This window comes from Lissotriton helveticus, chromosome 12 (genome assembly GCF_964261635.1).
Source record: "Lissotriton helveticus chromosome 12, aLisHel1.1, whole genome shotgun sequence".
In the NCBI taxonomy this organism is placed as follows: Eukaryota; Metazoa; Chordata; class Amphibia; order Caudata; family Salamandridae; genus Lissotriton; species Lissotriton helveticus.
In genome coordinates, this window is record NC_136073.1 from 513,146,935 (window position 1) to 513,291,113 (window position 144,179).

Genomic DNA, 144,179 nt, shown 5'->3' on the forward strand with positions numbered 1-144,179 from the left:
GGTAAACCAGAGGGTGGCAGGGGTGAACCAGAGGGTGGCAGTGATGAACCAGATGGTGGCAGGGGTGAACCAGAGGGTGGCAGTGGTGAACCAGAGGGTGGCATGGGTGAACCAGAGGGTGGCAGTGGTAAACCAGAGAGTGGCAGTGGTGAACCAGAGGGTGGCAGTGCTGAACCAGAGGGTGACAGTGGTTAACCAGAGGGTGGCAGTGGTGAACCAGAGGTGCTGTGATGAACCAGAGGGTGGCAGTCGTGAACCAGAGGGTGGCAGTGGTGAACCAGAGGGTGGCAGGGCTGAACCAGAGGGTGGCAGTGGTGAACCAGAGGGTGGCAGTGCTGAACCAGAGGGTGACAGTGGTTAACCAGAGGGTGGCAGTGGTGAACCAAAGGTGCTGTGATGAACCAGAGGGTGGCAGTCGTGAACCAGAGGGTGGCAGTGGTGAACCAGAGGGTGACAGTGCTGAACCAGAGGGTGGCAGTGGTGAACCAGCGAGTGGCAGTGCTGAAACAGAGGGTGGCAGTGGTGAACCAGAGGGTGGCAGGGGTGAACCAGAGGGTGGCAGGGGTGAACCAGAGGGTGGAAGTGATGAACCAGAGGGTGGCAGTGGTGAACCAGAGGGTGCTGTGCCCATACACGACCGCATGGGTAACTTTGCCGTGCAAGCGGCCCGCGAACACGCAAAAAGCCCTGCAAACACGCAAAAAACCCTGCGAATGCACAAAAACCCCCGCGAACGCGCAAAAACCCAAAAATCCGCAAATTTGCACGAATTCGCGGATTGCAAATTCGATTTTGCACGAACTCGCGGAAAGCGTATTCGCAAATTTCGCCCATACTTACTTTTTACACCTCTCTGCAACGCAGGCCACTGGGTCATATCTGCCCAAACGCCGATATTCCGAACGATTGAAAATGACTTTTCTTGAGAAACATTTGGATTTGAATTATTATGTCCTATACTTTGGAATTTTTGAAAGACTGACTTTGAGGATGCTATAAATTACTCAAGTCTGCCCGAATTGTGTGGGTAAAATTGATACCTAGTCACTTTGAATAAGAATGTACTTACGTCTCGTCTAACATTTGGAAGAAATATCTAGTTATATGACAACAGGATACTGACATAACTTGAAGGAAATAAGAACGCCCTGAAGAAGTTCTGTTGTACAGAACGAAACGCGTCGGCTGGCTGTGGTACATAAACTTTAGGAAAATAAAAGCATTTGAATATACACCAAGATTCAGCGCTTCAATAAGGACTCTAAGTGATATGATTTGATTGGACCTATTGTGCAAGTGGTGCTGTGCCAAACTTTGGAATATTCTCCACTACTCTCTACTACTTACTCTCTACTACTTCACTACTCTCTAATACTCACTCTCTACTACTCATTCTCTACTACTCTACTACTCTCTACTACTCTCTCTCTACTACTCACTCCCTACTACTCACTATCTACTACTCTCTACTACTCACTCTCTACTACTCTCTACTCTCTACTACTCACTCTCTACTACTCTCTCTCTACTACTCACTCTTTACTACTCACTCTCGACTACTCTCTACTACTCACTCTCTACTTCTCACTCTCTACTACTCTCTACTACTCACTCTCTACTACTCTCTCTCTACTACTCTCAACTACTCACTCTCTACTACTCTTTCTACTACTCACAATCTACCACTCTCTACTACTCTCTCTCTACTACTCTCTACTACTCACTCTACTACTCACTCTCTACTACTCTCTACTACTCACTCTTTACTACTCTCTACTACTCACTCTCTACTGCTCTCTACTACTCACTCTACTACTTACTCTCTACTACTCTCTACTACTCACTCTTTACTACTCACTCTCTACTACTCTCTACTACTCACTCTACTATTCACTCTACTACTCTCTACTACTCACTCTCTGCTACTCTCTCTACTGCTCTCTACTACTCTCTACTACTCACTCTCTACTCTCTATTACTCACTCTCTACTCTCTACCTCTCTACCTCTCTCTACTTCTCTCTCTACTAGTCGCTACCTCTCTACCTCAACACCTCTACCTCTCTACCTCTCTCTACACGCACACATATACACATATATATATATGCATATATATATGCATATGCATTTATATATATGTATGTGTATATATATATATATATATATATATACACATACATATATAAACATATATAATCTGCATATCTATATTAATACAAATATAAATGCAAGCATACATATACATATATGCATAGGTATGCATGTTATTTACATGAAAGTTTTAAAAACACTAATAAAAGCAAAGCTAAAAAGCCACCTCATTACAAACAGAATGGCTTTAACTTAAACAAGGGCGAGATTGATTGCATTTTCAATGCTTGTTTACTTTGGTTCCATCAAGAAGGCATTCAGATGTGTCACACATTTGCCATAAATTCTGAATGTTAGCACTCTAGTTGCTCATTAGATCACTGTAGTAAAGCTACTGCTCACCAGGGAAGTCTGCTGCTGGTATTCAAAGTGCATGTTTCAGTCTGCATGTCAGAATTTTTTTAATGAAATAGAAGAGGATTTGAGAAGTCACTCAAAATGTGCCCTAATTTTTCTTTCTGAAGCACTAATCATACTTTCTATGTCAAAATGAATCCCCTCATTTTGTTCCTTTTTAAATTAAATGTTTTCAGACTTACCACTTCATTCCAATCAAGATGGATTCTGGTGTGCCATACTTTTGTCATAAATAAGACTGTTAGCGCTCTAGTTGTTCTTTAGAACACTCTGGGACATTCTGTCATTGGGCTATACTTGGGCTACATCTGGGTGATATTTGGGCTACATTTGGGCTCTTTTGTCTCTGGTGGTCATCTTGGGAGACTGCATGTCAGAATATTTTTTAATGAAATAGAAGAGGATTTGAGAAGTCACTCAAAATGTGCCCTAATTTTTCTTTCTGAAGCACTAATCATACTTTCTATGGCAAAATGAACCCCCTCTTTGTGTTCCTTTTTAAAATAAATGTTTTCAGACTTACCACTTCATTCCAATCAAGATGGCTTCTGGTGTGCCATACTTTTGTCATAAGTAAGACTGTTAGCGCTCTAGTTGTTCTTTAGAACACACCGGGACATTCTGTCATTGGGCTATACTTGGGCTACATCTGGGTGATATTTGGTCTACATTTGGGCTCTTTTGTCTCTGGTGGCCATCTTGGGAGACTGCATGTCAGAATTCTTTAATGAAATAGAAGAGGATTTGAGAAGTCACTCAAAATGTGCCCTAATTTTTCTTTCTGCAGCACTAATCATGCTTTCTATGGCAAAATATACCCCCTCATTTTGTTCCTTTTTAAATTAAATGTTTTAAGAGTTACCACTTTATTCCAATCATGATGGCTTCGGGTGTGCCATACCTTTGTAATAAGTAGGACTGTTAGCGCTCTAGTTGTTCTTTAGAACACTCTAGGAGGCTGCAGTAGAACACAAAGGAATCAATTGACAGTCTCTGTCCTTGTTGGATGTACATGTTTTACTGAGAATGTCAGACTTCATTCTCACATGACTGAGAAAGATAATGTGAATTTACAGAAAATATGCTTTCAGGTAAGCTTATAGATCTCCTTCCAAACCACTGTGGGAAAAGCATGAGATAATAGTTTTCTTTCAAACATGATTCATGATATCCCAGCAGAATGCTTTTTCACATGGTAAAATCACCTTAGAACACACCACATTCCTAAAATGAGTATGGTACCATCAACAAATGATTTATAATGTAACTAAAGTCCTAAAACCCTCTATTAACTACAATTCGTTTTAATGAGGTGCTATCATGTATATTGGTCCCATGATGGCTGCCAACACTTCTTGGATGAAGTGCTGACACCCAATCAGATCTCACGCGTACCCCGCGATTTTAAAAAAAATAATAATTTGTGGGACCCCCTGAGCAGGCCTAGGGGGTCAGGGTGCTTCTACCCTGCCCCCTTTTTGAGTTCTACATGATTGTTTTTCTGCTTTCCTGTGCCTCGGTCTACCAAGGTACAAGATGGCTGCCAACAATTTCTGTTTTGGAGTGTTGACAGACATTGGCAGACAATCAGAATACAGCTCGTACTCGGGAAGGTACAGAGTACAGAAAGCTTACAGTAAGCTTACAGTAAGTTTATATAGATATATATGTGTTTTTTTAATTAATTTGCATAAAAACCACTGGAGCAATTTTCACCAAATATAGAAAAGGCACTTCTGCGTACCAGTCCTTACAATTTTGCAAAGTTTGGTGTAATTCCATTCAGCGGTTCGGGCTGTAGCCTTGTCTATTCGTCCTATGGAAATTAACACGGGGAAAACACGTTTTGGGACCCCCCTTTTTTCTCGGCCCCCGCATGACGAATCCCCCGAAACTTCCAGGGAAGAAGCGGAGCGGAGCTGGTCTAAATTTTGGAAAATTACACGCAAATTCCTCAACCGCGCCAAAGTTATTCCCAATAGAATGTTGCGGATTTCCTATGGTAGCTAGGTCCTAACTTTATATACCTACTGGCTATCGCCAGTAGCTAATATATATATATAGTCAGAGAGCGCGTGAGTTAACCAGTTAACGTTAACACGCAAATCCTTTCAAAATAAGGCACTGGGATTTCTCCCACCTTGACATTGGTAGACGGCACTACCAAAATGACGAGCGAATTGATGAAGGAATGGGAGAAGTCAGTTCAGGCGATCTTCCAGTCCACAAAGCCCGGCGGGGCACCGGGAAGCGCGGGATCAGCCGCAGTACAATCTGACACAGCACAAGGCTGGAATAGCAAAATTAACCATTGTCAATACCTAAACCCCATATATTGCAGAAATGGACCGATAATACGAACAACTGCTCAAGAGGGATGATTGAAATCCTCATAGAAAGCGCATGGGAGGAACACACAGAGACGACCAAACTAATAGAAGATATCATGGCCGACCTGGGAAAGGAATCGGAACAGACAATAATCGAATCCACATTGAAAAACATGGATGAAAGATTGAAAAGGTATGAAAAAGAAATAACCCAAAGAAAACAACGAAAATGTGTGAGGGATGAGAGAGATTATGCGGCTGGTAGGATTCTAACATTCGCTAGAAAATATGACAAACCCCGCATTGATATCCAAAAACTACAGACATTGAGTACCTTTGATACACAACTAAGTGGATCTCAATCAGGATTAACAGACTTGACTTCTGACAATGACTCAGTGGAGAGTGGTGCCTCAATGACCACCACCCCCCAACAGGTTTTTTCCAAGGAACTGCTAACTCTGCAGAAAGAGAGAGAACACACAAGCAGAGGTCGTCTAAAAACAATGAAACAAGGAGACGGAGACTTAATCAAAAAAGGAACATCCGGAGAAAAACAAACAGAGAAGGTCGGCATGGGAACGAGAGGCCAAGCAAATAGGAAACAACAATGATGGAGAACCACACAGAACTCACGGTAATTAATCTTACTGATAAAATATTGACTGTGAATGAAACGAAAGTGTTACAATTAGGACTATCTTTTTGCCCAGACTCTAACTTTGATTATGCTGATGTGCGACCTGATCTCTATAAATTTGAGAGAAAACTAAAATGATGTAAGATACATGCGGGTAAAAACAAATCACAGCAAACCAAAGATGGTAGAGATTTAGACATAGGAAGCCCCACGATAGGGGATATCCCAATACTCACAACATTAACTACACTATGGAATCAAAACAGTCAGTCAAGTGGTTCAATCATAACGGATCCTTTCGACATAACTATTGGAAGGCAGGTGACTAATATCACAGACAGAGTCACGGATGCCCCGGCCGGTACCACCTCCCGGAGAAAAAGTAAATTTGTACCTATTACGCCAAGAGACAATGTAGATATATTCAGTGACTTAGTCAAAGGAGATTTGGACAAATTGATCATGCTATGCTCTTCGAGCAAGAATTTTAATAAAGAGCAATGGAAAGTAATCCAAAAGCTGAAACAGGACACAAACACAATATTAAAACCCTCAGACAAAGGGGGAAATATTGTGCTTATGCCCAGGGAGATGTATATGGACGAGGCAAAAAGACAATTATTGAATACAACATGTTATTGTAAGGTGGATAAGAAATATCTGGTCAACTTACAAGAGACTTATTACAAAAAATTGGAGCATTGGCAAGAGAGGGGATTGTTAACATGGGATGAGGAAAGATACCTGCACAAAGATAACCCAGTAACCCCCACATTCTATTTGCTACCAAAAGTGCACAAAAGCTTGACTAGACCGCCAGGGAGACCAATAGTCTTGTCCATAAACAGTCTCTTTGAACACACTAGCATCTACATTGACTATTTTCTTTTTCCTTATGTACAAGAACTAACATCCTACACAAGAGACACCACGAATTTCATACACAAAATTTCAAAGTTGGAAGTAGATGATTAATGCTGGTTGGTATGCCTTGATGTCGAATCCTTATACACTAGTATAAGACACAGGGACGGCATCAAGGCATGCCAATTTTTCCTGAAGCAACGCAGGATGGAATACTGGGAACATACATGTATGTTACTTGAAATGATTCAACTGTGTCTGAATGAAAATATTTTTTTGTTTGACAAAGTCTATTATAGACAGCAACAGGGTACTTCCATGGGCACCTGCTTCGCCCCCAGCTATGCCAACCTGTTGGTTGGCTGGTGGGAGAAGCAGGTGCTCTGGAACGACCTTACAGAGAAGTGGGCACTGAATGTGAGAAAGTGGACGCGATACATTGACAACGTCTTTTTTGTGTGGAGAGGGTTGGAAAAAGACTTGAATTTCTTCATTGACTGTTTAAACATAAATGAAGTTAATCTCAAATTTACAAGGCACTACAGCCAACACACAGTAGATTTTCTAGGCGTCAGAATTACCAAGGTACAAAACCACTTAACCACGATCCTATTCAGGAAATACACGGCAGGAAACTCTTTGCTTCACTCTTCGAGTGCACATCCCCCCAGTTTTAGATGAGGAATTCCATTCAGCGAGTTCCTGAGGGCAAAACGGAACTGCTCCAATGAGGTTCAGTTCCAACAAACAAAGGAAAATATGAAAGAGAGATTTTTAGCCCGAGGATACTCAAATAAATCTTTAAAAGAGGCTGAAGAAAGAGTGAGTAAAGTAACCAGAGAGGAGGCATTGACAACTACTAAAAACAGGATTTCTAAGACAAACACACCTGAGATCAGATTTATAACGAAATACTGTGGCCAGTCCCATCAAATAAGACACATTTTGAAAAATAGATGGGATATCTTAAGACAGGATCCTATCTTGAGAAATTCAATTGGAACTACCCCAGGCATTTCCTACAAACGGGAACAATCTTTGAAAGATTGTCTGGTACAGAGCCACTTAGCACCAAAAGATACAGACTGGCTTAAAGAAGGCAAGGGTTTCCGAAAATGTGGCAACTGTAAGACCTGTAGGGATAGTGTAAACTGCAATGAGATCTTTTTCCCTAAAACCAAGAGAAAATGGGAAATCAAACCCCGTATAACATGTTACACCGACTATGTGGTATACCTTATACGATGCCCATGTGACCTATGGTATATAGGGTCAACAACGGCACCAGTGAAAAAACGAATCTTAGAACACTGGCGCGCGATTACCAATAAGGACCTCTCATACAGTACCGCAAGGCACTTTAATCAGTTCCATCAGGGCCAAACATCAACAGCAAAGTATGTGGGAATTGCCACAGTTAAAAGCACCATCAGGGGTGGAGATAGGTTAGCTGCACTGCGCAAACTGGAGTCAAGACTGATCTTATTGGCAGGAACCCGCTTCCCGGGTGGTATGAACATGGATGAAGAACTACATTCCCATTTATAGGGAAATTAAATTATACCCCGTTGAGGACAAAATGACTGGAGGACACTAAACTGACTACCCATTAGATATTTTTTAAAACATATTTGTTTTTAATTTCCCACCCCGTATACCCTCACACTTTCACGACATACACCAGCTAATCAGTGTAGGGCTACTAACTACATACTTCTATTATAAGATCAAGAGTTATATCTCATATGTAAATAGTATTGTATAAAATGTAAACTTTGTAGTATACTAAAACCTTTCCTTCTCCCGTTTCCACAGGAGGAGTATGAAGTGATCTCAGAAGACTGGTTATGGACCTTTAATTTTGAAAAATATGAACTCTATATATAATACCGGCGTGTAATATGAGGGAGGCAGCATAGAAGGGTACTATACCAATACTTTGCATGATTTGCTTTTCCAAGAGGTTTTGGTTTATTGGAAACATGAACTCTTTGGTACTAAACCTTAATTTGATGTGACAATTAGCCCACTGTATTGAAAGAGAATGAAAACCAAAAATATGAGCTGGTTTATTTTTGCACTTTATCACATGAATTATTTTTTTAACAATCAATGACTGTAATTGATGGTATTATTTCCTTCACACTTTACTCTTCAGAGAAATGAGGTGGACTAATTTGCGCCTTGGGAAGATCTTTTTTGTTTGTGCCATGGAATAATAAAGCACAAATTGAGAAAAAAACGTGAATACACCTTTAAAAGGTGGTGTGTGAGGAACGCGGGTCATGTGACCAAGAACAACCAGGGTTGTTCGAAACGCGTTATCCTCGTCTGTTTGCTGTGCCGAAATAAACAATTGAAGAAAGGATTACAGGCTCGTCTGGATTCTTTTAATAATTGACTAGAATTCTGCTGTTTCATATATATATATATATATATATTCACTGAAAAAACCATAGGTTTGACACCAGTTATAGTTAGCTGGAAATTTTACTGATATAAAACCAATGAAATTCCACGTTATAGTTAGTTGGACTCACTATAACTTGCGCGTGTAATGCACTGCTGATGACGTCACATATTACATCACTCATGACATCACTGATGACACCATCCTTGTGACACAGTGACAGACCTCCTTTCACTGTAATCTAACCCTTGAAACACATATTCAAAAATAGAAACTAAAATTTTCAAAAAAATGGAGATACCCATACCAGTTACAACAACCAATTCAATAATTCCACCATCTATATACACATGCACTAATTCACCAACAGTTCTATATAGTCACTCATACATATATTCACTAATCATATGTAGTGATACACCTACACATCCTGTTACACACCGGCAGTCATCCAAAAGTTATTCACACACATACTCACACATGCAAATAAACTATTGAACATCCATTTATTTGCATAAACAGCTATACACACACTACCACTTTACTTCTAAGGAAACTTACACATACTTACTATCTTAAAAAATCACTTATAGAAACACATACTAATTTAAACAGGAACTCTTACAATCCCTCACTCTCACATATACTCACTTATATACATCAATATTCACATATACTAGATTAAAACATATGTAGTTACTGATAAAGACACTAATAAGACAGTCATTCACTCACTAACACAGACATATACACACTCATCCACCCATACAGTCCTGCACATATGCTGTCTTCAAAACACATACAAACAGAGACTCAGTCATTCTTGCATCTATGTACTAAGTAATACTCCCACCAAAGCATGCAAACACTCATACTGATACTAAGAAAAACATCTAATCACCTATATACATACACATGTACCTACTCATCAACCCATGCAGCCACTTATACACAAAGTGAAACACTAATACATATATTTAAATATTTAAGCATTACTCACTAATATATGTATTCACTAAGATATTCAATAATATATACATATATAACACATATTTATTTTTCAGAAAGACACACATTCACTGGATGGTGTCATCAGTGATGTCATGAGTGATGTAATATGTGACGTCATCAGCAGTGCATTACACGCGCAAGTTATAGTGAGTCCAACTAACTATAACGTGGAATTTCATTGGTTTTATATCAGTAAAATTTCCAGCTAACTATAACTGGTGTCAAACCTATGGTTTTTTCAGTGAATTTCATAGGTTTTGTAAATGCTACTTCCTAACTATAACGTGTGTAAAACCTATGGTTTTTTCAGTGAATTTCATTGGTTTTTAAAATGCTAATTCAGAAATATCTCGTGTATACAACCTATACTTTTGTCAATAAAGTTCTGGCAATATTTTTTTCAGAAACAAGCCGTTTTCTTCACTGTTCAAGTTACATACAGACTCCTTGTAAAGCGATACAGAATTAGAAAGTCTGTACCTTACCTTTTTTTCAACGCATTAAAATTTGCCTGTAAATAAAAATAGCCTTTCTAAACTTTCGTGCACGACCCGGTGTACGCAATCTCGGCAACAGTTCTCAATAAAATGGATAGCGCATTTCCAGGCTTTCGTGCGCGACCGACTGCGCGCACCCGCCTATATATTTCGTGAAAACTTTGCAATCTGAACTTATTGAATTTCTTCATAGACCCATCAAAGAACTTATACTACGTCAAAGAGACTAAACCTAGGCTTCTTTTTTAATATTATGAAAATTTTCATTAAATGAAGCCGAATGTCTTTTTAAACTTTCGTGTGTGACCGAATGTACACACCTTGGTATTTTAAAAATAAATATAAAAGGTTTTATACTTTAACAATTGTATGCTTGAATCGAGCTCAGAAGATATATTAAATCCGGATATGTTTGGATTTACTCCTTTTCAGGTTTTGAAACTTTGCTGAATTAGACCGCTACTTCCAAATGGCGTACGTGACCAGATACTATCACCGCGTACACGTCCTGAGACGCGCATGTGAAGTCATGTGACTTGAAAACAACACTTCCAATTGGTTCTTAGTAGTTTCTATTCTGCAATTTATACGGAGCACTCCACCCACTCCTCTCACTATCTTTTTTACTCTCAAAAGAGAACGACGTTCAACACCCTTCAGAAGACTTTGCTGAAATGGCTGCCGCCCCGCATTCATCTTCCGAATCTGAAGGAAATGAGCGACTACCTTTAAAAAGAAAAAAGGAATCTTTTATTTGGCAATTTTTCACTTATCCTGAAGAACAAAAGAAAGTGAATGCGCCAAAAGTTACCTGCACGATATGCAATTTGGTTCTCTCAAGAGGAAATCCAAGAAAAAAATATTCCTTTTCCATACATACCATGGTGAGGCATGTCAAACAAGTGCACCCTGTGGAATTTGCAAAGGCATCGACAAGAGCCCTGGCCACGCTATTACCATCAGAGGTGGCCAGCACATCTTCTGGTGGACGACCTGTATCACCATCGAGTGCTGTGATGGACTTGAGACCATATCTTGCAAAGGTGCACATGAAATGCAACGAGTGTGGAGAAATTCTTCTGTACGGAGAGCAGAGCCTCATTCTTACTAAACTAAAAATTGAGAGTCATAAATGCCCCGAGAAAAGATACATTTCTTCATTTCATTTTGATCCTGTGTCACACATGAAAATGTTGTTGCAAGTTTAAAAAATCAAAAACAACATAACACTTGTTTAAAAAAAAAAAAAAAAAAAATTATTTTCAGAACTAACTCATTCTACCAAAAAGAGCTCCAGGAGCATATTATAAAGGGGGTTTATCTCCGCTTTTTTGGCTTTCGTTCGTGCGCGACCGTGTGCGCGCACCCGCCTATATATTTCGTGAAAACTTTGCAATTGCAACTTCTTAAATTTCTTCATAGACCCATCAAAGAACTTATACTACGTCAAAGACAGTAAACCTAGGCTTCTTTTTTATTATTATGAAAATTTTCATAAAATGGAGCCGAATGTCTTTTTAAACTTTTGTGCGTGACCAAATGTACACACCTTGGTATTTTTAAAAAAATATATAAAAGGTTTTAGACTTTAACAATTGTATGCTTGAATCGAGCTCAGAAGATATATTAAATCCGGATGTGTTTGGATTTACTCCTTTTCACGTTTTGAAACTTCGCTGAATTAGACCGCTACTTCCAAATGACGTACGTGACCAGATACTGTCACCGCCTACACGTCCCGAGACGCGCATGTGAAGTCATGTGACTTGAAAACAACACTTCCAATTGGTTCGTAGTAGTTTCTATTCTGCAATTTACACGGAGAACTCCACCCACTTCTCTAACTATCTTTTCTACTCTCAAAAGAGAACAACGTTCAACATCTTTCGAAAGACTTTCTTTTCACGCGATAATGTGAAATACTGAGATTGTTACAGGATTTTCTATCAGATATGTGTTCCCATTTTTGTTGAAGCTCTAACACCGTGGAAAATTCCACCGATAGCAGTGATATTTTTAAGGCCGAGCACTGGCGATTTTTATCACTTAGAAGCCTTCCTATTATGAAGGTTTATCTCCTAAGTCTCTGATTCTCAAACTGTGTGCCGTAATGAAGTGCTAGGGGCGCCGCCCACACTCTAGTGTGACTAACCATCTATAAATTCCACAGACATCTCTACCCTGTTATCTGCAATTGTGAGCATCAAAAGGAGCTCCGCTACGCCCCTGTGAGAGGCCTCATTCCCACTGCTGCAACGGCTTGGCAGTCCTCCAGATGCACAGGAACAGCCCCTCCGATCCATTGAAGTTCTCTGTCGTGAGAGGCCTCACTCCCACTGCTGCAACGGCTTGGCAGTCATCCAGATGCACAGGAACAGCCCCTCCGATCCATTGAAGTTCTGTGTCGGTCTCAATACCACTTACGAAATGAAAATAAGCACTGAAGAATATTCAAGCATGTAGTACTCCTCCTGCTACAGCATACAAAATGCATTCTATTACCTATAAAAAAGTCAAACACCCACGCTACAATCATATAGAACACTTCCTCTAAAGAAGCCTGTGAATAACTTTAAAACATCAGGTTAACCTTTTTTTACTCTCTCATCATTATTAAAGATAAGTATTTACAATGCTATATTAAACAATGCCATGGTTCTTGCTTTTTAATTTTAAAAATCTTGCAATCTTTCACAAACCCAATACTCATGGCTTCTTTTTTGTGACAAAAATCTTGCAATATTACATACCTACATAGAATAACAGAAAAAACATAACACTACAAAGGCCGAACACTCTACTAAACGCGGATTTGTAACCTATGGGGCAGATTTATGTTAACTACTTCATACCCAGATATGCACCGGTTAATGTGCACCACAGTATGCTAGTGCTCCGTTACCCATGGTGTGCCACATTTGAAATGTGGCGCACCATGGTACAAAAACACCATACATGCGTAACACATCTGTGCTCAAAAAGTAATACATTGCTAGAGTTGCATCACAAGTGTGATGCAGCTCCAGCAAGGCTCACCAATGCACTATATTCACAATACTGCGTCAATACCTACGCCTGCTTCAAGCACATGCACAGTTTTGAAACAACATAGGTCTGAAAGTCACTGAGTGAAATATCATGCATTACAGTCAGCCACTTTCAAGACGCATTCCTTCAGAGGAACACTTCCTTATGGTGCAGGGCTTTAGAATGTGACATATCTCCTAGATCCATAACGTTGGAAATATGGTACATTATTTCCACTGTCATTGTATTAAATAAACTGACGAAATTGTGGCGCAAAGAGACGCAACGTCAACATAAAGCTGCTACAATGTGTTTTAAAGTGCCCTTTAAATTACAACCAACACTCTCTTTGAAGAGACCCCTCATGTTTTTTTAACACCTGTTAAGTCCTTCCATGCTCATGACAGAGCCGCTCCATCACGAGCATTGCCTCAGCTGTCCTCAGAATAGACCAGTTTTGTCATGGGCTTGCCGCTGTGCTTGCACAGCACTAATATTGTACTTCCATGACACGTTCTATTGACTAAGCAGAGCCATGACAGAACCACTGTATCATGAACAGATCTCAACCGTGGCTCATGAAGGAGTACCTCTATCATGAGCATAGAAGTACCACTCAGCCCCCCGGCACCCTAATGCTGAGGCAGAATTGCCACTGCAGCAAAGGACTTAAACTCCTGGAAAGAACAAAATGTAACATTTAATATCATTTCCCACCAATGTTTTCATATATCAGTGTTGCTGAACTCACTCAGTAAAATGTCGCTCATTTCATTAAATCACTTTTAAAGCATCCCTTATAACAATGCACCCAATCCTATGTGGAAGTGCTTATATTAAACATGACATTGCTTTAAGCAGGATAGACAAAGAAATGACACAGTGATGTAAAAGTTTCTTTATTTTTTATACTTACCTAAAAAATTGTAAAAAAGTAAAGTAAATTTCTTTTAAAAACGTAGTACCTGTGGAAGAAAAGTAAAAATAAGATTATAATGTACATTTCATAAAATAAAAAAAAGTAGGAGTCAATAAGAGAGAGGCAGAGAAAACTCTCGGATGTTATTAGTTGTACTTACCTTATAAATATAATATCTGTGGAAGACAGTAAAAAAATATGTTTTAATACATATTTCTAAATTCAATGTAACAAAATAACTCAAACAACATATTAAATGGTTTATTTTTGCTGTCCTCAGAATACATTGATTTTCACTATAAACAGTGATTTCAATATTAATCATCATATAACAGCGGGGGAAAAAAAACACAATCAAAATGATTGTGTTTAAAAAACCCATCCAAAATCTCCATACATATTATAAATACCTGAAAAAAACATATCTTAAATGTTTTTCTCAAATTCGCAATTTCTTGAGTAAGCACACTACATCTTCCACAGTTACAAACTAATTAAACTATACGACCTATTTTTAAATATATCTAAAAAAAACACCGTGCAAGTATCTCCTATAAAAATCTATCTTAAGTATACATTTTCTTCTCTCATACCTTTCCGCATGGCCAAATTGTCTAAGTTAACTCATTAGCTTTTAAATACCTCTCCCAAAAACTTGCGTCCATATATGTTCTAAAATAATTATCTAAAGTACTCATTTTCTTCTCTCATATTTTTCCACATGGCCAAATACTATGAGTTAAGTAGTTTTTTTCTGAAATTTCTTAATCTTAATCTTATCTATTCTTTTGTGAACCTTTACAGTAAAAATGTGTAACATGCTTTATACCACCAAACATTAACTAAATTTCTACCTGATGTTATCATTATACCAAACACAAATTTCATTTATAGATTTGTAGACCCTCACTCACATGATATTTGTAAACAAGAAAGTTTCATATCTTTACAGTATTAATCTTCCTACAGCAAGTCATTCTACTGAAATTTGGGTTCCAAAAATAGCAGATAGGAGTTACTTAAGGCAAAAGGCAAACGTTTCTTAAAAGTCAATTGGGTATCATTGCAAAGCGTCCAGCCACTTCCACACTTCAAATAAGCTGTATAATGTCCTGATGATGTGGATGGCCCTTCATGAAAAATAATGGCTACAGTTACAAATGTTCTTCTAGAAATAGATACTTGAGTAGCCACAACATTTTTAATTAAAGTTGACAATTTACTCCCATCAGCTCTGCATCTTTGAAACATTAATATTACATATTGTCCATATCTATGGATAAATAAAGTTGATAACATTTCAGACTTACATTGAGAACAGACCATGTTCTGATGCGCATCTTTAACTAGTTTATTAAAAGACACTTCTTTACAGTCTGGTAATGTTAAATATATAAATCTTTCACTGTGTATATCAGTACTACTTGAAAATGAGCAATTATCACAGTTATGTTCCCATTTATAAGAAAGGCCAAAAAGATTATCAATATCTACACCTTCATCTTCCAAAACTGTAAACATATACATAATAAATTCCTGACAATCTTGCTGAATATTCTGTGAAAATTGATTTACTCCTGCACATATGTCTAAAACATTCCTCAGTTCTGAAACACTTCCTACTTCACTTTCACCACTACTACATTTTTCAAATATAGAATTTAAGGAATAGCAAAATGTTTACTCCTGATTTTCTACAATCTGTTCCCTAACATTTTTTAGAAAAAAAACAACATTAACTACTACATTTGCATAACAGTTGACACCAGACCTGTTTTCAAACTTAAATCCAACAATCTCTTCAATACTAACCGTTTTCTTATGCCTACCAACAACAGCTACATCTTTTTTTCGTCGTTTCTCAACTACTTCAGCACATTTCTCCTCATTTTTCCTTTTCTGACCAACCATACGCCTCTCAATTAAAGGATATTGAGGTAAACTTGGAGCATATTCTCTTCTTAACCTATTATACTCCTTCACACAATTTAAATCTGCACTAATCTTTGTCTCATCATAATCAATTAAATAAAGTCCACATAAAGTTCTAACTCGCGATAAAGCAACATATGCCATACCCTCTTTGAATACAGTGCTTCCAATATTTACCAAAGCACAATCTACACTTAAACCTTGAGATTTGTGAATAGTCACTGCATATGCCAAACAAATTGGAAATTGCTTCCGACGGACATATAAGTCTTTCACAAGCAAAAAACGATTTGAACAGCGACTAATTTGCTGAACTTCCTCAATTCCATCAACTTTTATTCTTAAAAATTCAATCTCATCTCTATTTGTATAATTAACAAAACCAACAACATTACCCATTGCTCCATTTACCAATCCTCTTTCTACATGTAAATTTCTCCTTAAAATTATCCGACAATTTAAACATACATACAGATTTTTCTCTAAACCAGCAGTTTTAGATATACTTTTTTGAAGAGAATCCAATTTTAACTTCAACTTTTCAGACAAAACAATAGTACTACCTTCATGCTCTATTCTATCTTTAGCTTCCAGTTTCCTAATTTGTTGATTTTCTAAATTCAACATTTTCTCATTAAAAACTGAACATTCTTTCACAGTTGGCCTCAAGCATATCACTGATTTATCTGCCACCTCTTTACTATATATTTTCTCAGGTACATTATCTTCATTAGGAAACAGCTTGGAAAGTAATCGTGTTCGTAGAGTGTGTTTCGCATCTTCAGTTAGTTTTCCAATCCTGATATCTTGAAGAATATTTCCATATTTAGTATCCTTTGCCTGTCGCATATTTTGAATCAGTTCAGTATACTTGAAATGTGACCATATATTAACATTTCCAATACTGCCCAGGCACTTTCTAGTCTCCTCATGCGTAAGAGTTTCAAATACAGGTTGTCCTTTCACTGGAGTTAGTTGGAGTAGATCTCCAAAAACTATGACATGTTTACCTCCAAATAACACATCATGCTCTGTCTTAAGTATCTGTTGCATTCTTAAATGCACAAAAGCAAGCATTAAATTAGATACCATGCTTACTTCATCAATATTAAGAAGTTTCATTTTTTTAAGCACTCTAGAAACTTCAAAACAAGCTTCTCCAGATAGCTTGTGATATTGTAATTTATTTTCATGTTCAACTGGCAGCATCAGTAAACGATGTAAAGTAATACCTTTAATATTATGTGCTGCCAATCCAGTTGGAGCAGTAACAACACATGACAGTGTTGACTGAGTTCTTTGCTGTAAATATGTAGTAATTCCTTTAATTAGGAAACTTTTACCAGTTCCAGCTTCTCCACTTACATATAATCGAATAGGTTCAAATGACATACATGAGCAATCTTTTCTCTCATGACGAAAGCCATGCTCAATGTGCTCTGTCACTTCATCATATATCTGTCTTTGCTCAATATTAAATTGCTTCTTTAATTCTTCTAAGTTGATTTCTTCCTCTTGACCTTGCTGCATTGCTCTTTCCACCTCATCCATGGCAGTGGCTGCTTCATTTTGGATAATTGGTTGTCCCAGTGGATCTTGACTTAATGAAGCCGAACTTTGACTATCTTGTGAACTATCTCTAGCAAACTCCGCTGCAATTGTCACTTCTTGCTCTATTTCATCATTCAACATTTGCAGATAATTACTAAAAACAGTACATTCAATACTACTTTTAGATGCGTTGAATGTATCTTCATAACTATCAAAGTCCCCAAGTAGTTCCTCTTCTCTACGCCATGGTTTAAAGAGTTGCAAAAGAGCAAAATAGTAAAATTCTCTTTTGTCAGGTGTTTCGCAACTCAGTTTCCGATGATTAATCAAGTGTCCTTTTCTTTGCTTCACCAGACATCCTTCTTGTCCAATTACAGCATATACACCTTTATCAATGTTCTCTGTAACATTCCTTTTAAAAGTGTAGTTTTGAAGTATTTCATACAGACAAATGTTTTCTAAAAGAGTACTTCTATTTGGATAGTATGTATCCAACATATTTGTTTTCAGAATGTCTGTACTGTTTGGTTCTTTCTGGGCTAAATATTCAATTTCTTGCACAGGTTTTAGAACACGGTTTCGTGTTTCTGCAACACCCAAACTCACCCAGAGAATAGTCCTTGATTTAGCATAAAGACTTGCTGATGATAATCGGTCACAACATTCATATGCTCCAATTTCTCAATGAGACAACATCTTCAAACTGTACGTATACAATTTCTTGCTTAGGCTCTTTTCATGAGAAATGTCTTCCCACATCTCCTTCAGTTCCGTCTTTTCAGATTTTGTGATGTAAGACGTTACATATCGAGCCACAGCAATAGAGTTGTCTGCAACATATTGTATGTCCATGTTAGCATTCCACATGGACAAAATGACTGGGTTATAGTCATTTATATATTTGGATTCTTCACCTCTTCTTAAATTGTACGTATTTTTAGGTGACCTTCTTCTGATGTTATGTCGCAAAGATGACATCAAATTGTTGACTCTTCCTTTTGAAAGTACCGGTCGTGCAAATCCAAAACGACATTTGGTGTAGAATTTACTCTTTGATTTGAATTTTCGCCGACAATATTTTCCACAACGATGACTTTGAAAGCGTAACACTTTTCCTCTTAAGTCCTTATCAGTTGTACTATTAGGTATGTCACAAGTTGCATACTGTTCAATAAAAGAGAGTACAGTCTCATCCGAGTCTCTTCCACATTTAGGAGCATCCTTGATCCATAACAGCATATGAATATGAGGAGCACCTCTTGCTTGGTATTCTTTTCTCCAAAAGAAATCCAGTACTTCACCAAGAGGCGGATTTTTCTTGTTTGTAAGAAAAGACATCATAGCTTCAAATCTATGATTAAAATATCTGCAAACATTAACCGGATCTAACGAACAGAGGGCCATATTATCAAGGGGCTTTATCTCCGCTTTTTTGGCTTTAAAAGCCAAGAACGCGGAGATAAAATTATCTCCCTATTACCAAGCTGTCGCTAACACCAGTTAGCGACAGCTAATAGGAGATAGTGACCATCTTGGGCCCCGCTTTGCATGTCAGTGATATTTATCACTAATGACATGCAAAGTGGGCGTGCCAAGATGTTAGCGACTGAAAACAGTCGCTAACATCGCTATCTCCTATTACCAACTTTTGGAGATATTCGCGCTAAGCGCGAATATCTCCAAAAGCTAACACTTGCCCTGAGCAGTTCTTAGCCATGTTAACCAATGGGAGGTGGATAACATGGCTAAGAGCATTTGCTCGATAATGCATGAATATCGCTGACTTTTCAGCGATATTCATGCATTGCGGCCGTTTTTTATCACATTTGCGATAAACCTTGCTAATAGCAAGGTTTATCTGCGATAAAAATCGCCGATTTGCGGCGATAATTTTTGTCTCTAAACAAGTTAGAGACAAAAATTATCTCTATTGGTTGGTAATATGCCCCACAGTTCTCCGGGTGTCTTGTAGTTTATATTTTCTATGTTTGCATTCGCCTCCTGAAGAAATTCAAGTAAATCTTCCCAAGCATACTCTGCACAGCTTAGAGTTAAAAACCATGTTGGTGCTCCTAAGTTTCTAAGCATGCACTTCAAATCTCCATGACGACGGTACCAATACTCATTAGTACCACGCTGACAAGCCATTAAATTAATTAGGTGTGAATCCAAAACACTATCTTTCTGTTGCACTTTATCCATAAATTCCTTTGCTGAAATATTATGCAGATGAACTCCACTTTTTAAGATATGATTTACTGCATAAGAGAGACCAGATAAGTCACTCTCAAACAGAAGATGAAACAAATATGGAATGCATTGGCGAAACCTCGGATCTTCTGCATATAATCTTGTTGTCCGGTATTCAGATGCAGGAATCTGCATAGGTCGATCATCATATCGTGTACCTTCACCTGTAGGGAATAACTGTGGGAAACAACGACCTTCCAAACTTTCTTCCCACACACTAATAGGATTTCCTTTTGCCTTTTTCATCTGAAATAATTCAATAGCATTCCCTATTGCTTCTTTGGAATGCAGTGGATGAACACTGTAATGTTCATAAATTTCTTCACTTCTGGATAGGTCAACTTTTTCAATTTGTCCAATAGACAAATCACTCTCCTCTTCTTCACTTACATCTTCTTCTTCTACGTATACATCTTTATAGTACTTATTGTTTTGAACTAAATACAACGTTGCCTTTTTGACTTTTCTAACATCCACTAAATCTTGCCAGATTTTCTTACTCTTTGTAGGTACACCATTAACTAGAATAAATAGAGGTTCCTCTTCTACATTTTCAACACCAATTGTTTCCATATTTTTTTTTAAATCAAGTGGCAAATATACAACTCTACCCTTTAATCCTCTTTGTAAATCTGAAGGATTTAATTTACCAGTCTTAGGCTCCATACGAACAATAGCCTGAAAAGGATGTACACATTGGATCAGAATAGTCTCATAAGTATTTAAATCCATCAATTCTGATGGAATATTTATCAACTCTAGATTATTATGAACAGCTCTACCAGGCATTTTATTTTCATTTAATTTATTATAACAATATTTACAAATACGTTGCTCAAAACCCAAATCAAAATAGTTTTCCACCAACAAATAAGTTGCAAAATCTTTCCATTGACCATTACTTTCATCTTCACTTTTTAAATATAAATCAACTAACCTAGTTTGACTTTTGTAATGAATGCGTCGACAACAGACACAAGAAAAATGTGGTTTCTCACCTGCAATTACCTTAAACTTTATTATTTCCTGTTCAAAATTTTCAATATTAACATGTCCAACATTTTCTAACACATTTCCTTCTATAATTATATCAGTTTCTGCATTACCTTCCTCTGGACCAAAATAACTTACCTCAATTTCCGCACAAATCTTCTTAACATCTAATTCACATCCATACAAAAGAGCACTATTTAACTGTTTAAGTTTAAGTGCTGGACTTTTTGCATAATACAACTTTCTCACCAATTTTCTCATTTTAGTATGATGCACTGCTAACATCCTGAAGTGATGAAACACACTCTGGCATATTTTTTTAGAAAGACAAGCCAGAGAATGACCTTGCAGACCTATTCTTTCTCGCACTCTGCAATGATCTAATTCTTGCAACATAACAATTTTTTTTCTAAGACTTTCTTTAGTGTACTTACGTAAGAAATTGCGAAAGAAATCAATTGAATCCTGTCGTACACTACAAATGCTACTACAATTCCAACTGTAAACAGGAACATTAGCACGTCCCCCTGAAGCTTCTCCAGCCATCACCTCTTCTGCATTTCTAACCACAATTTTCTCTTTCTCAATTACACATCCCTCCTTCACCTCGTATCCTCGACCACTGGTGTCAACTGCATGCAACAAATCGTTACTTTGAAAGTAACTCTCTTCATTAAAAAATGGTTCAGACGTTGAAGTATGCATCAAAACCAACTGTAGAGGTCTTTTCGTGCTACAGAGTAATGTGGCGCACACCTGGGTAGCCGCTGATGGGTATAGATGGCAAAGTGAACATTGTAGGCAATGGGGCGAGTGGTAACACCTCCCAACCACTCAATTTCGACCAGAAAACTGGTCTGTGTCAATTCTAACTGCAGTGCCCCTGCACTATACACAAATTGTATGATATGATAATACTATGTAGTAACATGCAATAGTCAAGCTAAATCCAAACACATAGTGAATATTCAAAATTCAGTGATCAAGAGCACAAGTGGAGGCTGTAATGAGATCTATAGTCCGTTCTTATAGTGTTCATTTCCTGTTTAATGTTCCAAAATCATAAGCCAACACGTGTTTCATCGCAGGGAACAACTGCGAATCTTCAGGGCTGGAAAAGATGGCTTGTATGATAAGTGTTTTAAGTCGAAAACACTTGAGTTATAGAGGCGAAAAAGAGCCGGTCAGTGTGTAGACTCTGGTTCTTGTCGGGAAAAAGAGGTTGTGGATCGTCGTTAATCTACTGAGCTGTGGCCTGGTCTAGGCAAGCTCTGGATTCTCAAGTTTTCGGACTTCCGGTAGAGGGCCGATATTTAACGTTTTTAGGAATGATCTCGATTTTTCACAGATGGAGTGAAAACCGGGAGGAGACAGGTCTTCGTGACAGGGCGGGTGTGCCTCTGTTCACGGAGTATTTCGTCTTAGTGAAGAAAATCCCCCTCTTTAGTTTCCCGGCGCCGTATGCATCCACTTCCCAGAAAACACTTTACAAAAATTACTCCTATTTATGTGTCTCTTCCATTTACTTTTAGCTTTTAAAACTCGTATTGCCTTATTTAGCGTATTTATTCTATTAAGTACTAAAATAAATAATTTTCTTTTTGTCTCAAACGCGCGCTCAACAATACCCTCTATATATTGTTTCTTCTTAAGAAAAGCAGATCTTCTTTTAGAAACTTTCTCCTTTTGTAATAAATTCGAAACTACTCTGTTGTAAAACATACGCTTCCTGATTTGGCTAAATTGATTCATCCGAGTTTTACTGTACAGATTTTCCTGTCTCCTGATTCCAGAAACATTTTTATCTTTGGTTCCATGTCTCCTTCTCGATACTGGTATACTTTTTTCCTTGTCCACTTCAATACTAACATTTTTCCTTCCACATATTGCTCTCAAAAACGTTTTGGTTTGCTTACCAGGAGCACTCTTCTTTTTATCCGTCCTATGTTCTTTTGATACTTCTTCAATTCCTTTCTTCTTCAAATTGTAAGTCCGTTTATAGAGCTTTCTTTTTTCAGTTCTGGTCGGCATCTTAATTTAAGATTTTGATGAAATTCTCAATCTGTAAAACACAAACATAACAAATATTATAGTTGACTACTAGCATATAACGTACAAATTTAAACCACAGATTCATTTTCTAAGTAGAATAAAGAAAATAACAGAAAGTCTCTGAACAGAGTAGGAAATCCTGTAGTGAATGTTGGTTCTTAATTTTATCACACTCCATATCTGTTTTAACATTATAGACAGTTTTTAATTCTAATTTTTAAAGCATACAAACAGTACACTTTTTTCAAGAACTATGGGTCATCGTAGATGTTTTAATCTTTTTTACTACAATCTCTTTTACACTTCATGAGAACATGTCTTATCACTCTCCTAAAGCACATCAACGACGAATAGGACAAGAAAACTGTCTTCAAGAATGCTTTACTATCAAAACATTTTTTATTTATTGAAATCTTCATAATTTTGTAGAACTTCCACCATTATATCATCAGGGACTTCTTCAAGTCCAAAGTCCTCATCTCCTTCTACCATCTCTAAGTAAGCGGAGTCTAAAGACATGTCCATAAAATAATTTCTTTCATCTATTTCCTCTTGAAAGACTGCGTCTAAAATTTCCTCCATCACTTCGTTAATGATTTCAAAATGAATTTGTTTCTCTTCTGAGGAATTCTCCATAACTAGACTCAGTTTATTCTTCTGTATCCTTTTAAAAAAATATAGAGACTAAATTATATCTTTTTTCATAAATGTATAACTTAAAAGTACCTTTACTAATTTTTAAACTACATATATTTTTATAATTTCTAACTTATTAACTCTATATATTTTAAGATACCACGTTCCTCTTGTTTTGAAAAGAAATTGGCAATATAACCCTAAACATTAACACTGATCTTTTCTTTCCATTAAATAATTACTGTTGTTAAAAGACATTTTACTGTAAAATGTCTTTTTAGATTTTCTAGATATTACAAATATTGATAATCTGTAGAATTAATTTTTAGAGACCCATTTTTTCAGTTCACCAGTACAAAGAGCTATGTAAACTATATGCACTCTGAAGAGAAGGCTCACACTATACAAACCATAGCATTCACTTAACAGATTACTACTTCCCACAGAGACAGTTCCTTTTATGTTTCAACAGCATACTCACCATGTACAAGTCATAGCATATACAAAATGTCATACTAAGCATGAAGAACAACCTCATAATAAACCTCTGCATGAATATGTAAAACAATGCCTATACATAGTATAATCACAGATATGCAGGAAAGATACCCATCAAACCTAGAACCATATCATAATACCTCTTTGTAAATAAAGGAGAAAAACTGCCAAACATAATGCAACAAGATTTCAAAAATCATGAGCACTTCACAAGATTTAAGTAATGGAAACATGAAAGAATTATACTCCAATGATCCGTAAATCTGAACTCCATCAAAAAGAACACATGCACCGAGCCCATTAAAAGATAATTTCAACTGTCAGTGGAGAATATCTCAAAATACATATCTAGTATAAGCAGATACAACCCATGTGAATAATTCAAGATAAAATCATATTCCAAAATGAAATTTTACAAAAATTTAAAAAAATCTTCTTCATTATTTTCATGTGCACCCAAAAGAATTGCCTATGCAAAAATACCAACTCACCTGAAAAAAAGAATATAATTCCTCAAATTCTGTAATTCAGAAGGCAGGTTGTTGCTTTTCAGCACCAAACACTGTAAAAAAGAAAATAATAACATTTAATTAACTTATTACAGACTTATTTCTTACACAACATAGAGCCATTATAGCAAAGAACAAGCATAACAGATAAATTCCCCAAGATTCTCTATCATTACAATAAGATACAAAATGTCTCATTTATGAAACCATTGCGCCACAGATATATCACTTTTTTCCATGTTAAAACTCATGCACCAGCGACACAAGGCCTTCATAACTAAAAGCCCATGTGACGAAGAACAAGTGCATAGACAGAAAATACAGGGCCAACCATGGGCATATGCAAGCAGTACACCTGCACACGACCACCAAACCCCAGGAGCCACCATATTAATATATATCCTTAATATAATAATCCTCTAAGGATGCATACATATTTGCGTAGCAGACCATGGCAGGAATTTGGCGTGCTCTGCCTCTGTTCCACTTCCAAACACCTTGATCCACCCCCCCTCTTCAGTGGGCTGCACGCTCCGCCCCGCCCAAACCCCCTGTTACAGAGCCCCCTACCTACGCTCCCTGCCCAGGGCTGCCATGACCCTATACCCGCCCCTGGAAAATGTGTAAGACACAGCAACAGTAAAAATCAAAGAATAGGCAACATGCAGAAAAACTACACAGTAGATAAAGAAACGAGGGGCATATTATCAAAGGGGTTTATCTCCGCTTGTTTGGCTTTAAAAGCCAAGAAAGCGGAGATAAAATTATCTCCCTATTACCTAGCTGTCGCTAACATCAGTTAGCGACAGCTAGTAGGAGATAGCGACCATCTTGGGCCCCACTTTGCATGTCAGTGATATTTATCACTAATGACATGCAAAGTGGGCGTGCCAAGATGTTAGCGACTGGAAACAGTCGCTAACATCGCTATCTCCTATTACCAACTTTTGAAGATATTCGTGCTAGGCGCGAATATCTCCAAAAGCTAACACCTGCCCTGAGCAGTTCTTAGCCATGTTATCCAATGGGAGGTGGATAACATGGCTAAGAGCATTAGCTCGGTAATGCATAAATATCGCGGACTTTTCAGCGATATTCATGCATTGCGGCCGTTTTTTATCGCATTTGCGATAAACCTTGGTAATACCAAGGTTTATCTGCGATAAAAATTACCGCAGCGCAGCGGTACATTTTTGTCTCTAACCAAGCAATAGCGATAATTATCGCTATTGCTTGGTAATATGCCCCCATATGTTTAAGATAACCCTATTGAAAAACATGTAGTAATTTTTTTAATCTGCCATGCATCTAGCCCTCCACGACCGCTTTGAAAACTCCTGCTCTAAACCTTTACATTTCATTTTTAAAACAAACGCACGTTTTTTTTCAAAGCTGCATATTAAACGCCTAAACATATATTTAGTCGTCCACATGCAGGCACTTTCAATTACATGACTTATTTAAGTGGAATCCCTGTAATGTTGCATATCTTTCCAAAAATACACCAGTGCCTATTATTATAACGATTTTTTTTCATTCTTCATCAGTGATATTATTTTTTACATATAATGAAAATCACTATGACTTTTTAAACGACAAAGCTTACGCGGTAAAAATCACTCTGCATTTGCTTCCCTTTAAGAATGTAGTTTATCTACCCCACGCATGTGAACCTTGATATTTCCATCTGGCAGCAAATTCCGACCTTGAATCACAAGACATGAACAAAAGCCTTATTGTCACAAAAACAAGTTAGCGTAGCATCTGTTCACGAACATATCTTTCACTTAGCTAATATTCACAGACAACACCATTCCTTATAAAAGAGTGGCCTTCCTTTACAATGTACTAAGGTGACTCCCTTAATTTTAAACGCATCCTCCACTTCAAGACAGGCTATTTTTTTTATAACTACTAAGCAATGGTTTAGTGACCGGACTGCCAAAAATTATATCAAGTCATTCTGCTACTATTCACTCCATGCTCTGCGACCTATTTCTGTGGACTTCCTGTTGAACTGCCAGTGCTGCGACGTTTGTGTTCCCATCTCGTTTATTTCAAAATGGATGTCCCTCCTGTCTTCGCAAACAAGCCGGAACACTTAGAACTATTTCGCCAGAAGATGCTTGACTACTACAGCATCTTAGCACTCTCGACTCTGAATACTTCATATCGATTATCATTTCGATATTCCTATTTCACCTGTGTGCAGCCTGTATTTCATTGCCTGAGCTGTGATTTCATGTGGGCCCTGGACTTATGTCTCTGCAACTTGGTACCTCCTGAAGTGAATTACAATCATCTCATGAATCCGTTAATTGATCATGAACAGCTTTGTTGCAACGGAGGGATTATGGCCTTTGCAGCGATACAAGGAGTTCTGGGTCATTGGGATATATTCGCAGCGGCGCAAGATTTCCTGACAGACAGCTACATTGAAAACCCTCCGAGCTGTCCTCTGATGGTACTAGAGGCTCCGGTAATAACAGATCATGAATGCTGCTTTCCTCTTTTCAATTGGATGGCTGACATGTTTTCGGATCATAACAGTGACTTCTTGTTAGAAGCAGTTGCTGCCTACTTTGCCTATACAATCCTGGGTTGACTGTTATGCAAGCCATTGACGTCCACATTTCGTTTTGCCTCCCTATATTTTTCACGTTTTCTTGGATACTTTCTTAACATGAACAGACCTATTGGCTTTACTAACAGTGGACATTATGATTTCCTACTGGTTAAATTTTGATCTTTTATGTGGACTACATTATTCTTCACCTACTGGATTTTGAACTTTATTTTTTATTAAAGTCTAATCTCAACAATTCTATTGTATATCTTATCTTATGTTATTTCAAACGTACTCAAACCAAAACTCGCTAATATATGCTACATGTGCCCTAATTAATGTGTAAATATAGAATGAGTTTTTTATAACTATAAACGCAATTTCGCATTTGAACTGCTTAATTCCGCCTCAGACACCTCTGATCATTTAATTTTCCATAAACTGAAATATTTTGATTACATACATGCACCTCTCGCCATTTTGTCCGTTTTGGCGCGTTTTTTTTCCCTTACACAATAGCATAACAGAAACGTGATAGTGCTTTGCATGCAGAGAGCTGATTGATAAAGACATAATGTCTAACCACTAGCATTTTCATGTATCGTTCCTAAACTGAAAGGCCAGAGACCTTCTTCCATTTATTAAAATATAATATACTTCCTCATAAGAGTGTATAATTAATTTTGCAAAACCATATTCATTTTTCATCAACTATACTGTTTGTATTCTATGTACTACTGACTATACCGATTACTTTGTTTTTTGCAATGTCTCTACTCGTATTAGATTAGAAACTTGCCTTGAAAACAGTGCATTTCTGAATAAACATTTCAAATATACACGTTCTCTCTTTTAATCCATAATCTCAACTAAAATGATTGTATACTGAAACAGTATTCATGTGTTCCACGTAACTTCAGCTGTACTAACTTAATATTTTCTTTTGTCGACCTGATTTACTCATACTAGAACACACAGGCCTATAACAGCCCGTGAACCCTTTCTTAGTAGGTCGCGCACCATGCAGACAGTTGTACCTCTGTAAAAAAATAATTTATTACTCTTCTCAAGCACTACCGCAGTTCCGCTTCTCTCAGTGTTAATCACTGCTCCCACGCTTCTACAGACCAGACGCTATGTCGTATTTCACTCCTTATCACGCTTTAATCTCCACAATAACAAACACTTCTCCGCCAGCCACCAGAGAACAGAGTGCAGATGCAGAGGCACTAAGTAGTGAAATACAACATACCCTCTGCTCTATGGAAGCAACCGAGCGGTAATTCTGAAAGAAAACATTCACTAGCGCTTCAAAAAAGCATTTCAATTATATAAATAGTTTTTTGAAAACGTTCCAACTACTTTGATGCGACTATCTGTGTGTGCCTCCACAGCAAAGTTCCTCAGCCCGGACTGAAGGCAGACACAGACAGACACACACACAATAAGATAACACAGGGCAACGGAGACGGAAAACAGAAGGCAGATGAAGATGCAGTCAAACAGCAGGAGTGAGAGAGATATTTTTATACTCCGTTTGGTACCTCAATTTACGAACACATTTACTGCACAAATCTCTGTACAACCTCATGGTCAGAACTTTTCATTTTATTTTACTCGACCACCTCCCCCTCTCACCCCACCAGTACAAGCCGCTGCCACAAACTACAATGTAATTTTGTCGTCTGTCAGAAAGTTTAAGAATTCATTAAGGATTACCACTTTTTCAAGACGGTATCACATGTAATGTACCAACTTTTCATTTTATTTTACTCGACCGCCTGCCCTTCTCACCCTACGCCCACCAATGCAGGCCGCGGCCACAAACCGCACTATAATTTTGTCGTCTGACAGAAACTTTAAGAATTCATTAAACATTACCACTTTTTCAAGACGGTATCACATGTAATATACCAACTTTTCATTTTATTTCACTCAACCACCTGCCCCTCTCACCCTACACCCACCAATGCAGGCCGCGTCCAGAAACCGCACTCTAATTTTGTCGTGTGACAGAAACTTTACGAATTCATTAACCATTAGCATTTTACTTTTCATTTTATTTTACTCGACCACCTCCCCCTCTCACCCCACCAGTGCAAGCCGCGGCCACAAACTACAATGTAATTTTGTCGTCTGTCAGAAAGTTTAAGAATTCATTAAGCATTACCACTTTTTCAACACGGTATCACATGTAATATACCAACTTTTCATTTTATTTCACTCAACCACCTGCCCCTCTCACCCTACACCCACCAATGCAGGCCGCGTCCAGAAACCGCACTCTAATTTTGTCGTGTGACAGAAAGTTTACGAATTCATTAACCATTAACATTTTTTCACGACGGTATCACATGTAATTTACCATTTCTCTCTATCTGCATTATCTGTCTCTCTGCTAATATCATTTTTTCACTTCATAAACAACTTCTCTCATTATATATAAAGGCTTCAAATCACACAAATAATTACTCTTTATATTAAACATATTTTATACTTCATATTTCACATTTAAATTAAAAATAGTTTTAGAAATACAACACATTATGACAGCCAAAAATGAGTTTAGTTTCAAACTATGAGGAAAATCAATCATTGTTTGTGAGTAAACCATATTTTACGGTACATGACAAAACAAACAGTTACAGACTTACCTTTACCAATGCTTTGTACAATGTACAACAGTGACAGTCACAAAATAGATATTCGTTTGACGGAAGTCTCAATTATGCTGCTATCACTGCAACCAAAATTCAATGGCACAGATATCCAGTCAATACAGACTCATATATGTCTCTTCAGCCAATCATATTTCCTCCCGCAAAATTTTGTATTCAAATTTACATTTCAGTTGGTTGTCCCTCACAATATTTTCAATGTCACATAAAAGTCACCCATCACCCACTGCCATCTCTGGCTGTTTCCATGGTAACACCTCATTCTGCACCTGGCTGAAGGCACAGGTCAAAAGTTCATATCTCAACCTTCTACAGCAAACTAACAACACTGTTTTCCCTCCAGAAACACCTGCCTATCCACAGCTCTGTTACATGTCATTTTTTTCACACCCAATACTACTTTTTCTTTTACATAACATTAACATGCAACGTAGTCTTCAATCTTCACATATTAGAATCAACCAATCATTTTTCGTTTTTCAACCACACCAAGCTTCATCCATTTTTTTATCCTGACTTTCAGCTTCTAACTGCCATTCCACTTCCAGAACCCATCGGAGTACGAGTGCATCTGCCTTGAAAATGAAGGTTTGGCTTTTAGGACACAGCTATATTCACTGGAGTGGAAAATATGCAGCAAGCAGACGAATTTCCAACCTTGATTTACCAAATGTGCAGATAACGTGGATTGGGCAAAGAGGATTAAGATGTCACCAATTAATACCATTGGTGAAAACTTTTATGCATCTCCCAGAACCAGACCTTATAATTGTGCACTGTGGTGGGAACGATCTAGGCACATTGACTGGGGTAGGTCTGGAAATGCTTCTAAAAGACACCTTTCGACAATTGATGACACTTTTTCCTCGAACTGCCTTGGTATATTCCAATATATGCCAAAGACAGAAATGGAATTGGTCCAATCAACATTGTGCACAAATTGAGAAAGCAAGGAGACATGTAAATAAATCTGTTTCTGCTTTCCTCAGAGATTATAGCATGGGTTCTATTTACCACAACAACTTGCGTTACCACATGCAAGACATCTATAGGACAGATGGTGTTCATTTCACGGATGAGGGAAACAGAATCTTCCTCTGCAACATCAGACTCTGCATCGGTACTTACTTATAAATGCAGAAAAAACTCAATTAACACAAGGGCTCTTTTCAGAGCCACCTTATATCAAAGCACTCAAACTTCTGATTTATCTCCATTTTCACACTCTTGTAAAAAGGTGTGCGCGCCCCGCAACTTAAAAAAAAATATATATATATATTTTCGCGTTTAAGGGCCTTACTGCACACCCTGAGAGAACCTACGCAGCAAAACAATCTCTACCTTCTCCCCTTTCCATGTTCCAACGCTTTGAAATGACAATATATTTACTCGCAGTGACAAAATGGCGGTCAACACTTCCTGATTTCCTTCGAATCGAACGTTAACAGACGTCACGCAGCAAAAAAAAATTCCGCTCGCGCGCAGCCGCTTGAGTGCGTGCACCCGTGCGCGCTTATAGATATATAATTGACTTTAACTTTAATTTTCTCAGCAACTACTGAACAGATTTACACCATTCCAAAAAAAGCGTAATCTGCGAGCCGGACTCTACAGTTTTGCCAAATTTCTTATAAATCCATTCAGCCGTTCGACCTGTAGCCGTGTCTAAACGTCCTATGGAAAATAACATGGAGAAAACACGTTTTGGGACCCCCCTTTTATCTCAGCCCCCACTTCACCAATCCCCCCCAAACTTTCAGGGAAGGAGCGCAGCGGACCGAGCCATCTTCTTTGAGAAATTTGCAAAGATTCATACACCAGGGCCAAAGTTAATCCAAATAGAATGTTGAGGATTTCCTATGGAAACTAGGTCCTAACTATAACTACCTACTGGCGACCGCCAGTAGGTAATATATATATATATATATATATATATATATATATTACCTACTGGCGGTCGCCAGTAGGTAGTTATAGTTAGGACCTTGTTACATAGGAAATCCGCAAACATTCTATTGAGAATAACTTTGGCGCTGGTTGAGGAATTTGCTTGTAATATTAAAAATTTTGGCCAGCTCCGCTGCGCTGCTTCCCTGAAAGTCTCGGGTAGATTCGTCAAGCGGGGGCCGAGAAAAAGGGGGGTCCCAAAACGTGTTTTCCCCATGTTAATTTCCATAGGACCTTTAGACACGGCTACAGCCTGAACAGCCTGAACCGCTGAACGGAATTACACCAAACTTGGCAAAATGGTAGAGTCTGGTACACAGATCACGCTTTTCGTTAAATAGTGTAAATCCCTCCAGTAGTTCCTGAGAAAATTAAAATTGAAATCAATTATATATCTATAAGCGCGCACCGTGCGCGCACCTTGCCGTGCACGAGCTTCATGCTGATTGGCTGCCACTGTCTGTCAACACTCCAAAACAGAAATGGATGGCAGCCATCTTGTGCCTCAGTAGACTGAGGCACAAGAAAGCAGAAAAAAAGTGTAGAACTCAGAAAGGGGGCAGGGTAGAAGCACCCTGACCCCCTAGGCCTGCTCAGGGGGTCCCACAGGGACCCCCAAGGTGGGAAAAAAAAATCAAAAAATCGCGGGGTGCGCGCATGGTGCGCGCACCCCATGATTTCCCCCCCCCAAAAAACCCCAATTTTTTTGCCTTGGGGGTCCTTGTGGGAACCCCTGAGCAGGCCTAGGGGGTCAGGGTGCTTCTACCCTGCCCCCTTTTTGAGTTCTAAAACTTCTCGAGCACAAGCTGCATGCTCATTGGCTTTCAACACTTCAAACCAGGAAGTGTTGGCAGCCATCTTGTGCTCGGTAGACCGAGGAAAGCAGAAAAACAAACGTGTAGAACACAAAAAGGGCGCAGGGTAGAAGCACCCTGACCCCCTAGGCCTGCTCATGGGGTCCCACAAGGACCCCCAAGGCCAAAAATGTTTTTAAAAAGACCCCGGTATGTTTATTTAAAAATTACCCCCCAGGGGGACCACATTTTGGGGGTATAGTGATAAAGGAGTGTGGGGGTGCCCAATCCCCCCCACACTGCTCCGGGGACTGCCGCCCTCCGGGGCAAAGCAACGCAGCCCCCTGGCGCATACTGGAGGCTCCTGGTGGGCTAGTTGCCTCCCAGGGAATTAGTTCCCCCTCTGCAAACGCGCCCGTGGGCTGTGCTGCAGAGAGGTGAAAAAAGGGTGAGGCCTCATTACACCTCTCTGCAATGCAGCCCCCTGGGAAATACTGGAGGTTCCTGGTGGGCTAGTTGACCCCCAGGGACCCCCAGTATGCAAGGGGAATTAGTTCCTCCTCTGCAAATGTGCCAGGGGGCTGCGTTGGTCACTTTTGTGACACAGCGGCGGTGCAAAAGATGCACCATGGTGCATGTTATTTACAACGTGACGCATCTGGGAGATGCGTCACGTTGTAAAGCCCTGTGCCTTAAGGAGGCGTTATGGTGCAGGGGGGGATGTTCCTGCGCAGGAACGCCTGCTAAAAATGGCTAAGTGAAAATCTACAAGATTTCACTCAATCACTTTTAGGCCAATGCTATGTCAAAACCCTGCGCCTGATTGAAGCATGGGTAAGGCTTGACGCAGCATTAGTTGAATGGGCCCCCCAGGAGCATTGCTGGAGCTGCATCTCGCATGCGACGCAACTCTAGCAATGCGACACCTTTACGGCACAGATGCGTCACGCATCTGTGCCGTTTTTGTCCCATGGTGTGCCACATTATAAATGTGGAACATCAGTGGTGGCGCTTGGGTAGTTTTGCTTGTCGTAGGTTACTTGGCGCATCGCTGCTGATTTGCAGAGATGCACCATGTAACGTACATCTGCCTCATTGTTTCAGTCACTCTTTTACTTCACTTTCTTCAGTCACTATACTTCCTTTACCTCACTCATTTGCTCAGTCCCTTACTCCATTTTTGTTATTCATTTCAGCTAGCCATTTATACACTACACATTCAATCAAAAGAAAGATGACACCGTGCATAAGAAAAAGAGCTCTTTTTTGAAAAATGAGTTAGTTCTGAAAATAACTTTTTTTTTGTTTTTCTTATTTTGTATTTTTTTTTAACAAAGTTTTATATTTTTTGGGTTATTTTTGTAACGCAAACTGAAATCCTGAACTTCAAAAATGTTCAACAGGAACAACAAAAAACTGAATTTAAAAAAAATGATCTCTTATTTGTGCTCACATGCTCATTGATGCGCTTTTCCACAAGCACAAGACTTTGTTCAGAATATACAAGAATTTCGTTGCACTTGTTGCACCTCATGTGCACCTTCTTAAAAAAAGGCCTCAGGTCCAGTTCAGCAGTTGAAGGAGATGGAGGTGGTGCCGATGAAGTGCTGGCCACAGCTGGTGGCAGTTGTGTGGCCAGGGCTCTAGTGGATGCCTTCGCAAACTGCGCAGGTGCACTTGCCTCACATGTCTCATCATTGTGTGAATTGAAAATGAATATTTTTTTGAAAGGGTTTCCCCTAGAAAGGACAGTGTCACAAATTGTGCACGTGACTTTAGGTGCATTCACCTTCTTTAGTCCTTCAGGATATTTAAAAAATTGCCAGATAAAAGATTCTTTTACTCGCCGTTGAGGAGGTCGTTACTGTCCATCAGAATCAGATGACGATGATTCCTGTCTGGCTGCCATTTCAATAATTTCTCTGAGAAGCTGGAGAGGGTCCTTCTTCCACGAGAATGAAACAGATAAAGAGGGAAATGGGTGGGGTTTTTGAAGATTCTAGAACTAAAACTACTATGAACCAATGAAAAGTGTTGTTTTTGAGTCACATGACTTGACGTGCGCGACCGGGTGTGCGCACGTGGTGCACGCACCCGGTCGCGCATGTCGCTTTAAAATGGCGTTTTGCCCGATTTTCATAAAAGTTTCAAAACGTAAAAAGGAGGCAAGGTAGAGACACCCTGACCTCCTAGACCTTCTCAAGGGTTCCGAGAAGAATCTCGACGGGTCAAAAAACCGTTTTTTTTTTGTTGAAAAATAGCGGGTTGCGCGCACCCGGTCGCGCACCCCGTCTCAAAATGGCGTTCAACTCGATTTACATAAAAGTTTCAAAACATAAACAGGAGGCATGGTAAACACTCCCTGACCCCCTAGGTATTCTCAGGGGGTCCATTAAGGACCCCCAAGGCCCCAAAAATCTTTTTTTTTTTTCAAAAAAGTTGCAAGGTGCGCACACCCGGTCGCGCACGTCGGGTGGGGTGCGCGCACCCGGTCGCGCACCTCACAATTGAATTAAAAAAAAAAGTCAAGTCATGTGACTCAAAAACAACATTTTTCATTGGTTAATATTAGTTACAGATCTAGAATCTTCAAAACCCCACCCATTCCCCTCACTATTTGCTTTATTCTCTTGGAAGAAGCACCCTTTGTGAAGCTTGAGACAGAAAAAAGAACAGGATGGCAGAAAGACAAGAAACATCATCTTCTTCTTCTGACTCCCACATGGAATATCGTCAGCCAGCTAAGAAAGGGAAATCTTCATTTATTTGGAAGTTTTTTTACTTTTCCTGAGCATCAAAAAACAGGTAAATGCTCCTAAAGTAACGTGTACCCTTTGTGGTACTGTTCTTTCAAGGGGAAACCCTCTTAAAAAATACTCTTTTTCTATACATACGATGTTAAGACATGTGAAAAATGTGCACCCTGTGCAATATGCCCAAGCAGCCACAAGAGCTGTGGCCCAGCAGATTCCACCAGCTGTGGCCACCACATCTACAGCTCCACCTCCATCGCCAGCAACAGCAGAAATGGACGTTAGGCCATATTTGGGACATGTGAAAATGCGGTGCATCAAATGTTTTGATATTATTGTTCATGGAGAACAGAGCCTGAATATAATTGAACGCATGATTCAGAGTCATAAATGCTCTGAAAGGAGATAATTTTTTTCTATTTTTCATTTATTTAGTTCCAGTTGAACAGTTTCCTTGTTACAGTTCTTGAATTTTCTTTAAAAAAAAAGAAAAAATCTCAAAAGAAAAAAAAAAGAAAAAAAAGAAAACAACAAAAGAAAAAAGAACAGTTCTTTTCAGAACTCATTCAATTTTCTAAAAAGAGTTATATTCTTAAACACTGTGTCATAAATTTTTTGAATGAAAGTGTAGTGCATAAATGAGTGATTGAAATGACTGAGGAAAGGAAGGAACTGAGTGAAAGAGTGAGAAAAGGGAAGTATGGTGAGTGACAAAAGAGGAGTTGAAGAGTAACTGAAAAAAGGGGAGTGAGTTAAAGGATCTAAAGAACTAAGGGAAGGCAATAAAGAAAGGAGTAAAAAACTACTTTCAGTGTTTTGATGTTGTATTTAAATTCATAATGAAAAACAAAGAATTTTACACATATTTTATTTAGGGGTTAGCATTTAAAAAACTTTGCAAAATTAACAAAAAAAACCATAGCTTTTACACACGTTATAGTTAGGAATTAGCATTTAAAAAACCTTTGAAATTCACTAAAAAAAACATAGATTTTACACACGTTATAGTTAGGAATTAGCATTTAAAAAACCTTGCAAATTCACTGAAAAAACCATAGGTTTTACAAACGTTATAGTTAGGAATTAACATTTAAAAAACCTAGCAAATTCATTGAAAAAACCATAGGTTTTATATCAGTTATAGTTAGCTGGACAATTTACTCATACAAAACCATTGAAATTCCCACGTTATAGTTAGTTGTACTCACTATAACTGGCGCGCCCGCAAAGCACTGCTAATGACGTCACATATTACATCACTCATGACATAGTCAGTGACATCACTCATGACATCACTGATGACATCTCAAATGACATCACTGATGATATCATCCTTGTGAAAAAATGTCAGACTCTCTCTCAGTGTAATATAAGTTTTGATACACACATTGAAAAATAGAATCAAATAATTACAAAACAATGGACAAACTAATTCCACTTACAACAATCTATTCAGAATTTGTAAAATCTACATACACATTCACTCATTCACCAACATATCTATATAGTTTCTCATTCATACTCAATCATCATAAATACTCATTCATCTATACATTTTGTTACACAATGATACTCATCCTTAGAGTTACTCACACACATACACAAGCAAATAAATTATAAAACAACCATACACTTACTTATACAGTTATACATACACCACTACTCTTACTTCTACAGAAACGTAAACATATTTTTTACTAAAACTATCTCTTATAGGAACAAAAAAGTATTTATACAGAAACTCTTACAATTTCCCTCTCTTACACATACTTACCTATATGCATCAATTCTTAGTTATAGTAGTTTAAAACATATGTAGTCACTCATAAAGAAATGATTCAGACAGTTATTCACTCACAAACACACCCATACACACACTCATCCATCCATACAGTCGTGCACACATGCTGTCTTCAAAACATATGGGGGGGCCCTTAGGTACCATAGGCAATGATGCCTAGAGGGCCCTGCCAGGGTCCTCCAAAGTCACTTTTGGATGCCTGATGCTGAAAGGCTTTTGGAAATCGACATCGCAATCTCAAGGGTGGAAACGCTGTCCTTAGGGGTGTACAATGCGGTTCCGACCAACAGGAATATTCCGCAAGACGCTCTGAACTGATTTGGAATGACCACGTGATTTACAATCTGACTACTAACATTGTAATCGGGTGGTCTGAATGTAAACCAACTGAGTCGGTCCGAAGGGCTTTGACGACTGTCAGGAGGAGGCTTTCCACCCAACATCGTAATGAGCCACTAAGTGTGCATGATGGTTTGCACGGCCCACAGTCATGCACACTTTGCAAGTTCTCCACAGGCTGTAATACACGGTCTATGTGGATAACATGCACAGGCTGCATGTCCCCATCTGAGTGCTGAACCACGGTACTCTCACAATCCTGCACTGCAGCCTTGTGATAGGATCAGGAGAGCTTGTGTGCTTCCGGACTCATCAGTGAAGTAGGAGAGATGGAAACACCTGTGGTAGAGGAGAGAAAGAGGTGTCTGAGAGGAGGTAAATGTTTTTATTTTTTATATATTGTGCCCCTCCCGCCCCCTTGTCCAGGTTCCTTGCCATCCGCCCCTGGTTAAAAGAGCAGGCATTAACATATGCACCCAAATATCATCATCGGTCAATTATTCCATATAGTTTTCTATATTCTTAGGAGGAGTCAGATATTCAGCAGATAGATAAAGATAATGACTTAACTAGATTTAAATGTACAAGTTATGAAGAAACAGCTTTAAAGAATGAACAGCAGGGCTCACATTGAGTTGAATAATTAAATCATCAAGACCATATTTGTCCAACAGAATAATTAATGTTCTTATGTCCTTGGCTTCTTTCAGTAAGTTTATCTTATTGAGGAACAAATACCTTTAAAACTGGAAAAGAGTTAGGATTCTTTTGAGATTAGGTTCTGCGGAAGAATAATTTAATCAATGATGATAGAAAGAACTTGCTTTGCGAGTTTATTATTTACGAAGACAGAGGGACAGTGGGGCATATTACCAAGCAATAGCTAATTATCGCTATTGCCTGGTTAGAGAGAAACTTTTACCGCTGCGCTGCGGCGATTTTTACCGCAGATAAACCTTGGTATTACCAAGGTTTATCGCAAATGCGATAAAAAACTGCCGCAATGCATGAATATCGCTGAAAAGTCAGCGATATTCATGCATTTCCGAGCTAATGCTCTTAGCCATGTTATCCACCTCCCATTGGATAACATGGCTAAGAACTGCTCAGGGCAGGTGTTAGCTTTTGGAAATATTCGCGCTTAGCGCGAATATCTCCAAAAGTTGGTAATAGGAGATAGCGATGTTAGCGACTGTTTCCAGTCGCTAACATCTTGGCACGCCCACTTTGCATGTCATTAGTGATAAATATCACTGACATGCAAAGTGGGGCCCAAGATGGTCGCTATCTCCTACTAGCTGTCGCTAACTGGTGTTAGCGACAGCTAGGTAATAGGGAGATAATTTTATCTCCGCTTTCTTGGCTTTTAAAGCCAAAAAAGCGGAGATAAACCCCCTTGATAATATGCCCCCGTGTGTTTTGCTACAATGGTTTCAAAGCGTCTTTATTTTAATGACCAGATGTATTTTTGTCAAAACTTGAATGTGGTTGAATTAGGTCAAACTCAAAAGTGCTCATTGGCCATTATATTTTGGACACGTAAAAATTGCTGAGATAAAAATGGATAGGTCTGAGAGAGAAAATTGGCTTTCAAAAGTTTGACCAAACGTAAGGGTTGTTGAAGGATAAAACCAAACCAGTATTTTGATCACAGGAGGTTTTCATAGGAAGAAACAAACTAAATTGTACTCGGGTTGTGTTTTATTGACATAGTTTCTTTACAGATCACAAAAAAAGAAATTAATTTGCGAAATCTGAACAAAAATCAAAACGCATTTTTTTTCTACAGCGTCACATTGTATTCCGGCAGAAATGCAAGAAAAGAAACCCACCTCGTTAACAAAAACAGCCAAGTGCAATTGAAAGGACACGAGGATCAGTAAATGCTGTGAGGAGTACTTGACAAATTTGTGAAATGCTTGTCATTTGCTTTAGCTCCTTCAAGAAGTTCTTTCAGGCAGATATTGTGTTCTGTTCTTTGATTAAGAACACTCTGTAAGCTTTGCTTTAGCTACAGGATATGCTCTGTCACACTGGGATTCAGCAGTAAGCTCCTTTACTGAAACACAGCTGAAGCTGTAGCTAGTTTGGGACTTCATTAAGCAATGCCTTCTGGTAATTAATGGCTAGGCATTTGTGAGTTTATTATTCTCATGGTCATTGTACAGACACATCATTGCAGATCAGGGGGCTAGCTCAGTGCCCATTGTATGTGTAATGGTTCCCCTCATCCACACCTAACTGCAGGCTTCGTAATATAACCACAGCTGCTCGTTTATTTGCAGAATTTTAAATATGCGTCTTTAGACAGATAGCTTCAATCAACCCAGAGCCATTGGGGTGTTCATTTGTAAATGCCACAGTCTGTGCAATCTTAACGCACCTTGGGAACTGCTATTGAATGGCATATTATAAAATGAGACAATACAATAGAAATGCCTCATACACAGTGGGGATTACATTTATAAAAGGTGGAACCTAAAACGAATTATTCATTTTGTATTTCTTGAAACATAAGTTCATTTTGCATTATGTTCCACGGAAGCTCAAAATATCTGCTCAAATGCCTGGAAATAGAGGGAGTGAGGGTAAAATCATAATACAATGAGCTCTGGCTCCCACCACATCGGGACAGTGCTTACTCATCGGCAACCGTAAAACATGTAAGGGTTCTGCCCGGAAAAAGGTGACTGATGAACTAAGACACCCAATAACAATATTCAGATCAGTTTACCACATGAGGAAGGCATTACACTCAGAAATATTAAAACTAAGGGGAGCATTTGCTTGCTACGACAAAATAAATCACTGGTACCTTAAATGTAACTAATATGCACACATTTCACATAGGAATAGAGACAGGGCCGTTTCTCGGTGTTTTGCCACCCTAGGCGAGAATTGAAAAATGGCGCCCCCTCCCTTTTACTTCCTTCACTCTCTCCCCCTGTCATCCAGGCTAGAAGACTTGTGGCCTGCAGAGCACTAAAATGAGAAGGAAATGAGACAAACAAGGTGCCTCAGCAGACTAATGCAAAAACAATTGTTTGTCTCTCCCTCACTAACATCATTTGATCTTGGTCAGACCTAACCAGGCTCATTCTATAGCAGAGAATAAAAGAAAAATCCAAAAAGCCACACCAGCAGTTGCAAACAATATTCCAGCACACTTCAGTCATTATAGTGGTCATCAACTGCCATAACTGAAGCCAGCTTGGCCTTTGTGATTTACCTTACAGTTACCCTAGCAATGCTGATATTGTTACATAGCTAATAAAGTTACATTGTTTGTGTTGTCATACAGTTACATAGAGTATAATGAGTTGGAGTATAGTGGCATAGTTTGTATCAATATACAGTTAATTATAATGTACATAGTATAGTTACACAGTAAAGATCCTTAGTTACCGTAGCCACATCTAGTTACTCATACAGTTCCGTAGGTGATGATATACAATTATGTAACATATAGCTAATTAGTATTTTTATACAGTTTCATATGTATTGTATTTCAGGTATTTTCTTATCTGTGTGCATGCACTAGTTCTTTAGTACTGTCCTATAGGTACAAAGCTAATATATTAAAATGATATAGTCATCAAGTTACCATTGACCACAGAGACTGGGTGAGTCACATGTGCCTGAGGCAGGATCCACCACCGATGCTAATTATTGCATGCAACTCTCTAATAACCAAAACACCCGGCGCTCTTGGAAAGCATGCCAACTCCGGCTAAAGTTTGCATCTCTACAACGCAACTGAGCCATCCACAGAGCAACTGAAACCCGATTTGCGTAATACCCTTCCGTACTGAAGATCTTACAACACAGGTGTCTGTTTTGATAGGTTCACCGTGCACGTAAATGTATTTGGTATAACAGATTGTGCAGGGGAGTCCCTCTTTATGGTCACACAGTTGGTCCAGTTAACACGTCCGAGAGCTTAACCTGGACACTCAGTTTGCAATCTCCGAGGCCCCAACTAGGTTTCTGTATTCTTCCGATCGACAAAATAAACATTTCTTAACAGAGTATTAGGCTAAACAAAATGCTAATAACTGCACCAATGTAATCTGCTTTCAATGGGCCCCACACATTGAGTCTTAACTCATTTTGCCTGTAAGTTTAAGAAATGATGGTTAAAACGTAGTTAAAAGGCAATACAATGTAGGTTATAAGTAAGCTGGGGAAATCTTAATCAGCCCTTCATATGTTTCAAGATCAGTTATATTGCTTGTCTGGCTAATGCACCAGCTGCAGACACGTATAATCTGGAGTTGTAGTATAGCATGTCAGGTGAATGTACCTGCGGCAGAGATCTGTCCCAGTGTGATTAGTACAAGGGCGCATGCACGTGCTGCAGAGACTTGGTGACATATTCAACTTCAAGAAAAATATTTTAAAGGGTATTTTAAATTCCTGAGGTGTAACCTGCAGGTCACATCTCCCCGCCTACAGCAAGATCTTGGTTACCCTGCAAGACAGGGTACCGTGTTCAGCCCCAGATAGATGCTGAGAGGCCTGGCTTGGCTTGCGAATCACTGCTGTGCATCCCTGAAGGAACCTCTTAGCCTTTCCCCGCTCAGAGTCGACACGAGGTATGCATGTAAATATAGTAACACTAGGGGCTGTGACTTAACTCGAGAGTGCATGTACACGATGGACACACATTCCATTCACATGTTACACAAACCATATTTGAAATCCCGACTATCCCCCTACATACCGGGCAGGACCTTGCGCTCATCGGACGCCACTCTCTTGTCCCAATCCCGCTTCAAATTGACCACGGTGGGGGGTCGTGCGTTTTCCAACACGCTCCCAGCTCTTTGGAATAAACTGGACCCAGAACTCAGGAAGGAAAGTAAACTACTCTCCTTCAGGAAAAGATTAAAAACTGTACTTTTTAGACAAGCGTGGGCCAGATCTTAGGCATGCAACTGGTCTCAAGTGAATGTAACATCCTATCACGTAAATCTGGACAAACAGCGCTTAGAGACCCCTGTGGTTATAACGCGCCATATAAATTAAATAAATAAATAAATAAATAAATAAATAAATAAATAAACCCAGCCCTTTTCTTGAGGAGGGGGCGATTTCTGAAGTTTTATGAAAGGTCTCCTCCAACAACAGCATCCCAGGCACCCACCACCCGAAGCACAATAGCTTTGAAAAACAAATGACAGAGAAGTGAAACTGCCCAAGAAAGTCCATAAGTGAACAATCTGCAAGGTGCGCATTATCTGCCAATGCTGGACTCTGCTCCATGGGGGCAGAGGGTGGGCAGGGTGGATGAAGAGTTGGGTAAACATACTTGGCAGAGAGCTAGGGGTCTGTGTCAGCTGCCCCTCCCGTCCCTTGTGTGATGTACACAGAGGAGGAGAAGTTTCAGTGCTCTGGGAGGCGAAATAGGATACAGGACCCAACAGCAGTATTAAAAGCAAGGTTCGTAAATGGTCTAGACTGCCTACGCCTGTGAGATCCAGGGACGTAGCAATCTGTAGCATGGCAGGTGCAGGGTCAGGGTCAAGAGGAGCCCAATAGACTCCAAACAGAGCTGTGTGTTTTTAAACTACCAAACCACAGAATGAGGATGATTACCTTTGCTTGCATTAGAGCTCATGACAACTTTGCTAAGCCAGTGGTGAGAAAGGAGGCCGCACAGATAGCAGTGCCCATGGCCCCGCCCAAAGCACCGAACATGAGGTCACGTGATGTTGAATTGTAGAAGGCGCTACAAACTTTTCCCCCCTTTTGCCACCCTAAGCAGCCGCCTAGTCTTGCCTAATGGTAGAAACGGCCCTGATTAGAGACTTTTTTTTAGAGTTTTATATAGCGCGAACTTGACCCAAATTGGGTATCAGATCACTATATATAGCACCAGTTACGTTACATGAGGACACAGCCTTAAGATGTATTTCATCACAGGTAGCAATTACAAGAATCAAAAGTGAAAACGTTTTTTAAGCTAATGCCGCATTCAATTTATAAAACATTTTAAGGACCTTTATTGAATTTTATTCAAAGCAGCTACACTTTTAACTCACAAATTACCAATAATGCGTCACATGAATAACATACATTAACAAACGCACAAATTCTGCAAGTGTGTTTTATATTCTGTGTTTGTATATTTAGTCATATGGTAAACTTTACAGGCGTTTCTGGGTCGAACTGTTTACAACATAAACACACAAATTGAAACATTTAGGGTGATTCATTTACCTTCTACACACAGGGGCCTAGTCACAAACTGCATTTTATTGTACTTGAAGTACTACTGCAGTAGTACTACTCAGTTACAACACAATTCTGTACACTTCCCCATATGTAGAGACCTCCGACTCTGCCACTCCTATAATTTTTATGCGGAAGTCTCTGCCACGTGTGGAGATCTTCCAATAACTTAGTCTACATTACTATAGGAAATGTGGGAAGGGCAGGGAGGAATGGCTGGAAAATGAGAAATATTTACTATAAAATGGGGGGGTTTAGGGAGTTGCAAGGGCAGGGTTAGGGAGGGATTTGCAAATACAAACACTCACCCTCAAAAGAGTGAGCCAGTTTCTAATGAACTATGGGCCTGATTCATGAAGCTAGCTTACTCTTTTGAGTACACTTGCAACTTTTGGTAATTCCCAATGGGTCTGATTCACAAACGCAATTTATGCTTTTGAGTAAGTTACACTTTTAAGTATGTTTACTACTTTTTGTTTATTCACAACATCTGAGTTTAATTAAACTTCTTAAAAAAACAGTAGTAAGTCAAGCACCACAAATGGCCTACAATTACTACTGCAACATCGTACAACCGATAGATCAAATCATAAGATCTGATCTCATTTTAAAACTTCAGAACTCAGTCTCCTGTCCTAAAAAAGTAGAAAAACATATAGGGGGCACCCACCTCTTCCAAAAGCATAATTATTTTCAAAATGTTTATGCAAATTTCCCATTCCTGGGACCCTGAAGCGCATAGGGAAGGAGGCATGTGTGAGGCCTCTTCTCAAACTTTATGTAGCCCCTGTGGCCCCCTGCTTCCTGGTGGCTCCGCTATGTAGCTGGCCCCGGTACCCCATCCCTAGGACCCTGATGAATAGTGGTGGATGGCACAATCACACAATCCTCCTTTACAGTGTGTCCTACTGTTACCTGTCACCAGGGGGGCACAGTGCACTTGTGAAAGAAAGGTGCCAGTCCCTATGTTAGCACGGCCTGTGTTAACCAAGTGGGTAGCTGGCTTAGCAGCACAGAATGGGCTCCCCACACTGCCACTTCTTTTTAAAAAAAAGGCTTTGGGTGGCGCAGTTGCAGGGGCACCCAAGAACAATTTTTTTTAAGTGAAACGCAGTGCGTGATTGGGCTCCCCATCCTTCCACGAGTTTAAATAAAAGAAAAGGTGTGGGTGACTCGGGTGGGACCGGGACACCAGGGAAAGGAAAATGGAATATGGCAAAGCTGCTGATGAGTGAGCCACCCATGCTGCCATTATTTAAGAAAATAAAAGAAAATTAAAGAGCTGCCAGCTCTCTTAATGGAGCACCACATAAGGCCCTGCGTGGGCTTTTAAAAAAATATTTAAATTCTTGTAGACCCCCAAGGAGAGGCAGGGGCACCACCAACAATTTAGAAAAGTGTTCTGGGGGCTGGATGTTGAACAGCATTACCTAGGAAACCTAAAAAAAAGTGTAAGTCTCCTGGCTCACTAAATCCATGACCCAAAGAGAGCTTGCCATTTTATTTAAAGTACTCCAAGCTGGTGCCCTTCAGGAGGAGTGCTGAGATCTCTTATGGTTGGATCTATGGCTGCATTTGGGACCTGAAGAGTATACTCATACATACATTCATGCTTGTGTGGAATATAAATGTTTTACGATAAATCTTTTGTGACCCTAATTATTATATATTATAATGTGTGTATTTAAAAGCATAACTTTAGAATGTGATTATTGATGTCTTTTTGTGGTGACTTTTTGGCAGTTCGAGTAGGTATGGTTTATAAAGGTTGATGTTCTGTATTCTTGCTAAAGCCAAAAGGCCAGTCTTTTATATTTAATGTTCTGATCCTTTGATAAAGCCAGTAGTACTGCTTCACTTAAACATAAAACTCTCTATATTGTTAGTTTAAGATTAAAATAAATACATAGAAATTCACAAAAAAACAAAGGTTAAAGTGATGTTGTGATTAGGTTTTGTAATATGATCTTACTTTGCAATAAAAAAAACTTCAAAATTCAATGAACTAACTAAGATCTAAAGGGGCCTTACAGTATACATAACTGTAAATGGGCCATCACCATCCTCTGCTAATTACTTCATATATTACATCACTCATAACATGCTTTATGCCATCATTGGTAACATCACTGCGACATATGAAACAACATAATTGATGACAACACTGTGTATGGCAAGGGCACTACGTATATGTACTTTAAGGCATGAGTTATAGTTATAACTAGTGAATCTCAGCGGTTTTGTTTGTCTAAAATCGTATGTTTTAACTGACAATTTCACCAAACTATAATGTCCATTCATCCTTTTTTGTGAGAATATATAAATATATACGTCCACTGCACTTGTGGGCGGGTGCTCGTACCACTTAAGGGTGGACTCACTGTTTACATATTGCTCCAAAACTTTAAAGAAGGGTCAGCACACACGGGAGAGGAAACAAACAGGTGTTTATTTGGCACAAGTGAAACAAAAAATATTTCATCTGACGCCTTTGTCAATGTTTAGCTAGTGTGCACCATTCCTTCCATTTAAAAATCATATCTTCTTGGATAAACATCTCATCATGTTATATTTCAACAAAGTGGAAAAAAGACAAACAATACACGCAAACTATCAATATTTTTATTATAGTGGCAGCCATCTTGTAGTGAACACAAATGATACTTAGTTGACCAAAGTTCATCAAAATCATATGCAAAAAAATGTCCTCCCTTTATCAACACAGCTCAATTCTCACATTATTATTAGCAACGTTACAAAACTGAAATGTTGGGAGTGCTCCAGGCTTTAAATGGTCGGTAGAAGCCTGGAGCTCCAACAATCTAATGTTTGTTCACAGCTGTTGCTGTGAACAAAAGGCCTCTCGGAACCCAAAGGGATTTCGGTCACCTCAGGCTTTTGTTTTACAAATTAGAACATTCTGCCCTCTAGGGGCAGAATGTTCTGATAGCCTTAGAGCCATCCATAGCGGGTTGTACCTACCATTAAAGGGCTTGAGCGGACCTTTAACAGCTGGTAGAGCCCGCTATGGTGGGCTGTAGTGCTAAATTACATGTAAACAGAATTGCAAATACATCGGATTTAAAATGTATTGATTTATTGTATCATATGTACTTCATTCATATAGTCAATTGTGCTATTGTTCCTTTATACCCCTTGACATGTACAACTGATCAAATGATATAGTGCACCAATTCTCACATAGTTGAGCCCACAAAGGGCATTTTTAGAGGGAGAAAATCACATTTTAATATATGTGTTTTCACTTACTTAGCCATAATGCATGAGGCTGTTCAAAACATACAAGATATCATACCTTTATTTTCCGCATAGTTTGGCCCCGTATGGGCATTTGGAAGGGAAGGAAGGAAGGGAGCATAATGTTAAAATACTGTTAGCTATAATAATAATAATAATAATAATAAAGCCATTTCTAAAGCGCCCGGCTACACTAAATATAGTGTTTCCCCCCGCTAGAATGCTACAATATCTCAAGAGGCAGAAGTAAGAGAGAAACGGAGCCAAGGTCAGAGAGAAGAGAGTGAATTAGATGACTGGAAACAGGTGAGTTTTAAGTTTAGCGCGGAATCTTATTTCTGAAGGTTCCATTCGGAGGTCAAGCGGTAGTTCGTTCCAATGTTTGGGAGCCAGATGCCTGAAAGAGCGACCACCCATCCTAGCTCTGCGGGTACGGGGGGGGTTTAAACAGCATTGCTCCAGTCGACCTCAGATTCCGGGTGGGGATGGTGAATTTTAAGAAGCTTTTGCAAATAGCCTGGGCCTTTGCCCTGGCGATGCGATGCCTAAAGCATAAAGCTTTAAATTTAATGCGTTCCTTGACCGGAAGCCAGTGAAGCTTCGCTAGAGCATTCTTCCCAGATGCTGTACGAGGCACATTGAGTACCAGGCGGGGAGCAGCGTTTTGCACGCATTGCAGTTGGTGCAGGCCTTTTTTACTTAAACCTAGGAGCAGGACATTGCCGTAGTCAAGGTGGGGTGTGACTAAGGCGTGGACAAGTGTCTTTCTGGCGTTGATGGGTAGAAGTTCAAGGACTTTACGGAGAGTTTTTAGTATGCTGAAACATCTACCCGTAACTTTACTAACCTGGGACCTGAAAGAGAGATCCGAGTCAAGCATCACTCCAAGATTTCTGACAGAGTCCGCGGGGGATGGAGAGTTGCCCAGTTCCGCAGGCCACCACATGTGCGACCAGGCAGAAGGGGATTTACCAACAACTAGAAGTTCAGTTTTTTCACCGTTCAGGTGCAAACAGTTGTTATTCATCCACGTTGCCACTGATGACAGGCATTTGGAAAAGTTAATGGCATCTTCCGTGTGGTCGAGCATGAGCTTGATCATCAGTTGGGTATCGTCAGCATAGGTGACAATATCCACCTCGAAAGCTTCAACTATATGAGCTAGGGGCTCCATATAGAGGTTGAACAAGGTAGGGCTCAAGCTGGAGCCCTGTGGTACCCCATGGCTCAGCTTCCGGGGGGAGGATTTGAAAGGGGGCAGTGCATCTGGAAACTCCTATTAGTCAGGAAAGATTTTATCCAGGCATGGGCGGATCCCTCCACTCCCATATCGGAGAGGCGAGACAGCAGCGTTGTGTGCAGCACGGTGTCAAACGCTGCACTGAGGTCTAATAAAACCAACGCTGCTGTCTGTCCTTCATCCACCATCTGTCTGAGGCACTCGGTGGAATAGAGGACGGCTGACTCCATCGAGTAGCCGGCTCTGAACCCCTATTGAGTGGGTTGGAGGAGGGATTCCTCCTCCAGATAATTCATGAGTTGCCCGTTTACCACTTTTTCCACTATTTTTGTACAGAAGGGAAGAAGGGAGATGGGACGAAGATTTTGAAGTTGGGTGATGTGGACATTGGGTTTTTTCTTCAAAGGGATGACCTGGGCTGTTTTCCATGCATCAAGCACATGGCATTCTTGGAAAGAAAGAGTGATGATATGAGTAATCTGATCGATCATACTCTCCAAGACTCCCTTACAGCGATTAGGGGGACACACGTCACAGGGGGAACCAGACAGTATGCTGTTAGCAATATTCAGTAGTTCCTGTCTCTCAGGTACTGTAATACACGTCAGACGAGGTTTAACAGTGGAGATCTCTCTAACTTCCACATGTTTGCTCGAAGAATCAACGTCGTCTGTGAAAGTGGCATAGATTTTGTCCACTTTGCCAACAAAATGGTCAGCTATGGAGTCGCATAGCTCGCTGGAGTAGGTGTCTTGCGCTTCGAGTCTGGTGGGGACCGTTAACTCTTTATAGATGGCAAAGAGTTCTCTAGTGGGGTTATCAGCATATTCTTTTCTGCCCTTGAAGTGGGCCCCTTTCGCTGCTCTTACAAGTTTATGATTTTTTTTAGTTCTGTTCTGTAATGTGACTTACAATCAAGATTGTAACTTTTCCTCCATTGTCTTTCCAAGTTTTTGCATTTAGCTTTGGCTACTTTGAGTTCTTGGGAGAACCAGGGGGCAGTTTTGGTCTGTCTTGCGGGAGGTTTGAGTGTCCAGGGAGCTACCATATCCAACGCATTGGACACCCAACTTTCATAACTATTCCATGCTTCCTGCAGCGTATTGCTGGAGGGGGGGGGGGGTTTCTCAAGTAGGGCAAGTTTAAATGTCTCCTGCTTGAATTTTTTCTTCGCGACATTCAGTATTTTCAAAGTGAAGGTTTAGGTCACCCAAAACGAGAATTTTTTTGTATCGCAGTGCCGGTTGGGTTATCAGTTCTATGAGTTGGTCACCGAACTGTGCTGCCCCTCCAAGCACTCCGTTAATGTTGTTTTTAGGTCCTGCTTTTATTGTAAAAAAAACACTCTCGCTATTAGGCAGCGTAGCCTATAGTCCCTGGCTCCCACTTATAGATGAGGCCAATGAACCATAGGAAGTCATGATCTAAATTCCATAAAATAAGATTCTATAATATACATTAGAAGTAGTATCACTCAGTAGTAATGCACCTAGTATACTAATTTTGCTGGAGCTGGCCTTGGGATCTGGCGGTCCCCAGGGCCATTATTGTCTCCAGGATGATGGCACGGCCCCTCATTTTAAGCATTTGCCCCAGGAGGTGGCGGTCTCCGGGGTGCGTGGACCCCTCCAAGTCCCGGGGACCACCACCTCCCCAGGCCTAAACAAACACCCACAAATAAGTCGCCCACATAATGGAAGGGGGCTGCTTGAACCCCCCTCCTGGGCTTCCTTGTAGCTACCACCTCCCCAGGACTTCTAGACTTATGGAAATCCCTGGGGACCACCCCCTGCTTGGGGCTAAATATAAAAGAAATGGGGGGCGGTGCAGACCCCCCGGGCCTCTGGGACAACCACCTTCCCAGGGTCAGCCCGTGCAAACAGAAGGAAGGGGGCCACATGACTCCCCTCCTGGAGCCATATATTGCCTTGGGGACACCACCCCTTAGGGCTTCCTCCAGCTATTTACTGGGGCAACCCCAGGACATAGCTGATCTCTTTTGGTTGGCAGGAGCGGTCAAAGTGCACCTGCCTGCTGGAAGTGGAGGTTTCAGCTCTTTCCCTGTCCACAGACATGCAGGCAGGAAAAGAGATGAAACAGTTTACTCTTGCATGGAGGGAGCTGCCTTTCCAGCTTCTTCCTCCTTGCGAGAGCAATCCTGCATCCTGCAGGAGGCAGGCAGACAGCTGGGACCACAAGGGCCTTGAAGATCCCCCCCACGGTCCCTGGGGGAAACGAGCAGAAAATAAATAATAAAGGCCAGAAAAGAGCAGAGAGAGGCAAAACAGAGATCAGAAATAACGAGAAAGAGGCAAAAAAGGTCAGAAACAAGTAGAAAGAGGTAAAATGGAGATTAGCACTGTACAGAAAGTGGGTAAATAAAAGTAAGAAATAAGCAGAAAAAGGAAAAATAGAAATAAGAAACAAGCAAAAAGAGGGAAAATAGAGAGCAGGAAAGAGCAGAAAGAGGCAACATAGAGATCTGAAATGAGTAGGAGACAAAATAAAGGTAAGAATCAAGCAGAAAGAGGATATTTAAAGTTCAGGAATGAGAGGGAGGAGGCAAAATAAAGGTCAGAAATGAGCAGAAGAGGTTAAATAAAGGTCAGAAACAAGCAGAAAGAGGCACAAAAGAGATCAGAAAGAACGAGCCAAAATAAATGTCAGAAATTATCAGAAAGAGGCAAAATACAGGTCAATCATAGACCCATTCACTCATGCACGCACTCAAAGATGAACTCAGATATGTACATCCACTCACAGACACAGTCAGACACTCAAGCACCCACTTACAGAATCACGCATACTCTATCTTACCCAATCACAGATTTAATCAGAGACTCAGAGACACACTCAGACCCTCATATATCACTTATAGCCCTACTCATACTCTCTCAAACCCGCTTATAAACCTACTCAGAAACTCATACAACCACTGAGATGCTCTTGCACTCACTCACAAACTCAGTGTCAAAAGTTAGTATTACATTTAGGAAATAACATTTTAAAAATCTTACAAATGTAATAAAAAAATCAAAGGTTACAGTAACATTATAGTTAGGAAATGGAGAAAAAAAAACTTAGTAATTCAGTATAAAAACAAATGTTACAGAGACGTTATAGTTAGGCTCAGATTTCAGTCATGCAAAACCAGCAAAATTCAGCAGTTATAGTTACCTGAGCCAACTATAACTTACACCCCTGGCTCTAGTGTGGCTCCCACCAACCATTTTACTTGTAAAGATTTTGTTTGACTTGGCAGGGTTCCTCTGGGACCCCACCAAGAGGTCTGGGGGTCAGGGTATTCCTACCCCACCCCTTCTCTACTTTTTCACTTTTTATTTTAGACTCAGCTGAAGGCAAATCCAAGATGTCTGCAAATACTTGCCAGGTTTAAGTGTTGGTAGCCAATGAGATTTGAGCTCGAGGACTGTTGGAACCTCGGAGGATCTGCGTCCTTATATATGCAAATTTGGATTTTCCTTAATATTTCCAAAACTACTGAACAGATTTACTCCAGTTTACAAAAAGGAAGCTTTCTGGACAAACAGCTACCTTTCTGCCAAATTTGGTGTAATTCTGTTCACCAGTTCGGGCTGTAGTCTGGTCTAAATTCTCTATGGGAATTATCTTGGGGAAAAAGCATTTTCTGCTAGTAATACTATATATACATATCTAAATCTATAGCTAAATTATATATATGTATATATATATATATATCAAATATATATATATATATACATATATATATATTCACTGAAAAAACATAGGTTTTAGGCACGTTATAGTTAGAAATGAGCATTTAAAAACCTTAGAAATTCACTGAAAAACCATAGGTTTCAGGGAAGCTATAGTTAGTTGGACATTTCACTCATACAAAACTAACCCTGGGCAGCCAACTACGCTACGCTCGCGTAGTTTGCGTAGTTTGTGCTACTTCGTGATACGCAAATTGCACTTAGCAAGGTGCAAACATGCGTGGCGTAGCGTAGTTGGCATTTTTTGCTCTCTCGCGGTCCTCAAGGTGAAGTTGGAGATCGCGACCATGGAAGATAAACCTCCCGGCGAGATTCTCAACGCGGGGGGTCAGGTTTCTCATTGCGAGTGGTCGCGTATGCTTGCGATGAGAAACTACCAGTCTGCGTTGAGAAAGATGCCGCTCGAGTAAAAATCAACTCAAGTGGCAAAAAACATCAGCTCGCACTGTGCAAGTTGTTGTTTTCAATGATTACACAGTGCGACCAAGCATCCGGCACTGTGCAATCATCGCGAACAGAGCACTACGCAGTTCGCGTAGCGCTACACATAGCACGAAGTCTACTTTGCATAGCTACGTGTAGCGCTACTTCGCAAACTACTCCCAGAGTTATGCAAAACCAATGAAATGTCCCCGTTATAGTAAGTTCAGCTAACTATAACTCGCACCCCCTCAATGCAATGCTGATTATTAAATAATTCGTGACATGGTCAGTGACATCACTGATGACATCACTGATGACATCTCAAATAACATTACTGATGACATCACTGATGACATCATCCAGTGATTGTGTGTTTCTGTAAAGTTGAAATATGTTTTGTAAATATTCCAAGATGTATTGACGAATGAGTGGGTGTATAAGTGTGTGGATGAAGGATTTAGTAGGTGCATGACTGACTGTATAAGTGAGTGATTAAATGTGTCTTACTGAATCCATGGGTTAGTGACTAAACTGTCTGAATATGTGTATCAGTATGTCTGTTGTTGTGTAAGATGCTACAAGTGTTGGTCAGTAGCTACATAAGTGTCTATATGGGTTATTGATTGGTTGCCTGAGTATTTGTATGGGAGACTGAGTGTGTGTGGGTAGGTGGGAGGTATGTGTCAGTGCATAGATGTGTGAGTGGTCGATTCACTGGGTGTATGGGTTTAAGAGTGCATGTGGAAACAGCTATATGGGCGGGTGAGTATGTGTATGGGTGTGTTGGTGAGAGATTGGATGTCTCAGTGGTACATGTCCAAGTAACCACATATGTAAAAGGCAGTGTATATGAGAGTTGGAATGTATATATATGAATATACGTGAGAGTCAGTGATTGTGAGAGTGGATGTATGGATGAGTGAGTACTTGTATCAGTGATTGTATAAGAGAGTAAGTATGTGTAAGTATATGTTTGAATAAGTGAAGTAGTAATAACTGTATTGGTGAGGAATGGGAGTGTAAATAATTATTTGCATGACTGAGCAGGTGTGTGAGTAACTCCATGGATGAGTGGCAGTGTGTGAGGGCTGTATAGGTGTATGAGTGAACTGTATGGGTGAATGAGTGGATGTGTGTGTATACCTGCGAATCAGTGAGTGCATATGTAGTAACTGGTATTGGTGTGTCGATGGCTTTGAAAATGGTAGTCTGTATTTTACAGAGGGTCTATCAAAGGTTATATTAGAGTGTGAGCAGGTCCATCAGATTGTTACATGGATGATGTCATCAGTGATATCATCAGTGATATCACTTGAGATGTCATCAGTGATGTCACTGACCATGTTGTGAATTATGTAATATGTGACGTCATCAGCACTGCATTGCGGGGGCACTAGTTATAGTTAGCTAAACTAACTATAACGGCTGAAGTTCTCTGGTTTTGTACAAGTGAAATGTCCAACTAGCTATAACATCCCTGAAAACCTGTGGTTTTTCAGTGAATTTCTAAGGTTTTTTTAAATGCTAATTTCTAACTATAATGCCCTGAAGCCTAAGGTTTTTTCGGTGAATGTCAAAAGTTTTTTTAAATGCTAATTTCTAACTATTCCTACAGAGGTAGGACATGTGCAGAAAGAGGAAGAAAAGCACAGAAAGTAAGAGAAATGCAGAAAGAGGCAACAGAAGTCCAGAAAGTCAAAGAAAGCTGCAGAAAGAAGCAAGAGATATGCAGGAAGAGCCAACAGAGTGCATAAAGAGGTCTTGTTGCAAAGTCATCCTGTGCCCCCAACTTTTTGCTGACTGGCACTGGTGGTAACTGACTCTGACTAACCAGGCCCGGATTGAGTGCTATACTACAAGACACTTAGAATAGAGTGAAAACACCTGCATACACTAGGGTACACTATGGGTTGCGGTGTTCCTGTGATTGGCATGAACTCCCCTTAAGGCCCTAGTACATAATAGGGCAGGGGGATTAAAACTAACTTTTGCAAAAGGTGCAAAAGGAGGCAAGAGGTGTGCAGAAAAAGGTAGGAGGGGTACTCAAGCAGACAAGAGAGGTACATAAAGAGGCAGGCGGTGTGCAGAAAGAAGGAAGAAAAGTGCAGAAAGAAGTAACAGAGGTGCTGAAAGAGGCACGAAGGGTACAGAAAGAGACAAGAGAAGTACAGAAAAAAGCAACAGAGGTGCTGAAAGAGGCAAGAGACGTGCAGAAAGATGCAAGTGAAGTGCAGAAAGAGGCAACAGAGGTGCAGAAATATGCAAGAGAGTTGCAGAAAAAGGAAGGAGGGTGCAGAAGGAAGCAAGAGAGAGGCAGAAAAAGCCAGAGATGTGCAGAATAAGGCAAGAGATGTGCAGAAAAAGGAAGGAGGATGCAGAAAGAAGCAAGAGAGAGGTAGAAAGAGGCAAGAGTAGTGCAGAAAGAAGCAAGAGAGTTGCAGAAAAAGGGAAGACAATTGCAGAAAGAGACAACAGGGACGCAGAAAGAGGCTATACAAGTGCAGAAAGAAGCAAGAGAGGTACAGAAAGAGTCAAGATGGATGCAGAAAGAGGACTGTGAAGCCCAGAAAGAAGCAAAAGAGGTGCACAAAGAGGCAAGAGGGGTACAGAAAGAGGCAAGAGCTGTGCAGAAAAAACAAGAGATGTGCAGAATAAGTCAAGATACATGCAGAAAGAAACAAGAGATGTGCAGAAAGAGGCAAGTAGGTGCAGAAGGGGGCAAGAAAACTGCAGAGGAGGCAAGAGAGTTGCAGAAGCAAGTAAAAAGGGTGAAGAAAGAGGGGACAGATGTGCAGACAGAGGCAAGAGAGGTGCAGAAATGCGCAATAGCAGGATAGAAAGAACCAACAATGGTGCAGAAAGAAGCAAGAGAAATGCAGAAAAAGGCAAGAGAGATGCAGAAAGATTTAAGTGAGGTGCACAAAGAGGCAAAAGGGGTACAGAAAGAGGCAAGAGGGGTGTAGAAAAAAGCAAGAGAAGTGCAGAAAGAAGCAACAGAGGTGCTTAAAGAGGCAAGAGGGGTACATAAAGAGGCAAGAGAAGAGCAGAAAGAAGCAACAGAGGTGCACAAACAGGCAAGAAAGGTACAGTAAGAAGGAACAGGGGGTGCAGAAAGAGATAAGAGGGATACAGAAGTTTGCACAAGAGATGTAGAAAGAAGCAAGAGCAGTGCAGAAGGAAGCAAAAAAAGTGCAGAAAGAAGGAACAGAGGTGCAAAAGAGGCAAGCGGGGTGCAGAAATAGGTATGAGAGGTGCAGAAGTAGGCAAGAGGGGTGCAGCAAGAGGCAGGAGGGTGCAGAAAAAGGATGAGAAGTGGAGAAAGAAGCAACAGAGGTGCTGAAAGAGGCACGAAGGGTGCAGAAAGAGTCAAGAGAAGTGCAGAAAGAAGCAACCAAGGTACAGAAAGAGGCAAGAGAGGTGCAGAAAGAGGGAAGAGAGGTGTAGAAAGTGGCTAGAGAGTTACATGAAGAGGGAAGACGGTTACAGAAAGAGGTAAGAGGAGTGCAGAACCAGGGAAGAGAACTGCAGAAAGAGGCAAGAGAATTGCTGAAAGAAGCAACAGAGGAGTAGAAAGAAGCAAGAGAAGTACAAAAAGAGGCAAGTGGAATGCAGAAACAGGCAAGAAAGGTAGAGAATGAAGGAAGACGAATGCAGAAAGAGACAACAGGGGTGCTGAAAGAAGCTAGACATGTAGAAAGAAGCATGGAAAGTGCAGCATGAAGCAACAGAGGTGCACACAGAGGCAAGCGAAGTACAGAAAGAAGCAACAGAGGTACAGAAAGAGTAAGAAATATACTGTAAGAGGCAAGAGAAGTGCAGAAACATTCAAGAGATGCGCACCAAAAGGCAAGACAGAGGCAATAGGGTGCAGAAAGAGGCAAGTGAAGTGCAGAAAGAGGCATGAGAAATGCAAACAGGGGCAAGAGAAGTACAGAAACAGAGAAGTGAGTTACAGAAAGAAGCACAGGTGGTACAGAAAGAGACAAGAGAAGTGCAGAAAGAGGCAAGTAAGGTGCAGAAATAGGTAAGAGAGGTACAGAAAGAAGCAAGAGAAGTGCAAAAAGATGCAAGAGATGAGCAGAAAGAAGGAAGTGAGGTGCAAAAAGAGGTAGGAGAAATGAAGAAAGAGGCAAGAGAGGTGCAGAAAGAAGAGAGTGAGGTGCAGAAAAGAGAAAGAGCAGTGCAGAGGCAAAGAGGCAAGATAGCTGCAGAAAGAAGAAAGTGAGGTTCAGATAGAGGCAAGATAACTGCAGAAAGAAAGTGAGGTACATAAAGAGGCAAAAGAGTTACAGTCAGAGGTAAGAGAAGTACAGAAAGAGGCAAGAGAAGTTCAGAAAGAAGCAACAGAGGAGTAGAAAGAAGCAAGAGAAGTACAAAAAGAGGCAAGTGGAATGCAGAAACAGGCAAGTAAGGTGCAGAATAAGGCAAGAGAGGTGCAGAAAGAAGCATGACAAGTGCAGAAAAGAGAAAGAAATGCAGAAAGAGTCAAGAGAGGACCAGAAAGAAGAGCGTGAGGTATAGATAGAGGCCAGAGATCTGCAGAAAGAGGCAAGTGAGGTACAGAAAAAGGCAAGAAGAGTACAGAAAGAGGCAAGAGTAGTGCAGAAAAAAAGAGAAGTGCAGAAGCAGTAAGAAACGTGCAGAAAGAGGCATGAGAAGTACAGAAAGAGGCAAAAATAGTGCAGAAACAGGCAAGAGATGCTCACAAAAAAGTAAGAGAAGTGCCAAAAGAAGGAAAAGAAGTGCAGACAGAAGAAATAGAAGTGTGGAACGAGCGAAGAGAAGTCCAGAAAGACGCAACACAAGTGCAGAAAGACACAAGAGAAGTACAGATAGAGGCAAGAGAAGCTCAGAAAGAAGCATGAGAAGTGCAGAAATAAGTAATTGAAGTGCAGAAAGAGGGAAGAGAAGGGCAGAAAGAGGCAAGATAATTACAGAAAGAGGCAGGAGAAGTGCTGAAAGAAGCAAGTGAGGTGCAGAAAGAGGTAAGAGAGGTACAGAAAGAGGCAAGCAATGTGCAAAAAGAGGAAAGAGACGTAAAAAAAGGCAAGTGAGATGCAGAAAGAGGCAAAATAGATGCACAAGGAGGCAAGAGAAGTGTAGAAAGAGACACATGAGGTGCAGAAAGAGGCATGAGAGGTACAGACAGAGGGCAGTGAGGTGCAGACAGAAGCAAGAGATATGCAGAAAGAGGCAAGAGAATCGCAGAAAGAAGCAGGAGTGATTTGCGCACCATTAGTACCAATTTAACACCCACATTTAGCCATACGTAACAGTTGACCATTCCAGCTTTGCAAAGGAACTTCTACCATGGTGTAACACTTGAGTTGCATTTCTGTGAACATTTGAGCTCTTTCAGCCAGAAACAAGATTTGTTTTGTTCAAGTCTGCAGATTATACAGCAGAGGATGAATTATGCCGCAAATGCCGAAAAAATTGATAATTATGTGAAAATCAGTGCAGCCAAACAGTTCGGAAGTGCTCCTCAGTTGTTCCTTCTTTTTATTGTTTCATTGAGTTTATAGTTTAACTTCTATAGAGACGAGGAAGACTAAACCTGAGGTTACCACTCCACAACACAGACTACCATACCACATGATTACTCACTTTAACACTTAATCCCACTCTACATAATACCTATACACTAAATACCACATACTTTCAATCCACATAATTTCACTGCACAACATACCACATAATTCCACTACACACAACGTACATTTACTCCACTCCACTCTAAAAAACATTAGTAAAAATCTTTTACATTTACAATGCCAATAGCTCTAACTCTCGCAAATGAGAAACCTATTACATTGCAAATGATTGGGTAACTACTAGTCGTGTTTGCAGAGTGTTGGAGAAAGGGGGCTGGGCATCTGACCAGCGCTCAGGAATTCCACTGCGAAGGACTTACAGGAGGTACCAGAAGGGCTTCTTGCCCCTAAAGTCCCTCAGGAGTAAAGTGGACTTCATACCCCAACCCATAGTGTGCCAGGAGGAGCATTTGCAGAGTGCTGGGGAAAGGGGGTGTGGCTTTGGAAGACCTCTTAGCAATACCACTGTGTGGGACTTACTGGAGGTAATAGGTGTGCGCTTAGATGGTGATTGAAGTTCCCTTCACTGCTGGGGGCATTAGGGGCTGACTAGCCTACCTGATACCTCCAGTAAGCCCCAGATAGTGGATTGCTGAGAGTGGACAAAGGCCACGCCCCCTTTCTCCACCACTCATCAAACACACCTCATGGTGTGCTCTTGGTTGGCGAATAAAGTCCCCTTGCTTCCTGAGGATCCCTGGGGGCCAAGTGGCCCACCATGTACCTCCAATAAGCGCCACATAGCTGGGTTGCAGAGAGCTGGTCCGAGGCCATGCCTTCTTTTCACACCACTCTGCAAATGTGCCTCCTGGAGCACTGCTGCTCGCGGGATGAAGTCTACTTGTGTTCTGAGGTCCTCAGGACACAAGAGGACCTCATCGCCCCACCAGCAGTGCAACAAGAGGCGTGTTTGCAGAGTGGTGTAAAAAGGGGCATGGCCTCGGACCACCTCGCTGTGTGGCACTTTTTGGAGGTACCTGGTGGGCTAGTTGCCCCCCAGGGACCCTCAATATTCAAGGGGACTTAATTCCCCAACCCAGGAGGCGCATTTGCAGAGTGGTACAGGGAGGGGCATAGCCTCCAGTGAGTTGCCTGCTTTTTTGTTTTATAGGAGGGGGCTCTGGGCCCTTTCTATTAATATTTTTGGGGCCCTGGGGACCCCATCCCCCAGGGCCTGCCCTCTTTATTTAAAAAAATGAGCCTCCAGTGAGTTGCCTGATTTTTTGTTTTATAGGAGGGGGCTGTGGGCCCTTTCTTTTAATATTTTGAGGGCCCTGGGGACCCCATCCCACGGGCCTGCCCTCTTTATTTAAAAAAATGAACAAAAAATGGGTAGGGGCCATGTGGGCACCCTCCCAAGGCCGATTTCAGGAGAAGCGTGGCTCAATGGTTAGAGCGGCAAACCCTGATGCAGAGGTCTGGCCCAGGACCAGGATTCAATTCCTGCCTTGGCGGCTCTTGGACTCAATTTCCCCGGTCATGATAATTCTCGCCTCGGTGCCTAGTCTAATCATGTGTCCCACTCTGTGACTCTGGGCAATAGCTTGCTTAATCTCCACAACGGCCCCAGCAGTGCTGTGGATGCCTGGCTTCACCTTGGGGGCGCCCAGGAGTGGACATTTCACAGGAAAGCCAGGATGGGTTCCACAGTGGTATGAATACAGCGCTACGAGGCCTCCGGGTAGAAGTGCGCTATATAAATACTCTACATTCAGCCCCGGGGACCCAATCCACCGGGGCATGGCCTCCTTTATTTATACATATTTAGAGGGAACGGGGGATGCGTGGCCCCCTTCCTGTGGCCACTTTTGGCCTCTGGGACCCCATCCCCCGGGGCATGGCCTCTTCTTTTTTTAAATATTTAGAGGGAAGGGGGGCCATGTGGCCACCCTTTCCTAAGCCATTATTAGCTCCGGGGACCCCATCCCCTGGGGCTTGGCCATTATTAAAATTATACCTTTTTGAGGAGGGAGGCTGCATGGGGCCCCTCCCTAGGCTGATTTTGGCCCCGGGGACCCCTTCCCCCTGGGGCCCGCCATAACTTTTTTTAACGAAAAGGAGGTGGGCCACGTGGCCTGGCTACTCCTGGCCCCGGGGAGTGTATCCCCCAGGGCCAGTCCTTTGCGCTGGGGACCGTGGGGGGAGCCCCAATGCCCCCATTGTCCCAGCCGGCTCCCCGCCTCCTGCTGGAGCCAGCATTGCTTTTGAGCAAGGGGAGCAGCTGACATGTAGTCCCCTTGCTCAAAAGCAATCCTGCTTTGCTTCGTTGAAGCGAGAGCAGATTTTCCTGCCCTCACTTCAACTAAGCAAAGCAGGGTTTGCTATGGCAGGGATGGAGGCGTGCTCCCACCCTGCCATAGCAAACAGCAATGTCCCAGGGGTTGGCAACCTGGGACATTGCAGGAGCCGGCCCTGGGGGTGGCAGTCCCCACGGCCATCGAGGGCTCCAGGAGGGGAGCCGCACGGCACTCTCCCTATGTTTTCAAAGCCCTGGCGAGGTGGTGGTCAGCGGGGCTGGCGGGCTTGAATGGACCCCGCATTCAAATAATTAGTGCCCTTGGGAGGTGGTGGTCCCCGGGGCAGTATGGGGGAGAAGGAGCCCCCTCTATACATTTATAAAACAAAGCCATGGGGAGGTGGCGGCCTCCGTGGCTGCAAGGGGAGCTGCGTGCTCTCCGCATATAATTAAATAGTGCCCTGGGAAGGAGGTTGTCCCCGGGGCAATGTGGGGGGCAGGAGCCCACCTCTCACATTTATAAAAAAAAGCACCAGGGAGGTGGCTGCCCCCATGGCTGTGGGAGGGTCATGTGCCCCCGCATATAATTAAAGAAAGCCCTTGGGAGGTGGTGGTACTGTACTACACATAGCCCCCAGGACCTGGCCCACCGGGTAGTTTACAGATAACAAAGCGCAGAACCCCACGCCTCATTCTTTAAAATTTTGTAGGCAGGATTTGTGCACCAAGAGTGAATTCTGTCGAATTTCTTTAAAAACAAAAATGCTTTTTTTGGGCCTGGGTGTCCCTGTGGAACCCCCGGAGCAGGCCCAGGGAGTCATTTTTTTTTACCCTGCCCCTTTTTCTTGTTTTTTTTATCTTTTTTCCACTGTTTTCTTGTTACTCGGTTACTGAGTCACAAGATGGCTGCCAACACTTCCTGGTTTGAATTTCTGTCAGCCAATCAGATCTCACGATGAGATGTGTGGTAAGGCTCCACCCAGATATCGATATTTTTTAATTTTTTTATTTCTTCGAACCTTCTGAACGTATTTACACCATTCAAAAAAAGCACGCTTTCTAGACCAAGACCTACCTTTTTGCCAAATTTTGTGTTTTCCATTCAGCAGTTCGGGCTATAACCTGTTTCAAAATTCCGATGGAAATTAACATGGGGAAAACACGTTTTGGGAGCCCCCTTTTTTCTTGGCCTCCGCTTGACAAATCACCCTGAAACTATCAAGATAGGAGCTGACTGATCTGCCCATTAGTTTTGTAGATTTCGTGAAGATTCGTCAAACGGCACCAAAGATATTGGCAAATCAAAAAACACTTTTCCTATGGAAACTCGGTCCTAACTATAACTATCTACTGGCGACCACCAGTAGGTAATAGATAGATAGATAGATAGATAGATAGATAGATAGATAGATAGATAGATAGATAGATAGATAGATAGATAGATAGATAGATAGATAGATAGATAGATAGATAGATAGATAGATAGATAGATAGATAGATAGATAGATAGATAGATAGATAGATAGATAGATAGATAGATAGATACTGATATTAGGGTTTGAGGTGGAAATGGGTTTTTGGGTGGCAAAGCATTTTTTAGGGTTTAGGGCAGGCATGGGTTATTGAGTGGTAATGACATTTATAGGGTTTAGGGTCGGTATGAATTTTTGGGTGGCGGGGAATTTTTAGGGTTGAGGGTGGGTTTGATTTTTTGTGTGGCAAGTGAGTTTTTAGGGTTTTAGGTGGGTATGGTATTTTGGGTGTATGGGGATATTTTGGGTTTTAGAGTGGGTAAGGTTTGGGGTGTCAAGGGAACCTTAGGGTGGGTATGGGTTTTTGGGTGGTAATTAATTTTTTTAGGGTTAAGCTTTTGTATTGGTTTTTGGGTGGCAAGGTAATTTTTATGTTTTCAGGTGGGTATGGGCTTTTGGGTGTTAAGGGATAGTTTTTTTAGAGTTTAGGGTGGGTATACATTTTTGGGTGGCAAGATAATTTTTTAGGTTCTGGGTGGGTTTGGGTTTTGGGTGGTAATGTATGTTTTAGAGTTTAGGGTGGGTGTAGGTTTTTGAAGAGCAAGGGATTTTTTTTGTTTTAGGGTGGGTATGGGCTTGTGGGTGGCAAATTGATTTTTAGGGTTTAGGGTGGGTATGGATTTTGGATGGCAAGGGAACCTTCACGGTTCAGGGTGGGTATGTGTTTTTAGGGTTTAGCTTTGTATGGGTTTTGGGTGACAAATGATTTTGAGGGCTTTTTGGGTGGTAAAGTATTTTTTAGGGTTTATGGTGGGTGTGGGTTTTTGGACTGCAATGGATTTTTTTAAGGTTTAGTGTAAGCGTGGATTTTTGGATGACAAGGACATTTTATGGTGGGTATGGGTTTTAGGGTGATAAAGGAATTTTTAGGGTTCACGGTTTGTATGGGTTTTTGGGTGGTAAATGATTTTTGAGGGCTTAGCGTGGGTATGGGTTCTTGGGTGGTACGTTATTTTTAGGATTTAGAGTGTTTATGTGTTTCTCGGTGGCAAGGAAAATTTGGGGGTTTAGGGTGGGTATAGGATTTTGAGTAGTTAGAGATTTTTTAGTGTTTAAGGCGGGTATGGGTTTTTGCATGGTAATTATTTTCTTAGGGTTTAGGTTGGGTATGGGTTTTCCGGTCGTAAAGGATTTCTTAGGGTTTATGGTAGGCATGGGTTTTTGTATAGAAAGCGAATATTTAGGGTTTTGGGTGGTTGTGGGTATTTGGGTGGAAATGTTTTTTATGGGTTTAGGTTGGGTATAGATTTTTGGGTGGTAAGGGAATTTAGGGTGACTGTGGGTTTTTTGGTGGCAATGTATTTTTTAGGTTTTATGGGGGTATGGGTTTTTGGGCTGCAATGATATTTTTAAGGTTTAGGGTGGGTGTGGATTTTTAGGTGGCAAAGGAAATTTTATGTTTTGGGTGGTATGTGTTTTTGGTTAATAAGGGAGTTTTTCGGTTTTAGGGTGGCTGTGTGTTTTCGGATGGTAATGTATTTTTTCAGGTTTAGGTTAGGTATGGGCTTTTGGATTATAAGGGAATTTTTTGGGTTTTTGGTGTTTATGGGTTTTTAGTTTGTAAGGCACTTTTTAGGGTTTAGGGTGTGTATGGGTTTTTGGATGGCAAGGGATTTTTTTTTAAGGTTAGGGTGGGTATTGGTTTTTGGGTGGTAAGGGATTTGCTAGGGTTTAGGGTGACAAGGGAATTGTTAGGGTTTAGGGTGGGTATGGGTTTTTTATTGCCAAGGGAATTTTTAAGGGTTAGGAAGGGTATTAGTTATTGGATTTCAAGGGAATATTTTGTGTTTCTTGACTTGCCTATATCTTTTGCACCGGTTGACAAATCTTCACAAAATGTTCCCCCCAAAAATGTTGCCAGTGATTCTGTCTGTGCATGGAAAATTGTTGCGTGATTAGTGTTTAAACCAGACTAAAAGCGCATCCGCGCATCCCTCAATGACATCGTGGACTCCACATACCTGATCTCCATTTTCATTTTCATTTCCTTGTAGGCACTAGAGTGCCGGGGAGTTGCCTGGCTCCTGATAGCAGCTGCCATCATGGAGAGTGGCCTTCTAATTATTCTATGATTTTAATCTTGCTCATGTTTATTTTAGGTTGTTTACTTTTCACAGTAGCTGCATCTCACAAAAGAGCTTTTGTGCGCAGCCGGGGTAGCTGGACCCCAGTTTACTTTTAATTTTCCATCTCTGTTTCTTCTTTATGGAGCCCTAGCTTGCAGCAGCACCTGTGATCACACCCCCTCATGCCTCCTATCCACCCTCTGATGCCAGCCCTAAAAAGCTGGATAAAAGCGCATTCGTGCAGCCCTCAATTACATTGTTGAATCCATGTACCTGATCTCCAATTTCCTTTTCATTTCCTTGTAGGCACTAGAGTGCAGGGGAGTTGCCTGTCTCCTGATAGCAGCTGTCATCTTGGAGAGGTGGCCTTCTCAATATTTTATGATTTTAATCTTGCTCACGTTTATTTAGGTTGGTTTTCTTTTTAACGGTAGCTTCGTCTCACAAGGCAGCTAGTTGGTGCAGGTGGGGTAGCTGGACCCCAGTTTACTTTTAATTTGCTCTCAATGTTGCTTCTTTCTTGAGCCCACATGTGCAGCAATGCCTGTGGGCACACCCTCTCATGCCCCAATCCACCCTCTGATGCTGTCCTTTAAAACTCGACTAAAAGCTTGTCCAAAGGCAAGCCCGTTTGCGCCTGTCGGCATTCGGAACGTACTCAGTGCCAACCACGCTGCCAGTTTGGAGGCATTTATCTCTTCCTTAATGCCTAAACTTCATTACTCCAGGGAAGCCCTGCTGAGACAAAAACCACCAAGTAAGACTTGGTCTGGCACATGCTACGATCCCTACCCAGCTCACGGTATATCTCACTGTTCTAATTGTAACCTCACTTATCAGAATATTTCTCTGCCCACTCCTAGACCTCCCACCTCCATCCCTCCTCCCAAAGGGGAGTTGAAAGCCTTAATCCTTTGTGTGCTAATCAATGCTAGGTTCTTGGTAAAGAATGCAATTGGATTTTGTTGATTCTTAGAATCACATCAAATTGAACTTGCCTTTGTTATTGAAACACGGGCTGATGTTTCATTTGACCCTGACCTATTTCTGCCTATACCGAGAGGTTTCAAATCTCACAGAGTGAACAGAGTTAGAAGAAAAGGCGGAGGAATAGCCTTAAGTCTTAAAACCGGCTTCAAATTGTGTTTCAAAGCACTACCCGACAATTTGGGTTGTGAGGCCTTGCACTTTAAGATTGATCTGGATAGTCAATATTCCTTTAATGGCATATTACTTTATCATTCACCTAGCCCTAAGTCTTAATTTTTTGACACTCTAGGTCATCTTCTAGCACACAAGGCTGATCTCTTTAAATTCTCCATTTTAGGATATTTCAATTTCATATGGAGTATGTCAATGATCATGATACTGAATTGCTTCTCGATCAAATGGCCAGGACAGGAATATGTCAACTAGTAAAAGGTCCAATACACACTGCTTGGCACTGTCTGGATGGGATTTTCTCTGATCATCCACATCTAAGATGGACCAGATCTCTCCCTCTCACCTGGTCTGGCCATGATGCTGTCCTTTTTTAAATCTCATTGCCATAAAAGGTACCTCACAAACCCCCCGGGAAGTCCTTTACCAGCCACCCCTGCAACATATTGGAAGCTAAACAGCTGAACTCTCTTATTTTGCACACTCTACCAGTTACTTCTACTAATCCTGATCAAGCAGCGGCAAACTACAATTCCTGAATTGACTCTTCAATGCTGCAATTAGCTCCTTCCGGGAAAACGTTGGCGAACCAGGTGCTCTACGTCAGAACCCTGGTTCAAGAATAACCTCAGAGCCCAGAAAGAGCTATGCTGCAAGTTAGAGAGACAATGGAGACTAGATGACGACCTATACACGAAAACAGAATATAGAATGTCCCTCCAAGTATATAAGAACCTTATCCTTGAGGTAATGGACTCTTATTTTACAGAGAAAAATCAAAGTGGCCATTGGGTGTCCTACAGACTTATTTACCACGGTCAAAAGCCTGTCTAAACTTCCAGTATCACAAGATCTCAATACCAGTCAGCAGTTCTGCAACTCCCTAGCCAAATTATTTTAGCATAAGGTCAAGTCTGTTTATGACACCTTTATGCGTCAGAATAAGTACCTGGCACAGACTCCAACTCAACAGAACAAAGCCCAACTCCCAGCAGGATCTGTAAATCCAATCCCTTCATCGTTTATGACCTTGCCCATAGAGCAGACGTCAAAAATAGTTGTTTAAATCAAATCAGGATCTCCTCCAAAAATTCTATACTTGTCCCCAGAAACCATAGCTATCCTTCTCACTGCCATTATCAACTCAATGATTACTCTAGGGTGCTTCCCAATGGAGTGGAAGAAGGCTTCCATATTGCCACTATTACAAAATCGAACCTGGACTCTAAGGACACCCTCAACTACAGACCAATATCTAGACTCCCTTTCCTTCAAAGGTAATAGAAAAAAACAATATCATTGAACTATACTCCTCTGTCAATGAGAACGCCATTTCAGACTCATCTCATTTTGGGTTTTGTGCTCACTGCAGCATGGAGCGGGCTCTCATTGCTGCCACTGAGGAGTTCAGACGGACCCTGGATGGAGGGGAGAGTGCTGCTCTGATCCTTCTAGACTTATCAGCAGCATTTGATACAGTCAACCATGTGCTGCTGATAAATCGTCTAGCTTCTCTTTGGAGTAAGGATAAAGCACTCTCCCTGCTGGACTCCTCCGTTGGAACGGCCGCAGATGGTGACCCTGGGAGACTAAGTTTTACTCTCCATCTCACTACCCTTTGGCGTTCCTCAGGAATCATCCCTGAGCCCAACACTATTCAAGGTATATGTCTTCCCTCTGGTTAAATAGATCAAAAGCTATGGCTTTGCGTTAGTATCCTACGCAGACGCACAGAGATAATTGGTTCTGTGAACAGTTATCTAGTGCTACAGCCACCAGATTCCATGACTGTATTAGTCACATAGGAAACTGGATGGTAGAAAATTGTCGAAAGCTCAACTACTTGAAGACTGAGGTTCTCCTATTTGGTCACAGCTCCTCTATCTGTAAAGATAGCTGGTGGCCTGCCCAACTTGGCCCTTTGTCAACACCAGTGTGTAAAGCTAAAAACATAGGAGTGATTTTTTTATATGAAACTGTAATTTGAACTTCAAACTAATCATATCGCTTCCACCTGTTTCTTTATCCTTAAACTCTTGAGGAAAATACTCCCCTTGATCCCTTTTGATGTTAGGAAAACAGTGGTATCTGCAATCATATTATCAGATTGGATTACTGCAATGCCCTCTTCACCAGCGCACTAAAATACAGTATCTGAAAGCTACAAATTGTACAAAATGCGGCAGCTAGAGTGCTCCTGAGGACATCAGATTTGATTCCGCTTCTAAGGCCCTGTCCAACTGCACTGGCTGCCGGAGGCAAAGCAGATCCAGTTCAAATCCCTCTGCATAGCTTTTAAATCTTTGAGTAAACTAGGGCCAGAGCAGATGGCAATCTTTCTTAAGCCCTACACTCCGGCAGGATTCCTCACATCAGCCGAGCATGGAAACCTTGTTGTCCCTAGAATGCACAGGGCCAACTGGGGTGGCAGGAGTTTTACCATCACTATAGCCAAACTCTGGAATTCCTTGCTAATCTCACTAACAAAAACAATTTGCTGAAATTTAGAAAGGGTCTAACAACCTGGCTTTTCAAAGTGTGAGTCTTAATTGTTCCATCTAAATTTGTTATTCTGAATGCAGCGTCTAGACACCTCATGGTATTAGTAGCGCTTTATAACTATTTCTTCATCACCTAGAGCTGTTAGACACTCCTGCAGCCCGAATCACTGGACAGAATTATACAAAATGTGGGTGTTTATGATACAGAGATAACACTTTTTCTTATTTGGTGTAAATCCGTTCAGACGTTTTTGAGATATTATACACAATTAAATTTGTATATGTGGGTGTATGTGGAACTTTTGTAGTATCTTAGTAACTGTGTTTAAAACTCTTAAACTTTTAGAAAACACTAACAATCACTGGATGGTGTCATCAGTGATGTCATTTGAGATGTCATCAGTGATGTCATGAGGGATCTAATATGTGTGGACATAAGCAGTGAATTGTGTGAGGTGTGAGCCTAACTATTACGTTCCTGTAACCTTTGCTTATTCCAGTGAATTTCTGACATTTTTTAAATTCAATTTTCTAAGTATAACCAACCTGTAACCTTTTTATTCTGTGAATTTCTAAATTTGTTTAACATGAAGTAAGATGTTGATCGCAATGCACAGTGGGGAGGTGAAACACAGGGCCTGGCTTGGCATTGTTATGTTATGTTACAGAATTTCTTTAAGCGCAGCGGTTCCCCAGAGGTGTCATGGTGCTAGTTACCTATCCTTTCAGCAAAAGCAGCAGATGCAAAGTTACTTATCAAAAGCTAAGTCTTTAAATCCCTCCTAAAGGCGAGAAGATCTGTGGCATTTCTCAGATGAAACGGGATGTCATTCCAGGCTTTGGCTGCCCCGATGACAAAGCGTTGGCTTCCCCACGTTGCCTTTATTGTAACTGGAACTGGAACCAGCTTGGCTCCTAGCGAGTGAAGATTTCTTTTTGCTGTGTACCATTTAAATAGTTTTCATAGGTAGTCGGTTCCTATTCCTTGGAGTGCCTTAAATACAGTACACAAAGATATAAAGTGCACCCGATTCCTCACTGGGAGCCAGGGTAATTTTTTGATTCCTTTGGAAATTTAATCAAACTTGGGCGTGCCCGTAAGCAGCCTGGCAGCCGCGTGTTGCAGCCTTTGGAGTTTGTTCATAAAACGTTCCTGAAGATTCAAATATGAACGATTACAATCCAGCCTCGATAAGACTAGCGCGGTGACCACTGTTTGCCGACTGTCAGGTGGTAAAAACTGTAATATTTTTTTCACTGTTTTAAGAACATACGCTGTTGAAGATGAGACTTCATTGACTTGATCACCAAAGGTAAGTCTATTATCTACAATTACTCCTAGGTTTTTCACTTTTTTCATATTTGTAGGGAGAGAGCCCAAGGAAAACGGCCACCAGTTTAGGTTCCAGAAATTGGCGTCATTTCCGAATAGTATAACCTCCGTCTTGCCTGAGTTAAGCTTTAGGCAGTTTTCCGCCATCAAGCTGCCAACAGATAACATACACTCCTGGAAACGTTTATCTAGGCCTCTTTCCTTACCTGGAAGCAGAGACACCACAATTTGTGTGTCATCTGCGTAGGAGGTAAGGCCAAAGCCAAATTCACTGATGATCGGAGCCAATGATAAAACATATACAGTAAACAATGTACGGCTCAACGATGACCCCTGCAGGACACCACAGGGCAACTCAAACGGTTTTGAATGGTCGTCATCCAGAGAGACAATTTGAACCCAATCGGTTAGGAGTGATTGTAGGAGTTTCCATGCTTTCTCCTCGACCCCACATGCCCTTAAATGGTCTATTAGAAGATCATGATGGACCATATCAAAGGTCGCAGAAAAATCCAGAAGGATCAAGGCGACCTTACCACCTTGATCCACAACTCTCCTAATCTCATCAGTAGCCTTGATGAGAGCTGATTCCATACTATGGCCATCCCAAAAAAGCCATAGTGGGTAGGATCCAGGGCTTGGGTCTCGAAGGAAGGCACTAAGTTGTCCATTTATCACTCTTTCTATAATTTTAGTAGGCAGAGGGAGCTGTGAGATTGGACGGAAGCTATTTGGGTCCTTCGGGTCAAGGTTTTTTTTTTTTTTAAAAGAGGTAGAATCAAGGCCACATTCCAAGGTTTAGGAAAATGTCCTGTTTCTATCATGGCATTAAAAATAGGCATCGGTGCAAGGGTCACAGGTTCTACGGCTAGGTTAGCCACTGTGACCAGGCAAGGGTCAAAAGGTGAACCTGACCTTGCTGTCATGAGCATGCTATGAGTATTGTTCATGGATAGGGGCTCAAACTTATCCACAATATGGGTGGGCACATTGAAGAGCTCATGTTCCTCCTCAACTATAGCCCTCCCCATTGATCTTGGACCATTGAACGCCGAGAAAATTACCTCTACTTTGTTAAGGAAGAAGTTAGTGATATTTTCACAGAGTTCCTGACTCAACTGAACTTTGGATGATTGTGGTTGCGCCAAGCTAGAGACTGTTCTAAAAAGTTCTTTAGCCGAATTTTTAGCCATATCAATTTGCCCTTTGTAGAACTTTTACTTGGCCATAAACAGGAGTTATTTATAACTTATAAGGCTATTTTTATAGACCTTCTCCTCTGTTTCATTATATTCTTTCCTCCATATCCGTTCAAGACTCTTACACTTCATTTTTTCATATCTCAATTCTTCCGTGAATCAAGGAGCTGAGAGGAGTGTTCTCTTGGGAAAGATGGTTTCAACTGGAGCTAGTTTATCGCACACTCTCTCCAACCATTTAGAGTATGCAATGGTTCCTTCCTCTACCCCAGCGCCATTTGGTCCACAGTTGATGTAAGGAGTTTCTGAAGATCATTTCCATCCACTTTCTTCCTGGCTCTAAGTTCTATTGGCCTCTTAATATATGCTCCACCCGCCCATTGGTCCTTAAGGGCTATCTCAAACTGAACACCACTATGGTCTGTCCAGACGAGAGGAAGTACCCCAGTAAACCGGACACCTGGGTGATTTGAAAATATACAATCTAAAGTATGTTAATATGAGTTGGACTAATGACATGCTGCTAGAGAGCTGCGCTCCTCATCAAATTGATGAGGATCACTGTGTCTGGATCGGAGGGGGCCTCCAAGTCAAAATTGAAGTCCCCCAAGATAGTGTACGCATCTTTACAGATGCTTTCTTCCTGCAGATTACCAATAGACGTATTAAACACATTTCCCGCTCCTGGTGGTCTGCATAGTAAAATACCTTTAAAGGTATGATAATGGGAGAGGGTAAAGTTGAAAGACAAAACCGCCTTTATTGGGCTAGGATAGATGACCGCCAGTCCTCCCCCTTTCCATGAGGCCTGTTCAACGTGTAAACTGAGAACCCTGGAGGAGTGGCTTTCACCAGGTCCCGCCCCGATGCATCATCAGTCCAAGCTTCCGTAATGAAAGCCGTTTTTATATCCCTATCCTCAATTAGCCTTGCACACTCAGTACTGTGCTTGACCAACGATCTTGCATTCAACAGGATGCAGTTAAACACTAGTGTTTTGTGCCCCACTGACGGATCACTTGATTCCCTTATTTGTTTAGTGCTGTGGTATTTAATCTTCTGAAGAGTCACTTTGCAATTTGAACAGGTCAAAGGAAGAGATATGGGTTTAGAATTAAAAGCAAGGCATAGACATTCTGAAGCCTTGTCCGCTCTTTTGAGACCTATCAGATCTGTTCTGGAATATTTAATTGGTGTGTTTTACCTGATAACAAACTGGCACGGGTCCTGGCACTGAGCGCTGGCTGAGCACGGACGGGCGCAGACTGGCTCGCCTTTGGCGCCGGCAGTGCTCCCGCTGCGCACACCCACTGCGTGTTTGCTCCAGCCTCGTAATTTATAGGCTGCTGAGTAAAAAGTCGTGTCTGCTCAACGAGAATAGCCCCAAGATGGCGGCCCCGCCCAACAGTTGCGGGATGTGAGGAGATCCGAACACTAGAGCAGATAGAGAGATTCACAGTAAGTGGCACGAATTCTAAAATCACTAAAATTACAAGTATTATAAAAAAAACAATTTAATTTGTTGCAAAATATGCAATTCACTGCTAAAGTCTAACTATCTCCTGGCTCAAGCCTCAGGAGAGGTGCCCCCATGACCCTGCTCCTTCATTACAGCCATTTGTGGCCCTTGTTTTGCCACTGCCCTTCCTGCCTGCCCAAACAATTTGGTTGCTGCCCCATCTACCTTCTCCCTACCCTCTGCTGTCCGAGTCCATGCACGAGGCCCCTCCCTCCTGCCCTGCATGGTCTGATGTGCTGCCACTGCCCTCCAATAAGCTTGTTGTCCCTGCCCACTCCTCCTGCCCCCGTTGCCCAATTTAGTGCCTCATCATTACCCTCCTGCTTAGCCTCTGTGATTAGTTTGCTTCCCCTACTCTACTTCCAGTTGCCCGCTGATGTATGCGTGCATGTCTCCGCTCCCTCCTTTCTGTCCACCATACTCCATGGACCTGCCACACTCCTGTCTAATCTGAGTGTTCTGTTGAGCTGCCACTGCCCCTTTTATCTGACTAGCATGGTTAGATGGCTGGTGTGTGTCCCTGCCACCTCCACCCCGCCTGTTCAAGTTCCATGCCCATCCACCTTCTCCTGTCCTCCGTGGTCCATTTTGCTGCCACTACCTTCTGCCTTCTATGCTCTGTTTTTCTGCAACGGCTCCTTCTGCCTGCCCTGTGTGGTATGTTGTGTAGCCCCTTCTTCTGCCCTCTTGTGTGTGTGCCCAGCCCCTACCTCTCCCTTCTGTACTCCGTGGTCATTTGTATCTGCCCCTATCTCTTCCCTCTTGCCCACCATGGCTGTTGTGCTGCCACTAATCCTCCTGCTTTGCAATGTATGGTCTTCTGCACTGTCACATCCCCTCCGACAGGCCCTGTGTAGTCAGTTTGCTTCCCCTGACCCCCTCCCACCTTTCCTCCAATGCCATAATAGCTTCAGTATTGCCCTCTATGGTGTGTTGTGCTTCCACTGCTCATCCCTCATGACCAGCTTACTGCTCCTGCCCCATTGTCCCTGACCTCCTTTTTCCATATGCAGACCCCTATCTCCTCCCTTCTGCCTTGTCCACTTTTTGGTGTGCCCCTGCACCCTTCTTCCTGCACTTCCATATTATTATTATCATAATTAAAAATATTTATGGAGCGCATAGCTACTTGGAGGCATCCCAGCGCTAGCAGTGGCAAAAGACTGGCAAGCTAATGGTTAATGGGTGGGGTTTTGGAAAAGCCAGGTTTTGAGGCACTTCTGAGAAGGGAGAAGATTGTACTCTGAACAGAGATGAGTCGGAAGAGCATTCCACAGTTTAGCAACATTATAAGAAAAGGAGCGACTGCCACCTCTCACCCTTTTAATTCCTAGGTACTAAGGCAAAGCAGATGTTAGTTGATCATAGGGATCTATTAGGACGATATGGAGAAATTATGGTTTGGCTGATTGGAGGCCCTTGCCCTCAGAAGGACTTGTGGGCTATGCGTAGAGATTTGAATTTAATTCTCTCCATGATTTGTAGCTAATGTAAGGCATTTAGAGCAGGTGTGGCAGATTGGCTTATAGGGGTTTTAAATAACATGCGTGCTGCGCAATTTTGAATGATTTGCAACTTCTTTTTGGTTAACCAAGGGGCAACTAAATAAAGGACATTTCCATATTCCAGGCCATAGCAAGTGGCAGCCAGTTTCATAGCATGATAGTCACATTTGCGGGACCTGTCCAGCCCCATGCCTAGACTTTTAATCTGGGTTTTAGGGGCAGGGGCAAGGCAATTAGGCCATGCTGCTCCAAGGTTAGCAATGGGAGGGTTACGCAGGAGCATGAGCTCTGTCTTCTCTACATTGAGTTTAAGGCCGGAGAGTTCCATCCACTAAGCCACTTTTTCTAAGCAGGATCCTAAACCAGATGATAAGTTCTCAGAGTGATTTAGGGCCACAACCTAATAGCACGTAATCAGCATACGTAACTTTATTAATACCATGCGGAAGAACAATATCTGCAAGGGTTCTCATATATTCATTAAACAATTTAGTACTCAGAGACGAGCCCTTAGGGACTCCATATCTGAGTAACATACTCTTAGAGGTATTATCTTCATCAAAGACTTGAAAAGTCCTACCTCCCAGAAAGGACTGAAACCAGGTGATAACATTCCTTGAGACTCTGACATTCCTCAATTTGTTAATAAGGATGTCATTGTTGACAGTGTTGAATACGGAGATGAGGTCCAGAAGGATAATAGCCGCTGTTGGAGCCCAGTTTGGGAGGAATGCAAAAGGTAGTGGGATTCTAAGAACATAGAGGGAACCATGTTAATATATTTTTCTAGGATCTTGCTTATGCCAGGAAGAAGGGAAATAGGACGTTAATTTCCCCAAAAATTAGGATTTAAATTGGGCTTCTTCAGCAGTGCCTTCACCATAGCGTGTTTCCAAAGAGGTGGCACTAAGTAGGCCTGGCCGGTAAATTCCATTCCGATTGCGGAATGTGGGTAATTTTGCGTTCCCCCGAGAACGCAAAATTAGCCAAATTTCTGCGTTCCGCGACTTCGTGCAATTTTTGGAATGTTCGCGTTCTCAAAACACGTGTTTGCGAGATATTTCCCCACGAGCACGCAAACAGCAATTGCGAACAGGAAAAAAGCATCCTAAACAAGTAATTCCGCGTGTTCGCAGAATTTCTGTGTGATCGCGGAGATTTTTTACCGTTTCGCGGAGATTTGCGTAACGTGATTACACAAATTCCGCACACCCCTAGCACTAAGCCAGTGGAAAGAGAAGAATTGGTCAACTCAAGAATAAATGGAAAGACTACTTTTGCAGCCTGACTCAGAAAGTGAGGGGCTGATGGGTCAGGGGGAGAGCCCGTCTTTACCAATGCAAAATCTCTTTTTTAGAGTGTCCAAATTCATCATGGGAATTTGTTTGAGCAAGTGCTCATGTATGGAGGGGTCAGTGTCCATGGGAGGATGGATACTAGTAATACTCACAAAGAAGGGGAGAGGGTCATTGAAGCTCATCCACCCCGAACCCCCTAGTACACCATGCAAACACCAAGAGGGGTAGAGAGAAATAGACTGACAGACATATAACGGCACACATTTGTTTATTAGAAAACTGCTCTCACTCACACACAAATGTGTGTGACATGCTTCATCATCAGGTCTGCTTAAAAAACATCCTGGCGTAGCCACGCACAGGATGGAGCATAGGGAGGGGGAAGACAAAACAACATAAAAAGACAACAAACAATAATGTCAGGGTATATATCCCCTAGTGACTGGGTGCTGTGATAGAAAAAGGGCAGTGTCGGAAGTGCTTAAAACAAACTCATGGGTGCCCTATCTTCTCTTCCTCGCCCTTTTGATCACTCTTCCAGGATACCTTCTCTCGAGCAGTTTTTCAACAGGAGCCCAGCCTCTTCCTTAAAATCCCCCTTCTCAGAACAGTTCTGGCATATCCGGAAAAATTGTCCCACAAGTAGATTTTCCCGCAGGGACTTAGGGTGAAAGCTGTCAAAGGCAAGTAAAGCATTTTTGTCCGTAGGTTTATAGAAGACTTTCGCCTGCAGGACACCTTCTCTGGGTTCTATTACCAGATCCAAGAATTGTACGCTGGTCTTGGTAATGGTGGAGGTGAAATGCAATAAGGGGTTCCTCTGGTTTAACCATTCAAGGAATGAGTGAACCGATGGTTCATCCCCTTCGAAATTACCAAGATGTCATCAATATAGCGACGCCAAAGTTTTATATTGGACGTCCAGGGGCAGGAGATGTCAGTGATAACACCATATTCAAAAGCCCCCACATAGAGCCCAGCCAGACTCGGTGCAAAGACACTCCCTATGGAGGTACCATGGGTCTGCAAATACAATGTGCCCTCAAATTTGAAAAATAAAATGTGTCCAGGCTATTTCTGGCAGTGCAGAATAAAGGCTCTAGTAGTTAGATATGGCCAGTCCTCAGCAAATAGGATGTCCTCCAAGACCCCGAGTCACAAGAAAACAATAAAACAAAGGTGATAAAAAAGAAAAGGGGGCAGGGTAGAAACACCCTGACCTCCTCGGCCTGCTCAGGGGGTCCCACAAGGACCCAAAAAGTACTTTTAAAAATACTTTTGGCCAAATTTGCGCTGGGGTCGAGAATCCCACCCCCCAAAAATAATGAAGCACGGGCTCTGAGCTTCATTTAATTGAGGTCCCCGGGTGGGCCAGGTCCCGGGGGGATTGCCAACAAATATATGCGGTGACCCACTGTCACCCCTGCAGCCCCAGGGACCGCCACCCCCGGGGCTTGCTTAAAATGATGTGCGGAATGGCACTTAGCCCTCCCGAAGCCCTGGGGACTGCTACCCCTGGGCTTGCTTAAAATTATTTGCAGGAAGGCACTCGGCTCTACCCGCTGCCCCGGGGACCACCACCCCTGGGGCTATGTTTTTAATGTGTGGGGGCCCTCCGAGGCCCTCCAAGCCCCGTGGACTGCCACCCGAGTCAATTTCTAATTATTTGCGGGGCACACGGCCCCCCGCTGCCCCGATAACCACCACCTTCAGGGACCACCAACCCACGGGCTTTAAAAAAAAAAAAAACCTGTGTGGGGGGGGGGCTCAAGCCCCCCACACGCCTCAGGCACCGCCACCTCCCAGGGGCACTAATATTGCAAATGCGGGGGTCCGTTACAAACCCCTGAGTCCCAGGGACCACCACCTCACCGGGCTTGCAGAGAGGTATAAAAAGAGGCATGGGCTTGGACCACCTCTCCACAAGGCAGCACTCTGGCACTTACTGGAGGTACCTGGTGGGCTAGTTGGCCCCCATGGACCCTCAGGATTCAAGGGGAATTAATCCCCCAACTTAAAATCTGCCAGAGGGAAGAGGGAGTGTTTGCACAGTGGTGAATGGAGGAGGCGGGACTGATGTGACGTGTGTGCACTTATCCATTCACTCCACAAAAATCCAAGCACTTATAAATTAACCATGCACTCTCCTTGCAGTACTCTAATCATCCAGTCAGTACCCATGCACTCATGCAATGACCCATGCACTAACTTATGCACTGCTATAATATCCTGAGCACTACCCATGCAGTCCAGCCATTGCCCTGTCAGTACCCATGTACTCCTTCAATCACCCAGCCAGCACCATGTACTTATCCAATCACTCTACCAAAACCCAAGCATTTATAAATTCGGCATGTACTCTCCTTGCAGTACTCTAATCTTCCAGTCAGTACCCATGTACTCTTGGAATGGCCCAGGCACTAACACATGCATTGCTACAATTCCCTAAGCACTTCCCACGCAGACCTCTAACCACCTACACACTACTGATTCAATCCTCCAATTACCCAGGAAGTACCCATGTACTCCAGAAATCTCTCTGTCACTACCCATGCACTCCTCCAATCACCCAGCCAGCAACTATGTACTTATCCGATCACTCTGCCAAAATCCAAGCAGTAATGAAATCACCACGCATTGTCCTTGCAGCACTCTAATCATCCAGTCACTACCCATGTACTCATGCAATGACCCAGTCACTAACACATGCACTGCTACAATCCATTGAGGACTACCTATGCAGTCCAGTAATCTCCCTGGTACTACCTATGCAGTCCTCCAATCACCCAGCTAGTCCTATGTCCTTATCCAATCACCACGCCAAAACCTAAGCACTTATGAATTCACCATGCACTCTCCTTACAGTACTCTAATCATCCAGTCACTACCCAATTTAGTCATGCAATTATCCAGCACCAACACGTGCACTGCTACAATCCCTGTGTACTACCCATGCAATCATCTAACCACCTACACAATTCTCATTCGCTCCTTCAATTCCCCTGGTAGTATCCATGCAGTCCAGCAGTCACCCTGTCACTCCCCGTGCAGTCCTCTAGTCACCCAGCCACTACCATGTACGAATCCATCACTCCGCCAATACCCAAACACTTATAAATTCACTCAGGCACTCTCCTTGCAGTATTCTAAACTTTCAGTCAGTAGCTATGTACCCATGCAATGATCCAGGCACTAACTGATCACTGTTACAATCCAATATGCCCTACCCAAACAGTCCTGTACCCACTTACACACTTTTCATTTGCTCCTTCAGTTCCCCAGGTAGTACCCATGTAGTCCAGGAATCACAATGTCACTCCCTGTGCACTCCTCCTGTCACCCAGCCACTACCATGTAAAAATCCAAACACTCTTCCAATACCCAAGCACATATAAATTTACCATGCACTCTCCTTGCAGTACTCTAATTATCCACTCAGTACCCATGTACACATGCAATGACCCAGTCAGTGATGCCATTTGAGATGTCATCAGTGATGTCACTGAACATGTCCGGAGGGATGTAATATGTGATGTCATCAGCAGTGCATTACGGGGGCACGTGTTACAGTTAGGTCTACTAACTATAACGGCCGAATTTCTATAATTTTGTATGAGTGAAATCTCCAACTAATTATAATGTCCCTGAAACCTATGTTTTTTTCAGTGAATATATATATATATATATATATATATATACGAAAATCTTCCCCAACAGCAGCAAGAAGTGGAAACCACACAGAGGATTCTTTGGAGGGGTTTTAATGCCACGAACACCAGCAATAGGGCGAATGCATTTCGGCATAGTTCAGCCTTCGTCAGCGCCATGAGGTGTTTGCATGGAGGAGGCAAACAATGTGGTTGAAATACCTTCTCCTTTCCAGTCAGGTGAGAGTTAGCTCCGCCCCTCGGTTAGACAGCATGGAATATGATTCGCTGTCTGTGTTGTCTGTAGGACGCCCAGTGCTTCTGTACTACAGGTACCAGAATGCTGTGCGTTGGTCCAGCACAGCCACGGGGGTGATGACATAGCGCGGGCCACTTCAACCTAACTTCTGCGTGGCGACTCCCTCCTCAGCTCCCCATACTGCACCAACCCCCAAACACAGCAGTCCATTTAGCAGGGGTCGAACCGGGGCTCCGGTTCACCCAATGTGGGGCACAATGTCTCCAACACTGCCGGGTGTCTTGAAGTGTCCAAGGGTGGGATTCGGTCAACCCAGTACCCTGGGAAAAGTCACAAACTGCGAAGCAGAAGCCAGCTTTGACCGGGACCCTCGAGGGTGCAGGGGTTTCCAAAGCGCGTAACTGGCAATCGCGCTGAAATATAAACGAAAATCTTCCCCAACAGCAGCAAGAAGTGGAAACCACACAGAGGATTCTTTGGAGGGGTTTTAATGCCACGAACACCAGCAATAGGGCGAATGCATTTCGGCATAGTTCAGCCTTCGTCAGCGCCATGAGGTGTTTGCATGGAGGAGGCAAACAATGTGGTTGAAATACCTTCTCCTTTCCAGTCAGGTGAGAGTTAGCTCCGCCCCTCGGTTAGACAGCATGGAATATGATTCGCTGTCTGTGTTGTCTGTAGGACGCCCAGTGCGTCTGTACTACAGGTACCAGAATGCTGTGCGTTGGTCCAGCACAGCCACGGGGGTGATGACATAGCGCGGGCCACTTCAACCTAACTTCTGCGTGGCGACTCCCTCCTCAGCTCCCCATACTGCACCAACCCCCAAACACAGCAGTCCATTTAGCAGGGGTCGAACCGGGGCTCCGGTTCACCCAATGTGGGGCACAATGTCTCCAACACTGCCGGGTGTCTTGAAGTGTCCAAGGGTGGGATTCGGTCAACCCAGTACCCTGGAAAAAGTCACAAACTGCGAAGCAGAAGCCAGCTTTGACCGGGACCCTCGAGGGTGCAGGGGTTTCCAAAGCGCGTAACTGGCAATCGTGCTGAAATATAAACGAAAATCTTCCCCAACAGCAGCAAGAAGTGGAAACCACACAGAGGATTCTTTGGAGGGGTTTTAATGCCACGAACACCAGCAATAGGGCGAATGCATTTCGGCATAGTTCAGCCTTCGTCAGCGCCATGAGGTGTTTGCATGGAGGAGGCAAACAATGTGGTTGAAATACCTTCTCCTTTCCAGTCAGGTGAGAGTTAGCTCCGCCCCTCGGTTAGACAGCATGGAATATGATTCGCTGTCTGTGTTGTCTGTAGGACGCCCAGTGCGTCTGTACTACAGGTACCAGAATGCTTTGCGTTGGTCCAGCACAGCCACGGGGGTGATGACATAGCGCGGGCCACTTCAACCTAACTTCTGCGTGGCGACTCCCTCCTCAGCTCCCCATACTGCACCAACCCCCAAACACAGCAGTCCATTTAGCAGGGGTCGAACCGGGGCTCCGGTTCACCCAATGTGGGGCACAATGTCTCCAACACTGCCGGGTGTCTTGAAGTGTCCAAGGGTGGGATTCGGTCAACCCAGTACCCTGGGAAAAGTCACAAACTGCGAAGCAGAAGCCAGCTTTGACCGGGACCCTCGAGGGTGCAGGGGTTTCCAAAGCGCATAACTGGCAATCGCGCTGAAATATAAACGAAAATCTTCCCCAACAGCAGCAAGAAGTGGAAACCACACAGAGGATTCTTTGGAGGGGTTTTAATGCCACGAACACCAGCAATAGGGCGAATGCATTTCGGCATAGTTCAGCCTTCGTCAGCGCCATGAGGTGTTTGCATGGAGGAGGCAAACAATGTGGTTGAAATACCTTCTCCTTTCCAGTCAGGTGAGAGTTAGCTCCGCCCCTCGGTTAGACAGCATGGAATATGATTTGCTGTCTGTGTTGTCTGTAGGACGCCCAGTGCGCCTGTACTACAAGTACCAGAATGCTGTGCGTTGGTCCAGCACAGCCACGGGGGTGATGACATAGCGCGGGCCACTTCAACCTAACTTCTGCGTGGCGACTCCCTCCTCAGCTCCCCATACTGCACCAACCCCCAAACACAGCAGTCCATTTAGCAGGGGTCGAACCGGGGCTCCGGTTCACCCAATGTGGGGCACAATGTCTCCAACACTGCCGGGTGTCTTGAAGTGTCCAAGGGTGGGATTCGGTCAACCCAGTACCCTGGGAAAAGTCACAAACTGCGAAGCAGAAGCCAGCTTTGACCGGGACCCTCGAGGGTGCAGGGGTTTCCAAAGCGCGTAACTGGCAATCGCGCTGAAATATAAACGAAAATCTTCCCCAACAGCAGCAAGAAGTGGAAACCACACAGAGGATTCTTTGGAGGGGTTTTAATGCCACGAACACCAGCAATAGGGCGAATGCATTTCGGCATAGTTCAGCCTTCGTCAGCGCCATGAGGTGTTTGCATGGAGGAGGCAAACAATGTGGTTGAAATACCTTCTCCTTTCCAGTCAGGTGAGAGTTAGCTCCGCCCCTCGGTTAGACAGCATGGAATATGATTCGCTGTCTGTGTTGTCTTTAGGACGCCCAGTGCGTCTGTACTACAGGTACCAGAATGCTGTGCGTTGGTCCAGCACAGCCACGGGGGTGATGACATAGCGCGGGCCACTTCAACCTAACTTCTGCGTGGCGACTCCCTCCTCAGCTCCCCATACTGCACCAACCCCCAAACACAGCAGTCCATTTAGCAGGGGTCAAACCGGGGCTCCGGTTCACCCAATGTGGGGCACAATGTCTCCAACACTGCCGGGTGTCTTGAAGTGTCCAAGGGTGGGATTCGGTCAACCCAGTACCCTGGGAAAAGTCACAAACTGCGAAGCAGAAGCCAGCTTTGACCGGGACCCTCGAGGGTGCAGGGGTTTCCAAAGCGCGTAACTGGCAATCGCGCTGAAATATAAACGAAAATCTTCCCCAACAGCAGCAAGAAGTGGAAACCACACAGAGGATTCTTTGGAGGGGTTTTAATGCCATGAACACCAGCAATAGGGCGAATGCATTTCGCCATAGTTCAGCCTTCGTCAGCGCCATGAGGTGTTTGCATGGAGGAGGCAAACAATGTGGTTGAAATACCTTCTCCTTTCCAGTCAGGTGAGAGTTAGCTCCGCCCCTCGGTTAGACAGCATGGAATATGATTCGCTGTCTGTGTTGTCTGTAGGACGCCCAGTGCGTCTGTACTACAGGTACCAGAATGCTGTACGTTGGTCCAGCACAGCCACGGGGGTGATGACATAGCGCGGGCCACTTCAACCTAACTTCTGCGTGGCGACTCCCTCCTCAGCTCCCCATACTGCACCAACCCCCAAACACAGCAGTCCATTTAGCAGGGGTCGAACCGGGGCTCCGGTTCACCCAATGTGGGGCACAATGTCTCCAACACTGCCGGGTGTCTTGAAGTGTCCAAGGGTGGGATTCGGTCAACCCAGTACCCTGGGAAAAGTCACAAACTGCGAAGCAGAAGCCAGCTTTGACCGGGACCCTCGAGGGTGCAGGGGTTTCCAAAGCGCGTAACTGGCAATCGCGCTGAAATATAAACGAAAATCTTCCCCAACAGCAGCAAGAAGTGGAAACCACACAGAGGATTCTTTGGAGGGGTTTTAATGCCACGAACACCAGCAATAGGGCGAATGCATTTCGGCATAGTTCAGCCTTCGTCAGCGCCATGAGGTGTTTGCATGGAGGAGGCAAACAATGTGGTTGAAATACCTTCTCCTTTCCAGTCAGGTGAGAGTTAGCTCCGCCCCTCGGTTAGACAGCATGGAATATGATTCGCTGTCTGTGTTGTCTGTAGGACGCCCAGTGCGTCTGTACTACAGGTACCAGAATGCTGTGCGTTGGTCCAGCACAGCCACGGGGGTGATGACATAGCGCGGGCCACTTCAACCTAACTTCTGCGTGGCGACTCCCTCCTCAGCTCCCCATACTGCACCAACCCCCAAACACAGCAGTCCATTTAGCAGGGGTCGAACCGGGGCTCCGGTTCACCCAATGTGGGGCACAATGTCTCCAACACTGCCGGGTGTCTTGAAGTGTCCAAGGGTGGGATTCGGTCAACCCAGTACCCTGGGAAAAGTCACAAACTGCGAAGCAGAAGCCAGCTTTGACCGGGACCCTCGAGGGTGCAGGGGTTTCCAAAGCGCGTAACTGGCAATCGCGCTAAAATATAAACGAAAATCTTCCCCAACAGCAGCAAGAAGTGGAAACCACACAGAGGATTCTTTGGAGGGGTTTTAATGCCACGAACACCAGCAATAGGGCGAATGCATTTCGGCATAGTTCAGCCTTCGTCAGCGCCATGAGGTGTTTGCATGGAGGAGGCAAACAATGTGGTTGAAATACCTTCTCCTTTCCAGTCAGGTGAGAGTTAGCTCCGCCCCTCGGTTAGACAGCATGGAATATGATTCGCTGTCTGTGTTGTCTGTAGGACGCCCAGTGCGTCTGTACTACAGGTACCAGAATGCTGTGCGTTGGTCCAGCACAGCCACGGGGGTGATGACATAGCGCGGGCCACTTCAACCTAACTTCTGCGTGGCGACTCCCTCCTCAGCTCCCCATACTGCACCAACCCCCAAACACAGCAGTCCATTTAGCAGGGGTCGAACCGGGGCTCCGGCTCACCCAATGTGGGGCACAATGTCTCCAACACTGCCGGGTGTCTTGAAGTGTCCAAGGGTGGGATTCGGTCAACCCAGTACCCTGGGAAAAGTCACAAACTGCGAAGCAGAAGCCAGCTTTGACCGGGACCCTCGAGGGTGCAGGGGTTTCCAAAGCGCGTAACTGGCAATCGCGCTGAAATATAAACGAAAATCTTCCCCAACAGCAGCAAGAAGTGGAAACCACACAGAGGATTCTTTGGAGGGGTTTTAATGCCACGAACACCAGCAATAGGGCGAATGCATTTCGGCACAGTTCAGCCTTCGTCAGCGCCATGAGGTGTTTGCATGGAGGAGGCAAACAATGTGGTTGAAATACCTTCTCCTTTCCAGTCAGGTGAGAGTTAGCTCCGCCCCTCGGTTAGACAGCATGGAATATGATTCGCTGTCTGTGTTGTCTGTAGGACGCCCAGTGCGTCTGTACTACAGGTACCAGAATGCTGTGCGTTGGTCCAGCACAGCCACGGGGGTGATGACATAGCGCGGGCCACTTCAACCTAACTTCTGCGTGGCGACTCCCTCCTCAGCTCCCCATACTGCACCAACCCCCAAACACAGCAGTCCATTTAGCAGGGGTCAAACCGGGGCTCCGGTTCACCCAATGTGGGGCACAATGTCTCCAACACTGCCGGGTGTCTTGAAGTGTCCAAGGGTGGGATTCGGTCAACCCAGTACCCTGGGAAAAGTCACAAACTGCGAAGCAGAAGCCAGCTTTGACCGGGACCCTCGAGGGTGCAGGGGTTTCCAAAGCGCATAACTGGCAATCGCGCTGAAATATAAACGAAAATCTTCCCCAACAGCAGCAAGAAGTGGAAACCACACAGAGGATTCTTTGGAGGGGTTTTAATGCCACGAACACCAGCAATAGGGCGAATGCATTTCGGCATAGTTCAGCCTTCGTCAGCGCCATGAGGTGTTTGCATGGAGGAGGCAAACAATGTGGTTGAAATACCTTCTCCTTTCCAGTCAGGTGAGAGTTAGCTCCGCCCCTCGGTTAGACAGCATGGAATATGATTCGCTGTCTGTGTTGTCTGTAGGACGCCCAGTGCGTCTGTACTACAGGTACCAGAATGCTGTGCGTTGGTCCAGCACAGCCACGGGGGTGATGACATAGCGCGGGCCACTTCAACCTAACTTCTGCGTGGCGACTCCCTCCTCAGCTCCCCATACTGCACCAACCCCCAAACACAGCAGTCCATTTAGCAGGGGTCGAACCGGGGCTCCGGTTCACCCAATGTGGGGCACAATGTCTCCAACACTGCCGGGTGTCTTGAAGTGTCCAAGGGTGGGATTCGGTCAACCCAGTACCCTGGGAAAAGTCACAAACTGCGAAGCAGAAGCCAGCTTTGACCGGGACCCTCGAGGGTGCAGGGGTTTCCAAAGCGCGTAACTGGCAATCGCGCTGAAATATAAACGAAAATCTTCCCCAACAGCAGCAAGAAGTGGAAACCACACAGAGGATTCTTTGGAGGGGTTTTAATGCCACGAACACCAGCAATAGGGCGAATGCATTTCGGCATAGTTCAGCCTTCGTCAGCGCCATGAGGTGTTTGCATGGAGGAGGCAAACAATGTGGTTGAAATACCTTCTCCTTTCCAGTCAGGTGAGAGTTAGCTCCGCCCCTCGGTTAGACAGCATGGAATATGATTCGCTGTCTGTGTTGTCTGTAGGACGCCCAGTGCGTCTGTACTACAGGTACCAGAATGCTGTGCGTTGGTCCAGCACAGCCACGGGGGTGATGACATAGCGCGGGCCACTTCAACCTAACTTCTGCGTGGCGACTCCCTCCTCAGCTCCCCATACTGCACCAACCCCCAAACACAGCAGTCCATTTAGCAGGGGTCGAACCGGGGCTCCGGTTCACCCAATGTGGGGCACAATGTCTCCAACACTGCCGGGTGTCTTGAAGTGTCCAAGGGTGGGATTCGGTCAACCCAGTACCCTGGGAAAAGTCACAAACTGCGAAGCAGAAGCCAGCTTTGACCGGGACCCTCGAGGGTGCAGGGGTTTCCAAAGCGCATAACTGGCAATCGCGCTGAAATATAAACGAAAATCTTCCCCAACAGCAGCAAGAAGTGGAAACCACACAGAGGATTCTTTGGAGGGGTTTTAATGCCACGAACACCAGCAATAGGGCGAATGCATTTTGGCATAGTTCAGCCTTCGTCAGCGCCATGAGGTGTTTGCATGGAGGAGGCAAACAATGTGGTTGAAATACCTTCTCCTTTCCAGTCAGGTGAGAGTTAGCTCCGCCCCTCGGTTAGACAGCATGGAATATGATTCGCTGTCTGTGTTGTCTGTAGGACGCCCAGTGCGTCTGTACTACAGGTACCAGAATGCTGTGCGTTGGTCCAGCACAGCCACGGGGGTGATGACATAGCGCGGGCCACTTCAACCTAACTTCTGCGTGGCGACTCCCTCCTCAGCTCCCCATACTGCACCAACCCCCAAACACAGCAGTCCATTTAGCAGGGGTCGAACCGGGGCTCCGGTTCACCCAATGTGGTGCACAATGTCTCCAACACTGCCGGGTGTCTTGAAGTGTCCAAGGGTGGGATTCGGTCAACCCAGTACCCTGGGAAAAGTCACAAACTGCGAAGCAGAAGCCAGCTTTGACCGGGACCCTCGAGGGTGCAGGGGTTTCCAAAGCGCGTAACTGGCAATCGCGCTGAAATATAAACGAAAATCTTCCCCAACAGCAGCAAGAAGTGGAAACCACACAGAGGATTCTTTGGAGGGGTTTTAATGCCACGAACACCAGCAATAGGGCGAATGCATTTCGGCATAGTTCAGCCTTCGTCAGCGCCATGAGGTGTTTGCATGGAGGAGGCAAACAATGTGGTTGAAATACCTTCTCCTTTCCAGTCAGGTGAGAGTTAGCTCCGCCCCTCGGTTAGACAGCATGGAATATGATTCGCTGTCTGTGTTGTCTGTAGGACGCCCAGTGCGTCTGTACTACAGGTACCAGAATGCTGTGCGTTGGTCCAGCACAGCCACGGGGGTGATGACATAGCGCGGGCCACTTCAACCTAACTTCTGCGTGGCGACTCCCTCCTCAGCTCCCCATACTGCACCAACCTCCAAACACAGCAGTCCATTTAGCAGGGGTCGAACCGGGGCTCCGGTTCACCCAATGTGGGGCACAATGTCTCCAACACTGCCGGGTGTCTTGAAGTGTCCAAGGGTGGGATTCGGTCAACCCAGTACCCTGGGAAAAGTCACAAACTGCGAAGCAGAAGCCAGCTTTGACCGGGACCCTCGAGGGTGCACGGGTTTCCAAAGCGCGTAACTGGCAATCGCGCTGAAATATAAACGAAAATCTTCCCCAACAGCAGCAAGAAGTGGAAACCACACAGAGGATTCTTTGGAGGGGTTTTAATGCCACGAACACCAGCAATAGGGCGAATGCATTTCGGCATAGTTCAGCCTTCGTCGTATATATATATATAGTCCACCAAATTGCCCTGAAGCATTCCGAGATCACTCGACAAACATTCTGCCGTCCGGCTTGGATTTATAGCATGCCTTCACACTTCACATTTCTTTAAAATTGCCAACGCGTTTCAGGGCTTTCACGCCCCTTCTTCTTGGGCTGCACAAAAGAAAACGGATGCACGCATTATTCAGTTTACAGTTCCTTTTATTCATTTTCAAGCCCCTCAGTGGGCGTTAGCTAAGTGCACAGTCCATCTGGAGCATTGTGGGACTTGAAGTCTATAATGCGCATATATTTTCACTTTAAGTAAGCTCCGTTTATCTTTTGTTATTTTTATGCTTTTTCCATTACCTTAAGTAGGTTGTTTTGTGTTCTGGCAGGCTTATAAGATGAGAAAGTTGTGCTAAAGAGCCCCACATGGTTGCGGACTCAAGCCTCGCCCCGCTGGAAGTCACGCTTCGCTTCCTACATGCGATGGTGCTTCTCGGCACGGCCAGGCTGCCGTGAGTAAGTATAGTCCACCAAATTGCCCTGAAGCATTCCGAGATCACTCGACAAACATTCTGCCGTCCGGCTTGGATTTATAGCATGCCTTCACACTTCACATTTCTTTAAAATTGCCGAGCGCGTTTCAGGGCTTTCACGCCCCTTCTTCTTGGGCTGCACAAAAGAAAACAGAAGGACGCATTATTCTGTTTACAGTTCCTTTTATTCATTTTCAAGCCCCTCAGTGGGCGTTAGCTAAGTGCACAGTCCATCTGGAGCATTGTGGGACTTGAAGTCTATAATGCGCATATATTTTCACTTTAAGTAAGCTCCGTTTATCTTTTGTTATTTTCATGCTTTTTCCATTACCTTAAGTAGGTTGTTTTGTGTTCTGGCAGGCTTATAAGATGAGAAAGTTGTGCTAAAGATATATATACTCTAAAGAAGCAGGAAGCAGAGAACTCTGGGTAGTTCCCAAGTTTAGGTGGAGAGCAGCTCTTTAATGTAGCAACCCTGCATCACCAGCGACACACTGAATTTTCTCACCTCAAATGTCTTCTATTCTATCAAAGTTTTCAAGCAGAGGATTTGCAATATGCCACTCATTCCGAGAAAGAAAGGAACAAAATCTCTTGCCATTTCAACAGCAAAGTCTTTAAAAATAGGATTAGCACAGTGCCATCAAAACAGAACTGTAAAATGACAAAAGCCTTCTACTCCACCTGGCACTGTATTACAGCTTTGGAAAAAAAGGGTGTAAAAAACATGTGCTTTTCATGTTAATTCCAATAGGAACTGTACCTACGACTAAAGCCCAAACCGCTGAATGGGATTACACCAAATTTGGCAGAAAGGGGGCGGTTTGTCCAGAAATCAATCTTTTTGTAAATTGGCGAAAATCCATTCAGTAGTTTTTGAAATATTAAGGGAGATCCAAATGTGTATCTATAGGGATGCTCTGAGGATTCACCAATCCCCTTGCTGAAATCTGATTGGTAGCCAACATTTCAACCAGGAAGTGTTGGCAGCCATCTTGGGACTCAACTTGAGCTGAGACCCACAAAAAAGATAAAAAAAAGAAAAGGGGCCAGGATAGCAATGCTCTGAGCCCTTTGCCATGCTGTGGGGGTCCCCCAGACACCCCGCCAAGGCTAAAAAGCATTAAAAAAATCTCAGAAAAATCTGCACATGGATTCAAGGATTTTTCCAAGATTTGTTTTTAAAAAGTTGTGTCCTGCAGAGTTCCTTTACTTTGCCTCTGGGTGGGCCAGGTCCTGGGAGCATTGGGGTCTGAAAACAGGAGGGGGAGACACATTAGACCCCCCTCCTAAGGCTTATGGTAGCCCTTGGGAAAACCACCTCCCCAGTAATAAGATATAAATAAATGTGGCCCCCATTCCCTGGAAACCATCACCTTACAGGGGCAAAACCTAATAAATCAAAGTGGGGGGTCCCGTACCCCTCTGCAGCCCTGAGGACCACTACCTTCCGAGGCAACCATTAGATTATGTGGGCATGATACACAGCCCTCCATGCCCTGGGGAACGGCACCTGCCCAGGGCTAAAATAAACATTGGAGTGGGTCCGCACTCCTCCAGACAAGGACCCTTAAATGGCTCTGGTAACCCCAATTTCCCCTCCCCGGGCCAGCTCCTTCTACCTCCTGAGGTGCCCACCCTGGGTAGGTAGCTGTTTGATTTTGGTTGGTGGGAGCTGACAGCTCCCACAAAGAAAAAGCAAACATAACTTAGCTTTCTGGGAGCAGAACTCAGATTTTTTTATCCGTTTCCTTGTACACAAATCTATTTGCAGGGAAAGTGATGAAAATATTGTTACCACAAGCAGTGAACTGCTATTTAAAGCAGATCCGTGCTGCAGAATCAGTGCCATCCTCCGTAGGAGAATGGAGCCGGCTAAGACCATGGAGGCCTTGGGGCTCCCCTTGCAGGCCCAGGGAAAGAGAAGAAAGAGGCAAAATAAAGGTCAGAAACTAGCAGAAAGAGGCAAAATAAAGGTAAGAATTTAGAACAAAGAGGAAGAATAAAGGTCAGCAACTAGCAGAAAGAGGTCAAATAAAGGTGAGCAACGAGAAGTAAGAGGCAAAATAAGGGTCAGAAATTAGCAGAATGAGACAGAATAAAGTTAAAAAATAAGTAGAAAGAGGAAAGATAAAGGTCAGAAATGAGCAGAAAGAGGATGAATAAAGGTCAGCAACAAGCAGAAAGAGGTAAAATAAAGGTCAGCAATGAGAAGAAAGAGTCAAAACAAAGGTGAGAAACTAAGCAAAAGAGGCAGAATAAATGTCAGAAATATTAAGCAAGAGGTAAAATAGCGGTCAGAAACGAGCAGCAAGAGGCATACTAAAGGTCTGAAATGAGGAGAAAGAGGCAGAATAAAGGTCAGCAACAACCAGAAGGGGCAAAATAAAGGTCAGAAATTAGCAGCAAGAGGCAAAATAGAGATCAGAAATTAGCAGAAAAAGGCAAAGTAAAGGTCAAGAACGGGCAGAAAGATGAAAAATAAGGGTCAGAATGAGAAGAAAGAGGCAAAGTAAAGGCCAACAAGGATCAGAAAGAGGCAAAATGGAGGTCAGAAATGAGCAGAAAGAAGCAAAATGATGGTCAGCCAAGAACAGAGAGAGGCAAAATAAAGGACAGCAACAAGCAGAAAGAGGCATAAAAGAGATCAGAAATTAGCAGAATGAGGCAAAATACAGGTCAGAAATGAGCAGAAAGAGGCAAAATAATGTTAAGAAATGAACAGAAGATGCCAAATTAAATATCAGTAGTGAGCAGAAAATGCAGAAAATTAGCAGAGAAAGAGCAGAGCACACTCATGCACGTATGCAGCCCCTCGCAGAACAACTCAGACACCTACTCACAGACCCCGTCAGTCACCCATGCATCTACTTATAGAATCACTCATGCTCTCATATACTCACATATCTACTCTGAGACTCACTCCTGGCTCACAGACCTACTCATAGACTCTCATACCCGCTCACAGACTCATGCACCTACTCACAGACCCACTCAGACACTCATGTAGTCACTCACAGACTGACTGACACACTCATGGAGGCACTCACAAACCCACTCAGACACTCTCAAACCCACTCAAGACCTATTTAGACTCTAATGCACTCACTCAGGCTGACTCACATACATGGAGGTATTCACAGACCCACTCAGACACTCACACACCCACTCAGATACTCATGCATCTACTCATAGACCCACACAGAAACTCACACACCCTGTGAGACACCTATGCAGTCACTCCCAGGCCTACTCAGACATTCACATACCCACGAAAACAAATTGAGACACTCACATATTCACTCACACAATCAGTGAGATACTCATGTACTCAGTCATACACTCTCTCTAAAAGGTTACAGGTTACAGTTAAGAAATACAGAAATACAATAAAAAAAATCTTAGAAATATATATTGAGAAACAAAGGTTGCCCAAAGGAAAGGTCACACGAGGAGAGGTTACTGCCCACAACCTCCAGCAGCAGCGAACCAGTTTGCACTCACGCTCCCATTATCGAACTGCCAAACGCGTTTCGGGTATATCACGCTCTTGATCACTGGCTACTCACAGAATGAAGAAGCAGCGGAGTTGCATTGGAAACTCCATTTTATTTGAAATTTACAAGTCCCACCCCAGTGGGCGTGTCACTCAAAGCATTATGGTCTCCATATTCCAAATATTATGCTCAGACTTGTAATTCCATAAAAAAACCTCAGTGGGTCCCGCTTTCTCAGTTCAATTACTCCACAGTGGAAATATGCCAACAAAATGTAAACCCATGTGGGTGGAAGTGTCGAGGCAAAAATGCTCCGCTCGCCTATATTCCCCGGATGTCAGGCCCCCTCCACTCCTAAGGGTGCACGTTGTAGCGAGCATCCGGGATCCGCCTGTCCAGCGGCGGGACCTTTCCATGGCCGGACTAGCCGCTTACTATTGAAAAACAAAGGTTGCCCAAAGGAAAGGTCACATGAGGAGAGGTTACTGCACACAACCTCCGACAGCAGCGAACCAGCTTGCACTCACCCTCCCATTATCCAACTGCCAAACGCGTTTCGAGCGTATCACGCTCTTGATCACTGGCTACTCACAGAACAAAGAGGCAGCGGTGTTGCATTGGAAACTCCATTTTATTTGAAATTGACAAGTCCCGCCCCAGTGGGCGTGTCACTCAAAGCATTATGGTCTCCATATTCCAAATATTATGCCCAGACTTGTAGTTCCATTAAAAAACCCCAGTGGGTCCCGCTTTCTCAGTTCAATTACTCCACAGTGGAAAAATGCCAACAAAATGTAAACACATGTGGGTGGGAGTGTAGAGGCAAAAATGCTCGGCTCGCCAATATTCCCCGGAGGTCAGGTCCCTTCCACTCCAAAGGGTGCAATTTTTATAGCGAGCACCCTTGATCCGCCTGTCCAGCGGCGGGACCTTTCGTGTGTCCTTTCCTTTGGGCAACCTTTGTTTTTCAATATATATATATATAAAATATATCACTTTCAAAAGCAAAATTAAGCGTGCTCTCAGGAATGTCAGACTCTATACTCGTTAAACTTCACCTCCGTGTTTATTCACAACGCATTTCACTTCCAAAGAAGCTTGCTCATGTGATCAAGGTTCTTTGGAAGTGCACATCTCAGCCTAAGATTCAGAATGGGTACCCTTTAGCATTTAAGCAGGAAGTTGAAAACAGATTAGTACTCTAAAAAGATACAGACATGAGCCACTAAAGTAGCTTGCTTACACAGAATCATTGCATTTTGCACAGCCATAGTTTTTACCATCACACCAATTTTCATGGTTTTATTAACATATTAATCATATGTCTCATGAATTTAATATGTAGTGTCTCACGTATAGAGTGTGATTTTGTAACTTTTTTATGGCTAGGGTTTTTTTATGAATTCTAATTATTTATTTAAACATAGAATTATTACCTTAACATTTTATGCAATATCTTAGTATTTCAATTTGCGCATGTACGCTGGAATATTTGGTCTTATGTCTGTAAAAGGGTCCCATTAATGGTCAAATTTCGAAATGTTTGGAAAACAGACTCACTGATGCATTCACATTAAGCTGCCAGTATTTTTCCATGTTTACTAATCATGTGGTGACAGCACTTTCACACAGCATTGTTTTTAAAATGGCAAAATATGTTTCTTACTTGACTTGTGAGCAAGGGTACTAGGTACCCGAAACGTGTCAAGTTCGAGGTTCTTGCAAATAAATACCATCTGCCCTCATATCGCTGGGTTTGTGTCTCTGTTCGCCAAGTGGATGGAAGTACAGAGCATCAGGAACAATTTATATATATATGTATATATATACACACAAACACACACATATGCACACACACATATATAATATTTACGGAAGAAAAACAAAGGTTACATGGACATTATAGTTAGGCTCAGATTTCACTTGTACAAAATCAGTGAATTCCAGTAGTTATAGTCAGCTGAGCTAATTATACCTTTCTCCCCGCAATGCACTGCCTATGACCCTACATATTGCATCACTCATGACTTGGCAAGTGACATCACTGATGACATCACTGATAACATCTCAAATGACATCACTGATGACATCATCATGATTTGGAAGTGTTTTCATGACCATGCCACGAGTGATGAAATTCGTAAGCTCATAAGCAGTAAATTCCGGGTGCATAAGTTATAGTTAGCTCAGGTAACTTAGGTTTCCCTAAGCTAAGGCCCAAAATCCACAGCTAGACACATTACAAAAAAGGGTCAATTTTCAGTAGACAAATGTGATGTGTCCATTTTGCGTCCTGGGCAGTTTCCTTTTGCGGGCACATGGCCTACTCACAAAAGTGAGGCACCATTCATATCGGGAGACTTGGGGTAATGCTGGGTGGAAAGAAGTATTTGATTTCCCTCAAATTCCAGAACTTTTCATCACAGTAGTGTGAGGAAAATTAGTTTTTTTAGACAAATATTTAGGTTTGCAAGTGATTCTGGGTAACAGACCCTGTTCAGAGTCACATAAGTCATCGTTGAGGTATCTTTTTTATCGGGAGACTTGGGAGAACACATATTAGTAGAAAAAGTATTTCTCTGCATTTGTGCCTTCCAAATATAAGACTGTGTGGAAAAGAAGTCATTTTTAAAAATACCATCTAATTGACATGTGTGTATGGATACCCACAAATTCAGAAATGTGCAAATAACAACTGCTTCCAAACTCCATATCTTGTATCCATTTTTAAATACCTTGGTTTTCTTGATACGTAATTTTCACTCTTTATATTTTACCATATAAATAACTGGCAACCCGTTACACCATGCAAACCCATTGAATGGGCAGCTCAGTTATTAGCTCTGGGTACTTCGTGTATTTGGTGAACCTACAGACCCTATATAAAACCCACAATGAGAAGGCTCCAGCGGCTGCAACGGTATATTGCTTTAAAAATTCTGCCATAGGTAGAAGAAGTTACAGTGAAAATGTAGGCACAAATGGCTATTTTTTTCTACTCAATTTCAATATTGTTTTATTTCAACTGCTACTTTAGTAAACTTGAAGCATCTGCACAAGTGACCCCTTGTTAAGTTCAGAATATTGTCCAACTTTCAGATAAGTATAGATTTTTGGAATCCACCATTAGCTTCACACCCATTTCTACATCTAATAGGAAGGCGGTTGAAAGCACACAAAACATGAGGAAAATTGGCTATTTCCCAGTAAAATGCCAAAACTGTGTTAAAAAATGTGGTTTTCTGACAAAAGTCTGCCTGTTATTGAAAGCTGTGATGATGGTGATTGTAACACTGCAAATCATTTGTTAGCACCATTTGCTGAGTAAAAAACAGATTATTTCTTTTGCAGCACCTTTTTCACAATGTTCTAAAAAAACAAGAAAATGTAGCTGTATTTCGGCAAATTTCTTGGTCCCCTCTAAGGGAATCCACAAACCCTGAGTAGAATCCTCAGCTGTTGTAAAAAATGGATCCAAATTTGGTATTGATACCTTATTTGATCAAAACGTTATAGGGGCCTAAGCGCTAACTAACACAAATCCCCCCCCAAAAAGGCTTAGCAAAAAATGGGAAACACAGCACTTAGGCATCACCAGGTTCAGGGCATAGTACGGTGACTTACACACAGCACTTAGGTTTTGATGAATCTCATATGGTTACCCCCCCACCCAGAATAGCAGCATATTTGGAAAACTGAAACATGGCCGCATAGGTATCATACTATAAAGTGTGCAGTACATGATAAAATGATAAAATGCTAAGTGCAACCTATCCTCCTCCTGTCCCTGATCTTCTTGTAACTGTTAGGCGGCCCATAACAATGTTCGATCAATAAGTTACTGAATTACAAAGGCATAAACAGAATAAAAGAACACAGGCTAGGGAACATCAGAACAATCATAGCAATAGCTAATTTACAAAGGGCTTAAGCCTTATTATGTTAAAGCAGCAAAGGTATCCCTCCCCCATCATAACATGGCTATATAATAATAAAACTATAGGTGGCAAGTAACTAAATATAAAATGCGACCTGCATAAATGGTATAAAGACACCCCCATGGATCATTGGACTTCCTCCGATGGGATATGGGGCAAAATTATTCTTGCTCACTAACGTGATGTGCTCCCTAGCAGCCAATCACTTGGTAGCTCGCTATGCTCCACTGCACCAAGCTACTTACCCCCTTCCTGGGTCAGGTCTTTAAAAATGTCAAGAAACGAAGGGGAGTGGCCAGAAGCAGACAAAGATGGCTGTATTCTAACGGAGCTCCTGTGAGCCAGCGGCCCGAGACATACCATCCGCCTCAACATCCAGATCCACGATAACCTGGATGCAAGCCCACACAAAGAAGAACCACAGCGGTCAGGAGCGATCCGATTCTAGTATGATGCTACAGGACGTTGTACGAGAAAACCAGAGTTTGAAAAGAGAATTACCAGTTTTAAAGGTTAAGACAACAGATGTGAACAAGATCATTGATCAAACATCATTGCGTATAAAAATAATGATTAAAACAAACTTGACATCAACACCATGGCCATATCATCCATCAGACATTGATAAGAGATGAATTTACAGTTTCTGATTCCCTTAAACGGTCCTATTAGGACTTCTGACTCAAGATCCAGAAAACACAAAGCCGTCCCAATGGGTCACCTTACTTCTGTAATCATTCAGTCAAGACATTATATGTGCATTGACAAATTCCCCCCCCCCCCCCCCCAGTAATTGTTGCTTCTATACTCCATTAAATCGCTGACAGGCAATGTTGAAATCATTTGCACTCTAAACAGGTCATGTAATTTCATACTCACAACTGGAAGAAAATGATATGGCTCTGTGTCTTCAGAAATATGCTGCTGCCTTAAATGAGCCAATTGTTCTTCTGGTCGACATTCTGCCCTATGTCTTCACTGACTTAGCATGGGGTAACATTGATAGCCTGGAAGAGACTCTTACTGGTAAGGGGACAACGCATCTAGTCAACTGTATAGCTGTGCATCCCAAGATGTTTGAACCACAAAGCTTTTCTCCCAAGCATTGAGAAACAAAAGCAAATAACATTGATAACCACAAATACTGAAGAATTGCTCATGTATGTTTCTAGTGAACGAGTTGGGCCCATCAGTCAATGATGACAAGTACCAATGTCATGCCATAATATGTTGCCCAATTGCAACTTGCTAATTATCATTCTGCTATAAGCAATAGATGTCTTCTGAATGATCCACAGACATCCAGTCCAATTTGGAGAGGGTGAAATTTGGAAAAACGCGAGGGACCAGAGCAAGAAGTAGTGCACCGGATGGAGGGGCAGCCAGCACCTCAGACTGTGCTAGATATACTAACTTGCAACTGCATTAGGAACTGCAAACTGCCAACATGTGTCTCCTGTCTCAATGACCTCAAGTGCACTGACTTGTGCAGGCTTCCGACTTTTGAAAATGAAACAGAAGCCGAGAATGATGACTCCTATTCAGAAGAAGAAGATGATGACGAGGAATTTGAATGATAAAATTGTGTTTATTTTCACTCATAACATACATTGCCTATGTAAGATGTAACAACTATCGTTATTTGTAATTGTTAGTGAAAATTATGCATATAATCTATAGCGATATATGAGGAATACCCTGACATTTTATTACTATTATTTTAAGGTCTGTCTTATTATTATTATTTTTACAAGTAATAATCATAATGATTTTTAAATAATATTGAATTAAAGCAATCTGGTGGAATTAGATTCATTTTTCCACATACTATGTTGAATTTATATACTTTTTATCAAAAATATGAAAACCATTATTTTTTTCCCGCTATGGTTGCAAATCCAATAATATCAGACAAAAGGCAAACAGCGCTGAGTTGCTATCACATATTTTCCATCTCTCGGCATGCATACCTTGCAAACAAATCATGTTAGAACCCATCCCTCCAAGTTGTACCAAAGGCCTAAATTTGGGGACCAGGCTCATTGCCTATCACGGGTAGAGGAAAATAGCAGTTTTAAAAGTATAAATTACACAGGAAACAAGAGATGAATTTAAATAGCACAATGTCTGTATTCTTACCGCCTACCTTGTTTCTTACTCACTGTGCTGTTTAAGGCCCAGAGAAGATGGGGCAACAAAATGGAGGTGCCAGTCTTGGAGTTCCCTTCACAAACTTATGGCCTGTGCAGGTGGAGGGGTTCAGGGCTCCTAAGAAGATTGAGTGCCAAGCACTAAAGCACAATCTGGTGTGCAGGGGGGGCAAAGAGATGCTCCTAAAGTCAGAAACTCCTTAAAGAGAGGCTCAATTCACACTTTATAGTTTCTGTTCAACCCTGCAGTTAAGGCCCAAATCTAAAGCCACTAAAATACTCCTTTTCATGCACTTAAACAAATCACTTTGTCTACCTAAAAACAAGTGTTTTATACACTTTCCAAACACAGTTTAAACCACAAAGCATTATGAGCAGTCTCTTAAACACATTCTGGTTAGATTTACGAGTGCATTTTGCCTTTTTCATTTGTAAAAAAAAACAAGGAGGGGGAATGGCTGCCTTTTAACGGCCTTAACACAGTTAAGAGGAAAACTAGGAGAGAAATGTAAACAGTCTTGGGTAGAAGAAGATGGCAATTTTAAGAGTACAAATTGCACAGAAACCAAGAGGTAAAGTTAAACGGTATTTGAAAAGAGCAGTTTTAATGTTTTGAACTTTACAGCACAAAGTCTGTTATCTTACCCTAATTCCTTTGTTCTTACTCACTGTACTGTTTAAGCATCAGAGACGCTGTTGCATCAAAATGGAGGTGCATATCTAGGGGATCCCTCCACCTATGTAAGGGCCTGTGAAGGTGTGATGGGAGTTCTCAGGGCTGCTTAGAAGCTTGAGGGCCAATCACTAAAGCACAAACTGGTGTGCAGGGGAGACAATGAGGTGCTCCTGAAGACAGAATCTCCATGGATACAAACAGGCACAATTCAAACTTTGTAGCTCTTGTTCAACCATGCAGGTAAGGCCAAATCTAAAGCCACTAAAATACTGCTTTTCGCGCACTTCTACAAATATTTCTTTCAAGCCAGAAACAAGTGCTACATACATTTTCCAAACACAATTTAAACCACAAAGCAGATTAAGCAGTCTCTTAAAGACACTCTGGGCTTAGGGGTGTATTTTGTCTTTTTAGCTTGTTAAGAAATGGGTTGTGGGGGGGGGGGGTTGCCTTCTAAAGGCCATCTCAGCTTACGGTTAAACTAGGAGAGAAACTTAAACAGTCACAAATAGAAGAAAACAGCAGTTTTAAGAATACAAATTGCACAGAAACAAAGAGATGAATGTAAATTGTTTCAGGGAGAGGAATAGAGCAGTTTTACATTTCTTTCAGTTTTAAACTCCACAGCACAAAGTTTGAGTTTTTACTGCCTTCCTTTGTTTATTCTCATTGCGCTTTTTAGGGCACAAAGAAGCTGGGTCAACAAAATGGAGGTGCCTGTCTTGAGGGTCCCTCTACAAACATAAGGGCCTGTGAAGGTGTGAGGAAATTGTCTGTGTTGCCTGGAAGCGAGAGGGCCAATCACTAAAGTACAAACTGGTGCACAGCGGGGCATGGAGGCGCTCCTGAAGTCATAATCTCCTTGGATACAGACAGGCTCAATCCACACTTTGTAGTTCCTGTTCAACCCTACAGGTAAGGCCCAAATGTCAAAACAGTGTTATTATCGTGTTGCCACATTCTCAGAATGCTTTGCAAAATCTTCAAATGGCTCCCCACACACACCAGACACACAGTCACCCAAGCCGTCATCACCAGCAAACTCAGCTATGGCAACACTCTATGTGTCAGCATCTCTAGCTACCTCACTCAAATACTCTAAAACATTCAAAACACCAAACTATACTCATCCTAAACATCACCAGAAGGGCATGCCTCACCTCACAGAGCACTGCCTACCCATTCAGAAATGCTGCAAATTCAAGCAGCTCACTCATGCCTATAAAGCTCTCCTCAATACAGGACCAGAGTACCTCGACAACTCATTACAACTCTACCAACCCTATAAACGCCTGCGCTCCACGACTTTTCTTTGACCTTCTTTGCAAGTTTATTCAGATCTGAGAAGCTGGTGCCAGGTTTGCCATTTAAATACTAGAGTTTGGGGTATGAGGAGTTTGGGTGCAAGTAGCCAATGATCTCCTAACCCCAGCTTCCAATCCACCACTGAGGTGACCACGTCCAGGATGTGTGACACCTTTTCTACCTGGAGCCCTCTATTCTGCTACTTTAAAAAATGGCAGAAACCTTCCTTGATTGTATAGACCAGGTAGCCCATCCTAGGGGCTTGTCTGGCCTTTTGGGGATGTACACCTACCGACTACTTAATTGTCCCACCTGCTTGGGAGCAAATGTGCCTGGGGCAGGGAGTAGTCTGTGTCCTCCTACGGGAGGCAGCCTGGGTGCATAACAGAGAAGTGAAAGATTTGAAGCTAGCCGCCTTGATGTGCCACTTCACTAGCCACCATGTCAGGGAGGGAGGGGTCACCTGCTTCCTGTCCAGGTTATAGCTTCTGAATCCTGGGAGTATTTACATTCACTGGCAAGGGGTCTGATTCCTGTCTTGGCTGCAGCAGCTGTTGGCTGTCAGCAGGGGCACTAGAAAGGCTTGGGCAACCAGGTGGGAAACCTCTAACGAAGCCCCCTGGGTGTTTTTCGCATTAAATACAACTCTAGAATAAGACCGGAGTAATGAGACAAGTTATTTGATACCAAACATGGCATATTTCAGTGGGACCATAATGGATCTAAATCTAAATCCACATCAAGTATTTGTAAAGTGCAAACTATTAACCCCTAAGGGTCTCAAGACACTGGGGGCCATCGTGGAGATTAAATGAGCTATTGCCCAGAGTCACATGGTTCTAAGGTGAGCTGAGCTGAGCTGCTGCTGGCGATCGAACTGTGAGCCCTGCGCTCCGGAGTCGACCTACTGTTGGACTTGGCACAGGTAGGAGTTCTAAGATAAAAAGCTACTGACTAAGGGAATGAACTAGATATGTGAGTTAAAATACCTTACGGTTCCCGGGCAAATTGCCTTTAATAAGTTGGAACTGTAGGTAAGATTAAAAACAAATGAGACCAATAATGAAGACAATGGCTCACACCATTATTATTACATTGGCCAACATGTTTCTGCCCACATTAGAAGGCCAAATGGGTCGGGGGCTTTTTGCAGGGTCAGGGATCCCTAACTACTGCCAATGGGCTACTATGCCAATAATTATTGTGTGGTGAGGTAAAAACTGAAACTTAAATAAAAACACTATACTTAGGTGAGTCCTATCTGAGGGGAAATTAGGTTATTTGCCTAATGAATAACAAAAAAAAAGATTTAAAAAAATTGATAAAACAACGTCTCTAATCACAAACTTAAATTACAATTTGTGACGTGGGCAAGCAGGTGACACTGTAACACACTACTGCAACCATAGCACTTGTGATATATAACAAGGCATGCACATACAAACAGGCAGCATGCATTATGTTAAATAGTCTCAGTAATAACTTTATTGCGTGATTTAAAAATAAACCATTGCAAATACAAAACATTTAAAAGGTTTCAAAATTGCATTTAGAATATTAAATTCATTAAAAGACAGTATGTATAGGTGATAACAAGTGAAACTTCCATTTAAAAAGTCATATTCCTAAAAAGCCAGTAGGGATAGCAACAACAAGTAAAACTTGACAATGTTATTCCAATGGGGGGGTCGCAAACTCTGGGCACCTCAATAAGTTTTTTTGCAGCGCACTCCATAAATCTTACTAGGGCACAATTTAATTTAGTGTTCCTAGGGTCGAAACAGGCCAAAATTGCTGCTCTACAGCTTCTAATCATGTTTCTATTCCAATGATGCTTGAGTAGGGCCAGTCTCTCTGTCAATAGTTGTGGGCACAGGCATATGATGTGTATGATATCTTCTTTGTGGGTCCCACAAAGTCGGCATTGAACTTTCCTATGTTCTCTTTTCCATTTTGGCCAATGAGTCAACAGGTTAATAGCTCCCAGTCTCAGTTTTAAAAAACTTAGTTTCATCCCAGCACTGAACGATGTAGTAAGGCACGGCTGTGGATTTAACAAGGCATAGGATTGAAGGGTCATCCACCCATGACTTCTTGTTGCAAGGCTGGCTTTATCTTCCACTATTGATAATTGTTTGGTGCTGATTTTCGCTAGCCTTTTAAATTCCATCTGACTAGCGTGCAAGTTCCAGAGATCGTTTATGCACAGGGTTTTTAAGCCTTTTGACCAGTATTCATATCCTGCTCGCCATGAGTTGTTATCAATGCTGGCCCACAAATGGTATCCTACACTTCCCTACTTTGATGACCTCAATTTGTGACAGCACACAAGGAAAGACATGGCTCTGGCCAGTCGTTGTTTACAGATGCCTAGTTCCAATCTAATTTGTGCCGGTGATGTATGGTTTGGTAATTTGAACACTGACCTGTAGATCTTAGTAATTACTTTATCCAGATGGTCACTGTCCAACCCTTTTAAAGCTTCGCTGCCGTAAGTTAAGGTAGGAATGACTTTTTGCCTGAGCCACCTGTAGTGTGGGTGCAAGAGTAGGGCCTTGTAGCTTCTTTTGAATTAGTCCGATTGCAAAAGCAAGTGCCGTACCCTTCCTTTTTTGCTCTTCTAGGTGGGATTTGTATTTTCCATTGTTGTTGTAAGTGACTCCAAGGTACCTTTGGCAATTTGATTCGACGATGCTTTCATTGTTCAAAGCCCAAGACAGTTTCTTAACTTTCCTTGAGTCCACTGTTAAAATTTTCGTCTTCCTGTTGTTAATGCGAAGCTCATTGTCGTTTGAATAGTCGGAAGTAGCGTCCAGAAGTCTTTGCATTCCGATCTTTGTTTTACTTAACAGTACCACGTCATCAGCATATAATAGATTTGTCAGCGACAAGCCAGATAGTTTGGGAGCGTGGAAGTTGGCCTTGTTGAGAGCTTCAGGGAGGTCGGCTAAATATAGGTTGAAGAGTGTCTGGGCCAAGACACAACCCTGTTTGAGGCCTTTTTCTGTCGGAATCGGGCGAGAGTCTTGAGCCGTCCCCGATCTTAATTCTAACCCATGTGTCCTGGTGTAGGAGTTGTATGGCTCTTAGGAGGACCTCTGGAATGTTGAGTCTGGACTTCTGCCAGAGTTTACTTCTGTTAACCTTGTCAAAATCCGCATGGTAGTCAATAAACCCCATATAAAGTGAACAAGAGCAGAATTTCGCTTGGTCAATCAAGCATGAAAGGGTCAAGAGATTGACTGAGGTACCGGTGTTTATTGTGAAACCTGTTTGATTCGGAGGAATTATAGAGTGTTCATCAGCCCATGCCCTAAGTGAGTTGAGCAGCACTCCCGCAAAATACTTTGCTTCGTTGTCAATGAGTGCGATGAGACGATAATTCCCTGGGGATTTTTTGTCCCCTCCTTTGAAGATTGGTGCAAGGATGGATCCGCGCCAGGAGGGCGGTATGTTGTTGTTTTGCAGACATGAGTTAAAAAGGGGGCTTAGTTTCGCAGCCCAGAAAGTTGCATCTTCCTTGAACAGAGCTTGAGGAATTCCACCTGGGCCAGGCGCGCCATCCTTGCGTCCCCTTTTTATTATTTTTTCTATTTCGACCTTCTGGACTGTCGCAACATTGACGCAGCTTTGGGTCAAGAGGCGTTCTTTTGTTGGTATCATTTTGTAACCTAGCTTCTTTAGGGAGTTTGAAGTGTTCAGAACAGGTTCCCGGGCAATCTCTGTTTGTGTTACTTTGTCCATGGGAGGGGGATTTGGATGGTTAATGAGCAGTTCCTGGTCATTAAAGTGGGAATAGAGAAATACGACCCACTCTATTTCAAGTATACTCGAAGAGGCAACTTTGGATGCGGCCCAGATGCACTACTGATTGTGCGCCAAAACCTGGCAGAGTTGTTTGTTTTAATGTCATGCTGCAGTTTGACCCAAAACGAGTTCCATTGGCTTGTGCGAAGTTCACGTTTTGCTTTCTTGAGGTGATTGCGGGCCTCTCTCAGTTTTATTATTTTAATGGGATCCATTGGATGAGTTTTTAAAGCCTGCCATAAGCGATTCATCGATCTTGTTGCTGATAGTATCTCAGGATTCATGCGCAGCGTATACTTTATATCAGTTTGACTTGTGTGTCTTGTTGGTTTCGCAAATCTGTCAATAAGTTTGGTTGCAAATGTTGACCAGTTGGCAGTTATGTTATCCGGGCACGTTTGGCGCTCAATTATTTGTTTAGCCTCTGCTGATATGTGTTGAAGGTTCTTAAAGGAGCATTTGATGCATTTGAGGTTGATTGTAAGGCTCTCAGATGGCAAATCCCTTACCTTTTTCTGTTGTATAAGGCAAGTCCTCAGCATAATTTCTTGCGGACAGTGATCACTTTCTGTTCTGTTTCCAAGACAGTATCCTGCTACTTGGTGGAGCAACGAAATGCTGACGAAGGTATAGTCTAATAATGAAGTGCCTTTTTTCGATAGGTAGGAAAATCGAGGTGGCTTGTCAGCCGGATAACGCCCATTTAAGGCTCCTAGGCCCAGATTTTCAAGGTTGCCTTGTAGAGAACTTCCATGTGGGTCGTCCTCGTGCCATCCAGGCTGGTCTTGCGGTGGTATCACCCAGATGCTATCATGTGATTTGGTGACCTCATTTTTTTGAAGGACTGACATTAACCACATGTTAAAGTCACCAGTGAGTAGGATTTCTGCATTATGTTAAATAGTAAAATCAAAATATAGCTCATGAAGCTAATATACGAAAGTGGCTTCTACTCTTTGGATAATGGTAGCACGAGTCTCTCTTACCCTACACTTTAGGGGATAACAGATTCCTGGATGAAGTAGTCACACACTGGTAGATTACAAGAGAACAAATAAAAATGCATAGTGAGGATATAGGTTAGTATCAGAACAGCACAGACGTTCCCAAAGATCCTTGGGATGGGTCGCTCAGGTGTTAGCTTGTGAGTGCACATTGCACTATAGCATTTTGATTGTATGACGGGAGATAGGTTTAGTATAGGTAATGATGGTGGAGACAATCAAAACCCATTCTTTCAGTGTAATGGTTAGAAAAAACACTCAGGCCACTCTAGGATCCTGCTGTAAGGTGCCCTAGAATCATAAAGATCTGTGATGAGACCGGAAGAATCAGTGATAAATGCACATAATTCACATGATTAATCCACATACCAAGGAGGAAATAAAGCAGAAAAAGTACCCAATCTGGCACTTCTCTGGTTCATGGGATGACGGGTTAAATTAGTGTGTTCGTGCCATGAGGTGAACTAGTTATATCTCAGTATTAAGATTGCACCCTTCGCTCTCTTGGGACAAGGAGAATATGTCCCCAGGTTGGCCTCCCGTTGTTGAATGATATGTTAATGGCCCTGCGACGCATACACGATACTCAACTTCCGCACGCTGCCCCAGACTGATTCTGTTGTTTATATAACGTCAGACCATTGATGTTATTAGAGCCCGTCAAAGGAAGGTCAGTGTAGTACAAATTAATACCACACAATGAAGTCACTGGTAATGTAGGCGGTCCATATGTCCAAAACACTCAAACACATAAGTGCCCCAAAACAGTGTTACAGACCACCACTTACTTTATCAAGAGGAACATTGTGTATATGCACCTACAAACAGGCCACTCTCCATCGCTGAATCACTTGAGCAGACAGTGGGCTATCTTTTTAAGGGTAAGTAGCACCTGAATATTTCCTTCCGTTATGTAACCGGGTTTCTGGCGGTGGCGGGAGGTGTGGTGCCACGTCACTAAGTGGCCAAGGATTCTGGGAATTGAAGTCCCAGACATCGCTCGAGTCTTAGGGAGCACAGGCATTTTTTGCTGCTGTCATGCTTGTGACAGGAGAGGTACTTGGGGGGGGGGGGTCTGCATAGTGATACATAGGGCTGCCAACAATCAGCTGCACAGAGACAAGTCAAAGCTGGTGGAAGCAGATATTATCAGGACTAATAACTTTAGCAGCATTAAAGGGGAGAAAAAAGTCTTGACATCTGTGCAGGGCCAGGCACTATGTAGAAAACGGTGAGTGTCAGGAGCAAATCACTGTTAATAGCACAGGAAGAGGCTACACAGGACTCAGTGGGAGCAATTAAAAAGCATCTATTGGTGACTGCCAACTATGTCGAACTGCAAAACTGCTCATTACTAGTATGGAGCCCAGGGCAATGAAACATATATGTCAGAATTGCAGGTACAGGCAAGTATAGGGGAGCAATTATCTCCTCAGACTACCCCACAAACACTCATCCTTCAGCCTGCGGTTAGACCGAAATCTGAAAATCCATCTCTGTTCAAAAAGTAACACAAGTCAATTCATGTCAGCATGTGACTTGTTCAGTTTTCCAAGCACACACCGCTCCATTTCATCCTCCCCGTGGCAACTCTCTATGTAGTGCTTTGTGAGTTTTGTTGCCTCAAGTCTACACTTGATTGTGCTTTTGTGTTTTCTAATGTGGGTGCATATACTCCTTATAGTCATGACAATGTACATTAAGTTGCATGGGCATCTAATCATGTAGGTGACATATTTGGAGCTGGAGTTGGTCAAGCTGTTTAGTTTCCATGGTGTCCTTAGACCTAGGTCCAATACTTTCAGCCTTTCTGTGAGGGGGCACATGCTACAATTGCCACATGTGCAGTGCCTAACTGGGAATTGTATTTTGTAAAGGTTGTCCTACCTCCTTGGGTCTCACCTCTTTTCAGGAATGTATGTAATAGCATGTCCTTGATGTTCTTGGCACTTTTAAATGAGTGCATAATTTTGTTGATTGTCAGACCCCTTAATTGCAAAATCTTCCAACGTTTGATGATGATTTTCTGAAATATATTTGTCATGGGGCTGAAGGTAGTTACACAGCAGGTTGTTATGATATGTGGGTTTGTAAATGACCTCTGTCTTGAGATGCCCCTCTTTTGCCTTAACCAAGAGGTCAAAGAAGGGTAAATCATTCCCTACAACTGTAGCTGTGAAGTGCAGAAATGGATCCAATGTGCTTAACCACTGTAAGAGCTTGCCTGCTTCTTCCCTCGTGCTGGTCCAAATGAGTAGAACTTTATCTATGTAATGTTTCGAGATTCAAATTTTCTCTTTGAAAGCATTCAGGTGATGTAAGACATGCTCTGACTCAAAAGAATGGTCATAGAGGCATGCAAAATTTGGAGCAAATGTGCTTACCATGGACATCACATGTACTTGGAGAAAGTACTCCCTGTCGAAATAAAATAAAAAATAGTGTCAGGGCTAAGTGGACCAGATCTATTACATAGTCACATGGAGTCATGTGTTCCCATTCTGTATCACTGAAGATATTGTCTACCACTTCCACGGTTGCTTACTGTGGAATGTTGGTATACAAAGACTCTACATCCAGACTGATCTGACATTCGTTCCTTTCATCAAAGGGTAAATCCTTTAGAAGATTGAGAACGTCCTTTGTGTCTTGTAAAAAGATGGGAATTGTTTTTATAAAGGAGGAAGGAAAAAGCCACAAAATTGGGATAAGGTTTCAAGCGTGGACCCTATTCTCGAAATAATCGATCTGTCGGGAGGAGGGTGTCTATTTTTATGGACCTTAGGATGTGCATACAAAAAAGGCACCCTAAGCTGTTTTAGAATCTAGAAGTCAGCCTCATGTTTAGTATGCCACTCATTATCCAAGCCTTTTGACACTAGAAATGCCACTTCCTCTTGGACTTCAGGGGTTGGGAATTTTGTCAGACGATTGTAGTTGTGAGTGTCATTCAGAAGTCTAAACACTCCTATCTGTACATTGCTTTAGGGAGAATCACTATAGTTCCCCCCCTTGTCAGCTGGTTTAATTACAATGGATTGTCAGAGGACAATGTACTCAATGCCCTCATCTCTTTGTTGCTAAAATTATGGAAATGGTTTGTGTGATAGTTCTCCATGTTGTCTATTTCCCTATTCACAACATTTTCAAATGCCAACACCTAGGTGGCATTTAAAAGAAGGTAGGCGTGAAGCTAGGCTTAGGACAGAATACGGTGTATATTTCTTGATCAGTGTAGGGTTTTTCCTAAAAGAACACCCGTAAAAGTATTTTCTGTAGGAACTCTGCTGTTTCAAGTTTTAGTTTGAATATGTCATCCCTAGAGGTATGGACATAGCCCAGACCTTTGTTGAGAACCTTCGTCTCAATATCATTCAGTGCACGACTGCTATAGTTATGTTCAGGCGTGGTCTAGGTTCTGCCCCTGCTCGTGATTGCATCTTCCGACATGTTGGATTCCTGTTGGGTGTCCTTGTTCTGCCACAAATCCCCTTTCCTTTTTCTTTACCCTCTCCCTTGAGCTTTGGCTGAAAAAGTAGGAGGGTTATTGGGGAAGGACCATGGCAAATTTTGGGGTGGTATGAATGGTGGTCCCCCATACATAGGAGGTGCCCCACAATTAGGCACCCAACCCCAAGTGTTCTCAGTCTGGGGTACTAGTGGACCGAAAGGGGTTTGGGGATAAAAAAATACATGTTGGTTTCACCTTATTCCTCTTCTTTGATGTCCCTCTCCCCAATAATCTCTGTTTGAGTCTTAGGATGTCTGCACCTTGAGGAGGTGTCAGAATCGGAAGGAGTCTTAGGGACATAATCTTCCCAAGAATAGGGTTGCACAGTCTCATGCACACATTTCTTAAGATCTTTCTGAAATGTGGTCATCTTTTGTCAGGTGAGGTATTCCTTGAAATCTGAGATGATTAAGTTTGATTCCTTGAGTTTTTTCCTAAAGGTGGTGACTGTTAGTCTTGCCTATAGGTTTTTTTAGTTTGCCTTTATTTTTATCACTAAACCATCCGACAGTCTCTTGGCCATTTTTATGATGAGGACCAGCCAATCTCTTGCGCATTTCCATGCAATGAGAGTCCAGTCCTTTCTAAATTCCTTGCTGTCGAGGAAGTTCCTGGCCTCATTGGTCCAACCCGGTGCTACATTGCCACTCAGGTACTCATGACAGCTCCAGGAGTACTGTTTTTAATTGGCATCTTTTGATCTCTAACAGGGTTTACCAGTCTCCTAGCTGAGTAATGGTTTGGATTAGTGTTGCATCGCCCAACTGAGAGGGTGTGGTGAATATGGCCAACACTTCCTCTGCGTCAAATGCTAAGCCCTCGAATATAATGGCAAGAGGGACAAAATCAAATTGTTGAAGGAACAAAATGGAGAAAAGAGAGAATTCCTATCAGATCAAGCCTCTCACAGCAGCTCGTGGTTTACCAATGACTCCTATCAGATAAGGGGGAGGAGAAGGTAAGCCACCATATGCCCTCCTATTGAAACGCAAATTCTACAACTAGCTATGTTAGCTGAAAGGAGAGACAGGAACTAGTATTGCTGTCCTAATCCAGATATGCAGGAGCCCAACTTGGACATTTACTGAATTACTGTGTGAGTGCAGGGGGAAGAGAAGGTCATCCATATGGAAGAGGATTTAACATAGAAATCTTATGGGAAACTAATATTTGATAAGCTAGAATACCAGGATTTGGCACAAGGCATATTGTGCTGGTGTCAGGATGCTTTAGAAAGCAATAAAGACTCTTTTAAGAAATTCTCATTTCAATGCGTATCCTACTGCTTGATCCTCAAATAATAGGTTATCACAAGCCTGGGCTCCAAACTTCATGAGGAACAAAAACACATTTGCAAACCTTGGAGAACAAATTATTATGCCATTAAGTGAAGACCTACAATCAACTCTGATTCTGCTTGAGCCTGTGGCAGCATATGACATATTTGGCCATAAATTCTATTGAAAATATTCCAGGACTGGTCCCGAGCCACAGGCAGAACTACAGCCTGATGATGTTCTGGCTGTGGGAGTGCAGAGAGCCACTGATGATGGTAAGCTTGTCTGCTGGCTTTTATGGATTACTAGTGAACGCAGCTGGTTTTAAGGCTGGTGTGGTCCAGCAAGGGAAGTTAATGAATTCGTCATCAGGATGGAAGTGATGTGATCATATTTCATTAGGCCAGGGATGAGAAATGGTAAGGCAGGTGGAACGCCCTCAAGTGGTGCCAGTGTGACATAACCTTCTACAAAATGTTTTGTTTGGCCCTATGATGACACTCACAATGCATAATGGTTGCATAGTTTTATAAGACATCAGTGCATCAATGATATATACATTTCAATGTATCCATTTTGAGCAAATGAGTGGAAATAAAAGCAATATGTGTATTTAATCATACAAGGATGGTTTTATGTATTATCTTTTAATTGATTGATTGACACGTTATGGAATAAAAGTTAACATTATATTAGTAGCTAGCTGTCAGAGCTGTTTAAGATCATGTTGTATATGGACTCTATAACTTTTCTTTTCTAAGAGATGCCTTCATTTTTGCCCTCTCTGCTGGTCAATGTGTAATGCTCTGAATTATTTTCTGCTGCTGATGGTTCTGCTTTTGTTCTTATTTTGACTGGTCCACTGGTCTCTATTTTCTCTTCAGAAAAGCCATACTGCAGTACCTCTCCAGTATCGAGTGCTCTTTTGGAATTTGCTCTCTCCAGTGCTTAACTTTTAAGAGGATAAGTGCCAGGGCTCAAGACTCTGCTCAGAAGCCTGCAGTTGGCATAATTGAATGCCAGGGCACCGAACACTAAGGCTGCATAGTCCTAAATCCATCTCATGTATTTTTTAATCCACTACTAGACACTCCCTGCCTGTTTATTTCACTCTTGCAGATGTCTGCTTTCTACCAATGTGAGGGTTTTCCATCTTTTTCTTCCTTCATCTTTCCGTTTTGTGTCTGCCTCTCATGCTCTCTGATGTGGAAAGATAAGTATTGGTCCACAAAGATGAGCGCCTGTGTCCCCAATTAAGCACTGTCTCTCTCTGTTTTGAGGTGAAGGTTTAGTATCACTCTGGACTTTGGTTATTTTTCTAGTCTTGCAATACTGCCGCAGGTCACTACGCTCTGTCCTCCTGCTCTCTGGTGCCTTTTCACTTCTCTGCTGTCCAACTCTCTGGTAGAGAGAGGAATTTTCGCATGTGGTAGACATAGCAATGGAACCTTTCTCGCTGGTGCAAAGTGCACACCTATTGTTGGACTGACTTTGTTGAATTGGCCCGTTTGCGACTGTAACAATGCTGTTCCAAATGTACAAATTTTAAAATGCAATTTGATGACATGTTACAGACTCGCAATTTGCATTTGTGGTTTGGTTTTTGGAAGGGGCATGTTTTGGGCTTCCTTTCAAATACAGAATGGGTATGGTATGCATTACTGTTTTGCAACAGAATTCCGGTCGCAAAACAGTAATACTTCATTACCATTTTAACAGTGGTAGTAACCCATTCCCAAATGGGAAGGGTTCCCTTTGGGACACTTTACGTTTAGAGAATGATGAAAAAATATTTTTAAGAGCAAACAATGGTCCCAAGGACAACTGTCTACTCTTAAAAAAGTAAAACTTCAAAGTTTCATTTATTCTTTTAAACGGAGCATGTGAGAATGTGGCCTGGAATATGGTGTTCACTATTCTAGTGGGCACCTTGCACCAGTCTAAATGACCCTTGTTGATGGTAGGTTAAAGACAACCTTTAAAGAGAGCTATCCTATTGGTAGCTGTGGAGAGCAGCCTTCAGGCTAAGTCTTGGATGAATGTAAAGCAGCTTGTTTTACCAGTCTATAATCTCGTGAATGACCAAATGAAAAGAGAAGCACACCAGGTATATATATAAACTATATGTATTTATTCTAAACACATCCCACTAGTCTCTTTATGAGGCTAGAAGCAAAAGTACATATAGTAAACTTAATAGCACAAAGTAAATTAGCACAATGTACGTTGAGCCCTAGGGGCGTACCAAACCATATATTAAGAAAGTGGTATAAGAACCACAGCTTGACTGGACACAAGGCCTAGAGCCTGTAGAATCACTGGGACCACAAGTAACCACCCAAGGTAGTGACACAGGGGACCCAGGGGGGTCCGCGAGGTTATAATGCACTTAAGAGTATATGGTCTGGCTGCATCACAGAACAACCTCAGAGAATAGATTCCGAAACTCATGCATGGGCACCCTCTTACATGAAACCAAACACCCTGCCTTCAGGATTGATAAGGCCTACCATAGGGATGATTGATAGGCTTCTATGTTCAGTGATTTAAGTTAAATATAAGTAACCTATATCTTGGTAAGGGGTGCATGCATCACCTTACCCAGGCTACAGTAGTAGTTCTGTGGTGACATTTTGGAAGGCTTCCCAGGGGTGGAATAATACATGCTACAGCCCCTGGTCGGCCTCTGGGGAACCTACACCCTTGCTACCTAGTGTACCATATACTAGGGACTCACAAGGGTACCCCAGTAACCAAACTGGAGTGTACCTATAGTACATGCAATCAATTTAGAGAGGAAGCAGCTAGGCTGGAGTCCTGGATAGCCGGGCCCCAGCCAGACTAAAGTAAAAAAAACAGTGAAACACCAGCAAAAAGTGGGGGTAAACAAACACAGGGACATTAAACTAATCTTGACCAGTGGAGTCTTCATGTTCTAAGTGGAAATATCTGGAGAGTCCATCTGCATTGGCATGGTTACTCCCAGGTCTATGCTCCACTGTATAGTCCATCCCCTGTAGAGAAATGGACCACCTGAAAAGTTTGGGGTTTTCACCTTTCATCTGTTTTAGCCATAAGAGGAGCTTATGGTCAGACTGAACATTGAAGAGAGTGCCAAACAAGTATGGCCCCAGATTCTTCAGAGCTCAAACCACAGCAAAGGCCTCCCTCTCAATAGCTGACCAACGTTTCTCTCTAGGGGTCAGCCTTCTGCTAATAAAAGCTACTGGCTGGTCCTGACCTTCATCATTCAATTATGACAGCACAGCCCCTACCCCCAACTCAGATGCAAATCTTTGGACAATTAAATCTTTGGAGTAGTTAGGGCTTTGCAGAACTGGTGCGGTACACATGGCATGCTTCAGGTCATCATATGCCTTTTAACAGCAGACTGTCCACTGAAATTTCCTAGGCATTCTTTCTCAAGTTAAGTCATTCAGGGGTGTCACAATGGAACCAGACCCCTTGACAAATCTTCTGTAGTACCAAGTCAGGCCCAAGAAAGCTCTGACCTGAGTCCGGGTAGTTGGAGGAACCCAGTCCATGATGGTCTGGATTTTGCTCTGTAATGGTGGAACCTGGCATCCACCTACAAGGTGGCCCAGGTACACAACCTGACTCTGCCCTATCTGGCACTTAGTAGCCTTGATAGTTAGGCCTGCCTTCTGCAGGACCTCCAAAACATTTTTCATGTGGACCAGGTGATCCTCCCAGGTGGAGCTAAAGACCGCAATATCATCTAGATATGCTTTACTATAGACTTCCAGGCCTGTTAGGACTTTGTTCACCAACCTCTGAATAGTGGCAGGTGCATTCTTCAAACCAAAGGGCATCACCACAAATTGGTAGTGCCCACTAGGAGTAGAAAATGCTGTCTTGGGCTTTGCATCATCAGCTAATTTGATCTGCCAGTAGCCAGCTGTAAGATCAAATGTGCTCAGAAACTTGGCTGAGGCCAAAGCTCATCTGCTATTGGGATTGGATGGGCATCAGTCCTAGTGACTGCATTGAGACCCCTGTGGTCTACACAAAACCTTATCTCTCTCCTACCACCCTGGGTGTGAGGTTTAGGTACCAAGACCACTGGACTAGCCCAAGGGCTATCTGAGGGTTCAATAACTCCCAAATCCAACATCTTCTGGACTTCAGTCCTGATACATTCCCTGACATGGTCAGGTTGCCTGTAAATCTTATTTTTAACAGGCAGACTGTTCCCAGTGTCCACTTCATGAGTGCACCAGGTAGTCTGACTTGGAGTAGTGAGAACACGTTCCTATACTGATTGAGCACCTGTCTACAATCAGCTTGTTGCTGAGCAGTGAGGCTGCCTGCCACGGCTACACCATCAACTGACCCATCATCAGGGTTCTGTGAGAGCAGGTCAGGGAGTAGATCACTCTGTTCCTCCAGTTCCTCATCAGTAGCCATGAGCAAGCCCATGTCTGGTCTGCCCTGTCAACATAAGGTTTCAGTCTGTTGACAGGAAGCACCCTATGGGGGCTCCTGGGAGTTCCAAGGTCCACCAACTAGATAACCTCTCCCTCCTGTTCAACAATTGTATGGGGGCCACTCCGCTTGTCTTGGAGAGCTGCTGGGGTCACAGGCTCCAACACCCACTCTTTCTGTCCTGGCTGGTATTCAGTCAGCACAGCCTTTTGGTCATGTCAGGCATTTTGCAATTCCTGGCTAGGCTCAAGGTTTTTGGTTGCCTTTTTCATATACTCGGCCATCCTGAAGCGGAGACCAAGTACATAATCCACTATGTCCTCTTTCGGGGGTTTGAGAGGTAACTCCCATCCCTCCTTCACCAGACACAATGGGCCTCTTACAGGATGCCCAAACAGAAGTTCAAAAGGGCTGTAACCAACCCCCTTCTGAGGAACCTCCCTGAATGCAAACAAAACACAGGGCAGTAGGATGTCCCATCTCCACCTAAGCTTTACTGGGAGACCCTTAATCATACCCTTTAAGGTTTTGTTGAACCTTTCAACTAAACCATTGCATTGTGGGTGATAAGGTGTGGTGAATTTATAATTCACTCCACACTCCTTCCACATTGCAGTCAAGTAACTAGACATAAAGTTTGCACTTCTGTCTGAAAATACCTCCTTAGGGAAACCCACTCTTGAGAACATTCCCAAGAGGGCCCTTGCCACCACAGGTGCTGTAGTGGTCGTAAGGGGAATGGCTTCAGGGTACCTAGTGGCATGATCCACCACCACCAGGATACATCTGTGCCCAGATGCTGTCTGAGGATCCATGGGACCACCTATATCAATCCCAACCATCTCAAAGGGAACCCCCACCACAGGCAGTGATATCAGGGGGGCCTTTGTAGTACCACCTGCTTTGCCACTGGCTTGACAGGTGACATAGGAGCGACACAACTCCTTGGTATCTTCAGACATGTGGGGCAAATGAAAGTGAGGGACAAGCCTGTCCCAAGTCTTGTTTTGGCCCAGATGATCAGCTAGGGGAATATCATGGGCTAGTGTGAATAGGAATCCCCTGAACTTCAAAGGTATAACCAACCTCCTGGCTGCACCCGGCTTGGGTTCTCTACTCTCTGAGTACAGGAGTCCATCATCCCAATATGGTTTCTACTAGCATTCCCAGCAACCTAAGCAGCAGCCTGCTGTTTGAGGGGTTCAAGAGAAGGGAAGCTCAGCTGCTCCTGACTCAGATCTGCCCTGGAAGAGCCCCCTGTCCCAAAAAACTCAACCTGATCAGGCTCAAGCTCACCTGGGACAGTTCCTTCTTCAGGACTACAATCATCTCCCACAAGAAACTGATCTGTATTCTGAGTCGGGGGGAAGGCACTGCTTTAACCCCACTGCTCCTTTTCTTGGAAGGCACCTGGTCCATTCTTCCATAATCCAGGGCATGTTCAGTGTTAGACATTTTGGCCAGTAACCTAGTCACAGCAAACACATGTGCAGAGATACCTAACATTTCTGCATGGGTCCTGAGCTCCACGTCAGCCCAAGCTGAAGTCTCCAAATTGTTGCCAAGCAAGCATTCAACAGGGAGGTCTGCACTTACCACAACCTTCTTGAGACCAGTTAACCCACCCCAGGAGAAATTAACAACTGCCAGGGCATGGTTGGTCCTGACATTGCTAGCATTGGTCACTTGGTACAGTTCACCAAGTATGATCTGCCCAGGGGCCACAAGGTCTTGTGTCACCATTGTGACACTTGCTCCTGTGTCCCTGTATGCCAAAGCCTGTTTTCCATTAATTAAAGGCTGCTGTCTATATTTGCCCAGATTACTGGGACTCACAAAGGAGGACATATCTGGGCCTCCATCACAGATCAGTACAGCCTAAGTTGGAACTCCGACCAGGCCATAGTCCATCTCAGAACTCAGGGTTAACCCTACTACACCCTTATTCTGTGTACTACCATTTTGAGCTGAACTAGGGGGAACAATTGCCTTAGGGGCAATGGTGGTTGTAGTTGAGTCTTTGGGCCTATTACAATCACTAGTCCAATGGCTGTTCTGTGATTTTACACCATGGTTCCTTTTGGCTTTTCTTATTGGAAGATTGGGATTCCCCACCAGTTGAAGATTTTTGGGGTCCTTGAGAAGACTTCTGGTCTTTCTGAACCTTCTGCTTCACCCTGGTTGATGACCCATTTGTCTACCTTCTTTCCCAATTCTTGGGGAGGGGCTAGATCAAAGTTTACCAGGTGCTGATGCAACAGCTGATTTTGACAATTATGTAGGATCTGCTCCCTCATAACTAAGTTGTAAAATCCTGTATAATCACACACCTTACTGCCAAGTAACAAGCCCTCCAAGCCTTAGTAACCCAATCAACAAAGGCAACCCAGTCCTGAGTCTGAGCCTTTTGGGTATCTCTGAACTTTTTCCTGTAATGTTCAGTGGTTAGGCCGAACCCTTCAATCAGAGCACTCTTCAGGACTGTATAATCATCAGCATCCTCTTCTCTAACAGTGAGGGACTTGTCTCTACCGTTGTCTGCAAAGGAGAGCCACACGATAGCTGCCCACTGCTCCTGGGGGACCCTCAACTTTACAGGCCCTTTCCAGTGCAGTTATCCATTTGTGGATGTCATCCCCACTCTGGTAGGGAGGGACAATCTTGTATAAATTCCTATGGTCATGAGATCTTTCTCTACCACTAGGGGAGTTGCTGCCACAATGGGACTCAAGTCCTATCTTTTTTCTAGCTCTTTAAAGCTCTAGGGACTCCCTTTCTAAGGCTTCCTGCTGTCTTTTAATCCTCAGCTGGGCTTCCTCAAACTTGAGCTGCCTTTCTCTGTTCTCCTGGAAGGATTCCCTCCTATGAGAAGAGACAGAGGTCCCTATAGATATACCAGAATGTTCAGACTCCACAGAAGGAGATCTGGGCATTCTAAGTGTACCTCCAACCCTTCCTGGGGGAACAAATATAAGGCCTTCCTGGCCCTCATCCTCATTTCCAGGAGGGGCTGCACCGTCTAGGTCAAGATCATGGTCACCTTCCTGGTCAGCATCAGAGTCTTGGTCCTGGTGGTTTTCACCACTGGGCCCTTCCCCCACTGCTGCTCCACCCCCGCTGCCTAACCCCTCAGACCCTGAAGCCTTTTTAATATCTTCTAACAGTAGTACCTCTATGAGGCATTGGGTGTTGGCACTTTTGCCTGTCTTCAATTACCTCATAGTACACACTGCCCTCAATTCTAAGAATGGGAATGTGTCATATTTGGATGCCTGTATAAGACTGACATCTGGGAGGGACCCACTGGTTCCTGGCCTTGAAGACATTACTAGTGCGGTGTGGTGTATGCACCTACCTGCTCTAGTGTGGCCTACTAAACTCTCTTGAGTTGTAGAACGAGTGTGCTAAGCCTTTGACACACAACTCTAAGTTCAGTAGAACTTACTGTATTTAAGCTTGTATTATATGTACCTCTGGTACCTTTAGTGGTTTTCAGTTAGTCAATCACTTGAGATTATCTGGTAAAACAATGGCAAGCTGGAATCCTACATGCTGCACACCAATGTGAGAAGTTGGCCTGGCATATGCTGTCCACTATTCTAGTGGGCACCTTGCACCAGTCTAAACAACCCTTATTGATGGTAGGTTAAAGACAACCTTTATAGAAAGCTATCCTAGTGGTAGCTGTGGAGAGCAATCTTCAGGCTAAGTCTTGGAGGAATGTAAAGCAGCTTGCTTTACCACTCTATAATCTCGTGAATGACCAGATGAAAGGAGAACCACACCAGGTATATATATAAAATATATGTATTTATTCTAAACACATCACTAGTCTCTTTGTAAGGCTAGAGGCAAAAGTACATATGGTAAACTTAATAACACACAGTAAATTAGCACAATATACGTTGAACCCTAGGGGCGTACCAAACCATATGTTAAGAAAGTGGTATAAGAACCAAGACTTGACTAGACACAAGGCCTAGAGCCTGTAGAAACCCTGGGACCAAAAGGAACCACCCAAGTTAGTGACACAGGGGACCCACGGGGACGCGTGCAGTGTGAGAACACAGCCGCGAATCACCGTTAGCTTCTATGGGGAAAGTCGCAGTTGGAAATTTAAAGATAAAGGACACTTAGAAGAGGACGTTGAACAAACCCCTTAAGACATAAGGGGTTCTAAGGTCAACACCCACAGGAGCTCCAGAGTACTCGAGTTACCTCACCCAGGAAAGCCGGGTTCATAGGTGTCTTTTGGTGTCGGCAATCGTCGTCGATTTCCAGGGCGATCTGCTGTAAAGTGGTGCTGCCGTCGAAGTGGAAAGGGTCCGGTGTGATCCGAGCCTGTATCAAAGATTAGAAGAACCTGAAAGCAGAGGGGACAGAGTCTGGGTCACTTGCCAGTGACCAGGGGCACGATAGTCGAATGCCTAAAGATGTTGGGTGATTTCAGGTGAAGAAGATGAAGCTTGACTCTTCAGCCACGAGGACCAGGAGGTGTTGCCAACAATCAGGATCATGAATGGAGCTGTCCCACAAAGGATGTCTAGTGCTGTAGTGTTGGTGCCTGGTTTGGACCGAACAAGCCTTGGCAACAGCAAACCATGCAGGATTCAAATAAATTCTTTGGTACAGACCAGCTAGGTCTGATGGACTCACCACACAGTGGGGCGTCAGAGCACGTCTGGAGCAACCAGGGAAGCTCAAGGAAAATCAGAGTTGCCTTCACAGGGACCCACCAGTTTAAGGACCAGGGATTGCCAAGGAGCCTCAAGTGGAAATGCAAGGAGCGGGCTCATGGAACACTCGTGGGGTGTAGGCCCACAATATTCGGAGCAGATGGTACTTGGGGCTTAGGCTACATGTAACCCAAAGCACAATTTCGAGGAACTTTGAAAAGGTAATGCACAAGCAAATGTGCACAGTGTCCAGGAGTTCCGGTTCCACATCGCTCGTGAGGACTGCGTGTCTCAAGTTTGCTGGGGACTCAGGTCGGCCTCTGACAAGTCTGGAAATCCTCTTCCTGTGTTGCAAATTCTTCTGAGTCCAGCGGGAGCTTCAGAGATGCAGACCGGTAAGATGCTTTGTTGGTGCCTGCAAAGCAGGGGAGTCACTCCTTGACCCCAAGGGAGATTCTTCCATCCTCTATTCTTTAGTAGAGCGTCGAAGGTCCAGGATTCAATTTCGGAGTTTCGTCCAGGTGTAATCTAAAGTCCTGTTGCCAGGGTTACCTTACTTACTATGAAAGGGGTTGGACATACTCTGGGGACCCACCTAAGGGAGGGTCTGGAAAGAGGGGAGGCTACACCCATTTTCTTTGTCCAGTTTCGCTCCAGAGCAGGGGTTTTTAGCCCCTGCAACCGGTTTGAACTGGGCTATGCACAGGGACACCAAATGTGTCCCCAGTGCAGACTTTCAAAGCACTCATGGAGTGTACCCACCCAACCCCAATAGACTAAAGCCTGTCTGGGAGGTGGTTACACCTCCCTGTGACTGGAAACCTATTGTCCAGCCTCCCCTGCCGGAGTTTTGATCAGAAGCAGGAGGCCAGACTTGTGTCTGTAGCATCCATTTTGTGATGCCAGGGCTCTTTAAAACTATTACTGGGTAGGCCTGTGTGCACATGTCTCTCCCTCTAGAAGGGTAGAATTCTACTCCCACTGGCAGAACTGGCAGGGGGGTAGGATTCCAAAGTGTTTAACACCAAACACGACATGCTTCCATTTTTTTATTTATTTATTACATTTATAAAGCGCCTGACTCACCCCAAATGGGGTATCTCCGCACTGAGGACAAAATTACATATAACACAAAGGGAGAGAGAGATTAGAAGAGCTGAGTCTTAAGTTTTTTCCTAAAAGACATGTAGTTGACTTCCTGATGAAGATCTACTGACAGTTGATTCGATAATTTAGGAGCTAAGTAAGAAAAGGATTTGCCTCCCAATCTGGTCTGCTTAATGCGAGGAATAGTGAGCAGGCTTTTTCCTTCAGATCGAAGTGAGCGCATAGGGGTATATTTAACTAGTTTTCTGTCAAATATGTTGGACCCATAGAATTAAGGCCTTTAAACACCAAGCAACACATTTTGAAATGAATTCTCTTGCGAATTGGAAGCCAATGTAGGTTTTGCAGGAGAGGAAGGGAAGGGGCACGATAGGGAGCACTAGTCACCAGGCGGGCAGCAGTGTTCTGCACCACCTGTAAGCTTTATAAGTCAGAGTCCTTAGCGGATATCAGCAAAGCGTTCCTATATTCCAGACGACTAAGGACCAGAGCATGAATTAACGTTTTGCGTATGCTCATCGGCAGAAAGTGAAAAATCTTCCGGAGCAGACTCAGAGCATAAAAACAGGATATCTTAACTGCTGCAATGTGACCCTCCAAGTTAAGATCTCTGTTGACTAGTACTCCTAGGTTTTTGACCATAGTCTTTGGGGTAGGAACTACACCCAATTCTTCAGGCCACCACCCAGGAGACCAACTCGAAATAGCATCCTTAAACAGCATAATCTCAGTTTTCCCTGTATTTAATTGCAGACATTTTCTCTTCATCCAGAGGGTTATAGTTTTCATACCTTCAGAGAACACTTTCTGAACATCAGGGGTGTATTTGTTGTAAGTGAAGATCAGCTGTGTATCATCTGCGTAGGAAATTGGGAAAAACCCAACTTTCCTAATAAGAGCAGCCAATGGGGCGACGTAGACGTTAAATAGAGATGGGCTAAGACAGGAACCCTGTGGCACACCTTTTGTAACATGGCTGAGTTTTGATTGAAAAGGGCCTAGATTTACTATTTGGGTCCTGTCAGTTAAAAAGTCTTTTATCCAGTTCAAAGCCGAGTCCTGAACCCCTGTGAGATGAAGTCTGTCTACTAAGATTTGGTGGGATATAGTGTCGAACGCGGCGGACAGGTCAAGCAGCACCAAAATTACAGCCTGACCTGCATCCGCCAGCATTCTTATATCATCGGTTACCTTCACCAGGGCCAATTCAGTACTGTACTTTGGCCGAAAGCCTGATTGAGAATAGTCGAGGCAATTGGAGGATTCCAAAAAGGCCGACAGATGACTGTTAACGTGTCTCTCCAAGAGTTTACTATACAGGGGTAGCAAGGAGATAGGACAGTAGTTGGTAATAACATCGAAGGCCAATTTCGCATTTTTACGGATTGACTTGATTTGGACAACTTTCCAAGCTTTAGGCAGTTTACCCTCTTTGATAGAGTGGTTCAGAACAGAGCAAAGAGGTTCAGCTAATTCTTCTGCCAGCTTCTTAACAAACTTAGCAGGAATTAAGTCAGTAGCTGAACCTGACTTAGCGGATCTTAGTAATAATTCAGTGTCTTGGACTGTTAGCAGCGGAAATTCTTTAAGAACACCCTATCCCTCGGACTCGGGTAATTGGTTGATATCAACATCGTCTTTTTGTATGACAGAGGAGACTATTTTTCTATAAATGTCTTCTATTTTTTGAATGAAGTAATCCGAAATATTATCGTAGAGAGATTGGGTGGGTTCTTCTTCAGTATCAAGAGTTTTAGGGTTTATAAAGGTGTTGAACATCTGGAAAAACATTTTGCAATAGTTACCCGATTGTTTCAGCTTAAACACCATGATAATTTGGTGTTTAAGCGCCTTTTTTATATTTTTGTGGTAAGTGAGCAAAGCTATTTTATAGCGTTCTTTGCTTACAGTATCTTTAGTACGCCGCCATTTACGTTCAAGTTTTTTGCAGTTGCTCTTCTCTTCCTCTAGCTCTGTTGTATACAATGTAGTCTGAGTGCGATTAGTCATCGTGTTTGACGTTTTCTCTGGAATTAAAACATCCAAAGTAGTTTTGATGGTGCGATGAAAAGACTCAAATTGATCATCCACTGTAACTAGAGCAGATGCCTGCTTGTTCCTAGTGAGCAGTTCTTTAAATGTTTCAGGAGCTAGTTTCTGCCAGTGTCTGAAAGTCTTTTTGGATGGAAGTGTCTTCACTATCTCTTTCCTTATATTAAGAAGGTCGAAGGAGACCATGGAGTGGTCAGACCATATTAATGGGTCGGTCGAGATATAAACTAAATCTGATGAGAGAGAACCTGATCTAGTATATGGCAGGCTTTGTGGGTAGGGGCGTCATTCCTAGTTATAAGATTAAGAGCTAACATTTCTCTAGAAAAGATGGTCGCTTCTAGGTCTTCCTGGTTATTAATGTGCACATTAAAGTATCCCAGGAGAATAAACTTGTCTGAGGATATAACATACGGTGCTAATATATCCAACTGACTTGAGATGGAATTGGCAATAGGACCTGGGGGATGATATACAAGAGCTCCCTTCCAACTCAATTGTGGATGGAAATCCAGTCTGAAAACTAGTATTTCATTATTATCTGAACTAAATTTGTCCAGAGCAGTAGCTTTTATTGGGTCTTTGTAAATTATGGCAACTCCACCGCCTACTTTGTGGAACCTATCCAGTTTTAGAATATGATAGCCCACTGGTACCGCGACCGCAATATCAGGAGCCGAGGCAGGTCTTAACCAGGTCTCCGTTAGAAAGCCTATGTCAGGGGCTAGTGTGGAGAAAGGATCCCAGATGTTTATTGCATATTTAGGAAGCGAGCGAACGTTCGCTAAAAAACAATGCCAGTTGGATTTATGGGGCCTGGAGTCAATACATTGTGTGATATGGGATCCCACCCCTAAAGGGGGGGGTAGGCTCTCAAATCTGCATTTGACGCATGTGAAGCTACCCTCGATATTGGGAGGGAGCCGATTAGTACATGTAGTACAATGACCGTTACCTTTAGTATACCCTTTGATCTTCCCGATGTTCGGCAACTCCGATCTGGTATATTTGTGATCTTGTTTGCAGCCCTGTATGTTGTCCATCGGCAAAAATATAAGGGGTATGGCATCTGGCGGCGCCCAGGCATGGACGGGAGCACACAGGCTTGCCTTAGGCGCGCCTTTGGCGTGCCATCGGCCCGTCCGCTGCGCGTCGCCCAGCACATTGTTTTATGGGGTCCAAGCGTTCTAACACTAGAGTGCTGACCCTAGCCCGGAAGTGAGTATTTCAGCTGAAGCAGTGAAAGGAAGAATCTCCCTCCACAACAAACGAGCGGTGCTCGCGGTGGACCGGGGAGTGTGAAAGTAGTCCCTAACACACAATAAACAAGTTAAAAGGTTCGTTTTTTAAAAATATAATTCCGAGTTCGATTTACAGCAGCATATAATGTACCATGAGCCATTCCAAAGTTAGCATTTACAGCGAGGTTATAATGCACTTAAGAGTATATGGTTTGGCTGCATCACAGAACAGCCTCAGAGAATAGATTCCAAAATCTGCATAGGGGTCCTGCTCATGCATGGATAGCCTCTCACATGAAACCAAGCACCCTGCCTTCAGGATTGATAAGGCCTGCCATAGGGGTGACTGATAGGCTTCTATGTTCAATGATTTAGGGTAAATATAAGTAACCTATATCTTGGTAAGGGGTGCATGCACCACCTTACCCAGGCTACAGTAGCAGTCCTGTGGTGTCATTTTGAAAGGCTTCCCAGGGATGGCATAATACATGCTGCAGCCCCTGGTAGGCCTCCGGGGACCTATGCCCTTAGTACCTAAGGTACCATATACTAGGGACTCACAAGGGTACCCCAGTAACCAAACTGGAGTGTACCTATAGTACATGCAATCAATTTAGAGAAGAAGCAGCTAGGCTGGGGTCCTGGATAGCAGGGCCCCAGTCAGACTAAAGTTGAAACAAAGTGCTACACCAGCAAAAAGTGAGGGTAACCATAGTAAGCAGATCCGACTTTCCTACATAGCTTGTTTCCCTTTATGGAAAACGGTCTTCATCAAAAAATTAAAATTAGTTTATTAAGAAGCAGTCCTTAGCTGCCAACTTGCACAGTGCCACCGTGTGACACACACTATCGGCTTCCATCACACAGCCACCTGGTGAGAAGCTGATATCACACGGTAGCAGGGAAAATGAGCTGAAAACCTCTTTAAATATTGGTTTCCAGCTTGTTTTCTGAGGCTTTGAATGGCTGACATCCATTAAGGGGTGTGAAAACACCCCAGGACGTTAACACCAGCCACAGCAAGCTTTTTTTTGGGGGGGGCTTGTGAGTAGGATGGGGTTCAAAAGTACCTCTGAGGTTCTTCTCGGCATGGGGCATTGCCCCCTGCAATGCCCCACCCCTTCTCACACTGAGATTTTTTATCAAGTTGGCTGGTATGCAATAACAGAGATGGTAATCTGATGACCTCAGCCGGCCACAATCCCTGCAAAGAAAGCGATTCACAATTGTTTGCAAATTGTAACCTATCTCACTCATATTCATGAGGTAGGTCATGCTGCGACCTGCTATTTGGGTATGGTACTTCATACACCAGGAATACCAGTTTCCTATTGGGATTCACATATTATCACAGATAGGAAATCTGTATTCCTAATACTTGTACATCCGGCCCCAAGTCACTGTGTAATTCTTCATTTTCACGACGAAAACCCGGAACTGGAAGTATTTACTGTGTTAGAGGATGGGATACTGATTTGGATAATTATGCACCTACCACTAGCAATAAGGCCAGCCATGAAATATAAGGGCCACACAAGGTCTCAATACATTAGCCCCTAACTCAACCCTTGATAGCTGGCTGTGGGAAGGCTGGCTTAATTTAGGAGACAGGTATGTGGCATTTTAATACCCCATTACAATAAATAAGTAAGACAGATCAAAAAAAAGAAATCCCATACAAATGCATAAAAATAAGAATTATGTTTATCTTTAAGATAACACCAAAATAACAAATACCCAATAGAGGAATCAGGAGATATGAATTTTTAACGACTAACCACTTTATAGTGCTTAAAAACATAGGTCGCCAACTTTAGACATCTGGCTGTGCTTGACCAGTACATAGTCAGAGTTTGAATCTGATGGAAATGGAGCCCTGGTCGGATACACTGAGTGGTAGGACCCGGTCAAAATTTTACCTTAGGACTTTCAGGGAGTCCACTCTTAAATCCTTTTTGAAGCAAAGCAAAGACCTCAAGGCTTAGTACCAAGTGTGCAGCAGGAGCAGTCTTTCAGATTGCAATCCTCTGGGGTGCAGACCAGGTACCAGCAGGTCAATCCTCCTTCTTGTAGTATCCGGCAGTAAATATTTATTCAATGATCTGCAGTGACAAGTCAGGGGCCACCCAAAAGCATGACAGCTTCCTCCAAAGTGTGACATATTCTTGTCCCATAAAGCACTGCAGTTTTTCTCTCCGTTGGAGTAAGAGCTGGCTAAACCAAACTACTGGTGTGGCTCATTTCCATTACCTCTCCCCCTCAAGAACCTCTGCAAATTCCAATCCTGGGTCCCCAATCTGGATGGGGGTATAGAAAGAAGGGGTAGTCCTGGCTGGTATTCCTTTCTGTCCTGCTCACTTTGAAGCCCAGTTTGATTTACCCAGCCCCTGACCTGGCCTGTTCTCTGCAGCTGCAGAGCTCTCCACATCAGGGACTTCTGCTGTATGTGGCCACTTATCACCTCATCAACGCAGCTTGGCGAAGCCTGTTAAGACTGACCAATCAGGAAAAGCTACTAGAAGGCTGGATTTTGGTTCACAGAAAAGAAAATTCCATAACTTATTTTCTGTCCTAGTTATGATAAATTCAACAGTGGCAAGTTGTTGGATGTATCATTGCCAATATTTTAAATCCTTGAATGAAATATTCATCCCTTTCCTACCAATATCTATACTTAAATAAAATATTCCAATGCTAGCCTATAGAGCTGATAATCTATAATAGGGAATTTTTTTTATCAGTTATTCCTTCACCAGGGCATATAAAAATATGTTTTATAATGTCCCCGCTTATAGTTACATGGCACCCAATTTCAAGGGCACCTAGGGGAGACCCCAGGGGCGACTTATATGTAAAAATAAGGTAGATTACCACTTTGAAAGTAGCTTTAATTTCACAGTTGAATTTACATACTATTTCCTTTTTAAATTCAGTCTGAAAAGCAGGGCTGCTTTGAAAAAGGATAGCAGGTAACACAGTAGTGCACACAGGAAATCCACTCGGCCTCTAACCTCCCTGTCCTATTATCTACTTGGGACTTATAGGTAGTTAGAATCCTCCCTGCCTTATATATATAGGGGTGGGCGGAAGTTGCGTAATCGCTTTACACAAATCTCAGAAAAACTTTAAAAAATCTCCGCGAACATGCAGAAATTCCACGAACACGCGGAATTGCTTGTTCGCGATGCTTTTTTGCTGTTCGCAATTGCTGTTTGCGTGCTCGGGGGAAATATCTCATAAACAGGCATTTTGAGAACGCAAACAAGTACAAAAATTTGCGAAGTCGCGGAACGCAGAATTTTGGGCAATTTCGCGTTCTCAGCGGAACACAAAATTACCCAATTTCCACAAATTCCACGAGCGGAACGGATTTTACCACCCAGGCCTAATTATATACTAGGGACTTAAAGTGGTCTGTCATTGACAATTGTAATTGTACGTAATTACCATATATATTTTTCATCAGAGCATTGACCCTGGGCCTGGTTTTTTTTAACTTTATTAAGCATTTTGTTAAAGACAAAGCAAAGCACTGAGTTCAGTTGAATGACATCTAGGGTACAATCGAAGTGTGTTTTTGATAACATTTTCTTCAAAGCGCCTTAGGTAGAAGAAACGTGAGAAATAATACATATATTACATACAAGACCCATCTTAAGAATTACCTCTGATTATAGGCCCATCGATACATCCTTATCTCCCCCTCAATGGAACATATGCAGAAAAACAAGAGATCTTAGCCTTGATGGGTGGGCATAACACATTAAAGTCCATTGATGGCTTGGAAGCCGATGCGAGCAGCAGCATGAGCACCGAGCTCCGCTGCGAAGGCCCCGCAATCATCGAGAATAAACAACATCATGACCCCCCCCAATCGACCCCCGGTGATCGGAGAGCGCGGGGTGCTGCAACAGAGCAACTTGGCCCCCAAAACGGCGTGATTCGAGTCGTTTTGGTGATTCTGTGGGCTGCGTTGGTAGCCAGCAGAGCTCACAAAATGGCGGCGCTGCAATAATCGGTGGCTCCCGGAACGCACTGGTGGAGAAAAGGACTGCCGCTGCGGGTGCTGGCGAGACAACGGACTGTTTCTGAGTGGAGTACAGCCCTGCTCGGAGGCTGCAGAGCGCGACTGCAGAGCGGAGGGCGGCCCGCTCCGGCCGACACCTGGAGGAATAGCCGGGACTCTGTCTGCCGCTGCGGAGGGCACAAACTCGGGCCTGAGGGCGAGAGTGGTCCAAGAACCCCCCCCCCCTGGGGAATTGCACGGCAAGCAGACGGCAGCAAAGGCAGCTCTGGGGATTGAGAGGCCTGAGCCGGTCGACCCTGCACTGGTGAGTGGGGCACGCCCCGGGACTTAGGCTGGCAACTGAAGAGTGACGGCCGAGGACTTGGCTGTTGGTACCTGGGGCGAGGGGGCCAAGCAGAGAGGCCTAACCCCGAAGGATTCGAGAGCAGTCCCTGGGGGCGCATTGCTACACTGAGAGGCCTGACAGCAGCAGAAAGTGGGTTGCCTCCCGAGCCGGATTGAGTGAAGAACCGGCGGGAACTGGAGAACCTGATGCGTTTCTGGGGCACAATGAACGCTGCTGGAGGTTGGAGTGGCGGGAATAAATGACACTGTTTGCACTTGAATGGGGACCACCACGACGGCCATGAAGTATCAGTGGGCCGCGAGTATAGGTGATTACAGCGGGGAGAGACGCGGCGCCTCTAAATAAGCGCACGCTGGATTGCGAGGCACTGATGGTCTTGTTCCGCACTGACGGAGTTGCCGGCGGAGTTGCTGGCGGAGTTGCCGCACGGAGTTCTCTGGCGGCATAGCACTGGGAAATATCGGCAGCGGAGCACTGGGCCACTAGCGCATTAGAAGATACAGGTCCCCTTGTGGAAACACTGCTGCTACAGCTGGGTAACGGACAAAGGAGATTTTGCACTTCAAACCCTATGGGTACGGCCTGGAGGTCTTCGACATGGGCAAATCTAGGGGGAAGAAGTATGGGGTGCAACAATTGTCAGACACTGAGTCCCCGCCTCAACCAGAGCAGGAAGCACGCAAACTACCGCAAGACTCTGGACTGCAGCAGCGACTGGATAAGATCCTAGCGGCCATCATGGACTCTCGTACTGCCCTGCAACAGGACATTGCGCAGGTGGCGACAGGCCTTGGCCTACTTGCGGGCAGACCACTCTAAGTTGGCGGACAGGGTGAAGCATGTAGAAGGGGTGATCCAGGAGGTGGACCCTGTACAGACTGCCTTGGATGCAACAGTGACAAATGCTTTAGATCGGATTGAGGCACTGGAGAGGCACGCCGAAGATGCGGAAGGGAGAAACAGACGGAACAACATTTGTGTAGTGGGCCTGCCTGAAAGAGCGGAGGGATCGGATATTATACGCTACTTGGAGGACTGGCTGAGAGCGGTGGTGGCTTCTGAAGGTCTGTCAGCCTTTTACACCCTGGAACGTGCACATCGAGTCCCTGCAAAACCACCAGAGCAGGGACGTCATCCCTGACCGGTGGTGGCACGCCTGTTACACTTTAGAGAGAGAGGCTTGCTGCTCCAGAAGGCCCGTACTGATGGCCCGTTCCACGTGGGTAATAGTAGGGTCACTCTGTTCCCAGACTACACCTTTGAGACTCAGCAGCGCCGCGCATCCTTCCAGGCAGTCAAAAAGGAACTGCAGGCGGAGGGGCTCCGGTACTTCCTGCTGTTTCCTGCCAAACTCCAATAATCCTAGATGGGAGAACTTGATTCCATGAAACACCGGAAGATGCTTGGACATGGCTGGAATCTTATAGAGCTGGTAAAGATGGATCGGAACGACACTCCCAGAACCTCGCCGAGAACCCTCAGCTCTGGAAGACACAGCGGATACAGCGCCGGTGGCAGGGACTGCAGAAGCCATCAAATTCACAGACAGAAGTGGAGCGCAGGGGTGCACTGGAGGCGGTGTCGGCCATATCTGGTGACTTGATAAAATGTAAATTGTAAATTGATACTTGTATAGCGCACTACTCACCCGCAAGGGTCTCAAGGCGCTTGTACGAATACCGCTGTGGAACCCATCCTGGCTTTCCCTGTGAGGTGTCCACTCCTGGGCACCCCCAAGGTGGAGGCCAGGCATCCTTAGCGTTGTGGGGGCCCTTGTGGAGATTAAGCAAGCTATTGCCCAGAGTTGCAGAGTGGGACTCCATGATTGGAATAGGCACCGAGGCGAGAATTATCAGGTCCGTGGAATTTTGAGCCCAAGACCCGCCGAGGCGGGGAATTGAACCCTGGTCCCGGGCTAGACCTCTGCATCAGGGTCTGCCGCTCTAACCATTGAGCCACACTTCTCCACTTGATGGCGACTCCGCTGCTGGAATCAGACTTGGAGAAGGACAAGGAGCACTCGGAGGCTGAATCATCGGGATCCAACAGTGTACATTTGCCGCTGGTCACGCCTGGAACGGCGGATGGACTCCTGGATGAGTAAACTTTTACAATTTATGTTGATATGGAGGGTCTGTTGAAACTGGGAATGAGCGAGCAGATGTTGCTACGAACTTAATGTGTTGCTACCTGGGGCTGTAGATGGGAGGAACTCCAGGCTGGGTCCCAAAACAACGCACTTGGATGCTGGCTAAATGTTAAGGGGCTCTAGTAACAAGTAGGGGGGATTGGAAATATTACATTCTTATGGGGCCTTCGCGGCACTAATTTGGTGTTGCATTATCTGATTGTTGTTTGATTGCTAGGCTCTATCCAGCCCCCACTGTATGGTCCTCAGTTAGTACGCCTTTAATACCTTTAGGGTCGATTGTTGGGTTAGTTTGGATGGAATTCACTATGTTAGTGCCTGCTCTAGAGAGGGAGGGCGATGTGGAGGGTGGTTTGGGATTGTTGGGGCAGGGGGGTATAATATTTGGGCAATGGGACTCACTGGCGTGTCTAGGAAGGAATAGTGATTTTTGATGCTTTATACAACTGAAAAATGAGTCCATTACCTGATGTAAGATGCATGACTTGGAATATGCGGGGGTTACATACTAGGCAGCAAAGGTATAAAGTTCACTCATATCTAGTACGTAGGGGCGCGCAGATAGTATTCTTGCAAGAAACACACCTGACTAAGCCTGAGGGGTTAGCATTGCAGAGCAGATGGCGGAGACAGCTCTATTATACTACCTATTCAGCTTTTGCGAGGGGGGTACTGATTTGGGTCAGGGCCGGGGTCCCCTTCCAGATGACAGACCAGTTGATGGACCCTAAGGGCCGCCATGTAGCTGTTAGGGGACGCCTGCATGGGAGAGATATAACCCTCTGTAGTGTTTATGCCTCTAATGTAGAACAGACGACTTTCTTTGCTCACATGTCTGATACCCTGGCTGTTTATTTCAAGAACCCGATATTGTTGGGAGGGGACTTCAACTCCATTGCAGATGTGACCATGGATAGATCCCATCCCCCATTACCCGCTGCCTCAATTCATAAACTATCAAAGGTTAGAGCCCAGTGGCAGGATAGCTGGGGACTTATTGTTATATGGCGTGCGCAGCACCCCGGTGAATGAGATTACTCCTACTTCTCGGCTCTGCATGATTTGCACGTGAGGCATGATGCGGTTTTGTGTAGCGCTGGCCTTGCTCCTATGGTAATTAATAGCGAATACTTATCGCGTACCATCTCGGATTGTAATCAGTTGCTGGTGAGTTTCTGCTGGACCCTGTAGCACCCAGCTATCCCAACCTGGCAATTGCGTGCAGAGCTGCTGGAAGACCCTGTCTTCCGAGCTGAACTGGAGACGGGGATAGAGCGGTACTTTAGGGATAATGAGGGCCCTGCTACGACAACCGCCTTCAAATGGAGTGGTGTGGCTCACTGGTTAGAGGCGGCAGACCCAGAAGCAGGAGTCGGCTCGGGACCAGGGTTCAATTCCCGACACGGCAGGGTCGTGGACCAGGGTCAGCGTACTCGATAATTCTCACCTCGGTGCCTACTCTAACCAGGGGTCCCACTTGGCAACTCTGGGCATTAGCTTGCCTAATCTCCAGAACGGCCCCATCAACACCGGGGATGCCTGGCTTCACCTTGGGGACTCCCAGTACGGACCATCCCACAGGGAAAGCCAGGACGGGTTCCCCAGCGGTATACCACGCCAGGATACTCTGGTAGTAATTGAGCGTGTTACAAAACAGCTTAAAACATATAACATAACATTCAAAGTGGTGATCCGTGGATTCTGCATAGCTAATTGGGTGGGAGTGCAGAAGACGCAGTTGCGGGAGATAGGCACAGCAGAGGAGAACCTTTGGAGGGCCGAACGGACCCACTCCACTAACTCAGAGACGCAGGAGGTGGTTCTGAACTTGAGAGAAGCAGTGGCGGTGGTCGTGAAGCGCTTGAGATGCTTCGACCACAGAGCCTATTTGGCCCGCGAATACGCTGAGAGGGACAAGGTGGGTACTTTACTGGCATGGCTGGCCAACCCCCTCCCTAAATGTGTTCCTATATTGGCGTTGGCATCCTCGTTGGGACGATTAGAGTACACCCAACTTCAAATAAATGCCGTTTTTCGTAATTACTGTGCTTACTTATATGATAGCCAGTTACAGGCCAGGGACACAGACGTGAAGGCTTTCTTGGAAGATTTAGAGCTGCCCACCATCAATGCGGAGCAAGCGGACTCTCTCGGCCGGGATATTACGCTCGCTGAAGTCCGATGCGCTATTAAACAGCTGGCGCGTAACAAAACTCCAGGAATTGATGGTCTACCCATCGAGTTTTATTCGGCTTATGTCGACATCCTTGCCCCTAGATTGCTATTGTGTTTAAGGAAGCCAGGCGGTTGGGGGTGCTGCCGTCCTCGAATAGAGAAGCCATTATCATCCCTATACTTAAACCAGGGAAGGCTCCAACGGACCCCTCTGCGTACCGACCCCTATCCATGCTCATCAATGACTATAAAATTAGTATTCTGGCCACTCGACTACTCCCACACCAGTTACGCCTGGTTCACTATGATCAGGCCGGCTTCAAACCTACTCGCAACCCCGCCGGTAGTATACGCAGGTTGATACGCATACTGAGCGGAGGCCACGGTGTGGACTGCCAAGCAGTGGTCCTCTCGGTGGACATCGCAAAAGCATTTGATTGCTTGGAGTGGCGCTACTTATTTTCTGTTATGAGAGCCTTCGGGCTTGGGGAGGGATATGTCCGCTGTACTGAAATTTTGTACTCGTCGGTAAGCGCTGGGGTAAAGGTGTTAACGGTCATCTTATCCTCGTGCCCGATGGGGCAAGGCACCCGGCAGGGTTGCCTGCTCTCCCCATTATTATTTGCCCTTGCCATACAGCCATTGGCAACTTGTGCCCGATTGGGAAGAGCATTTCAGGGCCTGCGTCTCCGAGGTCGGATGCACTTTATCTCACTATATGCTGACGACCTCTTGATGTTCTTAAAGGACGCCGGGGAGGTATTGTAGGGAGCGCAAGCTCTTCTTCGCAGGTTCAGAGATATCTCTGGTTTGAGAGTAAACTGGGCAAAAACTTGTGTTTTTCCGGTGGCTCAGGCATGCGACCAGCCCACGTCTGTGAACGATATCACGTGGAAACCTTGTTGTCTCCCTTATTTAGGGACACATATTTATCATAACCAAGATGATTTACTCGATGGTAACATTTGAAGGGCAATGAGAGGTCTTAAGAGCAGCATGCAATTTTGGGGAACTTTACCATTGTCTGTGGCAGGCCCTGTGGCACTGTTGAAGATGGTGGCACTACCCCGACTACTTTATTTTTTCTGTACATTGCCTGTGTGGATACCTGTCGCCCTTTTCCGGTAGCTTCGTTCTATGGTGAGTGGCTTTATCTGGGGGAGTGGAGGTGAAGGCTGGCGCTGGACACACTGATGCGTCCGAGAGCGGAGGAGGGACTCGCTGTCCCTGATTTCAAACTCTATTACCTGGCTGCACAGCTCCAGGGCCTCACCCAGGAGGTAGCGCAGGAGTTTAGGGGACCCAAACGGGAATTCGAGCCAGACGTGCCACGGCAGGTCCTGTCATTTGTGGTATTACAGCAAAAGTTGCGTGCTGACTCATTATCTGTGGAGGAACGCACTCTGAGGCGTTGTTGGAAGCGGTACCACAGCAGAGTTGGAGTGCAGCGCCCTTATGCCCCAGATATACCATTGGGCATGTGTACAGCACTTTCGCATGGCAGAGATTGGTCGGCCCTTGCGGAGTAGGAGACTCTTGGGCTGCAGGTTGTGGGAGACTTGTACGGCGATGGCGTCCAATTGCCTTATGAGATTTGGACTTCCACAGGGTCACTACTTAATCCATACAGCTTTAATTGCTGCCATCCAGAAATACTGGGGAACGGGCCTATTAGAGCCACCGGCGAATGCTACATGCCAATATGTAACTATGTCGTCGGGCACCTATAAGGCTGTCACCTGCTTATATAGACGAATGCTTGAGGAGGGGTTGTCACCACTGCAGAGACTACGCTCCCACTGGGAGGCAGATATGGATAAAGAAATACATGACTCGGCCTGGACGCAAATAGTTAAGATGGCATGGAAGGGCACTAGAAATGCTAGATTTCAATTAGTTCATTTCTACATATTGCATAGATCGTACCTTACTCCAGCGAAGATCAATCAGTATTTTCATGTAGATAATGCACAATGCCGGAGAGTAGGTGGGAGTATCTGTTTCTCTAGAGCTTCAGCATAGACGTCCAAGAGTCAGGGGATTAATAGGGCTTTATAGGCTTTGTATAATTTGCCTGTGAACCCATCAAGTCCAGGGGTGGTGGACGAGTTTAGGGTCGTAATAGCTTCATCTATGCTATTCTCTGTAAAGGGCACTGCCAAGAAGTTTTGCATAGATCTCTCTAGGTATACCAATGCGATCTGGGATATGTTAGACTCCAGGTCAGTTCAATCATGGCCCAATTTTGTAGTATACAGTGTTTTCAAATAAGATCCGTAATTGAGTGCCCTGTCATTGAACGCAACTCCGTGCTGTATGCTTTAGTGTAGGGATGTCTGATCATTTGCGCTAACGCTCGTCCAGGGCGGTCTCCCTCCCCATAAACCTTAGCGTTGTGGTATTTCCCCATATAAAGGATTTCTCTTTCAGCCGTCTCTCTGTCCTCCAAGAGCAGAGCTGCTCTCTTTTTATTGTGACTCAGGTCTGCCGCCCCCCTCTGCCCAGTGTCCAATAATCCAAGCTCCCTTGGCAGATGGGTAAGTGTGCCACACAGGTCACGAAGCACTCCGGAGCTCTTAGATATGCATACTCCCCTCATGTAGGACTTAAAGCCCTCCCATAACATTGCCTCGGAGTCTACAGACCCAGTGTTTATTTCAAAGTAGTCTTCAATAGCTACCTGGATTTCTTTTCTGAACACCTCATCGTCTAATGCGTGGCTTGGGACCCTCCACTGTCTCTCAAAACCTTCAGGGCGATGGATATTCAGTGATAATAAAACAGGGGAGTGATCAGAATATGTTCTGGGCAGTGTTTGGAGCTCATGGAACCAGCGAGATATTTCTGGGGATGTCAGCCAATAATCTAGCCTAGACCACGTGTCATGGAAGCTGGTGTAGTGTGTATATGTAGTTTGGTCCGGGTCATGAGTGCGGCCCAACTCCAGATGAGAAAAGTGTTCGCGCAAAGACTGCAACGCTGTACGTACCCTCGGCTTGGGGTCTGGGGCAGTTGAAGTGGTATCTGTGGTTGGATTGAGGGCAATGTTACGATCACCCCCTAGTAGTAGGGGCACTGACCCAAGCTGTAGCAATCAAGAGAGTAGTGCATAATAAAAATCAGGGGAGTCAATGTTGGGACGGTAGATGCATACCAACGCTATTGTGTGATTCAGCAGTGTGCCTACCAAAATCACAAATCTACCTTCTTCGTCACATGTTACAGAATGGCGCTTGAAGGGGAGCCATTTGTTTATAAGAATGGCTGTGCCCCTGGCATAGTTGCTATAGTTTGCAAAAAATCTGTTTGGATCCCAGGAAGATGCGAACCGGGCCTGATTACTGACAGGGAGAGGTGTCTCCTGTAAGAAGGCAATATCGACCCTGTGCCTGATCAGATAATGGACCACCTGTCTCCTTTTGCGGGTGTTGTTTAAACCCCGTACATTCCATGTGGCGAGAGTAACTCTCGAAGGGCCAGGGTTGTGATCTAACTGCGCCATGACAGTGTCTTGATTTGAAGAGCAAAGAATAACCAACATTTGTACCCATCCAATGCGTCTATGAACAAACATACCATAAACTCAGTGCTAGGCAATGATAACCAAACCCCTCCCACCACCCCCATCCAGCCTTCCTGCCCAACCGGAGAGGCAATACCAAATTTTCCAAAATGGTGCAAGGCACCAGTGGATCTCTCAACATGGTGAAAAAAACCAATTAGGGTACATTTTATCGTCACCAAGACTATCTCTAGGTGTACACAAAAGAGGGGGGCGTACACTATCCTACGGCCTAGTAACCTGAATAAGATGTGATACTGAACAAGCCAAATCCCAGTATTTACAACAAACAATCAAATGTGTGGCGACTATAAGAAAATGAAGCAGTCAGCCATGACCAGAGCTCGAGAACAGGTCTACATTGGCAACTGAGACACTATGAGGGAGAGAAGTGGAGTCTGTCCCTGGAGTGCGTTTGTTGTTGTGTTTGTAAGTGTGGCAAAATTCCTGCACCTCTGTAGGGTTCTCGAAGATTCGGGATCGTTCGTTGACTTCCTCCCGTAATCTGGTAGGGTACAACATAGCATACTTTAACCCAAGGTTCCTGAGTGTTGTCTTAACTCCAAGGTATTTCCTCCTTGCATCTTGGACCATGGCGGTGAAATCAGGGTAGAGAGATAGCTTGGAGCCCTGCCAGGAGAGTTCTCCCTGCTCACGAGCCAGTCACAGTACCGTATCCCTGTCTCTGAAGTTCATTATTCGTGCAATGATGGGCCTAGGAGGACATCCTGGGTTAGGTCTGGGGCCAAGTGACCTATGGGCACGCTCTAACACGAAACCAGGAGTGAACGCCTCTTTACCAAACAAATCGGTCAGGATCATTTCCACCATGGTGTCCATGCGTCCAGTAGCTGTGAATTCGGACATGCCCACAAGGTGAATGTTGTTGCGATGGCAACGTTGCAGTGCAAGCTTCTTGCATGTGAAGACATAGAGCAGCCATATTATTATACGTGCGCAGAAGCGACAGATTCCCTCCAAAGTAAAGAATACGTCATGTCACGTGAGTATGACAGACGCATGCGCAGTAGAAACCCTCGCGTAGCAGCAGCCATCTTAGATGCAAGCGTATTACAGTTAGTAAAACACATAAGCAAGCTTCTCTCGGACACCCAATGTTTATGTAAAATGCGATTTTAATTAGACAAATATGTTGATTAGTGCTTTAAACACTATTCGAGGTTCATGAATACAAGCAAGTCGTTTTATGTGTGAATCCTTGCTCCATCACTGTGAATATAGCCCAGGTCCATTCAGCCCAGCCCTTACTCCACTGGAAAGGCAGGACACACACTCCACCCCCAAGTGGCTGTCTGAACAGAATGCACATCCTCATCCCGTCAATCCAATGCCAAACAGTCAATACATAACCGAATTTTCTCCAGTAACCGGGTCAATGCACAAGTTTTGATAGATGCAGACAGGAGATGTGTTGAACTTGAAGCGGTCAGTGGCCAGGATAGCTCGAGGCAAGAGCATCTGCGTAGTGGGAATTCCTTATGGTATCGGGGTAGGTGTTGCGTTTGCTGATTTCTGGTCTAAACTGTACTGGTTCCCTGCAGGGTGCAATGCACGATTGTTGATTTCGCCCGTAAAGTTAGTCTTATTTAGCCAGGCGGAAAGGAGGGTTCATAGGTAGTGTGCAAATGTTTTCAGGCTGGAAGAGCAGGGGGGGGCGGCACAACACGCACCCAGGCGCCGGACCACAGTAGCATTTGAGCCCCCAGGAGCGCCAGATAGATGAGCTACACGAGGCCGCGGTCTGGGCCTGCACTAGAGCCAATGTGCAGGCCCCTCCCCCACAGTCCCTGGCACTCACGGCTCTCGGGGCAATGTGCGTACTCCGCACAGGAGGCCAAATGAACACCCCGATCGCAGGATGCTCGCTGTGGAACCAAGCGCGGTCCGGACACCCTAAGTCTGACACCGCCACCTACCATACCGCCCCCGCTGAGACCTCCGCTCGTCTCCTCAATCCGCTGCTAGTTTCACAGTAGGGCATTCCTGCATTGCCGCCATCTTGGGGTGTGCGTCTGCTGGAAACAGCGCTATTTACCCCTGAATCTCCGTTGCTGGGCTTGTCCACTCACCACCATTGATTCCAGGATGTCCCCACACTGCTCCTCTAACTTTCAGAGTATTGAGAGCCGCATTGGGGTCCGGGAAATGGCCGATTGGTTACTATGGCCGGGAGAGCTTCAACTCTGTGCGGCCATCCTGATCCACGGCTTAGCCACGCCCCTACAATGGACCTGGTTAGTGGAGCCCAAGGCACAGTCAGAGTCATTTACCGGCAGTATCAGTCAAAAAATGGGAGTGAGCAGGCCAAAACAATTGACTTTATTACATGCCCACCCAAACGAAAGGTGACAGTTAACTAACCTACACCCTGGTATTCCTTATCAGCTAAGTGGAAAAACCTGAAAATCCCCTCCGCATTGGAATGGGCAATCGCAGGTCTGTGTTCCACTGTGAAGTTCATTCCCTGTAGAGAAAAGGATAACCTCAAATGCTTTGGATTATCCCCCCTCGTCTGCATGAGCAATCTAAAAGGTTTGTGATCAGTTTCAACACAGAAGTGAGTACCAAACATGTATGTTCTCAGCTTTTTCAAGGATTAAACCACAGCAAATACTTCCCTCTCAATGCCACTCTACCTATGTTCTGTAGGGTGAAGTCACCTGCTAATGAAGGCAACTGGCTAATCAAGGCCATCCTGATGTACCTATACCAACACTGCCACAATCCCTTGTTTTGAATCCTCTGTCTGAACCACTAATTTCTTTGTGTAGTCACGGGGCAACAATTATGGTGCTGAACACATAGCAACTTTTAGAGTGTCAAAGGCCTTCAAATACTCTGGGGTCCACATAACTTTCTTTGGCTGCTTTTTGGAAGTGAGATCTGTCAGGGGAGCCGCAATAGTTCCATAGTTCTAAACAAATCTTTTATAATACCCAGTCAGACAAAGGACTGCCCTGACCTGTGTCCAGGTTGTAGGAGTTGTTAAATCAAAATGATTTGGGTTTTGGCCTGGAGGTGTTGCACATGATCCCAGTCACAGGGGTGCCTCTGCAGGGCCTGAAGCACTTCCTTCAAGTGGCTTAAGTGATCCTCCCAGGAAGAACTGTGTGCTTTTATATCATCCAGATAAGCTGCACTGAACTGCTCAAGCCCAGACAGGACCATTTTCACCAAACTTTGGAAGGTGGCAGAGGCATTGAACTCAGGCACTTTACGGTCCCTAATCTGTCAATGAGCTCATCAGCTGTAGCTATAGGGTGAGCATCAGTCTTAGTGACTGCGTTTCAGTCCTCTGTAGTCCACACAGAACCTCAACTCCTTCTTACCCCCCTGGGGTTTAGGTTTCGGTGCCAGCCCCAGTGGACTGGTCCATGGAATTTCAGAGGGCTCAATTACCCCCCAATATCAGCCTCTGAGCTACCTCAACCTTGATACTGGCTCTAACCTGGTCAGACAACCTGCACAGCTTGCTCTCGACAGGTAGGCTGTCACCAGTATCAATGTCATCTTTACAGCAGCTGGTGATACCTAGGGTCAGAGAAAACAGACTAGCAGACTGCTCCTGCACCTACTTGCAGTCTTTGTGCTGTTGCTCTGTCAATATGGGGTGAGAATACCACTCTCTCTACTGACCCATATTGCACATTGATAGAGAGGTCTGGCACTGGCTCAATCTCCTCACTCATCTGTGACCATCAACATTGTCATGCCTGCCCGGTGGTGGTGGGGTTTCAACCTGATGACATGCAGGACCCGGGGAGTGTTCCTGGTTGTGTAACCTCACCCTTTCTATCTAGGATTGGCTAAGGCCCAGTTCACCTATCCTGGACTACCCTAGGAGCCACAGGCAGCAACATTCACATCAATTGTCCTGGAGTGTACTCAAGCATAGTAGGCTTCTGTTCATACCATTGCTACATAAACTCCTGGCTGACCTCCAGTTTTCTGCTTGCCTTGTTCTCTGCCATGCGAGGACCCAGGCCTAGCACATAAGCCAGCATATTGTCCTTGGATTTCTTGAGAGGCTTTTCCCAAGACTCTCACCAGACACAATGGACGTATTGCAGGGTACCTAAACAACAACGTAAAGAGGCTAAAGCCAACCCCTTTTTGTGGTACCTCCCTCTAAGCAAACAGTAGGCATGGGAGGAGAACATCCCATCTCCCCTGAGTTTGTCTGAAAACCCATTGATCTTGTCCTTCAGGGTCTTATTGATCCTTTCCACCGGACCATTAGTTTGGTGATGATATGGGGTTGAGAACTTGTAGGTAATACCACACTCTTCCCACATCACCTTCAGATAGCCGGACATGAAATTTGTGCCACTATCTGAAATAACCTTCTTTGGGAAACCCAGTTTGGTGAACATACCAAGTAAAACCCTAGCCCTGAAGGAGCAGTAACTATTATGAGGGGTATTGCTTCAGGGCATCTTGTGGCATGGCCAACTGCCACCAAGATATACTTGTTCCCTGATGCAGATGGTGGTTCTAGGGTACCCAACATGTCTGTCCACCCCCACCCTCTCAGTGGGAGTTCCGGCTCTGGGCAGTGATATCAAGGGAGTCTCTGGCATGTCCCCTGTCTTGCCGCTGACCTAACAGGTTGCACAGGAGCTGCAAAACTCCATCCTTTGGCATAAATGATTGGCCAATAGAAATGGTTAGTCAACCGGTTACAGGTCTTATTCTGACCCAAATGACCTGTCAAGGGGATGTCATGGCTTAAAGTTATGAAGAATTATCTGTACTTCTGGGAGACCACCAACCTCCGGGTAGCCACTTCTTTGAGCTTTCTGGCCTCAGTGTAGAGAACTCCATCCTCCCAATAGACCTTGTGGAAGTCACTAACACCACCCTTGTCTTGCCTGAAGGCAGTTCTGCTTCAAGCTCTCAAGGGTGGGGCACTCTCTCTGTCCCTGATAAAACTCCTCTCTAGAAGGTCCACCAGTTCCTGACGATGCTGCCAAATCTGTTAGACCTTGCAAGGATGGAATCTCTTTTTCAAAGGTCAGATGATTGTTCCCCTCATGGTCAGGTTTCAGCTGCACCTCTAGAGATCCTTGAGCTGACCCATTGCACTTTCCCTTGCCACGTTTCTCAGAGATTGAATAGGGCCCAGCCCACTTTTCATAGAGAGCCCTAGGAGCCACAGGCTCCAGCACCTACACCGACTGCCCTGGAGTAAACCCAGTCATTGCAGCCTTTTCATCATACCAGTGCTTTATGAGTTCCTGGCTGGCCTTCAGTTCCCTGCCAGCCTTGTACATGTACTATGCCATGTTAGATGTCAGGCCTGGCACATAAGCAAACACAGTGTCCTTTCCTTCTTTGAAGGGTTTTTCCAAAGTTTCTCCCAGCAGGCACAATGGTCCCCTCACAGGGTGTTTAAAGAACAGCTCAAACAGACTGAAACCAACCACTGTTTGTGGGATTTTCCTGTAGGCAAATAGTAGGCATGGGAGATGAACATTTCATCTCCTCCTGAGTTTGTCAGGCAATCCATTGTTCATGACCTTCTGGGTCTTATTGAACCTTTCTACCAGACCATTTTTCTGGGGGTGATATGAGGTGGTAATCTTGTAGGTAAAAAAAACATTCACATTCATCCCATATCGCTTTTGGATAGCTGGAAATGTAATTTGTGCCTTTATCTGAAACAATCTCCTTTAGGAAACCCACTCTAGTGAACATACCAAGTGGGACCCTAGCCACTACGGGAGTAGAAATTGGGTATCTGGTGGCATGGTCCAATACCACTGAGATATACTTATTCCTTGATGCATTGGGGGGTTCTTGGAGACCCACAATGTCCAACCCCACCCTCTCACAAGTCCCAACCACTGGTAGTTGTATCAAGGGAGCCTCTGACCAGTCCCCTGCCTTGTCATTGGCCTGACAGGCAAAATAGGAGCTACCGAACTCCTTTACCTGTTCAGACATATGGGGCCAACAGATATGGTTCACCAATCGGTTCCAAGTCTTGTTCTGCTGCAAATTTCCTGCCAAGGGGAGATCATGACTTAAAGTCAGGATGAACTCTCTGTACTCCTAGGGCACAAGCAAACTCCTGGTGGACCCTCCTTGAGGTTTCTGGCCTCAGTATAGAGCAGTAGATCTTCCCAGTAGATTCTGTGGAACCCACTGTCATCCCCTTCCTCTTGCTTTCAGGCAATCTGTCTCAAGCCCTCAATGGTGGGACAGTCTCTCTGCGCCTGACAAACTCGTCTCTGGAGGGTCCTTATCTCCTGTCAATTCTGCTAAGCCTGACAGCTCTGGCAGGGATGGAGTCCCTTACCCAGAGGGCAGATCCTTCCAATGAGGGTTAGATTCCTGCTGCACCTCTGGAGTTCTCTGGGCTGGTTCACCAGAATCAGTGCCCTTGTCCACAATGCTCGGCCCATTGGTCCAGGGCCCAAGTGTACAGCATTCCCCATTCAGATAGTCTGCGAACTGGTCACAGCATATACCCACTCAGGGAGTGCCAGCATCCTTGCATGGACCATTTTTGTCACCTCAGACCACTCGGACGCTTCAAGATAATTTCCCAGTAGGCGGTCTACTGGGAGGGCAGGAGACACAACTATCTGCTTATTGCCTGTCACACTTCCCAATTCCAAACTCAACATTTCCATGGGATGGAGTTTGGCTCTGCTGTCTGCATAGGTTGCCTAGTCACACTGGCTACTGTGCAGACCCTCAACACCAGTTCCATTGATGATTCTAGGCCTCTGCCTCATCCTGTCCATGCTGGGAGACAAGATAGACAGGGTTGCCATTTCCACCCCTCAAGGACACAAGGTTGCCTCTGTCAACCAATTTTCCCATCTCTGGGACAATCTCCACCCCATACCTATGCTGGCAATTCCCTGGGACTGCCCACATGGCACCCCACCCCTGGGGTATCTAGGGGAGACATTAGGTGTGTGTACTATCCTGCATATGTGTTGTAGGGTGTTTTACCTCCCCTGCTCAGCCAGTCTGTGCTCTGACTCATTGGAATGTCGGAGTCTGATTATGCCTTCGGAATGTTGGGACTGAGAGAGGCAGAGTGGCAGTTGGTCATGGGCTGAGCAGCTGACAGGCAGCTCCTGGTGGAGCTCTGATCTACCACATATCTACTTGACGCACTGTACCTTACTACTTGTTAACTACATTAAATAAATCATCTTGAATTACTACCTCCTGTGCGGACCTTCATCACTACATATTTTTGGCGACGAGGATGGGATAGGAACCCACGCGTGCAAAGCACAATTTTACCTCCCCTGCTCAGCCAGTGCCTGTGCGCTGACTCATTGGAATGTTGGAGTCTGATTCCGTCTCAGAATGTTGGGACTGAGAGAGGCAGAGTGGCAGTTGGTCATGGGCTGAGCAGCTGACAGGCAGCTCCTGGTGGGGCTCCGATCTACCACATATCTACTTGACGTCCTGTACCTTACTACTTGTTAACTACATGAAATAAATCATCTTGAATTACTACCTCCTGTGCGGACCTTCATCACTACAGAGTGACTCAATGTAAATATAAGGTAGATTACAACTTTGCAAGTGCCTTTCATTCCAATGTCAAATTTGCATATAAAGACAGTCTGCAAAGCAGGGCTGCCTTTAAAAATGTAATGGACCTCTAAACCCCCTGCCCTATTATATACTAGGGACTTATACGTAGTTTGAATCCCCCTTGCCTTATTATATACTAGGGACTTACAGGGGTCTGTCAATGCCAACTGCAATTATACTTAATTACCATATTCTTTTCTCATCCGCACGCTAGCACTGACCTGGTTAATAGAGCACAGGACACAGTCAGAGTCATTTACCACCTGTATAAATCAAACAATGGCAGTGAACAGGGCAAAAAGGATGACTTTCTCACATACTGAAACTGGCAAACACTGCACCACAGTCTACCAATATCTACTGGGTGCAGTAAGCACTCCAACGTCGTCCGGCCCACATGTAAATCAGGCCTAAGTTAGCAAGAAAGTGACATGAGATATATGACTTCGGTGAGAACACAAAAAAATGTTTTCAAGAAAATGCAGCATTGCTGTTGTTTTAGCAAATGCAGTAGATGAGACTAAATGTCAGATATGGAATCAAGATTGTATTTTTAGTACTCAGGCCCGACTTTTCAGCTGAATTTATCATACTGTGTAACTCTGCATGAAGCCAACTTTCTGTTTGCAGTATACAATAGTTACTATTCAATATTAACTTTATGTTTTTTAATCCACTGGTGTAAACGCACGTTCAGTCTCGATTAACATGCTGTGGTAAAAGGTTAAGTGTTAGTTGCTTAAATGAAGGATGAAAACCCAGCCAGAAGGATTGATTGGTGTTATTCATAGCCGCTAGTTCACGCAAAGGCAGGTGAATATGATGTTTGTTAGAGGATGTAAATTTAAGGCTGAGGGTTAATTTGGACAAAATTTATGATTTCCAATCTTGTTAATAACCTTTATAGAGAAGGGTAATGAGCAATATTTTATTCAAACTAGATTCATAAAATCATCACAATGATTTACCATGACGATAAGCAGATGTGAGAATATGAAAAAGTAGATTGAAAAATATAAAGTGAGCAAATGCTCAGAGATCAATACTAACAACACATCAAAACCCTAAGGCATGGTTGAAACCTTTGTTTTATGCACACTAAGGCAAAAATGCATAAAAAGAACTGGGAATACAATGGCATGGCGAATTTTTATTTTTAATCACATAAAATGATTTTTTTAGAGGGGCACATAAACTATATATTGAAGACCATTCCGTAAAAGCACGTATTAATTGCAACCGTTAGCATTTTATGAAGGAAAACAATGATTAGTAGTTGTTTCGTGCTCCAAAGACAAATCCTCATGCGTTCAATAAACGTCCTTTTTATTATAGAGATAGTGCAGATTTGTCAGATGTTCAGAGACTGACTGACGAGGTAGTAAGTCGAGAACCAGTCATACTGTAGAGTTTTAAACCATGTGTTGTGTATATGCCCAAGATGTAGGCAAGCCTCAGTAAAGTACATTCCTCTAGTCTAGCTTGGAAGTAATACGTGAATGAGCTACAGTTTCCCAAGTGCAGTTATCCTCGAAAGCAGGGGGAGGACTTGCCTTAGGGTCATAAGATTAGAGAAACAGGTGGCTAGAACACAGGGGATTTGATCTTCAAATGATAAGTTGGGATCGAACCAAATGCCAAGGTTTCAAGCCAAGGAAGAAGGTGCAAGAGGTTTAATTTGCTCTGAGGGTCACCATAAATGTAACCAACCCCAGAAGACTTTCCCAAAAAGTAATATTTCATTTTTTCACTATTCAGTTTTAGATTTTGTGAGAAAGTGGATTATTAGTTGGAGTTGTTGTGAAACCTTACCAAGTAATAATGTTACTATTCTTTATCAGGTCCAGTTAGGTCACTTTACATTAAATCTTAGCTTGGTCCTGGATAGCAGTGGCACATAGCAGTCAGGCTTAACTCAAAGGAAACAAGTGTAAAGCATTTATCACTGCCCGCCTTTATTAATAAGGAAAAACACAAGAAAATAAAAACCACACTCTAATTCATAAACACACTATGAATTTTAATAAACAGACACCAAAACGACAAAAATCCAATTAGGGGAACTAGAGATATGATTTTTAGAAATTTTAAAGTTTTCTAACACCAAAAAATGCAAAATGCAGGCCATGGGTATCTGGCAGGCAAGACTGGGCCACAGTCAAATATTAAGGCAGACCACAGTGGAGTGTGGGTTGGACACAGGGACCAGGTTTGTCCTGGTGAAAATTTTACCTTCTGACTGAGTCTTTATTCAGTAGGAATTTTGTAGTCGGCAGAGTGAACTGCCATCTGGATGCAACAAAGGGATTGACGTCGGCAGGGTGCTGCTCTGCATTGATCCCTGTGAACTCCTCCAGGTGAGACTTAGCAACTTTTGAAGTTGAGCTGCTTTCATTGGGGCAAACAAGTACATTAAATACAACCATATATGATGTGAGCAGCTTTGGTTCCCCAACAGTCCTGCAGTAACATCTGGTTCATTTATGAAAAACTTCCATATTTGCAATTGTAAGGGAAGAAGTGTGTATTCTAACACCAGCCAATGATCCTGGACCTTTTGGGTACCTCTTGGTGGGTTCAGACTCAATCTCACAGAAGCCACAGCAGGATCCAGGGCAAATCCAGTTGGAATTGGTCAGCTGAGCTCTTCTTTGGGGAAGGCTTCTTGCAGCTTTTGTATCCAGAGCTTAACAGAACTCTTGGGATCCACT